Source organism: Gymnodraco acuticeps, unplaced genomic scaffold (genome assembly GCF_902827175.1).
Source record: "Gymnodraco acuticeps unplaced genomic scaffold, fGymAcu1.1, whole genome shotgun sequence".
Taxonomy (NCBI): Eukaryota; Metazoa; Chordata; class Actinopteri; order Perciformes; family Bathydraconidae; genus Gymnodraco; species Gymnodraco acuticeps.
The window spans coordinates 1,352,476-1,496,654 of NW_022991444.1; the positions used below are offsets into that span (position 1 = coordinate 1,352,476).

Consider the following 144,179-nt stretch of genomic DNA (forward strand, 5'->3'; position numbering starts at 1 on the left):
ACCAAAAAACCGAGGTTATTCAGTTTTTAAACCAAAACGGGAAAACAGATAAATCAACGTTTTGGTTTTGTTTGTATGATTTACGGATAATCCAGTGATGGGAAGGCGCATTAGGACATCTCCGGGGTGTGTGTGTGTCTGTGTGCAACCCAGTCTCATGGCATTTCGTGTTCACCAACACGATTTGTAATCTATTGATTCGTGTTCACCAACACGATTTTCCCCTTTTTTTCGTGTTGCACAGCACGATTTTAAAAGCAATGTATTTCTACTGGTAATGTGTTTCGTGCCTGCAGCACGTCTTTTTCTCCGGTCGGGTCGTGGAAGACCGGAAGCTGTGTGGTTCATAAAAACATGTTCTTACTCAATATCAAGCCACAATTATTGCTTTTATTTTAAATCGTATAATTTCGGACTTTTGTTTCCGTCTGTGAGGAAAATAAATGAGGCTCAGAGCCTCAGGATACTGAAATCTGTATTTTTTAAATCTTTTTTTCCTTCTAATTTGTTATTCTTTTCAAAATAACACACTGTTATTTACTCACCAATAACACACAATTATCCTTGCTTTTATTTATTGGTTTAATTCCATAATCTCGGGCTTTTTTGGCGTCCGTCAGGAACTGAATTTCAAAATAAAAATAACCGGAAACAGACGTAGGCATTTTCGAGCGATTACCCAAGATCCTCAGCTATGGTTTAAGCTCGTTTATTGGATGTTTTAGCCGCAATGCATGCTGGGATTTGGTGTTTATATCATATGAAATCCGGAAAACATTTTAAAAGAATAAAATAATACTTAATTCCGAGTGTTCTTGCTTTTCTCTTTGAAAGTCATCACATAACGACATTGTAATACACGGTTCGGCTGCATTGTATATTACAGATCTGCCGTAGTTCTTTATTTATAGAGCCCTGATGAGAAGACCTTTGGAAAACCTGGAAGAAATGCCGCCGAAACTGAATACTTGACGTGGATCATAAATATATCAACAATTACACATCTTCAATTTCTCTTCACACAATACGTCTCCTTGCAGTATCAACACTAATTCGGCTGACTTTTACATTTGATCTAATTCACAGATAAGTTATATTTACACCATAACGGTGCACAGCTGATATAAAAGGACTTGTAGTTTTTAAAGATATTACTGATTTTCTTTGAATATAAGAATGTAAATACTGAGTCTGAAATAGTATAGCAATATGCTGTAAAATGATGTGAAAGCATGAATAAAACTACACATCTTCAGATGTTGTACATACATAAGTGTCCTACACTAATAATACAAAGTTATTATGGCTGTGTGTACCTTGTGTGCACCGCCTATGGTTAAAGCACGTTATTGAATTATTGTTTTTATGTGCTATATATTTGATTAAAATATTAAGAGTACATACTTTCATAGAGGGAAAGTAGAAGGTCTGTGATAGAAATATAGAATATAAAAAATCAAGAAGATACTGTAAGTGATCTCTACAATAAAACAGTTTAGTGCTGGATGTACAAATATATTAATAGGAGGAGGTGCAAAAGAGAAAAACGAATTAACCTTTATTTAAACATTAAATAACAGATTAAGGTCTTCTTTTAAATAAGAAAAACACTTTGGGGGTATCTATCTACAGATAAATATTAAGCCTGACAAAGTACTTAACGTCTAATATATTGCTTTCCTGCAATGTTAACTATGTTGAAGCACTTATTTTAACTGATATTATACATATGAATTATACTCTTATGTATGTAGATAGAATAAGAAATGTGCAGAATATGACAGTTTAATGGTGGAGGTACACACATATTGATAGATGTCTTGTAATGCACTGTTGAGGAACCTGTGACCCAAGTTTTTCATTCATTGCATACACCGTAGTTGTGTATATGAATATGTCAATAAACCTTTGAAAATCTTGAAATCTTGAAAGGGATGTGCAAAATAGCCATAATATACAGTCTTTAATTAACTCTTAGTAGAGAATAACGAGTAATGAATATACTTTATTACTCGTTTCCATTCATGTCAATTGCAGATACATGTTTAGTCTTCTCAAGCACCAACTATCAAATATCTCTCCTGATTGTTGGCACTTGACAATCACCTTCCCTGAATTTTACTGTAACTAAAGTCTGATTTAAGGGTTGTTTATATTTCACATCATTAATCAGAATCTGCAAAGTAACTCAAATAAATGCAGTGGAGTAAAAATACCAGGTTAACCTCTGAATTGTAGTGGAGTAGAATTACAAAGTAACAATGAGCTGTCATGTGGGTATTAATGCTGCGCATTATGGACACAAGCGATTTTCACCCATTTATTAATGATATGTTTGACATTTGATAACACCAATGTGTTTAATACTGGCAACTTCTAATTGTGGGAAAAACGAAAACGTTCAGTAGAGATGTCCCATAGAACATTTTGCGAAACACAATAGCCAGCGTGTGTAGTTCTGGGGGGGCGTTCGATTCCAGTTTTGGATAGTCTGGCGTGGTTTCGTTCCATTTCAAACAGCTGTTTGACGCTCGTTGTAACCTTGGCGCACTGCCACTCCAACATCCAATCCCGGAGTTTGAAGATTAATCACGGGGACTGTAGTCCTAAACGATAGCTGGGGATTATGGGTAGTGTAGTGTCTTCGGTCATCCTAAACTCAGAAATGTTGACAATCGCAATGATGCTCGAAATGTCCCTTATAGGCCTACGTCTGTTTCCGGTTATTTTTATTTTGAAATTCAGTTCCTGACGGACGCCAAAAAAGCCCAAGATTATGGAATTAAACCAATAAATAAAAGCAAGGATAATTGTGTGTTATTGGTGAGTAAATAACAGTGTGTTATTTTGAAAAGAATAACAAATTAGAAGGAAAAAAAGATTTAAAAAATACAGATTTCCGTATCCTGAGGCTCTGAGCCCCATTTATTTTCCTCACAGACGGCAACAAAAGTCCGAAATTATACGATTTAAAATAAAAGCAATAATTGTGGCTTGATATTGAGTAAGAACATGTTTTTATGAACCACACAGCTTCCGGTCTTCCACGACCCGACCGGAGAAAAATACGTGCTGCAGGCACGAAACACATTACCAGTAGAAATACATTGCTTTTAAAATCGTGCTGTGCAACACGAAAAAAAGGGGAAAATCGTGTTGGTGAACACGAACCAATAGATTACAAATCGTGTTGGTGAACACGAAATGCCATGAGACTGGGTTGCTGTGTGACACTGGCATTTGTTTTCAGAAGATATTATGATAGTGTCGTTCGTTCCGGTGCACTCCGACAGCATTTAGCACTACATCGAGATTAAGATTAAACTAATTTCTTATGGGAACACCCGCATATACCTATGGAGTTAGCCAGATGTGTGTAAATTACTGTTCATGGTCATTTGAAAACAAATGCCGGTGTCGGACACACACAAACACACCGAACACACACACACACACACACACACACACACACACACACACACACACACACACACACACACACACACACACACACCATACGCCTTGGTGACTGGACATCTCCTTCATACAACTAATAAAAGGGGGAGTAATCGGGCAGTTCGATGTGTGTAGAGATGTGTGTGGTTAACACGTAGCAGCTTATGTCACTCGCTGTTCTGATGAAGGTAAACACAGCGAAGGCGGTGCGTAAAAAGGCACATCTTTACCCGCTGGTGCTGCACTTCTCAGAGGCGGAGTTACACGTCCCGCTGCCTCCTGATGCTGCAGCCATTTCATGAAGTGAAGGAGTCTTTCCTTCTATAAAACAGCTGCGGGCAGCAGATACTGTGAGAGTCCCGGACATTAATTCATAGATCAAGGCAGAATGGTTTACTCTCCTGTTTTGCCAATCCGGTGCTTAAACATATAGCTCTACACCCCTGGCCGACATGTCCTTAAAATTAAGTCCGAGTTTGAAATATATCTCAAATAATGTATGCACTGCCATTTCCCCACATAAACATAACAGTCTGCAATTAAACGGTTGTCTCCTGTGCGCTCCTCTTCCTACTTGGCGCACCGGTAACTTTCTCGTGCGCACGAGAGGCTGAGACCATAGGCTGAGCCGCCGAATCCCTCGGAACATCATAAAAGCCATTTTCAACGGTTTTCTGGTGAAAGATTAACTAGGCTACTGGATGAAATAATATGACTGGTATAGGTGCGAACATTAAACACTTTTTAAAAAAAAATGTTTTATATGTTTATAATTCTGCAAATATTACGATAAACTCACAGCTATTTCGCGGCCCGGCAGTAACACCTCCGCGGCCCGGTACCGGTCCGCGGACCGGGGGTTGGGAACCCCTGCTTTATAGCATTACATTAGCTTTTCACTTCTGCTGTGTGGATTTACGCTTCAAGCATAGGCCTACTCAAAGTGGTGTTAATATGTGAAGATTATCCTGCCGAACACAGCGTTGGCATTGGCTTTTTGTTGAGGGAGCGCTACCCTAACCCTTGAGATGCTAACGTCTAGGTTTGCCTGAAAAAATGTGGGTATATTGGTATGAAATTGAGGTATGGAATTCATCTGCAAATTGTCTGATTTAAAAATAGACCAAACCTTTTTTATGGATTCATGATGTAGGCCAAAGTATGGCTAATGTTTTTGTTTTTTTTAACATTTAGCTATTGAAGCAGTTCTGATCACAGGCTGGTTAAGGGGAGTGAGAATTCAGCTGTCAGTTATTTAATTAAAAAAGTCAATGAAATAGTTTTTCAAAAATTGTGAAACACCACAAACAGAATAGTAGAAATGAGTTATTTAGGTGGATCAGTCCAGTGGTATACAAGACCGCTGCAGACAGAAAGAGAGGAAGATACAAACATGGACACACAAAAAAACGCTGAACACAGAGCACTTTAGGTACCACATCATTTCTGTTTAATCTATTCTTCATTTTTTGGCATACAAAATAGCATAATGTCCTTTATAAACAAACACGTTTCCTTTTTTTATATCTCATACACGGTCCTATAGCTGCATGTGAAAATATATTACTACATAATATAGAGATCAACAAGAAAAAACAGACCACAATATATTATCGCTGTAATACAAGTAGTGTTTTTCTACGTTTCAAGGCAACACACTAAAATAAATGCATAGAGTAAAAACACAAGAAGCAATAAGTACAAAAATATAGCAGGATAAAAAGCTTATTAATACAAGAGTGCTTTGTCTTTGGTTATGTACGTCTGTCTTTAGGCCACTGCTTTGCTTTGTGTGTGTTTACCGGCCTGCTCTTTGTTAACTTAATGTTTTATACTGAATTTGGTAACACGGTGCGTTTGAACACTTTACGTCCTTCCCCATCTAGCTTTTCCCTCCATGTCACATACATATCTTTAAAAATGGACGTTAACGAAAACCTTACCCGAAATACCCTCGACACACGCATGCCACTACCTCGCACATACACACACAGGCCACTACCTCGCACACACACTCGTTAAAAGTTAAAAACCTCACATTCATGTTTACTTTCATCAGAGAGTTATGTCTCTTCCTCGCTCCGATGTAATAAGTGTATGTGATTGTCGGTTATGATTAAAGCTGTTATAATGAAGGCAAGAGTGGCTGTAACTGCTCGGTACATACATGTCAATACCTGCAAATCTCAAAATATAGAAACGTAATAATGTTATCAGGGCTTTGGTCACTTTATAACAGAATATTCTGTTATTAAAGGAAGTTCCTATGTCTTAATGGTTGAACATGTTCAGGCTTTTCACCCCCAAAACAGTGCAAGGAAATGTCCTCTTTGTAATATCTTCCCACAGTCTGATGTGTGTGTCATTTAAAGCTCCTTCAGTCATGATAAAAGTTGTATTCAACCACGGGCCTGTTTCACAAAGTGAGTTAAACGTAGTCGGTAACTCTGGAAAACTGGTATCATGAAGCTGTAACAACCACAACAAAAAGCTCCTGGAACCTTAGAATCAATTCATGAATATTTCTAAATACAACTCACTATTGAAGAGCTACATTTAAGGAACAAAAGTGTAAGATAAGTTTAAGAATCCAAAATATCTGGTCTACCAGATTCAGACGTTTCTGATCCTGATTGGTTAGAACATCTGAAAAAGTGAGATTATGTGGCCTTTGATATGACATTTATAAAAATAAAGATGTCTAAAAGGTAATTGTGATATTACACAAATGATCAATATATTCATTCTTATGTCCAAATATTATAGTTTGCAGCTTTTACTACTGTGGGACTAAATGGTTATTTAAAAGACACAGTCAAAAACAAGCTTCTCTTCCAGTTTCTACAGTCACGTTACCAGCCGTTTTTTAAAACTTGAAGCGCTCGGCCACACAAAAAAGTACACTTTATACTGTGTGTAAGAGGTCTGACTATGGGTTTAAATCTGATTCTCTGAACTCTGTAACCAGGTAACCATGGTGTTCTACCCTGGTTAAGAGTAGGTTAGCTTCATGATGCCTTATGGCCCAAGATAGCTGAATTCCCCCTCAGTCTCTCTTCATGAAACAGGCCCCTCTTAGACGCAGAACATTTCGATTTGTTCTTGTAAATCCACTGTTGTAGAAGTTTTCTCTGAAGCCTCCTTGTCCTTGGAGGAGCTGTAACACTTTACATCATGGCTTAGTTTGATTCACAACAGTTCCTATATGAGAAAAATCAAAAGTAGTGTTGTATTGCCAACAGCCCTCTAGGAGCAGACAGAGTAATGAAAACCCAGCATACCTTTCCAAAATGTCTTTACACTCCGAAAACACTCTCACTGAGTCGTTACGGTGCATAACAAGCTTTATATATGCATCTCCATGCCACTGTCCATCTGCTCTGGCTTCCGTCTCTTTCGTCCCTCTATCGGCGCTGAGACAACATGACCTTGTTGATGAAGTTGACGATGGCGGAGGCGGGTTGTTCCGGGTCCATCTCTGCGAACAGGTGGCACACGTTCTCTGCCACACTGCCTGGCTTCCTGGCTACAAAACCAAACACCCTGAGGGGAGAAAGGTGGAGGAAGAGAAAGCATGTATAATATATAAATCATAATTAATAAATAACAAGTGAAAGGGAGAAACATTGTGTGTAGTACTCCAAGTCTCTCTGTCACAGCCCACTGGAGTATACAGAAGTCCTGAGGAACAAGTGTGATTTTATTCATTTTGTTGTGACCTTTTCTACCGTAGCTCCGATCTAAATGGTTTACGACTGAAACCTTTGGTCCCAGGTTAATTGTTAAAAGCTCATTCATTTTCTACTTTTCTTAGTTTCCTTCAAAACAGGTGAAAAAGTTTAGTTTTTGTGGGAATATGAATTCAGTGTTTGATAATCATTTTGGCTAGAAGAGGCTTCTTATTAGGGTTCATGGAAAAACTGAGAAAATGTATGGTTTTGAGCTATTTAGAACAAAACATTTATTTCACATGTTAATAAGTAATGAGTAAATAATAAGCCATTTAGAATAATTATTTTCTTGCAAAACATGTTTTCCTCCCGTTTCAGAGATTCTATGAAAAATAAATACGAAAGATAATCTCTGTAAAACTTTTTTATTTTTTTTTAACTCTTTAGATCACACTTCAAATGAATTAGGAACAAATAGAACTTGCCTCTGAGGGCTTCCGTAGCGTCAACTACAATGAAACAATCAGTATTATGTAATAAGGGGTGATGTAAGATTTGATTTAGTTCAATCTATGAACCATCCAGATCTCTCAGGTCTTCAGGGACTGGTCAGCTTTCTGTCCCCAGAGTCAGAACTAAACATGGAGAAGCAGCGTTCAGTTATTATGCTCCAAATATCTGGAACAAACTCCCAGAAAGCTGCAGGTCCGCTGCAACTCTGACTACTTTTAAATCCAGGCTGAAGACTTTTCTTTTTGTCGCTGCTTTTAATTGAACTATTCATATCTTAGACTGCACTGTAACTTTTATCCATGTACTTTTTCTTTTAATGTTTATTTTATTAGCTTTTCTTTTTAATGACTGATTTTAAATGCCATTTTCTTAATCTCTTTCATTTTTTGTAAAGCACTTTGAATTGCCGTGTGTTGAAAAGTGCTATATAAATAAACTTGCCTTGCCTTCAATCATGTTTGCTGGAATGAATTTGCCAAGGCTCACACGCAATCTGATGCCATGCAGAGCTCAGACTTCGGGGTGAATCTGAACACCCATTTTAAAATACACACATGCATACACTCTTACTATTTCCCTGTTACATAGAAATTAGACACAAACAGAGCACTTACTTAACAGCCTTGTTGTCTGAGTTAGTCCACCTGAAGCAGAGAGAGAAACCGGTCTCAGACACACACACACACACAGCGCTGCTAAACAAGCCAATGCAGCCTCAGCACACATCGCCTATTGTTTTGCATGCTTGCTAACAAAGGCACTGATAAAGAAAAACAGGTACAGATCCATGCGAGGGCTCACAGCAATATACGCAGTGGATGGTCATGGGAGCAGCACACACAACATTTGTTGGTGGGGATTTCTGCAGATTTGAGGTTAGTTATGGTTCAAACCACAGCCACAAGAGCCTAAAAAGATAGCAACCGTCTTTACCTCCTGTCCTTGGGGTCGATGCTGCTGAAGGTTACACTGTTCACTGGGTAATGTCTCCTGAAGAAAACCCTAGAAGGAGAAAGATACAATAATGTGACACTTTGGCCTAATATTACTTTTGCTCATTTCTGACTGTATGCTTAAGGACCTCTTGTGGTGGAAACAACAAACTTCCTCACTCCTCTGAACCCACCAGTAGGGGCTGCAAGTGATCAACTGCTTTTAGAAGCAAAAGGCAAAGAACAAGCCTTACCTAGTCAGTTCTGGGCAACATGTTGGACTTGGTTCTGGTTCAAAAACTAACATTAGTCAGTAAGTGAGCCCGAAAAAACATCAAGTGTGTCCTGATACATAGTATGTCTTATGCAGTTTGAAAAAGGGCAGAGTTCCTACTGCATTAATCCTAAGAAACGACATGATGATCGCATGACTTCACTTCAACACCTCTAAGCTAAAGGCAGCTACTTTTCTGCATTGTGACGTTTATTAATCTCATTTAGCCTCTTGTTAGCAACTGCTGTTTTTTACCAGTGGGAAGTTTACTGAAGTATTTTATGACGTAGAAAAAAGTTAATCTTGAAAGCTTGTCTAACCACAGACCTTATTTAGGCAATACAAACTTTAAAGAATGATTGACTTTAAGATGAGGGAGTCAGGAAGTGCTACAATGCTAACACATGTTTAAGCTGTAATCCTCCAGGGACTCTGGTACCTGCGCTGGCTGTCAGTCAGCGTGATGCCCTGCGATGTCACCTTGAACTGGACCACGGTGGCAGCGGGACGAGGGTTACGACCCAGGGAGGCATCTGTTGCCTTGGCAATGGCCTGGGGGCCGGTGAGAGACTCTGTTTCCACGGAGTTCAGGTAGAGGACGTTACAGGCTGAAGGGAGGGACAGACAGAGAGGTGAGCATCATGAACACACCTCACAGGGTCCTGTTAGAGGAAGAGAGGGGTCACCTGCTCCTTGTTTCAGCAGGTCAGCAGCCGTGCTGATGTTATTCACCGGGAGAACCTCCGGAGCCTCTCCTATCAGATCTGAGAGGGATAAGAAGCAATCATATCAGATGAAAAGTGCATTTCCTGTCAAATGATTTATACAAAAGTATTACCCAACAAAATAAGCAGGTGATTAATTGATGATACAGATATTTTTAAAGTTGCTCCTGCTTACAAAAAAGTACAAACCTTTTTCTGGGATCTTGAGAGCGGAGGGTAGGGAGATGGGCGTGATGGAGTGTTGGTAGACTAATGCAGACAGGCTCCCTGTGGATGACAGTACAAATATATTACATTCCTCAGAGGTCAATAATGATCTTTCCTTAAGCTGCCTTAGAGCCACTGAGATTTTAAAATCATTTTCGAAAAAACACCTATTCAAAATTCCACTTTTAAAAACTATAATGAAACCTAATATTGTAATACTGTGAATGTTATATTATGTCCTGACTGATACTGTTGCTATACAGTTATACTTTTAAGGTGAGTCATTTTTTATTAGAACTGATTTTTTTATATGTATGAATATGTAGAGTTCTATCCATTTGACAAAAATACAATTGAATATGTAGTAACTTAAAGTGGTTTCTGAATGCATTACATTATGGATAAAAGATGTAGGAAAATGTTATTACTTTATTCGTAACATCATTTTGTCTAAATATAATATTGATCAGGTTGATTGCAATTTTATTTTTTATTTAGTTGACATTGTCAGGAAATGATTACATTATTGGGTGCTGCATGCCCCATTATTGGCTTTTCAATCTTTTCCCATGAGACACAGACATGAAAAGCATTCTGAAGCTTGTTCAGGAAAACATACCGAAGTAGGGCTCGTTCTGACATCCTTTAATCTTGACTCCCCGAGGGCCCGTCTCTATCAGGAAGTGTCTGACCAGCTGTTCCAGAGGGTCGCTCACTGAAACAGCACAGATTCACTTTAAACAAGTGTTATTGTCTACCTACGGACAAAGCAACTGCCACATCAAATGTAATGTAAAATAGCCTGGCTAGTCTGTGGAGAGGAGAGTAGAGGAGAGAATGTAAATATTTTATTTTTAAATGACGCAAACCCTTTTTACCCTTGCTGTTGTGGTTGTTTGCATTGGGAGGGGGTGTAGCCACCTTCAGGGCCAGGCCGTAGGCCCCCTGGAAAGAGTTGCTGTCCCTGATCAGGAAGGTTCCTGGCTCTCTCTCCTTCAGGGCTGCAATTGCTGCGAGAAAACACAACCAACATGTTCATATATCTACTGAAATGAGTCTGATCATAGCAAAAGTACGGAAGCCCTGGCAGGCAAAAACAATTCAGAAAAAGGCTTGTCTAATGGTTTTCTCCGCTCTGATTATTATACACTAGAGCAGGTGGAAAAAAGTTAAATAGTGCTTAAAGAATTTGCATTTTCTTCAAATTTGGTTCTAAATATATAAGTAATATATTTATTAGTTAGTAAGTCATGTAACATTACTGTCATGTTTTGGCCAGAAATGTATTTTAATCTGCCACTTTTAGGACACGTTCATTCACTTAGGTTAGGACATACAACAAGATTCAGTTTCACTTTTTAATTTGAATTAGAAACTAAATGAACCTAGATATGTTCCCCATCTGCGTAACAGGTTTAAATAAAAAAAAATTACACAGTAACCGAAACAAATATGATTTTGAAAATGGATTCTCAATAGAAGAGTGTCCGTACAAACAAAACCTTTAGTCATAATTAAGCAGCTTCTCAGACCTACCTTGCTCTCTGGAGATGCCAGCTTTGTACCAGAACTTTGAACTGTCCTGGACAAACTTCACACTGACCCTGTTCTCGCTCTCCACCGACGCCGCTGCATCATTTTTGCCTAATGGGGCTGCAATCTCCCCCACGGTGGGAGAGAATGTGACATGGTGCTGATGCTGGGTGGTGCTGCCGTTGGAGGGAGTCACGTGTCCTCCAGCTGTCCTCAGAGTTCCCACGCTGTCGTTGGGGGAACCTGGCTGGACCGGGAGGTGGCGCTTCTCTGGCAGAGGGGGCTGGGGGTGAGGCAGCGGGATGGAGATGGTGGAATAGTTGGAGTAGGAGGATGGATAGAGCTGAGGGGGGTGAGCTGAGTAGCAGGGCCTCTTGTTGGTGCCCAGTGCAGAGGAGTGTGCGGCAGTGCTATGCTCCAGGCCTGGGTAGTGGTGGTGTTGGGGTCCGTGCTGGATGTGGTTCGGATGATGGGGGTCTGACCCACTCAACATCAACCTCCTACCCAACGTGGCAAAGCCCGGAACTGGGGTGTCAGAGATTGGGGAGCCCTCCCCGCTGCTGGAGGCCGGCTGTGGGGGTGATGATGAAGCTTTGTTAGGAGATGCAGGAGCAGGCGTTGTGTTCGGGGTCATTGGTTTTTCCGTTTCTGGTTGAGATGGTTGAGAAGGTCCGTTGACCTGTGCTGAGGTCTGTCTGGCGCCTTGGGTTTGGCTCTGAGTCGGGGGCACTGTCTGTTCCCCATTGGACGCTAGAGCAGCAGCTTCTGAAGGATGGGGGGCCTGGACTGTGATGGGGCCAGGTTGTGGGGTTGTACCCGGTACAGACGAAGCACGGATAGGGGATGACGGAGCCTGGCAGAGGGCCTGGTTTGATGTGTTCAGTGTTGCAGAATCAAAAGAAGAAGTGTTCTGCGTCGTCAAAGCTGACGGTGTGTTTGGGCTACAGTGCTGCTGTTGGGGGGCAGTGAGGGAGCGGTCAGGGGGTGCAGTGCAGTGGTTCTGGGGTAGAACAGGTGCGGCTGTGTGTGGTTGCGTGTCTTTGGTTGTCTGCGGTAGCGATGGCAGGTCTGTGCTGCTTCTTTGGCTTTCCAGGGATTCTTGGGCGATGATATCTGCACGATGGTGTCCCTCCTGTGGCTGGGGGGCCTTGTAGTCACTGCTGAGGATGTCTGTGGTCCGGATCTCGTACTCTCTTCCTCCTGGACTGGGGCTTCAATGGACACAAAAGAGAATTACTATCACAGTAATCACCAATGTTTCTAAAAGTTCTTATTTGACATCCTTTTATTGAATCTTTATTCTTATCAAACCCCATGTTCATCTTGCCGTAACCTGCAACTTGTATCTGGATATCGTTGTTGGATAATATACACCTGATGATGAAAGAATGTGAGGAATGGGATCAGCCAGATCAGCCTTCTGAAGGTGGTCTGGCTCTCATTGTGATCAGATCTCTTCCAGGTGTGAATAAAGTCTCATCCAAATCTAAAGAAAGAATGCGGGCCAAGTCATGATAACAAGGTGTCTTATTTATAGCAGATACCAGGCTGTGTTTAAGATGGAGTCAGTGTATTGCCAACAGAAGACATTGGACAACAAGACTATGATGGACATCTTTAAGTACTTCAGACCATCCAAACGTTCCCTTTCCCTGACAGTGAGGATCACTCAAACTGACACTACTGTCCCTCTAAGTGAAAGAGTGAGCGTTGAATACCTCTCCTGTGTGCGTAGCGGGCTGCTGGTGTGTACAGGAGTGGGCGGTCCAGACATGTCAGACGGCGTGGAGCATGGTGCGTGGTTGTCTCTGTGGACCCTTTTAAAGGAACCGTGGGTAATGTGATCTCTCCAGCCCACACTTTCCCCGGAACTACGAAGGCCGTCTGAAAAGGAAGGGAATAACACATTTATAAAAACGTAAAGTCAGTACACACATTATTTGTATATTTGGGGTTATAAGATATTCTTTACTGCCAATGTTTGCTTTGGTGGCAGATTGAGACAATTTGTGAGTTAAGTGTATGGCATCTGTCTAGTTTAGCGTAAATGATTCAGTGCAGGCTGTTGTTGATTGTGGATCATTTATACTCTCTGTTATGGGAAAACACAAGTCTGAAGGTCTCTGTTTCACCGTGACTCACCAGTGTGTGAGTCAGAGCCGTATGACTGCTGTGAGTCCGGATGGTGGTGGTGGTTATGCTCTGCTTGCCCGTTGCTATGGCTGCAGGGCCCTGTCATGGAGGAGGCCGGGGGCAGCGGGGACGTGGACTCGGACTGGTACCCCGAGGCGTAGCCCCTGCTTTCAGACGGCGAGGGCTGGTATGGGGAGCAGGGGCACACCTGGCGGGGCGTTTGGTATCCGCTGCTGCTGCTGCTGTACTTCAGGTCCAGGTGGGAGTGAGCGTTGGACCTCGACGCTTCTGGATAAGCAGGGTGACCCGATGGCAAGGGGTCAAACGTGAAGGCTGGGAGATCGTGACCCTGCGGACCATAGGAGGCTACGGTGGCCCTCCTGTGCCAATATTCGGCCTCTCTGTCCCTCTCCCACAGAAGCTCGGCCTCCCTGTCCCTCTCCCAGTGGAGGGACAACTCTCTGCCTCGTCTCAGCCCAGGATCCCTCTCCCAGTGGAGCTCTGACCCTCTGGGTATCTCTGCCTCCCTGGCTCTCCTAAGCCCCACCTCCCTTTGCTGAAGCTCCGCCTCTCTGTCCCAGTGGAAGCCTTCCCCTTGGTCCAGCCTCAAGCTGTGATAGGCCGCTGAGTCTTCTCTCCTGATGCCGCTGCAAGGGCATCCAGGGGGCGACATACCGTCAATTAACATTATGTCATGGTAGGTCGGGCTGGTGGAGGGTTTGGGGTGGTGGGGGTGGGCATGGTGGAGGCTGTGAGGTGGAGGAGGGGGATGATAGGGAGTGTAGTCGTCTTCCCGACAGCAGAGACGTCCCGGGGCAGACAGAGGGTGATGGAGCGGGAGGTTGTGAGAGTGAAGGGTGAGGTCTGGCGATGGGTAAGGGCAGATGTGTCGAGACGGGGGAGTCTCCGAGCAGGAGCGGTGCATGTAGTGCGGTGGGCCAGCCTGGCGGTCCCACACCAGATCTGGGGGTGGGAGGGTCTGGTGGGGATGGGGGCTGTAGTGCTGGCACAGATCCATGTGGGACGGAGGAGCAGCCGGGTTGGGGCTGGCAGAAGGAGTCGCCCCGTGGTGCCCGTTGGTGCCGGGAGCGCGATCCAGGCAGTAACCATTAGGCATGAGGAGGGTGCGGTCACACCCAGGTTCCGCACAGCGCTGGGACCGGTAACCGTCCCGGCAAGAACACGACCGGTTGAGCCTCAGCGTGCCCGTTCTCTCAGACGGCAAAGAATCTCCATCATCCAAGATGGCGGTCTCTCGTTCTCCATCCCGGTTCCCCTCTATCCCTCCCAGAAGACGTTCAAGCTCCAATCTTTCCTGTCTGGTTGGGGGCAGCGGGCGAACAGGCTCCTCCTTGCGCTCAGGATGGACGGATGATTGGTGCAAATGGTGGGAATTGGATGAGAGGGCGGAGTCAGAACCTTGAGCGATGAGACGATCTGACCTATCCTCTTCAAAGCCCCCCGCCGGGCTGCTGCCATTGGTTGAGGAGAGAGAACCAGAGCCGGGACCTCGACGCTTCTTTATCTGGGCGTACAGACTGCCATCTACAGGACCTCTGGTGTGGGCAATGTCTACTGTAGGAGAGACAGACAGAACAGCTCTCAAACTAAGAGATCTCATTGGCTACACATAAAGAGAGAAATGTGCCTGTCACTTGTAACTGAAACGTCAATGTAATGATGTCTGATGTTTGTTTTTTTCTTAGGGTTTGGCTGTCCTTTCATTAACCCCCACCCAATTGTTGTGCTGTTTGTTGGAGGGATTAAAATGTGGAAAAACGACTGGGCCGACTAAATTAAACTTTTTGGAAGAGTTTAGCATGGGCCAAAGAAGAATCCATTTCATTTTGGAGAGGGGGGGAATACTAATTAGTTTTTACTATCGTTTTTGCGAAATAGACATTTTTGGCTTGGCAAATATCTGCACTTTCTGAGTGCCCAACTAGTTTCTACTTGAGATCTACTAGAAGTCTGTTACTAACTTACTTTGAACTATTCCTTATTAGTAATGCTTGAAATAAGGCTTAGGTTGGCTACTCAGAGAATAATTAGTCTGTTACCTTCCAGGCTGTCCTGGTATCGCTCGTTGAAGTTCTCATAGGAATCCCAGCGGACCAATGGGTCAGCAGTGTTGTAGTCGACAGTGACTGCCGGGTCGTTCTTATGGTACTCACGACCTGGGAAAGACATGTCCAATTTCCATTCATTTGCATTTGTATAGTCCGATTGAGCATTTACATGATATTGTCTTTGACACCTTGGAAATATAGGAAGTGAACTTTAAATCTAGAAAAGGTAATGAGGAGAATTTGAAGAAGAGTGAACCAACCTTTGATTTTCTCAGGTCCAGAAGAGAAGACAAACTCGACTGTGGCATCAGAGGGAAAACGCTCATCTGGGTTGAAGAAAAGGAAATACAAAACAACAGTGTGCTCATGTATATTTTTCTAAAGCTTTATCTACTGAAATGGATTGGAATGGATGTCATTTCCAAGAGGAAATGAGCATTATTATTGTAGCCCTAATCCACAGAGCAGTGCTCAATGGGCCTCCTTTACAGTCTCTGAGGGATATTTGGAGACACTCCCTCCCTGCACACAGTACAACTCACTCTCTATATGCTCACCTCCAGGGAGCTGTAATAGTGTCCAGTATGGGGATTAAGCTACTACTATTAAAGGGTTTATTCTGCCACAGTAATGGGGCCATTTTAGGAAGCAAACCACTGGGAAGACATTCCCACAACAAACATTTCTAAACATTATGACAATCAGTAGTATGATGATTATCCTGCAACAATTCACAAGTTGTGCCCCCAGTCGATTTAAAGGTACAGTACACCTTTAAAAAAAAAAGTAGTGATATTTTTCAATCTAGAACTTTTAAAGTGAGTTGCAGACTGTTCATGAAGCATTTTATTAAGCGATATTAAGCATAAAGATGTCCGCCTTGATACCAATATAATGGGACTAGGTGGCACTCGGCTTGTTGTGCTCAAAGCACAAAAAGTGCATTGGAAAAATTCAACAAATATGTCTATTTTCAAAACATATGACAGAGATACCAAACATAATCCACAGCAGTTTAATGTAGGAACTGTTTTATTTCTACCAAACTACACAAGTACAACTAAGAACTGTGGCCGCCCAGAAGGAATGGGATAGGGTTGATGAATGTAGATCAGTCAAAATATAACAAATAGGGGGAGCTGATATTGTAGGAATTATCCATTTCCTATACAAAAGAGGATTCTAAAACTCTGGAATTTAGGAGGACATTTTTAAAACTGCAGTACATATTCGAATGGGTCCAGGATTAGAAAATGCTCCATATAATATCCATCCATAGAAACTCACCAACACAAGCTTCGTCCAGCTCCCCTTTGCCAAACCACAGCTGGGAGCCGTGGATGGTGCAGGTGTGGAACTGCAGCCTGAACACCGTGTCTCTGTCTGCGCTCTGGACTCGCCTGTGGTAGCATTTGACCTGCAGGGGGCGGCAGAGAGGGAGGAGGGACACAGCTCAGAATGCATGTGGGATACTGACGGGGTAAGTGTTCCAAACTGATTGACACTTACACTTTGAAAATTACTGGATGCACAAAAAGGACAAATTGTGATGCCTTGTTAACAAAACAAATGTGTATTGCAGAGAGGAGATTTGGCCAGTGGTGTTCGAGTTATTTAGATATTTTACTCAAGTGAAAGTAGCGATACTAGTGCAGAAATACTCTGATACAAGCCCTGCATTCAACACCTTATGAGTAATATTACAAAAGCCTTAGCTTTCCAAATATACAAAGTAATGCAGGATGCTGTACAATATGTTATTATATTATAATGATTGGTTTTACCATATAACCGGTGGGATTTTTATTCAATCAAATAAGGGATCAATAAAGCTTTTCTAAAATAATACATCATACATGATTTGTCATTATATTTTGTATTATTAATTTGGAATCTACAAACTGACTCAGGTTATCAAGAAGAAATGTGTGGAGTAAAGAAATGGATTCTGGAAATACTGAAGGAAAGCACAAGTTACTTGGTTACAGTCTACAATTGCATATGGCATAAGAAAATATATCAGTTTATGTATTTAATCAAATTGTTTTTTATTTTCTTTCCATGTGTACTCACCATGATGTCGCCCTTTAGCAGCAGCGCAGGTTCGATGGTCACACAGAGACGCCTGCCTCCGGTCCCCTGAAGGTCACTGTAGACACACACACACACACACACACACACACACACACACACACACACACACACACACACACACACACACACACACACACACACACACACACACACACACACACACACACACACACACACACACACACACACACACACACACAGGTTAAATATCTCCTAAATACAAAGAACGCAAACAGATGCAGTATGTCACCCAACTCCGAAAAACGGATTTATTTTGTTAGCATCATGTCATTGGCTGCTATTCAAATAATTGATTGACAATGGCTATATTCATAACTTGAGATGAGTCATTGAGTTAAAAATTGGATAGAAGAAGAAAAAGGCCCTTTGTGTAATTTCCTCACATCTATCTCTTCAATTACTCTGTGACGGTGTTTCAATCTAAGCTCATTAGGACCAACAAATGATTATATATCAGCCATGTGACTCACTATATGCCAGAAGTGTAGACCAGCTGCATGGACTGGTAGATCTTCAGGAAGGGGAAGTAACCTGGAGGAGGGGGAGAGATATTCAGACATAGTGAGCATTATCAACATGCAGATAGAGGAATGTGCCACCCCCTCCGTCTGGAATTTATCATCAGATTACAGATAAACAGAGGAGTGTGTGTGGGTGGAGGCTGCATGTGAGCTCTGCAGTCAGCAACATAGCTGTGATTCAGCGGGAAAACCTCTCAGAGGAGCACCAAGACAAACAAACAGGCTGGGGAGCATAGAGGGTACTCCTCAGGTTAGATAAGGAGTTGTACTGGTTAGCAAACTGTCCCAGTGTAATACTGATGACTTGGTGTGAACTGAAAAGCAAAAGTGACCTGAAAGAAGATTGGCCTTTTCTATTAAAGGTCCTCTATTACACTATTTTTCAACAATATATTATAGGTCTCAGATATATACAAAACATGTCTCTGAAGTGTTTGGCTTGTAATACCAAACAAACAGATCATAGTAGCATCCCATAAACCCCTCTGTTTCAGCCCTGTTCCAAAAGTGCTGATTCTATGCCATAGCTTTAAATGCTAATGAGATGTTGCTGGTCGCGACCCTCTGAGAAGTGATTGGTTTAAAAAAACACAATGGGTGCGTTTCACTTCGTTTAAATGGATTCCTTGTGGACATTTTTATATAAGGTGTTGGAAAGATTTGGATTTCACAAAATTATAATTAGGACCATTCAGACGTTATATGACAAACCATCAGCAAGGGTAAAGATTAATGGGGACCTATCAAATTATTTTATACTACAGAGGGGCTGTCGCCAAGGTTGCCCGGTGAGCCCATTGCTCTTTGCCATTTTCATAGAACCACTAAGCCAGTGGATAAGACAGAATAACGACATTAAAGGAGTGGACATGGCAGGAGGCGAACAGAAAATATCCTTATTTGCAGACAACGTCCTGATATATCTGACCCAACCAGAGCAATCTTTCCCTGAGCTGATGAAGAGTCTGGAGTCATATGGCTCATTATCAGGTTATAAATTAAATGTTAAAATACAGGCCCTCACATTCAATTATAACCCCTCTCAAGAAACAAGGGAAAAATACAACATTAAATGGGATTCAGATTTCATGAGGTACCTAGGAGTAGATATTCCAAGAGATCTGGAAAAGCTGTCAGAAACTAACTACAAGCCTTTGATTTCAAGAATTAAAGCAGACATAGCAAGGTGGAACCTGTTGCCTTTTCTGGGCCTAAGCTCTAGAATAGACTCTGTGAAAATGAATGTCCTACCAAGGCTCCTGTATCTCTTCCAGACACTTCCTGTAGCAGTCACTGAGAAACAATTCATAGAGTGGGACAGAATGATCTCTAGATTTGTGTGGCAGGGGAAAAGGCCCAGAATCAGACTCAAAACACTAAAACTACTGAAAGAGAAAGGGGGAATGGCTCTCCCCTGCCTCAAAGACTACTACAATGCAGCTCAATTAAGACCCTTAGTATGCTGGTGCAACCCCGACTACAATGCAAAATGGAAGGACATAGAGAGTGACTTGGTTGAAGGAGTACCGTTGCAGGCTTTGATTGGAGATGGGAACTTGATGGGGAACTTGACTGACATGGATCAGGTTGCCACTACAGATATGGAACGAAATGTTAAAGGTAAAAGACTTAAAAGAGGCGGCTAGGTTGTTGAGGTGGTGCGCACATGACTCAGACTTTATCCCAAATAGAGTAGAGGGGGGATTTGAGGGATGGAAGCAGAAGGGACTCACATTTTACTACACATTGTATACCAAGGGGACTATAGAATGCTTTGAAAAGCTCAAATTAAAATATGGACTGGAAAAGCATGATTTCTACAGGTATCTCCAAATACGACATTATTTGAACCAGAAAATCACAAAAGTACATGTAAAAATCATAGAACAAGGCGTGTTGAGGGTATTTGTAGATGCATACAATTCGGAACAGTGTAGAAGGTTAATAGCAAAAATATATAATGGTTTACAGAACTCGAAATTAACAGATACATCCTACATCAAGGAAAAGTGGGAGCGAGAAGCAAATGTTACTATTACGACAGAAGAATGGGGACAAATATGTAAACAACAATGAAAAAAAAAGGAAGATTGCTTAATGACTGTTAAAGAGCTCTTGCCTGCGAGCAAGGGATACATAGCCCTGTTGTGATGTCTTTTGTCTTTTATTTGTCTTTTTTTTCTCTTGTCTACGTATATGTCTGTTTGTTAACCTGTAAGGAATGAGAAATAAAAAGATAATAAAAAAACAAAATGGATTCCTTGCGTCCCTCACTTGCGTTGTTTCCCTGCGTTTAGTCCCTCCCACCAGGGAAGCATGGAGAGACGGAAGGAAACCACGAGAAGCAGGGAAATGAGTTTTAAGAGCAATGGGACGTCCTTTCTTCCGTGCGTGACGTGACGTGAAGCGATGTCCGTTTGTAATGACGCCGCACAGCTGATCGTCTGACAGCAGCCAGATCAGTGCATGCGCTGCATCGTCCAATCAGTGAGCGATACACAGTAAGGGGGCGGGGCGAGTGTCTGAGGATTTCACCAGAGGATGAATCGAGTTCCTCGTTTATCGCTACTCCGTTATCGCTCCTCGGTCCTCCGGCACAAATAAGGCCACTGGGACGCTACTCAAGATGGCGCAGACAAATCAACTTCCGGTGATACCGAGACCGAGGAGCGAGGAAATGAGAAATAAGATAAGTGAAACGCACCCATTGGTGCTCTAGGAGCAGATTCAGGTGATAAGGTGGGCGGTGTTACCTTGGTTTGTTATTGGCTAATGGTTACACAACCCAAAAAACATTGTGACATCACAAAATGGCCAGAATCTAATTAGCTAATTTTCAGACAGGTTTTTATATGAACGGATCAGGAAAAAAAGAGAAAGAATATTTGTTCCTGAAACTTTCAGAATCTCTCAACACATGAACAATTGGATTCTGCATAATAGGTGACCATTAAGTTGTTTTTTAAGGCCACTATAGCCTATAGGACTAAATCATACAGGCAGACATTTACATTTTTACAGGCAAGATTGGTATTCAGTTGAAAGGAAGCAGGAGGTGATGTGTGTTTGGATAATGCATTTGACGTTATTCTGTATTTTGTGGTTATGGCTGATACTTGGGAAGGATCACCAATGAGACAATAAAGACATACATGGCTAAATAGAGAGTGATGGAGCATGGGAAAACAAGAAAAACACCTTGGTAATAAAAGGGTTTTTTTATCTCTGCATTTTTAACCATTAAATCCATCCACACAAGTATTACAAGTCTCCTCAAATATGATTGCTATATAAATAAAGTCCAATCACAGTTTGTAAATGTACTTATCGTCAGTTCTAACCATTTCCTTTTTTTTTGGATCATTTCTTATTTTCATACAAAGGTATAGTTATTCTGTATGTAAAAGGACTATTTCATAATCATAGTTGTCATTAAAACATAGCACGATGAGTAGAAATATTGAAGTAGGCTGAATTGGATATCAATAAAAAAATGGAGGGTCAAATAAGAGAAAGGACACTGTATTTATTTGGTGATTTGGCGAATAGATGAAGAGCTCACCTCCTTCCCCCTGGAAGTTGGGGAGTGACGGGATGAGCACCTGGTGCAGGAAGAGAGGGCTGCTGTTCATCTTGATGGCCCCCGACAGAAGGCCCCCAAAGTAATAGATGTATCTGAAAGAGACAGATCGTTGTGAGATACAAATAAGAGATGAACTCTAACAGATGGAGATCATGGACAAGCATCTTTCAAAGAGAGGAGAAGAATGCAGACGATGCTGTTCTCAGATAGAACGCCAACCGAGTTATCTCCAGAGGAGGAGGACAGCCGAGTCTAAATATTTGAAGCAATCCCGTCAGTACAAAACCATTCTTGTTAGTGTCACATTTCACCTTGCAGCACTAGTTTGACTTTGGGATATATGCTTTATCGCTTGCCCAAAGTTAAATGAAAATATAGATATCAATCAGTCGTTGATTTTCTCATATAAATCACAAAGAAAGAGAATATGCATATTCTCCAAAATGTTAAAACTATTCCCTTGACTATTATCTTTGCGAATGTAAACGTATTGTTATGTTTGATCCTAAAATAATAGATTAGGAACATAGAAATCAAACAAAATTGGAGATATTTATACACTGTCACTGTTGATGACAAACAAATGATGGAGCTATGAGTTTGTTGTTGAGAATATCCAAGTGTTTTTCTACTAAATGTACGACATGGATACATTACAAACGGTTTTACCTACAACTGCCTGCTGTCGTAAATGAAGGTATTCCTAAAAGCATTACCAAGGGCTCCATTATATTCCAGTGTACCAGTGAGCCAGCATGCAAAACACCGGGTCCTGACTCTAAAGGAAGCTAATTGGAATGCGGCCATCATTAATCTTCTTTTTAAGATGTCAAAAGTCTGCTGTGAAAAGGGAAATCCAGAAGTTATACGTATGAAGAGCTTGAAGCTACATTTTATGGTAAATGGGGACACATTTACTAACCTCTACTATGCTGAAGGATAGTCTCAACCCACCACACCCACTACACCCACTCATCGACCCCCGGCCCATTTCCCCTCATTTCGTCTCGTGGCCTCTACCTGTTTTGGGACGGCTGCAGGGAAGAGGACACCTTATCTTCACAGAACTTCCTCATGGCCAGAGTACTGAGAGCCTGGTCCGCCCTACACACACACACACACACACACACACACACACACACACACACACACACACACACACACACACACACACACACACACACACACACACACACACACACACACACACACACACACACACACACACACACACACACAACACACACACACACACACACACACACACACACACACACACCACACACACACACACACACACACACACACACACACACACACACACACACACACACACATTTCCATCAAGGGACTTGCAGCAGAGTGAACACGGAGAGGATACAGCTGGCATTGGACACAGGATGAAGCCGTTTCCACTGTTCCTGCGCTAAATCCACCGGGCTTCATTTATCAAAACGACTGATCAACAGCATCTGAATGGAAACCGTTGTGCCGCAGGTACACACATCACACACGAGACACACTGTTGCTATGTTTTAAGCACGTTGGAAATGTACATGTGAAATGTAATCCGATGTGTTCAATACACTCTAATGTGTGGATGTTTTATGAACATGTCAAATGGTGTTTCTTTGGATGTCTTGAACACACAAACTGAAACACACTCACCCTGCAGAGATCTTGCTGTAGTGCATGTAGGCCGCGATGATCACGCCTGTTTTACCTTTATTGCCCTGCAGGAGGAAGAGGAGGCAAAGTCACGATGTGCAGATTTCATCCTGCATAGTTGGGAGGGTTACTTTAAAAATGTAATCCATTACAATGACTATCTACCTGTAAAGAAAAGTAATCAGTAAAGTACTAATGTTACCTGATTACTTTCTGAGACATTTGGATTTCCTCAAAATTATTTGCAATGTCAGAAATACTAGAGAAAAGAAACATCACAGTATTTTTGTTTAACAAATCAGGTGTCCACCTAATGCATTACAAAGCGGATTTGACCCTTTGCAGATCATTTATATGCACAAAAACCTATACAACACACCACAGGAAAGGGACATCCCCGACAAATATAATAAGGCCTTTTTAACAAGATAATTGGTGTTATTGTGAAGTATTTAAATGCATGTGCTTCATAATATAACATTCCTTGAACTTGAAATGAACTGTAACCGTTATCTGATTACGTCTATGTTTAATGTATCTGCAAGGCAATCCCGTTTGATGTAATCCATAACTCTCCAAAGCATGGTGGTTTGCACTACCAAAGCTTGATTGCTGTCAGTAAGAGACCCCATGGGGACAGGCAAATGAAAAGCTTCCTGTGGTTTCTTTTTTTTCTCTCATTGGGTGCTCCTCAACACATTCCAAAGACATTCCAGCCTCAAATTCCTAATGAGACCCCACTAACACTCCACCTCCACCCTGAGCACAAATGAAAGCCTGTTTTACTCCATGTGTCCCCCAATTGACATTTTTATATCCCCATGTAATTTCTTCTTCTTCTTCTACAGCTGTAGAGAGAAGGGCCTCTGGAGCTGGAAAGTAATGGAGAGTCAGCAGACCACAGAAGCAGTCTGGTTTTAGGATTTAAATTCTCCGGACCAAAAGCAATAAATAAACATGCGGATAGGCCGTGGGAGCCCGGTCTCCCCTCGGTGTTAGCTGCTCACTTTGGTAACGCTGGCACCACTTTCCTGGCAGAATGACATCAAATGACTCACTAAACATGGAGTTCACAGAGTTTCTTGTGGATTGTAGGGTTCATTTTAAGGCTAACTGAATTGTGTGCACTCTTTAATAATGGTTTTCAATAACTTATATTTCAACAGCACTATCTGACTTCATTTGTGATTTAAATAAGTGATGGAGAGATTAAAGCTGAAAACAAGCAAATCAAATCAAATGTCATCGACATACATGTTGATATTAATCCATGTTAGCATGTCGCAGCATCATAAATAAGCATCCAGGTGGCTAGTTGTTCTTCACGGTTATATTCTATTCTATATTTATTTTTATTCTATTCTATATTATTTCTATGTTACTAGCTTTCCGAGTACAGTCATTTAGCATACCTGAGTTTCATTTTAAAGTCCGCACCTATCATGCTATTTTAAGGGATATATTATGGGTCTATATAAAAACATGTCTATGATGTGTTTTGCTCAAAATACAAACAGATCCTGCATTTTAGACATCCCTCATATCCCTCTATTCCAGCCCTGTTAAGAGAAACGCAGATTTTGGGTCCTTGAAAAAAAAAGAGGAGGCGGCGGAGCTAATGCCTGATCAGTATTCTAAATATATATATATATATATATATAAGTTAAATTCTGCTGTGATAAAAGGCCATCCTGTTCTAAACCACATCAAGGATTATTTCTGAAACAGTATGGAGCTCAAATGCTTTTTCTCTCGTGGGTTTATCACAAGGTGAGTTCCTTTTTTTATTTCCTGCTTTTTAAACACATGTGCTCTCCAGTACAGGTTAGCTCGGAGTGTTAGCGATGCTAATGTAAAAAAATACCATATTACGTCCAAAACACGTCAGGCAATGTTTCTGATTGCAACTCTCTGTGGGTCCACCATCCGATATTACGTCAGATCGGCAGCAAATCTGTATCCGCTCGTTCTAACCCCGTTTTAAAAGATTTGGGTATGGAGGAAAAGAGAAAAGGTTTTATTTGCTGACACTGCGTGAGTTCCCCGACACACCGGGGACACACATTTATGTATACAAGACATCAAAAAGTGCATTTGGCATTATAGGTCCCCTTTAATGTTTTACTTTCTAATGTTATGCTACTTCATACTTGTACTTTAACTTTATTTATTAATCTAGCATTTATTAAGTTACTAGTCATTAAAGATTTTGCACAGTTGTTTTATTTTATAAATAAATACAATTAAAGATGAAATAAACATTTGAAAATAGAACAAATTATTTATTGAACATTCAAAGTTAAAGTAAGAATATGCAATGAGAATAAGAGTACTAGTATTGTTGACACTTCTGTCATGGTATTGACAAGAAGCTTTATTCAAAAATAAACTGAGGTATGAACTAAATCCTATTTATTTAACGCTAAAAATATCCTTTTTTTTTAGAATGTATGTGTGTTTTGTACTGTATTGTAGAATTCTCTAACACTGTGGAGACTTGTTGAAATTCCCTTTTCTTAATTCATTTCAGCTGGATGTCCCTCTCCTCCTGAGTTGATTGGAGGTTATTCAGGTCACCTGGTGGTTCCTAATTATGAGCTGAAAGCAGCTTGGTGCATTTCCCCTCTCAGCCAATCAGACTGTCAGGACGACCTTTCCTTTAGGAGGTGGAGAATTACACACCTTCACTTTATGCACAGACAGTATAGAGACTTTTTTGCTGTCTTCATTTCTATTTTCTATTTAAGCTGATTTTGAGCATTCTGTTACCTACTTTGACTGAATATTAAAGAAGTCCTTTGCACTAGTTTACCAGATTTAACTGCCATCTATACAACCGTATATGCTTGCCTAAGGGAACCAGGTCTTATTTTGTTTATAGGTTCACATTTAATCTAATCCCCCCATCAAAATATCTCCTTTTTAATCCAAGAGCAATTTAAAGTAAATGTCTTTTATGAGCACAAATAAAAGTTGTTGTACTTAATACATTATATGGTGCACTAAGTGTTGTTTTTTAATATAAATATCACCTACCCTTAGACTTTGGTACTAATTTCCTTTTTTCTGTTCATTTCAGCTGAGTGTCCCTCTCCCCCTGAGCTGATTGGAGGTTATTAAGATCACCTGTTGGCTCCATATTAAGAGGTGAGAGCAGCTTGGTGAATTTCCCTGCATCAGGTTAACGTTAATATCATTTGAGAGGCATGTTTACATTGTGAAGGCACTTGTAATGTTTAATTTCATGTAGCTGGAACTGGATCCCAGTCTTCCTCCCGATCACCTATAATCTGCAGAATAAATCCCCTACCCAGGTTAAAACAAATTAGCAAATTAGCTATGTTTACAATTCCATATTTATAGCAACAAAACTACATTTGGGAACATCTGCCTGTTTGAAAGCCTGGCAAACAGTGGGTCATCTGTCTAGGGGAAAAAACAACATGGCAGCGAACTCTAACCTTGCAGTGCAGGACCACCACGTGCTGTGGGTCAGAGGTCAGCCACGTCTCCATGGCCTTACATATGGCACAGATCTTATCCAGCGGTGGGGCGTGGAGGTCTGGCCAGCCAAAGTCGTGAACCTGTAGATTGAGATGGAGAAACAGATCATGTTGTTTGAGGTGATTTAATGTAAAGCTGTGCACGGAATTCTCCCAAAATGTGCGAGGACAAAGTCTACCTTCGTGTATAGTCGTGTGATATCGTGACGCCTCTCGGAGAGGTTCAGGAGCTGGAACAGAAACGATGTTAATCATGGGAGTGACAGAATAAAACAAACTGCTTATTTGTGGGTTGCCAAGTATATTTTGTGGCTTCCTGTGTGACTCTATTGTGCAACAAGTTTCTCCAGAATACTCTAAGGAGGGAAGTGAAATCACTGCTGTAACAAACACCAAAGAACTTCTGTAATCACTAACCAGGAACTTGTCCTGGTGTTTGGACTTGAGCATGGCCGCCACCTCCTTCAGGTTCACGCGGTACCTCTGCTCCTCCAGCTTCGGGGGGAAGAACACAGAGATGATCCTCTCGGTGATGTAGGTCAGGTCGAAGTCGTAGTGGCGCTCCATGACTCTCTCCATCACACGGTCCACACTGAAGCTCCTGGACAAGGAAACGCAGAGGGGGGTTGAAAGAGAGCATAAGGTCACGGGTTGTTTGCAGCATATCAACACGAACACACTCTGATGCAAACCTCTGGCTGCATGCATGGATGGAGAGAAAAGGAAAATAGAGGATGAAAGGAAAAAAGAGAAATTGGATACTATGTGTGACATGAAGGAAGCTAACTTGTTCCTACACATGACTGATACTTAACCTTCCTGAAAGGATGAAGAAGGTTGCCATTACTGTGAGGAGGGTAGTATGCAAAGGATAATGGTTTGAGCAAAGTGAGGAGCAGTGCAGATGTGGAAACTCATAGCCGATTATTAGCATTACATATGTTTTCTCTGGAGCAAAGCAATATACAGAAGGAGGAGGCAAATAATATATATTTTCTATAATGTGTTTATGGCTTAGGAACTGGACAAATCTTTCTTGTTCCTTTCTTATTGTATTAATTTCCCATCAGTTAAACCTGAAATGTTCCCATCAAATGTTGTTGTTTGTTGTTGTAATACTCATGTCAGCCACAAGAGGCTGTAATGCACCACCACCATATGCTCTAAATTAAACTAAAAGTAGCACATTAAAATACATTTCTCCCCTTAAGGACTTAAACATTTGCCAATAAAACAAAGTCTACTGCACCTGGAAAGAAACATAAATGCATTTACTATTTTTTCCCCTGGTTGTTCTTAAGTTGTAAACACATTAGATGAAGGTATGTTGATCAAACATGTCTCCCTTGTCTCTCAGTGCTAACATACTTGTTACTTGTACTTCAATAAATTAAAAAAACGTGTTCATTATAAGAAATTAATGTAATGAAGTTTACCTTGGCAGGGTGTTCCTCTGTTTGGTGTAGGTCAGAGACTTGGTGGACCCCTGTAAAAAAGAAAAGATACAGTTGGCCATCCCATTATCCAAATGCATGGTCCATTCAAGCTCAGATGCTTTATTTATTTTCCACTTAATGAACCAGTAAGCCATTTGAACCAAACACAATTTGTGTGGTGTTACAACTTGAAAGATAGCAAGTACAGAGCGGAGTTCTTGGCACCTCACTAAAATGGAGCGTAATGAACAAGGCTGCCTATTAGATCCTCAAAAAAATTGTTCTTGTTATTTTCACATTTTCCCTAACAAGTATGGACATTTTCAAGATGGATAGCATGACACTGGGGATGGAGGGTGAAGACAGAAAATGGAAGATGCAGATAAAAAAGTATGAAGTTGAGGAAGACAAGGAGACAGGATGTGAGGTTTAAGTGTGCTCACCAGGTGCTGGATGTGTCGAGAAGGAGCGGTCCCTCGACGCTGCTGGATGTAAGAAAAGGTGATGGGAAGTAGAAGATAGGAGATAAGGGTGTGAAGAGTAGGATGGTAGGAGGACGTTGGATAAATGGAGGAGGTCGAAAGGAGGTGAGAGAGAGGAAGATGAGGGGGACACAGAGGAAGGAAAGGAGAGTTAATTAAACAAACAGACTAATGGATAAACATTACTACTTCCTGTAGCAACATCAACAGTTTTTTCTGGAATCCAGCAGTGCTCAAACTGTGCTCAAACTGGGTTGAGGGCTCGGCTTCCCAAAAGGAATGCAGCAAGAGGAAACCATACAGTGGTTTTGGGAAGCCAAAGCTCTTAACTAAGGCCAGATAGAGAGGGAAAACTGCACTTATAGACAGAATGCTACTAAGGAAAAGAGATGAAGGAGACTTACCAGATCATTGGTGGGAGCTGGGATGCATGCCGAGGTGACCTGGAACACACAAAGACAGCCACATGTGAATACAAGGTTTGCACACACAGGATAAAACTGCTTCAGGACCAACCCAGTCTCACGGCATTTCGTGTTCACCAACACGATTTGTAATCTATTGATTCGTGTTCACCAACACGATTTGCCCCTTTTTTTTCGTGTTGCACAGCACGATTTTAAAAGCAATGTATTTCTACTACCTGCAGCACGTCTTTTTCTCCGGTCGGGTCGAGGAAGACCAGAAGCTGTGTGGTTCATAAAAACATGTTCTTACTCAATATCAAGCCACAGTTATTGCTTTTATTTGAAATCGTATAATTTCTGACTTTTGTTGCCGTCTGTGAGGAAAATAAATGGGGCTCAGAGCCTCAGAATACTGAAATCTGTATTTTTTAAATCTTTTTTTCCTTCTAATTTGTTATTCTTTTCAAAATAACACACTGTTATTTACTCACCAATAACACAGAATTATCCTTGCTTTTATTTATTGGTTTAATTCCATAATCTCTGGCTTTTTTGGCGTCCGTCAGGAACTGAATTTCAAAATAAAAATAACCGGAAACAGACGTAGGCATTTCGAGCGATTACCCAAGATCCTCAGCTATGGTTTTAAGCTCGTTTATTGGATGTTTTAGCCGCAATGCATGCTGGGATTTGTTGTTTATATGATATGAAATCCGGAAAACATTTTAAAAGAATAAAATAATACTTAATTCCGAGTGCTCTTGCTTTTCTCTTTGAAAGTCATCACATAATGGCATTGTAATACACGGTTCGGCTGCATTGTATATTACAGATCTGCCGTAGTTCTTTATGTATAGAGCCCTGATGAGAAGACCTTTGGAAAAACTGAGAAAATGCCGCCGAAACTGAATACTTGACGTGGATCATAAATATATTCAACAATTAAACAACATCTTCAATTTCTCTTCACACAATACGTCTCCTTGCAGTATCAACACTAATTCGGCTGACTTTTACATTTGATCTAATTCACAGATAGGTTATATTTACACCATAACGGTGCACAGCTGATATTAAAGGACTGTAGTTTTTAAAGATATTACTGATTTTCTTTGAATGTAAGAATGTAAATACTGAGTCTGAAATAGTATAGCAATATGCTGTAAAATTATGTGAAAGCATGCATAAAACTACACATTTTCAGAAAATAAAAGTGTCCTACACTAATAATACAAAGTTATTATGGCTGTGTGTACCTTGTGTGCACCGCCTAGTGGTTAAAGCACGTTATTGAATTATTGTGTTTTATTTGTTAAAAATATTAAGAGTACATACTTTCATAGGGGGAAAGTATAAATATAGAATATAAAAAATCAAGAAGATACTATAAGTGATCTCTACAATAAAACAGTTTAGTGCAGAATGTACAAAGATATTAATAGGAGGAGGTGCAAAACAGAAAAACGAATTAACCTTTATTTAAACATTAAATAACAGATTAAGGTCTTCTTTTAAATAAGAAAAAAACTTTGGGGGTATCTATCTACAGATAAATATTAAGCCTGACAAAGTACTTAACGTCTAATATATTGCTTTCCTGCAATGTTAACTATGTTGAAGCACTTATTTTAACTGATATTATACATATGAATTATACTCTTATGTATGTAGATAGAATAAGAAATGTGCAGAATATGACAGTTTAATGGTGGAGGTACACACATATTGATAGATGTCTTGTAATGCACTGTTGAGGAACCTGTGACCCAAGTGTTTCATTCATTGCATAACTACACCGTAGTTGTGTATATGATATGTCAATACACCTTTGAAAATCTTGAAAGGGATTTGCAAAATAGCCATAATATAGAGTCTTTAATTAACTATTAGTAGAGAATAACGAGTAATGAATATACTTTATTAATTGCAGATACATGTTTAGTCTTCTCAAGCACCAACTATCAAATATCTCTCCTGATTGTTGGCACTTGACAATCACCTTACCTGAATTTTACTCAGGTGTAACTAAAGTCTGATTTAAGGGTTGTTTATATTTCACATAATTAATCAGAATCTGAAAAGTAACTCAAATAAATGCAGTGGAGTAAAAATACCAGGTTAACCTCTGAATTGTAGTGGAGTAGAATTACAAAGTAACAATGAGCTGTCATGTGGGTATTAATGCTGCGCATTATGGACACAAGTGATTTTCACCCATTTATTAATTATATGTTTTACATTTGATAACACCAATGTGTTTAATACTGGCAACTTCTAATTGTGAGAAAAACGAAAACGTTCAGTAGAGACGTCCCATAGAACATTTTGCGAAACACAATAGCCAGCATGTGTAGTTCTGGGGGGGCGTTCGATTCCAGTTTTGGATAGTCTGGCGTGGTTTCGTTCCATTTCACACAGCTGTTTGACGTAACCTTACGGGGACTGTAGTCCTAAACGATAGCTGGGGATTATCGGTAGTGTAGTGTCTTCGGCCATCCTAAACTCAGAAAATGTTGACAATCGCAATGATGCTCGAAATGTCCCTTATAGGCCTACGTCTGTTTCCGGTTATTTTTATTTTGAAATTCAGTTCCTGACGGACGCCAAAAAAGCCCGAGATTATGGAATTAAACCAATAAATAAAAGCAAGGATAATTGTGTGTTATTGGTGAGTAAATAACAGTGTGTTATTTTGAAAAGAATAACAAATTAGAAGGAAAAAAATATTTAAAAATACAGATTTCAGTATCCTGAGGCTCTGAGCCCCATTTATTTTCCTCACAGATGGCAACAAAAGTCCGAAATTATACGATTTCAAATAAAAGCAATAACTGTGGCTTGATATTGAGTAAGAACATGTTTTTATGAACCACACAGCTTCCGGTCTTCCTCGACCCGACCGGAGAAAAAGACGTGCTGCAGGCAGTAGAAATACATTGCTTTTAAAATCGTGCTGTGCAACACGAAAAAAAGGGGCAAATCGTGTTGGTGAACACGAATCAATAGATTAAAAAAATCGTGTTGGTGAACACGAAATGCCGTGAGACTGGGTTGTCAGGACAGAGTCCTCAGACAGGAAGATGGATAAATCCACAAAAGACACTAAAGTCTGATTTAATATTGAAACTAAAGACTTGATACCATTCCCATATTTTTCAGTAAAATATATTGCTTGAGCAGGTAGAAATGTATGCTATACTACAAGCGACAAACTAACAAAACAACTAAAAGCAGTGCTACATTGTCGCTGCTAAAAAAGTTGGCTAATCGCTTGTTAGCAATGTAATATTGTTACGTAGCATATGAGCCTGTTATTGTAGAGCTTACATAGCATTAGCCTCGGTTAGCTAGGCTATTATGTTCCCTTTGCTAACAACAAAGTAAAGAAAATTAGCATGTCACACGGAGAAGATATGTTATGACACAAAACTATTTCAGAGGTTACATAAGATACCTCTTTGGATTTTACACCACAGATGGAAAATACACGATAAATGCAAAGGTGTTTGTTGACTGTTAAATGTTTAAAAGTTAGCTTGTATCTTGGGTGCTAGCTTAACAAGACTGTCAAAGTAAGTGAACGTTCCAGAACGTAACTCTTGTTAAAAGCAAAAGGTGTTTCTAAAAATGTTCAAATGGTTTGAATCAGAAAATACAAAAAAATAAAGTAGTTATCTCTGCCAACGAGGTTATGTTTTTGGTTAAATGTGTTTTTTTGTAAGTGGGGTTAGAAAAAACAACCGGCCCAATTTGATGTAATCAATTCAAATGATTTACATAATTCAACTTGTCCCTAAAAAATGCAGGGGACCAAAACTTGGCATAATAACAACATATATCAAATATCTTAAATACATCAATCAACAACAAACAGTAACTGCCTTAATTAATACTGCCTGTATTGTTGACCAGGAATTTGTAATTGCAGAGAAAATCATAACATGTTTACCTTGTGTCTTAAATCGACTACAGCTGGGACACTGCCCACCTAACATTAGGATATTATTTATATCAGACAGCTCAGCAGTGCAACTTGTTGAGGCCAGACTGGGAGGACTACATGTAGTGACATTTTTAAGAGCTACACAAAAAAGAGGATAAACACTGTCTGTAAAACTACTTAGATGCACTCAAGTGCCACATAAAATACAAGTGCAGCTGATGATTTAGAATTAGAGCATGTTTGTAAAGTATGGGCAAATGAAAAGCCAAATACACCCCTGGAGGAGCACTGAGACAGAAACATACAGAGTGACACATCCAACTCCCATGTCTGTTATAGTAAGCCTACAGGCCAATGAACTGTGACCAAAGGAAGCAGGAGCCGAACAGCAGCCCTAATGAAGGGGGCCACAGTCATGCTTACGTACTCACACACACACACACACACACACACACACACACACACACACACACACACACACACACACACACACACACACACACACACACACACACACACACACACACACACACACACACACACACACACACACACACACACACACACACACACACACACACACACACACACACACACACACACACACACACACACACACACACAGCAGTGTTCCTGCTGCTACATGGCCCTTTTTGGACTGTTTATTTGGATACAGGAAAAGGGCAAGGGCTTGTGTATATCTCATTGTGCACAAAAAGGAAGTTGCACAAGCCCTGAACTTGAGGGTGTGTCACCTCAGTGCATGTGTGTGTGTGTGTTGTACAGTGTGTGTTCTTACTTTAAAATCAAGCTCGGTCTCCTACTTATGCTTGTACGTAACTACGGACATCAACAGGAAGCCAGTCGGACAGATAATGAGCTAAATCGAGACTCGCCTTTTCTGACAGAAGTCGCAGGAAACCGGTTCGCTTTCGGCTATCAAATGACTAACTGGACAATGTTCTTGCATGACTCACTCTAAGAATTAATGTTAGTTTTTTTCCATCTCCACTGGGAAATGAATGTCAAATCTTATCCTGTGTTGTGGTTCTTTATTTATTCCCAGTCTGAACCCAATTTATGACCATGTCCTAGTTCCCTCAAGCTGATGTAGATTAGTGTTATTTTAGTTGTCAGGGTTTTCTTTTAGATCAGAGGATGGACATCAAAAAGTCCCTTTCAAATCAACGAGAATGACTAGACGATTATGAAACCCACATGCCACGATACAAATGTGGCTCTCAATCAAGTCCTTGCTCTTTAAGTATTGCAGGGCTCAGCTTGATCTTTACATGCTGTTCCCTGCTCTGACATTCTTCTACTCAAATTTCCAACGACCACGACGAGCAAGCAATGATCTCCTTCCTGCCCCGGTCAAACATCTCAATCACTGTCTTTACTGACTCTTGTTAAGAGAAAATATGCCTCTTCCTCTCAACTGTCTTCTCTCTACTGAACTGCCTTTTAATTGTTCTACCTTCAGGAAACATTTTAACCCTAAATGTTTGTGCAAAGCAGCCGATAATAGTAAGTAGATGGTTATGTTATCTATTCCACTTTTCTGGTATACCTGTGGGATCCTGGGGATTTCACAATGTACAGTATGTGCTTGATTGTTTGTGTGCATTCACATACTGAAGATTATTGTATACTGAAACACAGGCGCCCGCCTTCTACATTCTTCTTTAATTATTTCATTTGAGATAGATCCAGTGTGACTTACAATGCAGATATCTGAGTGATAAAACTGGAATAACTCTTCAGATACTTTCATTATTTTTCATGCAAGTTTTCAGTACAGCATCCATGAACAGTGACTGTGGCCAAATATAGGATATCGGACTTTTTTGACTTATCAGAGTTACATTTATTTTTTCCTGGGTTTATTGTTTACTGTATTCTTCCTTAGGTCCCCCCTTGACTCCTCTGAACTAAATAACTTAACCCAGAAATCTTAGTAAAAAATATGAATTGGTAGATTCCTGTATATAAAAACATTAAAGTCTATGAAGTATGACTAAACATTCAATAACAGTAGTTTCATTGATAATTATATAGAGTTCTTGATAGTGGTTTGTGTTGCATGTGTGGATATAGGACACTGAATGCCAAACAGTCAGTAAGACATATGTAAATACAGTATTCAAACAAAACCAAGGTATTACAACGAAAAGACTGATCTATTAAGCCATTGAATATGAATATTTATGTTCATTGAAATGTATAATTCATACGTGGGAAATAAATACGGCACCAAAATACCGAACAGAGTTTTGGGATGAACATACTGTTTTTTTTTCCTTTCCCAATCTACACAACTGCTCTCCATTTACCTCGTTAGTCCCTCCCTGCTTCAAGTGCTTGCCATGTTTTCCTAGCCAATCAGAATCCTCCTCTTCTCCTGCCTAATCACCTCACTCCCTTCACCTGAGCTTATACACCACCTGCACTTAATTACCTCTTTAGAAAGTATTCAAATTCTTGATGCCTGTAGTCTCCTGCCTTTGGGTCCACTCTGCAAGAAATGTTCGAGCCTTATAAAGCTTGATGAGACAATACGCTATCCCAGAAGAATAGTTAAAATGTGGAAAGTCCACAGAAAACTGAGAGGTTGGGTAAGTGCTGTATGTCGCCAGGTCAGCAAACGCCTCATGCTTGCTTCGTAGGGCTCGATGTGCCAGACATTAAAATGGAAGCCACAAAACTCCTAATGAAATCTGGTGGTATGGTAGGAAAATTCAAGCAATTCAACTAGCGTCTAACAAGACAAATGAGAACCTTCTGGACTCACTGGTTCCAGTTTCTCCTTTAATCTTGGAAGTAGTCCACACCATCCACATTGTCTCAAATGTCCACTTGTTATGACAACGGTTACCTCATTTTGAATGCGTACCCCTTTCTTTTTCTGACAGCATGCATCACACTATACCTAAGTTGACACATTTACTTCTTATTTCTAATTTGTCCCTTTTCCCCTCCATTTATTCCTCTACATCCCTCTCTCCCAGTGCCCAGTGAAGGAGCCTGCTAAGGGTGGCAGCTAAGCCAGAACAAACACACCACACCAGATTCCATCTCCCCAGGCCAACACTTACGCACAAACTTCCTGCTAATAGACCTCCACCCTTCTCATCTCTCCGTCCAATTTTCATCCCCTTTTACGTCCCCTCTTTACTTTGCCATTTTGTATAGCAGCTTCTTTTCTCCCTTCTATTTCTTCCAAATGTTGTACTTTCCACTTCTTTGTTTTCCTAGTCTCAATCCAATTTCTCCTCACCTCAGTCTTGCTTTGTGTATTCTCTCAACCTCCTCTTTCTTACAATCTCAATACTTCCTTCCCCTTTCTCCGCTTTCTTTTTTCTACTCTAATCGATTTCTAAGAAACGCCTTCCTGTTTGTCTTCCTCTTACCGTTCCGCCTTCCCGCAAAGCTTTCCTGAAATCTTTTCAGCCTTCCTTTTGTACCTCCACTTTTGTTCTTATGTCGTCGTGGTCCCTGGTCTTTAAGTGTCTTAAACTGGAAGGTCATAGGTTTGATTCCAAGTAACCAAATATCCTTGAAAAAAGACAAAGACCCACAACATGCTTGTCCTAACATGCTCTGGATTGTGCTGGTTACATGCCCAAAATGTTCTTAAAAATAAAGTAAAACAGTGAAGAAGCTCGAGAGCAGTACAATGACATCAAAGTGAACAATATGACTAAAGCAACAATACATACTACTTACTAATGTATTACTTACTTATATTTGTAATAGGCTTATGTGTTTGGTGTGGTTTGTTGGTTTCTTTGACAGTTTGTAAGCAGGATGAAGGAAAAGAACGACTGGCCCAATATGCATGAAACTTGGTATAAGGGTGTAGCCCTAGTTGTTACGCTGCCCTCAGCTGCCTTGTTTCAGCACAGTCCAGCTGGTGACTCCAAGAGAGAGCCGTGAGCCCCAGAACCCTCAGCATTCCACCCCCCACACTTTCCTCCATCCCTTTCCCTGCCCTCTTCCTTCCATCTCCATCTGTCAGCCCTCTGTCCTCTCCCTATCTGTCCGCTTTTTGTTTTTCTGCAGTGGCCCTGGGTCCTGCAGCCCTTTACATGCCCTTTGATCCATCAAAGCCAGACGAAGCATGGCTGATGGATAATGCACAGCTCTCTACTCTCAACGCATGGCGTAAGAGCTGTGGGTTCCAAGAGGGATAACTAGGGCTGAGGTAGCAGCCCTGGTATGTTATTAGTGTGAGAAGCTGGTGTGTTTGTGAGAGCCTGCCACAGTGAGTTTGAAAGTGGGGCAGTATATATGCGTGTGAATTGAGTGCCACAGTGACGCGTCCTAAAAACCCGGAAGAAGCTTCTTCCGGTTTCTACGACAAAAAACAATGCAATTTCTCTATAGGATTTTGGAAAATAGCTCGAAATAAGGTCTGTGTTTGACACACATTTAACAGACAGATCACGTTTTGTTCAGCCGGATAATCTCCACATGTCTACCCTACTTTTATAATTTTCTAATCATAAATCTATCGATTAGATTTATGATTAGTAAATTATAAAAGAACCGGAAGGAGTTTACTTCCGGGTTTTAGGACGTGTCACTGTGGCACAGTATATTTAAAAAAAGTAGGAGAAACGACTATGGCTGTAACTGTTTATTCATTCAGAATTACTGTTTGATCAAATGTTCAATCTGTTAAGACCTGTTTTTAATACACTGTATGCTCAAGCAGGTTGTTCCTTGGGTGTTTCCAAAATACTGTCCACACGACCCATTTCATGACACAGCTTTCTCTTATTTTCTTTTTTTGTTACAGCAGCCATCCAACACATATTTTTCATTACATAATTAAAGTGGACATACTATGCTCATTTTCAGGTTCATATTTGTATTTTGTGTCTTTACTGTGACATGTCTACTTGCCTTAATGTTCAAAAAGCTCTTTATTTTTCTCATACTGCCTGTGCTGCAGCACCTCTTTTCACCCTCTGTCTGAAACCAGAACCAAGCCAGGTCTGCTCTGATTGGTTAACTGGCCGGCTCTGTTGTGAATGGTCAACTTAGAGATGTGTGGAAACCTCCGCCCCCTAGTACGTACAATGTTTTGAAGCGCTAGCCAATAGAAGCACGTGTGATCCATAGTGATGTCACTATGTAGGTAAACAAACTAGTCCAATGGAGGCATTTTCTGACAGGGGGGAGAGAAACTCCCTCTGGAGGTAACTTTGGGATTTACACCTTACATAATGAACATGACCTAAGTTACCCAAACATTTCATTTGACCCCAAACCATCTTCTATCCCTTAACCTAACAATGTAGTATTGTTTCAATTCGCAATGTTAATGGGTTGAAACTGCGACTGTTTCACAACATGCGCCTGATACTGTCCCTCGGTCATTCGGAGTAAATGGCAAACAACCAATGTGTCATTTAGGTATGAAGACATGATAAAAACTATGCAGCAAGAATGTGTTGTAGATAAACAGATAGTGATCAGGGTCTAATCGCCCTGCAGCTACATGTAAACACATGCCACATTTGCTTTGATGGTTAGCCTAAATAGTGTCCCCATTCCTTAAGCTCTCTTGGGAGAGCCAATCAGAGGGCACTGATGAAAGCTGCAACAAATCAGCAGTGAAAGCTGATGCTGGCCGTGACCTTGAGACCTTTCATCACCATCATCAGCGATCAAGCTATAGAAGAATATAGCGGGCCTTGAAGTAAACGGAGCATAAAGACCCCAGAGAGCAATTTCTTCTCTAAACAATGTTAGTAAGACGGGTATGTCAGCCTTCAATGAAGTACCTACAGAGAAGTGACTAGAGACACATGACGGTACAAATAGAACAAAGCAATTACTGCCATGCTAATTTGAACATACATGTTGTAATAACAGTAACTCCAAACCCCTCTCAAGATGGCATTCTGGTAATGTACCGTTAACTACATGTTCAAAATACCGAAGCAGTCCTATACTACCTTCAAGGCAATATTGCTCAAGCCTGTCAAGAGTACACCTGTTTTCTGTCGTAGTTCAAATTCCAAACAGATGAACAGTAAATGGAATGTATGGTAAAAGCTGTCTGAGCAAATTAAAATCATTCTTACGCAGGGGGGAAATATGTAACAGAGATGTTTTTTTTCACAATAACTTAAAACTGAGGTGGGTTGGCAATCACATGCTCTATTTGGACCTGTTGACTAAAGCCCTTCTGGTTAACGTGGATGGAAAACAGTAGGCTTGTTTGAGACGCGTTGCGGCTCGCCTCGAAAGTAGACGAGAATAGCCGATCGCAGCCGGGGGAGGTCTCAAAAAGCTCGCATGAAGTCGGACAGTACGAGTCGGCTTCTTCTTCTTCATCTTCTTCTTCGCCTTCTTCTTCTTCTTCTCTCGGTTATTTGGCGGATTGCAAACAACTTTAAGGTGCATACCGCCACCTCCGGAGTCGGTTTGACTCGGTTTGCATTTATAAAGAATGCACACATGTGTTTAATCGTTAATGTCAGATATGTACTAAGTAAATACATTTGTTCCTGCTCAAGATTAGATTCAACTTTATTGTTATTGCACATATTACAGGTACTGAGACAACGAAATGCAGTTTAGCTTCTAACCAGGTGCAACAAGCAGTAAAGTGAAAAGTAATGTACACAATAGACAGAATAAAATATAGAATGAATTGAATGATGAATAAACAGTGAGGGGTGTGAATACACTAGATATCAGCCTGTGAGCAGTATGAACAGTATGTATGAATGTGCTAAGATATATAAAGTATGAAAACGGTAAGCAGTATAGTATAAAATATATGGATATTAATTTAATGATGATAAACATTGTGGAACAATGATGAAAAATGGGAATGGATGTGGCGACGTAAAACTGACACAAAACAACAACAAACTTTTGCCGAGCCAATTGGAGAGTTTCATCAGCAGCACGGGGAAAAAACCACCAATGAGCGCTCAGCTCGAGATACCAGCGAGTCGTTTCCCATCAAGCATTTCGCTTCCGCAGCCCGTGGAGAGGAACTGCGCCGCCTCGCCGCGCCTCGCTCTCAAGGCTGCGGGCGTCTTTGTCCCGCGAGATTTCAACGTCTCATGTAGGCGGGCCTCCAGAGCAAGTCGGACAAAATGACTAACCATCATGCAACGCACGAGCAAGACGTTGATCGCAACTGCGCAGGTCTGCGCAGGTCTCGCTTGTCTCAAACAAGCCTAGTACCTTTGCTCCTGGCGTTTGTATTACATCCTGTGATGCAAAGCTTCGAGGGTTAGGGGAGCAATTTCTAAAAACATGACAGAAATCCCACTTACTTACTTACTGACTTTCTTAGTGCAGTTGCACTGGAATTTCACCCTAAGATAAATAGTCTGGAAAGCTATTTGTCATGTGGGTTCATGTGCAAGCTTGGGGAAGACTTATGTAATAGTTACGACTTAACAATTTATCATGCTTTATCAATTAGGTATCTCTGTTTTAAATCCTCGCTTTGGAAGTCTAGCCAGCCTGACTAAACCTTTTTTTCTCGAAATGGTTGCCAATGGCATTTCATATTATATTAAGTTTTTCATATTATATTAAGTCCATGATCCCATTAATATAACACTGGGACAAACATTTAATATAAGATTACATTAAATAGGAGCCTAATGCTTTCCCCCCTTTCCTGTAGTGTGCTTTGTATGTTTTTGTGCATATAAATGGTCTGCAAAAGGGGAGTTTCTCTCCCACACATCCCCCCTCCCCTCTGCCTGAAACTCCTCGGTTACTTCTGTAACATAATGACATCACTATGTAAACACTCACGCTTCTATTGTCATGCGCTCCAACATTGTGTACGTGATTTGCTAAGGGAGCGTGACATCTCTACGTTTTTGACCAATCAAAACAGAGTCGGCCAGATAACCAATCAGAGCAGACTGGGCTCTGGTTTCAGACAGAGGGTGAAAAGAGCTAGGTGCTGCAGCATGAAAGAAAGAAATACCTTTTTGAATATTAAAGCATGTAAACATATCACAGTCGAGGCACAAATATGAACCTGAAAATGAGCATAATAATGTCCTCTTTAAAACTTTTTGTATGCATGTCTTGTGGTAAAAAATGCCGCTGGTTGGGTTTTATGACAGGGCTGAGAGTGACCCAGCTTAGCTTTATGACTATCCTTCAAATGCACCCCACATGTCTAATGCCCCTTAATCATGACAAGGTGGACTTCATGAGAAAACCACAAAGCACCCAGCTTGCACGAGGGGACTTCAAGGCAACGGTTAAGCAAAAACAACACCTATGGGTGAAAGACTTCTATCCTCCCGACTTAGGAGTCCCATATCACACTTTTTAGCGCTTTACTGTACGTGGGGCCAAATCACAAAGCCTTTATCTGTGTTTTCTTTCTTTTTTCTTTTCTTTTTCTCCCTGTTCAGCACATGTTTCCCTCGCTCAGTCTTTGTCTCTTGTTCCCACACTTTGTTTTGACCCCAAAAGGAAAGAAAGGGGTCTGTGTCTCGAGCTGTTGCGTTTTTGCTCCAAGCAGCTGAGAGGGAAGCCGAAGATATCGCAGGTCACATGGGTCCCTGTGTTGGAGCCTTAATGACCCGAGGGGATACATATCCCTGTTGTGGAGCTCTATTTTGACTACAACGACTACACACACATGCACAGATGTACTCGTGAAGCTTTGCAGATGGAAAACAGAAACAGAAATGCATATTAGGGGCAAATTCAATACGGAAACATTTTGTAACAATTTTAACATAAGTGATACCTTTTTTAATCGGTGTGGTTTTTCTCATTATAGATTTGATTTAATCGCAAATGGGTTAAAAACAAACAAATACAAATATGTTTTATAATTTGTTGACAACAGCACTGTTCTCATCCACCCATCTTCACCCTCCTTCCCAACCAAACAAGGGCTGATGGCTGTAAGCTGGACAAAAATAGATGTGGGTAAATAAACAAAGCAGAAAGCCATGGGTTGGGATGAGATTGGCAGAGATCAACAATATAAAAATGTCCTGTGAACCAATCAACATGCAGCATTATTACAGATCTCACAGTCCTTCCCTCTCTCTGCGGTTGAGCATCTGTCATTCATCCTGTTGATAAGTAGGCATGGATACGATTCCCCAAAGCACTACTTCCACTCCTCTACAACCTCAGCAGTGTTTAACATATGGACGAAAATACATCCTTATCATTCAGACATTCTGCTTTAGGACCCATCCCCTTTTGCAGAGCTCTCAAACAACATAGTGTGGATAAGTCCTTGTCTTGTCTATCTGGGATTTATCTGTTTATTCAGAAGTTTAATGTATAGAGAAGCAAAAAGTGTAATGCTAGTTCATAACTTTTTTTATAGATATCACCTTAATCTGTGATGTCCTGCACCAGCGTGGGTGTCAATATGTAAGATTCCCGTTAACAGAGATATCTAAACGGTCTCTTCCTGTTAGATATGACAAGGGCCAAACCCACAACCCAATTAGGGCTGCTTACGCATGCACATACACACGCATGCGCACACACGCACACATGCGTGCACACACAAACACACTGGCGTTTGTCATTTGGCGTTTGTCCAATTTGGCTAACGTAGCTATCATGCTTATGGTTTTAGCATGCTAGCCTATCTCGGCAATTACAAGAGCTGTCAGTGATAAAGCGATGACTCAGGAAGGACACTCACAGTCTCTGTAATGTTAAACCTATACAGTTGGATCGTGTTATCCCGATGACTCACTGACAACATTGAAGTTCTGGTGAAGTGCAGAGTCTGCAGGGTGCCTGAGCCCAAGGCAACAACTAACTCACTTATATTAATCACTATTTTATGTCAAACATATCCCCAAACTACATTTATATGATGATTCCCACCATTTTTAAAGTGATTAAGAAGATGGTTAAGGCACAGGAAGCAATCTGTAACCATAAGCGTTTGGTAGTTTTTGCCTTGTTATAATATAAGTCTGACAGCATTGTACTCAAAACACGTTTAACACTTAGCAGTGGTGGAGAAACACAGGACACAAGTCCCTTGAAGACAACAATGTCTACACCAAATAACATGTGTTTTTTCACTTTTTCCAGAGTAAAATCTTTTTGACCAACTTCAGTTCTGATCATAACACAATGTTAATCTATTTGCCTAATAGTAATAGAATGCATTGAGGTTTTGAGTGTCTACTTTTGCTACATGCTTTATTATAGTCTATTTATAGGATCAGAGGTTGAACCCTAACCCAACCCTAAACAATGTGCAATTACCAGCGATGATATCAAAATGTTTAAATTAAAAGCTAAAAATGTTACAGCAATGAGTGACATATTCCTACAGTAACATAATTGCAACTATCAGGAAGAGATTTGACCCTTTGGCAGGAAGTCTGTAGGGTGGGGGGGGATGCTGGGTCAGCTGTGATGTTAGAGCTCAGTGTTTGGAAAACATGGAACATGAGGCACTTTTCTCTACCATGACTCCATCATTCCATCTCCTCATCGCTTCCTCTGGTCTGTGTCTGTTAGCTGGACAATTTGGACTTGAGGAAAATGGCCCCAGCAAAGAAAGCAGAAGTAACATTTGTTTGCAGACTGTTTTCTTTACAGTCTCTCTTTCATCTAGAAAGCATTTTCTTTGCTAAAAATAAAGAGTTCCAGACTTTAACAGCAACTGTCCTGATGAAAGGGTTTTTTACGTCGGAAAGCTTTAGGAAGGTTATGTTGCTCTTCCTCTCATTCCGGCATCCTCCCCCACTTCCGTTCTATCTATCTGTACTTGATTGTACATCCTCTTCTTGTAAAACGGAGCAGGCAGTGCAAACAGTTCAGTGCTTAGCCTTGATGTGAAATGTTTTTGGACATGTTCAGTGGATAAGGCTGAAAGACCTGGGGGGGATTGTAATTACTGTGATCTACAGCTCTGCCAACATACACCATCTTTAAGATGGCTTATCACTCAACTATTATTCCAGTTGGTAAAATAAGAGTTTAAGTCTCTTCGCATTTCCAATGCATGGTACGGCACGGGTCTTCTCAACTCGAGTCATTCCTCTTTGTCAAAAAGTTGATATTAGTATGTGGTAGCGAGCTGGGTTAATACTAGAAGGTGAAGTACAATGCCTACATTGAGATGGGTACATTCCCCAGTGGCAAACCAACTAGAGCAAAGGACCTGGTACCAAAAGTGAGCTTGAGTAGACATACTGTATATAGCGATAATGATTAAGCACTCACACGTCTTGTTAGAAGGGTAACTTTGGTGTCTTTCAACCTGTGTTTTAGTGACTAATGAAGAATGGTCCTTTTGGAAATTGCTCGGTATTGAGAGAGAGTGCAGCATTGTGCAATGTCCGTCCACTAAAAGGGCCGGTTTTTGCCAACAGGCTTTAGTGTTTGACAGTATAATGAAAAGCACCCTGAAACTAAATACCGTTGATTTACCTTTCGCTTGATCTGAACTGATTTTTAATGTATCCAACAAAGACTGGCTCAAGCAGAAATCTTTGTTCTCAAATACTGCAAGAGATTACTTGTTGAGTGCTGGTATTTTAAACGTTTGTTATAACGGAGCACAGAAACGGTGGTTTGACGATTTTGACAATTCCTAACCAAATTATAGAAAACAACATCACAACTTCAATTGCACTTGCAAAATCAATGGCAGAAATTGCAATTGGATATTTTCCTAAAACCTTTCTGTTAGCACAGTGGACGATGTTGAATAAACTCAGAATCTGGATGACTTTTAAGCTTTTAATAAAATGTGATGAAACTCAAAGCAAACCTACTCAAACCTATTCAAGGGCAACAGTCAGCCGATCAGCGTATACAGTACATGGAGTCAGTAACGGTTTCCCCCCGCCTAGCAGAAAGGCCTCTTCTTCCCTAATTAGACAGACAGGCCAGTCAACTTGTCACGGACTGCATTTCACTCATTTTAATCCCTTCTTCTCCCACTGTTCCACATTCCCCCTCTCTGTATCTTTCCCGGCCTTCCCCACATCTCTTTGCCCCTGGCCCCGGGCATTCTCCCTCTCTCCCCCAAATTCCCTGTTGACTAGATGTTCCACTTGGGTTAGGAAGATAAGAGGAACTGTTCTCTTAGAGAAGCACATGCTGAAATAAAAACAGTTTAGGGCCTTCTGTTTGTTTGAGTGCAAGAGAGAGAGAGTCTGTTTTTTATAGAACAGAGATGGGTCAGCTGGGGGCTGTTGACATGGGGGCAAAGAGATGGGAACATAGTTAAAAAAGGGAACAAAAACACATAACATTTACAAAACAAGACCACCAATAATCACACATTTTTCTCTGTAGGAGGGTTTTTCCAGAAAACCGGAGCTGACAGGATTCTAGACAGTGTTGTATAATGAAAGATTCGTCACCAGCTTTACAGTAAAGACAGCGGTGGATTTGTAAATAGAAGCCTGGGGAGAACAGGATGGCTTACAGATGACAGAGGGCTGATATCCAGATGTGTGACTGCACACAAAAGGGGTTAATATGCAAGGTAATAGCTCCCAAATGCAAATCAGGTGCAAGTGAGCAACACCTTGAACTAATAAGACTTTTAACAGCACTAAAGTGGTCATTCTCTGTAGCAGGAGGGCTAAAGCTAATTAGCTAGGCAGTCAGACAGCTGGGATCTGTTATTCAGATCTATTTATTATGCATTTTACAATTCTAAGTGTAACAGATAGATGCCAGCCCAAATCCATCCTTCCTTAGACTCCCCCCTTCACATGAGGTTAGATAACAACCGGGATGAACACATCAGCCAGATCCTCCCCCACCCTGCCTTATCTGACCTCTCCCTTCCTGGGAAGCAACGATGGATATCACAATCTAACAACCAATCAACAACCATAAACACCATGAGACAGTCACAGAAAGGCTAATAAACAACACCCTGTTGCTTTCTGTAATCAGTCTTACCAAGGCATTCAGTTTATCCAAATTTATTTTCACAATAAGCTCGCTTTAACCATTTTCAGGTTTTATCTTTCCAAAAGAAGATAACGTTTAGAAAAATAAGATGTTCTGATAACATGGTTGTAGCCTTTTAGGTCCTGTTCAGACCACCAGCCAAACTGGTTGTTGTCCTATCCAGACTGTATCCACATTTCTGTATAGCAAAAAAAAAAACGGTTAAAATGCAAATGTTTTGCTAAATTGGATTCAAACCATATTTGGTGTTGGATTGATTCCAATCAGATTTCCCAGCCCAGACGTTCTGGTCGATCAATTCAGAAGAAATGAGACACACTGAGACACTCTTTATGTCCCCTGACTTCAGAAGTATTTGCTCAAATCTTCTCATGTTGCTGAGGCGTCAAATGACACATAAAAAGCAATACATGTGTTGCATTGCAAAACAGAAATATCTACCTTACTTTATATCAAGCAAGAATACAAACCTACATCACAAGTCTAGCAAAACCCTGGTTTTACTTTATGATTGCTTGTGCCATCCTTTCATCCCTGAACTCATCCTCATGGCTCCCTTCAGATAATAGACATTAGGATGGGGCAACGCTTGAGGAATGAGGCTTGTCTTTGCCACATGCCTTCACCCTTAGCTTTCTTTCTCGCCCGCTGCCAGCCAAGGCTCCCCGTTCCTACCCCCTCTTCATCGCTTTGGCCATGGCTAGCATTCCCCCCTCTCTGTCTATTCATTACACCATCCGCTCCATCAATGTTCCTTTCACAGAGGCAGCACTGTGGGTGCGGGCGAGGCTTGCAGCTCTTTCCGAGGAATGCAACTGAGCGGTCTTCTGTTGGCAGAGATCTTGAGACTTCTGCCCTCAAAGAGCGACTGTCATGTATTTTCACACCTCACGAGCAGAACAATGTACTAAGCTGTTTGGATAACCATTAAAATGTTATTCCGACAGTCTAGGGCAGTCACATGAAAATATGACCAAGGATGGATACCTCCCAGTGGTCAGCCCGATTAAGAAAGATTAGAGGGTCAGCATTTGGGCTTAACCTTGAATTAGTAGGGTCATGGTTGACGATGACTGCACATTTGACCTCTTACAGAGCAGGTTGTGTTCACACTAGGGATGTCATGAGAACTGACCCTCCAACAAGTCAATGCCAACATCTGGCACTGACTTTGTATTCAAGAGATTACACATTTGGGTAAATGAGCAACATCACTTTCAATGCTGTCTACAACTCTATCACAACTGATTCCTCTTGTAATTTGGAGGCCATAGGTGGTCCACCAAGAAAATGTGCAATATGTGCAACTTTACAGAAACCCACATGGAAATTAACTGTATAGTGGGTAATTAAGGAATACAATTGGGTTCAATACAAAAAACTCAAGTGGGTGGATTCTTACCTTTGCCTCACACTTTCTGTGGGTTGCTGTCTTGCATACTAAAAGGAAATAAAGAAATGCATGTTAAAAATAGTATATAGTAAATTGGATTCAATTCGAAGTTTCAACTATCATTTCCATTGGATTTTATAGTGTGTAGGCCTACTATATGTGATGCAAGAATAAAAACAATTAAAGGTAATGTGATTCATGCAGGTTTAAAGCACATTTTGATGATTATCATTTTGGATACCATCATTAATCTGAAATATTTTGGCAATGAAAATCGCTAAATCAATTCCTAATATTGGTCCTCTTGGTCCTTTAGAGTAACTAACTGCAGTTGTGAGAGACCAAGCTGTAAAAATGATGACAACACATGCTTGCAACATTTACCTCTGCAGAAAGACCCAACGTTGTCCACGTTCTGTCGGCACACGCTGCACTGTCGCTTCTTCTTAAAGGTCTTTTCCTTGAAGACGTGAGGTTCTCCCTTCCCCCCCTGTGCACACAAAACAAATAAGAATGGAACTCAGTTAGAAACCTGACACAGTATCAGACATTGGGACACAGTTTGTGGTGCTGCCTCATCTCAAACAATGCAAGGGAAACCTTGTTTGACCTTCATCCAAGCGTTTCATTTGGTTAAACCTCCATACACTTCCATCTGACGGATGAAAACTAAAAGTTGGACTTCCCCAAATCTTTTCAAAGAAAGATACAAGAAAACAAAGTTATGGCTCGTGGGTTAGTGGACTGTAATAATGACAGGATCGTGAATGACAGACATAGTTTGTATTTCACGACTTTGGCCACATCCATTCTCAACTCCCTTTGGCTCTTGAACTTCTGTTCTGGTTGTGTAACTGTCTTCCAGTAATAATCCTTGTGGTTCCCGCCCATACCATACTGTAATCCTTAGTGTGTGGGTATGTTTCAGTGTGTGTGTATGTGGGAAGTTTTGGGAAAAACAAAAAGGAGCAAATGTAATTCTTAAAAAGAGATAGAGGAAAAGTGAAAGTAAAAGACTTTCACTTCTGTTCTTTACAATGTCAATATTTGTCACAATGTCTGCTAGTGTGTGTATATCTGTGTGTGTGTGGTAGCCAATCCCACCCAGTGCCTCTTTGTTTCCCAACATGGGATCACATCCACAAATGACTGGGTCTGACATGACTTTAAAGGTCCCATGTCATGGCCATTTCTACTGATCATAATTCCATTGTTGAGGTCTACTAGAATAGATTTACATTGTGCAATTTTCCAAACTCACATTGTTTTCTCATACAGCATCTCTGTAATGTATGTGTATTCACTGAATTTCACTCTCTGTCCTAAACGCCTTGTTGGAGCTCCTGCCCCCCCTCCCTGTGAGCCCAGTGTGCTCTGATTGGTCAACTCGCTGCTGCGAGGAGCTGACAGTGTGAGCTGGCTTACTGGTGTGGATTCCTGCTTGCTGCGAGACAGCGAGGCATCACGAATGGACACGGGAAGGAGGGGGGGTGCTGAGGGGGCTGCTGCAGCCCCATCTGCGAGGCTCCACTAGCACCCGCACATAGCCGCGGGAAGTCATTTTGCTCAGGGGGTGCTGCCAAAAGTGGGGAGGGGGGCCGCTGAAAGCGGTGCCGGGCCGGGCACGGCTGTCAGCGATACGAGTTGCTTAAATTGTTTGTTTAAAGGAGGGACAAGGCAGCCAAAAACATCGTTTTTCATGCACTTGTCAATTTTGAGATGTTGTGCTATTTTGATTCCATAACATGTTTTCTTTCAGGCTTTTGGAAGGAAAACGTACAAAATACACATTTAAGTGTTTATTTTACTATAGTTTGTCTATTTGCATCTGTATATTTCTCCTAAATTCACCAAAAGTTAGCATTCTAACGTAACATAAAGTACCATGACCGCTGTTTGCACCATGTCATCAGAGATATCGTTGGAAAGGTCTGTCTCTCCTGCACAATCTCATTGGATCCAAATATGGTCATTTCCTTTGTATCAGCAACCAATCGTGAAAGTACAAAAGGGTCTTAAACCAAGAAACGAAATCTCATTGGCTGGTGTCAACTTCTGACAACGTGATTCGTTCAGATGCGTCACGTGGTAGTGATTGTGAAACACTTCACGTTCACAGAGAAGACAACAACAATTGTCACTTGCACGAAGCAAGATTATACAAAAAACAAATGACCCCGAACATGAAATACCTTCACGGAGTCACTCTAGAGACCATGCTCTAGTCTAGACTCTGCAGTGACTCTGCAGTGTGTGTGTCGCGTCAATTACGTCACTATCCCACGACCTAGATGACTCGGATTTTATTTATTTGGAAAATACATTCAAGCCACCGGACTGATAGAAATATATACTATGACTATTATATGATACTGTATACAGCTAATTTTATTTTAAGGAAAATCATAACTATTTTATGTAGTTTAATAATTTTTATTTAGGTGGTCACTCAGTTGTTCAAATGTACAACACTCGCCAACAGGGGGTGCTGCAGCACCCCCAGCACCCCTACTTCCCGCGGCTATGCACCCGCATCCCCCCCCGCAACCCCAAACGCGGCGCACCAACAGTGTAAGCGCGCCACTGTTTCGCCGCGCTGCGAGGCTCCAGTAGTGTACGTGCATTGTCATACTGGGAGGCAGGCACACATACTCTGGAAACTGGCAGGTATCCAGTCAAAAATGTAGGATTTATGACAGAATGTGTTTCTCTGTTCACTCCTAGAGTAAATATGAGTGTGAACCATTGACGGTAAGAAAGAAGAGGATGTAGCTTTCAGATCTGAAAAGAGTTGCCTCCAAACCTGAAATGTTTATAATGGCCTGAAGTTGAAACTCCATAAGTTGCAAACCTGCACTTTATTGTAGGGTTAGGGTAAGTATAGATTGTATAGGAGTCTGAAAAAGTGACCGTACTTCTCATTTAATGTTGTACCTCTGTCAACCTGTTAAGCCCTGAGCCTGTTTTTCAGGTCTCAGGCTCGAAAATGACATTCCCAGAACAAATGACCATATCTTCACTTCTAAAAGGGGTACATTAATAATCTTTTTTCTCAAAGCAATGATACACCTGTGAGTTGGATGTAGAAAAGTCAGAATCAATAGATGTTTTTATAAAGTAAATTCAGATTGAACATAGTAAGCAAATTTAAATGATAGTTACGCTCTATATCAAAACTAGGTTTATTGCCATGTTATGATGGTAGGGCTGCTCGATTATGGCAAAAATCATAATCTCGATTACTTGGGTCAATAATTGTAATTGTGATTATTAAACGCGATTATTCATTGACTTTGAAAATATCCATTTATTGGAGAAAAAAAATGTGAACAGTATGTTTTTAACAGTTGATTACCCTGAACGTTAAGTATAATTCAACTGAAAAATAATAATAATAAAAAAATAATCGTTTTATTTCGATTACGTTGTTTTCGTAATTGTTGCAAGCCATAATTGTAATCGCGATTAAAATACGATTAATTGAGCAGCCCTATATGATGGATTATCAGTAATCATTTCAAAGTGACACAGAGACATTGGATTAATCTTCAGCAGCGTTTATATGCGTTTTAATGCCATTGAACGCAACTTTTGATCAGAAAATAGCAAAGGTAAGACGTATTTGCCGTTTTGGCTCCGTAAAGTGAAGTTGTGTGTTGTCTTTCCTGGCTTCGCTGACGTGAGTTTTGGTCGTACAGTGATGATATTTATACCCAGGGGTTTACATAACTGGAACACAGGTAAGCATGCGCGGCACAAATCTGAATTGCGTAACGTCACTTGTGTCACTACGCGCCTTTGCGTACCTCAAAACATCAAAACAAAACACATATTTCGTCTACACGTGTTTCTTGTCAACACTCAATGGAGTAAACTACGAGACATGTAAAAAAAAAAGAAAGACATTAAGCGGCTACGTTGCCGTTTTGCTGCCTGCAAAAACTCTTCGGACTTTCTGTGACTGACTGAACTGGGTGCTGGCAGAGCCGCGCAGGACATAACCGACGGACCTATAGGTTACTTACGTAACCCCAGTTCTCAGAGTAACATGAAGTGAGATGTCTCACTATGGGATGCGCCTCAACGCGTATGCAAACAGAAGCATCAATCTCATTACGCCAATCCTGATTGGCTGGTGATCTTGACGTCTACGTCAGGGAATCCACCCACCCTTTAAGTAGCTTGTGCTACGTCGCAGCGTCATTCAAAATAAGCACCTCTTCTAGCTTCGCCTTAGCAAGAAGGGCCGTCTGGTGAGACATCTCACTTCATGTTACTCTGAGAACTGGGGTTACGTAAGTAACCTATAGTTCTCATTCATAACACTCCGTTCGATGTCTCACTATGGGATATTGAAACTCCCGTATTGCTAGACATGCTTATCTCGAAAATCACCAAAAACAACCAGAACTTAACAGGTAGAACCCTGTCTCAACACGGGGCCCAGCACTGCACGGGCCACACTTGGAGCAGAGACATCTAGCCTGTAAAAGCGGACAAAAGTGAGTGGTGAGGACCAGCTCGCTGCTGCACAAATGTCTTGGATGGAAACACCCTTGAACAAAGCCCAGGATGTAGCCAGTCCACGAGTAGAATGAGCACGCAGGCCCGTTGGTGCCTGCAAACCCTGACTCGTATAAGCCAGAGCAATCGCTTCCACAATCCAGTGGGAGAGCCGTTGCCATGTAACGGGCTTGCCCTTATGAGGGTTAGCCCAGGATACAAAGAGTTGGTCATTGCATCTAAACTCTTTTGACCTGTCCATATAGGTGCGTAAAGCACGGACTGGGCACAGCAAATTCGGCCGCTGTTCCTCAGAGGAACACAGTGGCGGAGGAAATGCCTCAATGCCAATGGGGGTACATGAGCCAACCACCTTAGGTACAAAGGCAGGGTTGGGCTTCAGCAACACTCTTGTTTGCCCCGGGGCAAACTGAGTGCATGAAGGATTTACAGAGAGCGCATGAATGTCACTGATTCGCTTGGCAGATGCCAGAGCCAGTAACAACACTGTCTTCAGTGACAGGTGTTTCATGTCAGCTTCTTCAAGGGGTTCAAATGGAAGTCGAGTGAGCCCATCTAAAACCACTGCCAAGTCCCATAAGGGCACCAGTGACCTGGAAACAGGGAGGAGCCTGCGAGCCCCCTTCATAAAACGACAGACCAAGGGATGTTGGCTAGCCGTCTTTCCCTCAAAGCCCACATGCAGCAATAGCAGCCAGGTACGCTTTGATCGTAGAGAAAGCTCTGTGTTTATCAATCAGGTCCTGTAGAAATGATAGAATCACCCCGACAGGACATTGAAAAGAGATGTGTCCTTTTTGAAGGCACCACTCCTCAAATACCCTCCACTTACAGTCATAGAGGGACCTGGTGGAGGAAGCTCTTGCACTCTGAATAGTGTTTATCACCTTCTGAGGGAGTCCCACTGTATATAGGTTATACCACTCACGGGCCAGGCCCATAGTGCCAAGCGCTCTGGGTGTGGGTGAAAAATCATCCCCCCCGCCTGAGACAGTATGTCCCTGCGTAGCGGGAGCTGCCACGGCTGCCCGCACAGCAGCTGATATATCTCCGCCAGCCAGTACATTGTAGGCCAGTGTGGAGCTATTAGGATCAGTGTGTGGCGTTGTTCTCTCACTCTGGCCAGAGTTGGGGGTATCAGAGCCAGGGGTGGGAACGCGTACAGAAGGACCGGAGGCCAAGCGTGCGCGAGCGCGTCCACGCCTAACGGTACGTTTAAATCGCGCATTGAAAAGAACAGCTGACATTGAGCGTTTTCTTTTGATACGAACAGATCCACCGCGGCTCGGCCGTAACGCACCCACAGCTGACTCACAATTATTGGATGTAGAGTCCAGTTTGCATATAGTGGTGCACCTCTGGACAGCAGATCTGCCCCGAGGTTCATCACTCCTGGTACGTGCGTCGCTCTCAGAGAGAGGAGACGTCCGCAGCTCCATAAGATCAGTTTGCGTGCCAGCATGTGTAACTGGAGAGAACGCAAACCCCCTTGGCGGTTTATATACGATATTGTGGTCGTGTTGTCTGTCCTCACGAGGACATGATGTCCTCTGAGAAAAGGCAGAAAGCGTTTCAGGGTGAGGAACACCGCTAAAAGCTCCAGATAATTTATGTGTTACCGTTGGAGGTCTCTGCTCCAGAGACCCCTCACAGGTCGACCTTCGTATATACCCCCCCAGCCCGTCAGACATGCGTCTGTGGTGACCACCTTCCGCGATAGGTCAGCACCCATAAGCACGCCCCGTACTAGAAAAGTCGGGTGCAGCCAGTGGCGCAGTGCCATTACGCATTTCATAGTGACCATCACTCTCCGCGCGCCATGACGCACGGGGTCCAGTCTGATGGTAGCCACCCAGCGCTGAAATTCCCTCATGTGTAAGCGTCCCAGTCGTACCACCAGGATGGCTGACGCCATGAGCCCCAGTAACCGCAGACATGATCTGAAGAGAACATATTTCCGTGGCTGGAAATGAGCGAGGCAAGCCCTGAAGGCTTTCACTCTCTCTGCTGACAAGCGGGCTGTAAAGGAATTCAAGCGTAGGCCCAGGAAGAGTACAGTCTGGGCTGGGGACAACATGCTCTTTTCTGTGTTTATTACGAAACCCAGGTCGAGCAGGTGTTTTACGAGGACATTCCTCTGCGTAATAGCCTCTTGCTCCGACTGTGCGAGAAGGAGCCAATCGTCCAGATAAGTTGCCAGGCGAATACCCTGTTGTCTTAACGGGGCTATCGCGGCTTGCGTACATCGTAAAAACACTCGTGGGCTGAGAGACAGACCGAAGGGAAGTACTCTGTACTCGTAACAGACACCCTGAAAGGCGAACCTCAGATATTTCCTGTGTGGATAATATACTGGGATGTGGAAATACGCGTCTTTCAGGTCGACTGATGTGAACCAATCGTTTTGGCGAACGAGACGCAACAGAGATGTGTGTGAGCATTTTTAATTTGTATCTTTTGAGATATTTGTTCAGAGCCCTCAAATCTAGTATAGGCCGAATCCCATTCCCTCCCCGTTTGGGAACGAGGAAATACTTGGAATAAAAGCCGCTCTGACTCTGTTTGGAGGGTATTATAGATATAGCCTTCTTGTCTAGTAGCGAGAGGATCTCTTGCTCTAGAATATGGGCCGACTCTCCCCGGGCTTGCGAATGCAGAATGCTCAAAAAGTGAGGGTGGGTGACAGCGAATTGGAGTCTGTAACCCCGTGTTATTGTCTTGAAAACCCAAGCAGAATCTGTGAGCATCCTCCACTTTTCGCTTCTCAAAGCGAGTGGAGATGTCACATCTCTGTCGTCTGCCCTCTGTGTCTTTATTTGTTGTGTTATGGGGCCCTCTAGTGTCTAAACACGATGGTACCCCAGGTTGACAACCCCGGTCGACACTGCGCATGCGCGTGGCGGTGATGCCTTCACAGCCCCGTCCATCGTCCGCCTTCTGAGAGAGGTAGCAGCCACTCTTAGAAGGGGGGTAGACGTCAGACTGTTTATTGTTTTTATTGTTTTCTTTTCATTTTTATTGACTGCGCCCTTGGCTTTAAGCCTGGAAACGACAGTGGAAAATGATTTATTAAAAGACAATATTGATGACATGTGTTTGTGTGACTTAAACGAGCAGCGGAGCTTGCTGTCATTGATGTTAAGTCCATTTCCCTCATGGCGTGAACTTGAGGATGACGTTCTGACATCACTCAAGGCGGCGGGAAGATGGGGGCATGGTTGCACCCCGGAAACACATGAGCATCTAACACTGGAACGTGTTCTGGAGCTGGAGAACAGGGAACTTCCAGCTCTTTTATCGAGGAGAGGAGGCTGTCAGGCCGCCCTCTTCTTCTTCTTCGTCTGGTGGCTGAAAGTCTGGGCCGGCTGTGCATGAGCGGCTGCTGCCGGAACCGGAGACTTTCTTGGCCAGCCCGTCCTCGCCTCGTGTCTGGGCTGGAGACCCAGGGCGGGCTGTGGCCTCTGCTGTTTCGGGATCTTGAAACGGGCAGGACGTGAGGCAGCCTGAGCGAAGGACTGCCGCGGGGCCATTGAAGGCGGCGGCTGGACCCTTCGGGGAAGACAAAGCTGGAGAGCCTCATCCTCCTTCTTTTTGGACTCACACCGCTGCTGCATCGAAGCTAGAGCGGAGCCAAATATGCCCTCGGGAACAATAGGCATGTCCAAGATGTCCTCTTTTTCCCGGTCTGGAAGGTTCGTCAGGGTAAGCCACCTGGCTCTCTCCTGTACCACCATTATCCCCAGTGCTTTGCCCGTGGCTTGGACTGCACAGCGCTGCACACGGAGACAAATGTCCGTGATCGCTGCGATTTCATCCCACACGGCAGGCTCAGGTTTGACCGTCATGTCCTCGCAGAGCTCCGCCTGGTAGGCGGTCAGCAGCTAGGAGACATTGAGCGCCCTGGCGGACAAAGCTGCGGCCTTATAGGCTCGTTCGTCATGGCTGCCACCAGCGGCTCCATGGGCGGCATGCGGAGCAGGCCGAGCTTTTCCATGCCGTCACAGTCCAAAGAGGAGGCACCCTGGATTGGGGCCTTGTTGCTGAAAGGGCGGTCTCTCCACGAGACCGACACCTCGTCCAGCATCTCTGGAAAGACTGGGAGAAGCTGCCTCATCCTCGCTGCTTGGGGCAAGTTCTTCCCCTCATAGCGAGATCTGGAGGTCTCCTTGGCCACTTCAGGCCAGGGGATGTCCAGCCTGGACGCAGCGCGTTGGCACACGGCCTGCAAGTCCATACAGAGTTGGTCGCCGTGTGCACAGACAGGGTTAACGTCAGTATGAGCAACAGAATTGTGCCAAAACTCCGCCAACTGGCTGCAGTGGGAGACTCCCCTGTGCACATTCTGTGCCCGGCGCACACACTGGAGAACTGCGCAAAATCAGCTGATCACAACCTGCACGCTCTGTGGTCAAGCTGCTGCAGTTTTATTTACAACAAAGTGGAGTAAAACACACAGTTGCAAACTTACTCAGGGTGTTAATGGAAGAGTTTGAAATACGACAGAGGTGGAAGAAGTACTCAGATCTTGTGTAGGAATAATACTCTGTTACAGTAAAAGTCCTGCATTCAAAATGTTACTCAAGTAACATTTGAAAAGTATTATCAAAATATAGTTAAAGTAGCAACAGTAAAAGTAGTCATTGTGCAGATTGGTCCATTTCAGAATAATATATATGATATGTTTTATAATGATTGATCATTAAAGTGTTCTCAAAGCTGCTAAAGGTGCAGCTAGTTTGAATGACTTTGTATACTGCAGGGTAGCTTGTGGATTTACTCCAGGTGGAACTAAAGTCTGATTTAACACTTGATTATATTTCACATCATGAAATACGCTGTCTGGTACTCATCTGAGTAATTCATAACTAAAAACGTGATGTGCACCCCTGCTTATAGCATTGGAATCTCAGCTTTCATATGATATCTAGTTTGTGCAGATTGCATGAAGTATAAAATATTGCTACCGTGAGTTATGTGCTAAGTGCGTTAGCACTCTTTCGCTTAGTGCTAATTCAGACGCTTGGCGTTAGAGATGTGTTTTGTTTAGGTAAAAATGGTTCATAACGTCAGTTAGCTGAGTTTCTTCCTGTTAAGTGGGTATGACGCATTAATAGGTTGTTAAATGTTAAGAAGCCCTGAGACACAGTTCCATGAATATTGTTTCATCGGGTTTAACAGATTAATCAATCAATCAATGTTTATTTATATAGCCCAATATCACAAATGTTACATTTGTCTCAGTGGACTTCACAGTTTGTACAGAATATCAGTATGACAATACGACACCCTCTGTCCTTAGACCCTCACATCGTACAAGGAAAAACTTCCGGAGAAAACCCACAGTTTAAAGGGAAAAATGGGAGAAACCTCAGGGAGAGCAACAGAGGAGGGATCCCTCTCCCAGGACGGACAGACGTGCAATAGATGCCGTGTGTAAATTGAAAACATAATACATTTACAACATAGGTTAACATTAACATTTTCCTGATGAGTTTATCGTCTCAATCACTATTTTGAGTATCCTTTTCCGTTTTGAAAATGATGGTCCCATTCAGAACGAAACAGACTATGAAGCAGTGTATGCTTTAGGGCGTGGCCACTTTGTGATCAGGATATAGGCGTAGCAATGAAAATCCTTCCCATGCTACACCATCTCATCTGAATATGGTCACTTCTTGTGAGGCTTCAAAACATAGCAACAAATCATTGAATGACAAATCATGGGATGATATGACTGAGTATGTCCACATTTTGTATACATTTTATGGAGCAAACACCTGACAACATCATCCCGATGACAACAGCGAGATGTTATTGGCTACTCAGCGCCCATATTTCCATAGCTTTGGATAATTAAACGGACACATAAAGGTTTTTTTTTTTTCTATGTGTGCTTTTCCTCCATGGTAACAAAGAGAGAGTGCTGTTTACACACTTTTCTCTCATTATTCTATTGCTTTGACTCTGTTCTAGGGACTGGACAGTGTTTGGACAGCTGCTTGCCTGGCATCACCCTCTGCCAGCTGTGTTACATGGCCGCTGCCCTGTTCCAGTACAAGTGTACTCCAACCACAGCAAACTGGATGGTGATGGAGTGGGTGGGTGGCTCAGGTGCATGTGGTAGGCTGTAATGTAATATAGTTTGGTCAGGGGATTTGACGTTGCTCTCTAAAACCGTGTGGGCTTTACTCTTGGAAATTGTATTTTTCTTGTTTTATTTTTATCTGGCTCGGTATGTCTTGGCTTATTCCAGTTTTCACTTTTCTCACAGTAAATAAACGGAATCTACACAGACAAGACGTTTCATAAACACTTCTTGTGTTTGATGAATCCTTGATTTGGCTACCCTTCCTTACTCCAAGTCTTTCCTGCACACTAAACATACAAATAGCTGCTTTGCTAATTTAACAACCTCATGTTGGCTATGCTAATTACTGACACCCTATTTATATTCTACAGGTTTTTTCATAGTATTTTTTTCATTCTATATTTGTTTATTTGACATATTCTTATATATATTTTTTCGTATATGGTTTTCTTTGAAAATTAGCTTTCAACTTTAATCACTACACCAATCCACCAAAGTGAATTCCTTGTATGTAAAAAACCTTAAAGGTCACCTATTATGCAAAATCCACTTTGTCATGTATTGTATACATCACCATGTGTCCCCTCTGTGGAAAGAGACTCTGAAAGTTTCAGGAAAAAAAATTCTCTCTCTTTTTGTCCTGATCCATTTATATTAAAAACCTGTCTGAAAATGAGCTGATCAGATTTTGGCTACTTTATGAGGTCATCAATATTTGTTGGCTTGTGTTACCATTAGCCAATCACCAACCAAGGTAACCCCCCCACCCACCTTATCACCTGAATCTCCTCCTAGAGCACCATTGTGTTCTTTTTAACCAAATATCTCTCATACCTCATTCACACCAACGGTGTTTCAGGGCCGGTTCGGAGCTGGAGCTTGAAAAGCACCGGGTTTTCCTGTTCACACCGCAGCGGAGCAGCCTCTTAGCTCCGGAATCCGGTTCGTTTCAAGCACCAAAAAATTGTCCGGCTAGAGCAAAAGCACCACATACGTCACGCTTACGTCGAGGCGGGGGCAGGGGCGGGATCAACTCCTGAACAACAACAAAAAGCCCACGTTGTATCCAGTTTGTAGACAACGATGGAGAAACTTAACAAGCAGCAGTGGTCCACTGAAGAGACCTACTGGGAATCTGGTCTTCCGAAGAGGTTCAGAGGAAGCTGGAGCACAATCGGCCATTGTTGTTGTTGTCGGTGTCAGCTGTGAGGGGTTTCCGCCCGGTTTGGCTTTATGAAGCAGGCACGCAAACGGTTACGTCATGACGCAAACGATGACGCAATGACGCAGCACCAGTCGGACTCTGGGCAGTGTGAAAAGAGCCGGAGCTAAACCGAAGAACCGGTTCTGAACCTGAAAAGCTCTAGCACGGAGCTTGAACCGGAGTTGCGTTGGTGTGAATGAGGTATCAGAGGGGCGTGGGGAGTGGCTCCTTATTTTCGTCTAAAGTAACAGACACAGAATCAGCACTTTTGAAACAGGGCTGAAACAGAGAGGTTTATGGGATGCTACAATGCATGATCTGTTTGGTATTTCGAGCCAAACACTTCAGAGACATGTTTTGTATATATCTCAGACCTATAATAAAGTAATGAAAAACTATTTATTTTAGATATAAGCTTTACAGTCTCAAGAACACCAAACAACATGTAGATTCAGTCAAAAGTATGCCCTCATTCTCATGTGTGAACGTGTGCAATAATCTTGTGAAGTTTATGTGTGTTTGTGTAAGCATGAATGAGTATGCCCACGGGGCCCACAGTAAGTTTAAAAAAGCACAGTTACTGTCGGCTAAACCGCAGTGGTGATGTGGGCTGAGAGATAAACACGTAGATGAGGTTGGCAACATTCTTCCTGTTTCAGACACAATCAAGACCACTTTATAGTCCAACCACAGGCAATCATGGTCAGACAGCGATAAACCACTCTGGTACTGAATGCTGGATAAGGTCTCATAAGGATTGACAACAATACAAGCTGCTTTACTCTGGTTCATGTAAGTGGACTGGTTGGTTAGTCTCCACTGGTGAACAACTTTGTTTTATACAGCTGACAACCGTTGGTGACCTAGGGGGTTTAAGGTGCTAACCATGAACTGCAACATCCCCAGTTTGCATCCGGAATCATTCCCAATTACATTTTATTTCCTGTCACCTCTCTATTTTAGCTTTCCAATAATAATAATAATAATAGATTTATTTTGTTAGCGCTTTTACAGGTGCTCAAAGACGCTTTCCAGATATAGTGAAAATAAAAGAAATAAAGGTCAAATGCCATATCTTGCAATGTTAACAAAAGTGATAAGTATGTGTATCCGCTCTTCAATTCAGATCCACTTGAAGTTGAATGTTCTTCCTTGGCCCATGCTTCACCCTTCCAACAAGTGTCATGAAATTCAGGCCAGTTGGTTTTGCGCAAACATACTGACAAAAAACCCCATACTGCATTATATTCATATCCTCATTGGCAGAGGTTATACTGTAAGTGCTTCTTTGCCAAATGCAACATGATATGTTAGCACATTGGTTAGTGTGACCAATTACTTTCCCAAAGAAACTGCAGGTTTGAAGTACACTTCACAAAAATATTTGTTAAGGCAGAGACTTATGAGATTCTAAAATAGTAATGATCTCAGTGAGGTTTAACCTGTTAAGCCCCAAGCCTGTTTTTCAGGTCTCAGGCTCGAAAATGACATTCCCAGAACAAATGACTATATCTTCACTTCTAAAGAGGTAAATTAATAATCTTTTTTCTCAAAGCAATGATAAACCTGTGAGTGGTTTTTATTTTAAAGTAAATTCAGATTGAACATAGTAAAAAAATGTAAATTATAGTTTCCGTCCAAAGAAAAACCATTACTTATAGTGAAAACCACCCTTGAATGATGGGATAGTAGACTAAGGTTGCGTTCACACCAGCCTTTTATAGTCCGGTTGAATGGAACCCTGGTGCGTTTAGCCGCTTGGTGCGGTTAATTTGGGTCGGTGTGAAAACAGCCGAGACCTCTTAAGTGAACTAAACAACCGGACTCTGGTCCGCTAAAATAGGTGGTCTCGGAGCGCTTGCTTGCGAACTCTGGAGCGGTTCATTGCTGGTGTGAACGCAGTCCGCACCAAAACATAGGAAGCGTAGTATTTACGTGTCACAAGAACGCGGATATCTTCAAAATCTTTAGCGAAAGAGTCTTTCAAGACATCCGCGGTTGTTAATTGAAAGAGTGAAGCAGAATTAAGTGTTGAACACCTGTCGTTGGTGAAACGCCCCTCCTTACTGCAGAACGTCTCTCATGATGTTATAATGTTTTTTAACGGACGTTGTCTGATTATATAATCATATGCGCGGGCCGCTAGTGTCTGTTGATCTCCAGATTAACAGCAGCATGAGAATAACCTGCCGAAAGTGCCGATGCTCCATGGCGGAGGCTCCGATAGAAATTGCCGGGATTTGCGTTTTTACCCCCTTAATGTCTGACCAATGGTTGAACAGCATTTCCGTGCACATGACTTGTGTTTAAAGTTTATAGTCCGTTTGAGTTTTGCCCATGTGAACGCAAACCGAACCTTCTGAAAAATGAAACAATGTAACAAACTGCCATCTGGTGCGCACCAGAAAACGGACTATTAGGTGTGAATGCACCCTAAAAGCTTTAGAAATCCAAACTATAATATATAATAAGTACCTGTATCAAGATTAGGGTTGGGTATCGTTTGAATTTCCACGATTCTGATTCCGATTCTACTTTTCGATTCCGGTTCTTAACGGTTCTCAATTCCGATTCTTTGAGGGGCAGGGTAAAAAAAATTATACATGCTTCTTCCACCAAAAAAATTACATTTATTCGAGAAACTTTTACACAGGTTAGTTTACAGTAATATTCACATTAATCAGTCTGTTTATATTCACTGCTATTTAACTGTAACCTGAGAACCACTGAAGCTACAACAGTGCAACAGTCCAACTTTTAAAGCAGAGGTGGGGAACCTACGGCCCCCGGGCCGTAAACGGCCCGCGAGACCTTTTGCAAAACCAAGAACCAAAAAATAAAGAAATCTAGACTGCAAAAAAATTAAACAAGCGAGTGCCTGTTTTTCCTGGCCAAGGTCAGGGTCCTTAAACACATCACGAGCCTAACGTGTCATCACGTGGTATATGTCTCGTCTGACAGGGATGCAGTTCTGACGGAGAGCACCAGAACGCCGCTCCGCCACTTCCACAAATTGCAGTACCCATAAGGAGCCGTACACATGCCGCAGTTTTTGCATGGCTGTGTTTTTAGTTGAAAGCCCAGTGGTCTGTTCATCTGTCATACTGATCATAAAGTCAATAACTGTGCTGTTATTAGCATCTGGTTAGCTAGCTATGCTAACGAATATAAGAAGCTTTTTCTACAACCAGTGAGGTAAAGGCACATCTTTATATGATCATTATAGTTGTAAAAAATAAGAGAATAAAGTAAACAGGTATAAAATACTATATGACAGTAAAAAAAGTTGTTATTAATAAACAAGAATACAGTTTGAAAGGGGAGTGATTTGTAAAATATCCATAAAGAAAAAGAAAATCTGCTTACAGTTCTGTTTCATATGGGTGTTGAGAGATGTATCCATAGATCTCTTAATGTTGCTCTCAAAGTGCACCAGATTGATGCTTTTAACTTCAACATTTAAAAAAAAAAATCTTCCTGGGGGAGAACACCCCCCTAGAGGAGGTTAGGTCCCCACTTAAATCATGTTCACATGGATAGGAAACTAAATACATTTGCACACATCTTGTGTCCATGTATTTCTGTTTGGGTGGTCAGGCCACAACCGTGCACGTGCATGCATGAGTCATGGTAAAATATCTGGATTAAGAGGTTGCGTTTTTTTTGCATAGCATGAAAGAAAGGCCGAATGAATGGGCTGTGATTTTAGTATTTTTAAGCAGAGGTCAATAATTTGTACGGCCCTCGGAGGATGTTGGAAAAATTGAAATGGCCCTTGAGAGGAAAAAGGTTCCCCACCCCTGTTTTAAAGGAACCCCCCCCCCCCTTTTAAAAACAGTTCTTGTTGAGAAAAACAAGCATACCGGGAAGAAATGTTTGAACATTTTGAAGTAAAATGCTTCAATCTGGTGCACTTTAAGCAGAATTACTAGAGACTAGATCTAGGGGGTACAACTCTAAACACCCATATGAAAAAGATCGGTTTACATTTGAATAATTAAATAAGTATGTGAACATAACCAATAACCTACCATAGCCAATAACAAATACATGTCACTTATTTTATTTTTGTTGTTCATTCAGATCTTATTTTACTATTTTATTTATGCATATTTTTTTATCTCTCCAGTTTAAAACGATATGTCTGGTTTACTGTACTATAGTATACATTGGAATGATTTCAAACCTGTTTTATCCGGTTTTATCCCAATAATTATAAAGGAGTGCCTTGTAAATATGTGTTTACATAAATTGTGACCAAAACATTTGAGACCCACTGAGATAACTTAGACTAAAGTGAACTATCTAAACACTCAAGAGTCCTTTACCTCACTGAGCTGTAGTTATCAGCCACTCAGTCTGACTGGACTGGAGAGGACTCTCTCTCCACATCATTGTAGAAACATCTTCTTCTTCCGTTAGAGCAGCTAGCACCAGATGCTAATAACAACAGCGCCCTACCTTTCTCCCTCGCTCGCTCCCACGCTCACTCGCACTTTGGCTGTGAGCTGTGAGCTGCGGGTGCCAGATAAGCCAACATCCCCCATTTTCATCACTTACAGCGCCCATCATACAGGGCAAATGAAAAGTGTAACCGGGATGAAAAGGGTGTTACATTTACTTAATTATGAATGTTGTTACATCAAGGCCGAAAATTAGGATGAGCACCAACGGTCAAAACATTTGTTTTCCCTCCCAGAGCTGTCAGCGCAGCGCCTCCCAGATCTGGCGCCCTAGGCGAACATCTATAACGCCAGTGCGACGGGCCGGCCCTGGTCTCAGGTTACGCTGTAGGAAGTGTAGGTACAACGCTACATTTCCCGCCCGCCGCAGTCATACAGTAGGCTACGGAGAGCGGCGAGAAACATTTCCTCAGGCATCGAAAAGCGGAACCGAAATTCACATTTCTAAATGATGCCGTTGGAATCGAAATGTTGGAACCGGTTCCGAACCGGAACCGGTTCTCGGTACCCAACCCTAATCAAGATTGATGCAAAACAAGTTAAATTTAACCTTTTTAGAGAGGTTTAGAAACAAAAAACACTTCTGGGGTCATTTGCCATATCTCTGGAACCCATCGGTCGATTTTGGTGATTGACACCACTTTTGAACCATTAGAGCCAATATAATCGAGGGGAAGTTCCTAAAATCCATCTAAACATTACCATTGGTGAAGAGAGTGATGCGCAGCCGGCATGCCCAAAACCGGATGCTGGGTTACAGCTCTCATACACTAATTAACTTTCAGCAGCATTTTTATTAGGGATGCTCCGATCGCAAATGTTGGGGCCAATCGTCGGAATCAGTATCGGCCGATACCGATCGCCGATCCGATCGAGTGGGCGGGCCTATGGGGATCTTCCATTTAAAGTGATGTTTAAAACTCAGTTAATGGGGCTCATTCACTGGCGCTTCCACAAACAACAACCAACATAATTGAATCTGGGTGTGATCCTAGATAACAACCTGTCCTTCACTGCAAACATCGCTGCTACAACCCGTTGCTGCAGATACACGCTTTACAACATCAGGAAGATATGTCCCCAGCTGACACAGAAAGCGACGCAGGTTCTGGTCCAGGCGATCGTCATCTCACGCCTAGACTACTGCAACTCCCTCCTGGCTGGTCTACCTGCATGTGCCATCCGACCTCGGCAGCTCACCCAGAATGCAGCGGCTCGTCTGGTCTTCAACCTTCCTACATTTTCCCACACCACTCCGCTCCTCCGCTCCCTTCACTGGCTTCCGGTAACTGCTAGAATCCACTTCAAGACACTGGTACTTGCTTACCATGCTGCGAATGGATCTGGCCCTTCGTACATCCAGGACATGGTTAAACTGTACACCCCAGCGCATGCACTACGCTCTGCATCAGCCAAACGACTCGCTGCACCCTCGCTGCGAGGGGGACCCAAGTTCCCATCAGCAAAAACACGTGGGTTTGCTATCCTGGCTCCAAGATGGTGGAATGAGCTCCCCATTGACATCAGGACAGCAGATAGCTTGCACATCTTCCTGCCAGACTAGTGAAGCCATTTTGGCGAGCTGGTTTTGCCGCGCAAAGAGAAAAGTGTCATGTATTTTACGTCATCATTTTACGTCATGTGATCGGCTCTCGCGATCGGCATTTTTAGAGAGCACCGATCGATCGGCAGAGAGTGAGTATCAGCCGATATCGATCGGCGGCCGATCGATCGGAGCATCCCTAGTTTTTATGCATTTTAATGCCATTGAACAAACTTTTGATCAGAAAAAAGCAAAAGTAAGACGTATTTGCCGTTTTGGCTCCGTAAAGCGGAATCTCAGCTGTCATATGATATCTTGTTTGTGCAGATCCAATGAAGTATAACATATTTCTACCGTGAGTTAGCACTCTTTCGCTTAGTGCTAATTCAGACGCTTGGCGTTAGAGTTGTGTTTTGTCTCACTCAGCCTTATCTTTTCTCAGCCGCGCTAATCTGCAGAGTTTTGCCGGCACACACACTCACTCAGTCTTATCTTTTCTCAGGCTGTGAGTGTGCATCCAGACCCCACGCAGTATTCTCATCTGTTTGTCATTACTGGTGTCATTTTCTGGTTGCTAACAAACGCCATTGTAACACATAATCACTCATGTTCCGCTGTAACTAGGGATGCTCCGATCAGGGTTTTTGGGGCCGATCGCCGATCACTGGAATTAGTATCGGCCAATCCGATTATAGGGTGCGTGGGGTCTATGGCGATCTTCCATTTAAGGCGAGACACGGCAGGCAAAAACATCGTTTTTCAAGCACTGGTGAATTTTGAGATGTTGTGCTATTTTGATTCCATAACATGTTTTCTTTCAGGCTTTTGGAAGGAAAACGTACAAAATACACATTTAGGTGTTTATTTTACTATAGTTTGTCTATTTGTGTCTGTAGATTTCTCCTAAATTCACCAAAAGTTAGCATTCTAACGTAACATAAAGTACCATGACCGCTGTTTGCACCATGTCAACAGAGCTATAGAAAGCTCCCTCTCTCCTGCACAATCTCATCGGATCCAAATATGGTAATTTCCTTTGTATCAGCAACCAATCGTGAAAGTACAAAGGGGTCTTAAACCAAGAAACAAAATCTCATTGGCTGGTGTCAATTTCTGACAACGTGATTCGTTCAGATGTGTCACTTGGTGTGCTAAAACACTTCCTGGTTAGCTTTTCGCTAAAAATTTAAATCTCAAAATGGCAAAAGAACAGCGAAAAAAACGTTCACAGAGAAGACGACAACAATTGTCACTTACACGAAGCAAGGTTATACAAAAAACAAATGACCCCGAACATGAAATACCTTCACGGAGTGCGTCGATGCGCAAGCTGTCATCCAAAGAACAGGAGGGTTTAGCTAGCGCCTCACTGCAATCTTTAAAGGTTGTTTTCTCAAAATGAGTTTTTTCTCATATTCTGAGTCAGAAATGTCCACTTCAGTAGCACTTACATACACCAAACCTTCCAGTTTTATTCCTATCAATATTCTGAAGGTTTTTACTGAAGGGTTTGTTCATAACATTTTATATCTAAAAGCATGGCGAAAATTGCGGGCGGGGGCTATGGGGCTTAACAGGTTAAAGAGTATTCTTTACCTTGGAAGCAGTCAGTCCATTAAGTAGAACAAACTTTAGGAGGAGAAGTCTTAAAGGTCCATAACAACTACCAAGTGAACTTTTGAGAGAGAGTCAATTGTATTTATTTCATATACATGGTTGAGTGTCAATACTGGCAAATTAACTGTTATTGCTAGGGATGCGCCGATCGATCGGTCACCGATCGAGATCGGCCACCGATCGAGATTGGCCGATAGTCACTCTCTACCGATCGATCGGTGCTCTCTAAACATGCCGATCGCGAGAGCCGATCGCGAGAGCCGATCGCGAGAGCCGATCGCATGACGTAAAATACATGACACTTTTCTCTGTGTGCGGCAAAACAAGCTCGCCAAAATGGCTTCACCGGTCTGGCATTATTTTAAGGTGTCCAAAAAAGACAGTAAAATAGCGGTATGCAACGTGTGTGGGAAGCAGAAATCCTGCAGCTCCGCCCGCCGGACCGGTAAGCGGAGCGAAACACACAAGAGTTAGACCTAACACACTTAGCTATGTTATCTACCTCTGGAACAAGCTAAACTAGTCATTATAAATATGTATTCTTCACTGTCGGGTCACTCATTACTGGATCAGTGAGCTGCATGAGATACTGACAGGCTGTCAGGAGAGGGAGAGAGGGGGAGAGAGAGAGGGAGAGAGGAAAAGAGAGCGCTTCCGCTCATTTCTCCCGTGTTATTATCCAAAGTTAATGTAAACTTGAATAATGTACATCATTTGAATGTAATAATTAAGTTGATCGTTGTTTGTGGAAGCTCCAGTGAATGAGCCCCATTAACTGAGTTTTAAACATCACTTTAAATGGAAGATTTAAAGTGATGTTTAAATCTTCCATTTAGGCCCCGCCTACTCGATCGGATCGGCGATCGGTATCGGCCGATATTGATTCTGATGATCGTCGATCGGCCCCGAAATTGGCGATCGGAGCATCCCTAGTTATTGCTCTTGGTATGAACTTTCGGTTCATAATATTCTGCTCAGCAGCTATAACCATTTTGGTTTTTGTGCCATTTTGTAGTTTCAATCATTAATACCTACAGCTAAAAGTATGAAGTTAGCAAGTTAGTTATTTCTGAACTCTATAAGGATTTAAAGAAAACACCTCTTTGAATTAAATAGTAGGCATTGATAAAAGCTTCAGCTAGCTGTTCAGATGGAAAACATATTTTCCCTGAAGTTTCGTAACGCATAAATATGTATTACAGGAGAAAAAAAGGGCAACTGTTAAACAACATTGCTGCAACAATAGTAAGTATTAAGCTCAGTTTTATTTCAAGTTAGTTCAACAAGCCTGTTTCGTCATAAAGGCAATATGGAACTAACATGTCTGCTTTACTTTCTCCTTTGTTAAAATAGGTACATTTAAACACTCTCAAGAGCAAAAGCATGGTTAAGTATTTAACATTAACATCATATGTAATAATAGTTAGAAAGAAGACAAGTCCCCTGCAGAACAATTAAAGGGTTCAGGAAATGTGGTCCTGTATCATGGGGAAACTACTGCATGGTCACCTTAAAAACGAGCAAATCTGTAGAAACACTGCACATGGCTCAACCTGGGAGTCCAGCAAAGCAAACCTCAGTAAAGGCGGTTTACAACAGAAAACAGCTGGTAGAGTGTATATGCAGTAAAAAACAACCTGTGATGCTAAGCCTGATCCCCATGATAGTAATTACCTTCACCACTGTAATGGATAAAAAACATCTTCCCCTGGTACAACATGTGTTATTCAGCATTCAGTAGGCTGATACTGGTTGGATCATTCAACAACATAAACACTTTCAAAATAAAAGCACAATTGTTAGCAAAAAAACTAATCTATTTAATTCCCTGATACTGTAAATGCACAACCATTACTGACAAATACTGATGGACAAACCCTCACAAGCATACAGTACATGTGACCACTAAGCTACAGTACAAAGCCTCCACCAGCTGGGACCTGCCTGTATTTCCACTGAAGTGACACAACCTGTAAACAGCTACCTGAGACCTCAGGAAGAGAAACTACACACACAAACTCACGTGTAGACGTGTGTCCCAGCAGACAGTCCGTGGAAACAGACAGCCTTCCCCTTTCCTCTTGCTGTCATCATATACACCCCTCCTGTATCCCAGAACCTCCCCTACAACTTCTGTTACGCACAAGAAACCCTTTTTCTAATATTTTGAGCTTTCTGGCAGAATAGGGACCAGGGGTTTTCTGGAGTCAAATAAATGCTTTCTAACAAGAAATCCCCCCCCCCCCCCCCCCCATTTTGGCTGTACGTCTGCCAGCCATCACTGAACAGAAGCTGGGTTGAACGTGGGAGGGGTTGGACACAAGAGATGCACACACGGGCGTTGATTTATGGATACAAATACACAGAAACCATTCCTGCTCCTGGAAACTCGCGTGCTGCTTCCCTCTTCTTCCTCTCTAAAAATAGTCTTGATATTTAGACAATGATGGGCATTGTGTGGGAGTGGGGTACACAGGACCGTGACCTCAGCTTCAGCTGCAGATGGTCAACGAGGACACACATCGAAAGAAGCCTCAAGGGGGAAACTCTTCGTTCTGATTTTGTCATTAGAAGAACTCCGTGACTCATAATGGAACTTTGTCTCAGATCTTTAGATCATTGCTTTCAAGCCTGGCACAGTCATTTAGCTTTACGTCACTTCTGCTCTCAAAATGTAGATACCAAAATACCTATTCTTGGAGATCTGCATGATTAATATACTGTTCACAATAGCAATGCACCATTCCAAAGTTCTGTGCTATTATAACGTACTGCAAGTGAGCTCACAAAAGACAGTCCAGAATAGATTGATGTAGCAGAACTGGACATATCTTCTTAGCGCATGCATTACCCACAATTAAAATCTTCTGCAAACAGTTTTGAGGAAGATTCAGGAGTATTAATCTAGTTTTTCCTTTAGCTAAAACCTCAGATCTTTTCTATTTTCGAACTGGCAAAGACAAGCATAGACGGTTGTCCCATTGACAATCAACACATGGGAAAATACACAGAATTGACCCTTAGTTTCAATTAAAATCCCCTGACTCCTTTTTTTTACAGAAATATTTATTTATCCATCAGAAATGGATAACAAGCCAAGCAACAAGTCTGTTATGTCAGCTTGTCGAAGTATGTTACACTCCAACACACACAGTCTTTCAGTGGTGAGTGTTTTCTGTTATACCTAAATCCCACCCTCCATTGAGAGTGTTTCTCATGGGTCTGGGTTCCTGCATCATTTTTTGGCATCAAGGCCAGCGTTTGTGTTAATAAACGTGTCAATTCATTTGTGTGTGAGTGTGCACGTGTGTGTCAGAAGGGTGGGACAGGCAGTGGAAGGAACAGAGACTGCCTGTTCCCGAGGTGAGGTCAGCATGATGCACTTCCGTTTGCTAGGACTCCTGCTGTTAACACAAACACACAGTGATGTTTCTAGGGGGTGAAAATGCAATATAAACTAGTGTGATATTCAAATCGCGGTAACGGCGATATTTGGTCAAATATGTGAAAATATCTCATGGATGTTTTTTAAGGCCTAGCCCACAAACATAATCCACTTAAAAAAACACCATTATCTTTTATTATATTTCTAATTGATAATGCTAATGTTTAAAAAAAATGGTCATTCCCTCTTAGCCTTACCATACTTGCCTAAGCCATACACCTTAATCTTAGACTTAAACTTAGTCTTGATCCTAAAATGTAATGGTTTAAGGAGCATTTTCTCCCCAAAAGGAAGGGGACCATCACCATCCCCCTGCAGTTGTTGATATTTACTGGCAAAATGTACCATCTGTTTTGCCTCAAACAGTTACTCAATGTTCTATGAAGTGGCCTCGGTAAGTGGATCACATCATCCAGGGGGATGAAGTGATGGTTAAGCATGTTAGTTAGAACCAGATATGTTCAGGTTGAAGCCTCAGACCATGACAGATCTTTTTCAAGGAAACCTGTTACTGCTCCCTCTGGTCATTGGCATCCATTCTGTTTTATAGCTCTAGGACTTTCCAGGCAGGAGTGAATGGCTGCTACTGTAGATGTCAGTGTTACTGCATCTGGCACTAGGGAATGTGAGCCAGGCTCTGTTTCAGTGTCGTGGGCCTGGCAGTGAACAGGGGGCGTCCCGAGTAAACACAGCCATCATGGACCATCAAACCTCTCAGTTACACCCAATCATTACAAATGTGGAATACCTACTGTACACTGAGTACAACAACAGTACTGTACTGCTTAGAGAGCATCTCCAGTGGAGAACATCACTGACTTTCTGGAAGGCAACACTGACCACACTAACACACCATTTTTTGTCCTTATACTGAAAGACAATATTCCCACAAATTACCTTACATGGCCAATGAAAAAGATTCTTCCACAAACATGCAACTGTCCAAAAAATATTATTTTTCACCAATAGCGGAGGTTTTGACAATTCTGTGCAACCACAGCCTCCCTGTTTTATTTCTCCAACTACCTTCTTGAAAAGATTGGTGATGGGATATTTGTGAAAAACCTCTTGATATCAAAGTCTTTCATGATGTTTTCATGTTTTTGTAGGTTTTACTTCTGACAATAATTGGTGGGTTTTCTTTTGGGCATGCATTTCCTCCAAGACCTGCCAACTGTTTGCTAGGGCCGGCAGTAAACAGTTCGTATTTCATATTTGGTCAAACCTCTATTGTGACGTATTGTAAGGTAAGCTATATATTACTACTTTTGGAACAGAGCCTTATTCGATATATCTAAACCGAATATGCTATTTACATGACCCGTATCAAATTTGGAATACTGTCCTCTTTTGGAATAATAGATTATTAGTGTGCATGTTTTTTGTTTGTTTTTAGCCAGGTTTTCCCAGACAAAAATGTTTTAGAATTACAATCTCTTTTTCCTATCTGATCAAAACGTCAGCTTACCGTCGCCTATCTTTTTCACATAGGAGAAAAACTGCTAATGACCACTGTTATTAGCAAAGGAGAGGTTGGAGAGGTTGGACAATGTTATCTTGTTGTTAATGCACAGCTTTTTTTCCTCATGTCCCAAAGCAGGATAGGAGCTCTGACAAGGGACCATGATATGGAGCCAACACTACTGTAATGGTCAGATGTATGAACCACGCAATGGCTATTAATCACAATCTCACAATCTCACAATCTCACACACACACACACACACACACACACACACACACACACACACACACACACACACACACACACACACACACACACACACACACACACACACACACACACACACACACACACACACACACACACACACACACACACACACACACACACACACACACACACACACACACACACACACACACACACACATTTTGTAACTGTTTGGAAAAATATCTGCCCCAATATATTTTCTCCAGTCTTCTTAAAGAGTGGTCCAACACCAAGTTTGATCATGCATACTTGGCATATTTCTAATTACAGCAACACACACACACACACACACACACACACACACACACACACACACACACACACACACACACACACACACACACACGCGCGCGCGCGCACACGCACACGCACGCATCACGCACACACACACATGCACATGCACACACCAAAGCTTGTCATCACAATCTGACAAAGGCTGGGAGCAACAAATGGTTTGTGGTGTAGCTCATGCCTAATCTTCTTAACGGCACTAGCTTTTGACCAAATTGCAATTCATTGCATCATCACATAATGTCTTCATCTGACAACAGAAGTATTAATCTGCGAGTGATGGGTAAAACAAATTAGCTAAAGCCAAGTGAGTGACAGCTTTTGTCCTTGAATTTGGACTATTTAGCCTTTGACCTAGAAAGAAATGTAAAGGAAATAGAAACCACCCCTAACTCATCGACACATTTTTACTAAATCATACTGAATTTAATAAAACATGTTCCAAATACTGTATATTTATACTTATGAATACGTTTAAACATGGTTTATGTAATACTCGTATTGTAAAACACTACCCTCGTGAGAAACATGCTCCCCCTCTCTAACATGACTTGGCGACATTAACAGTAGCTGACGCAGTAACAGTGGGGGGGCTGCTTAGTGCATCATATGACTCTATTCAGAACATTTTATGTCACTTTTAATGAAGTGCTAGAAACTTCTCACAGAACAAGCCCCTCTTTTAGTCGCATAACTACAGTGTTAAACATCATTATTAAGTCTGTAAAAGTTGGGCAATGACTCATAAGAAAACTTAACTCATACAGGCAATAGGTAGCATGCTTTTTAAGTTATGCCGCCCCTGCACAGCCATCACATGAAAACTCAGCATCATATGTGCACAAATTCTTAATCCAAACTGCAAAAACGGATTTAAGTAACCGCAAAATACTCTTTCCAGGCAAAAGAGGTTGGAGTCTTACCTTGTTCATTTTCCCGCTAATCATATTCCCTGGTTTAAAGGCTGCCTCTCATTCTCAGAGAACACCATCAGTAACATGTCCTGCCACTGAGGTAATTTATTTTCTTTGCCCCGTTCCACCCTCCGTACAGGGGCTGCGAGGGGCGGGGCCACATGGAGGCTGGAAGCATGTGTGGACTATTACTGGATTACACTCCCCTGATTGGTCGGTTTCTGGAGGGGAGCGTAGAGATACTCAGTTGTGATTGGATGAATTAAACGCTCTAATATCCCCAGGAATAAAGCATAGACTGTATTGTATATATAAAGGAATAATTCAATTCAATTCAACACCTTTATTTATCCAGGTAAAATCCCATTGAGATCAATGATCTCTTTTTCAAGGGAGACCTGCAGCAGTAGGTTCCACAAGAAGACATACAAACATAAACAACAGAACAACAAAAGGACATCATACAGCAAAATGTACAGGGATTACAATTTACATATCTATCCACATGTACAGGTACCAACAGCATCTGATTTTGTAGCATCCAACCGAGCTTTAAAAACATGTAGTGGTACTAGCTTGGTAATTTTCCATTCTTTTTGCAGACTGTTCCATGTTAGTGGAGCTGCACATCTAAAAGCTTTCTTCCCTAAGACAGTCCTAGCACTTGGCACATTTAATAAAACCACAGCATGCGATCTCAGGCAATAAGTACTTTAAATTCGCCGAGAGATCAGGGAGCAGATATAAGATGGTAGTTTATCCAACATGGCTTAAAGTCAGATTGTGCTATAAAACGTTTCATAGCTTTTTTTAAATCAGATATTATTTACTTTACAGCTTCTGAAATACATTTGTGATGGGATTGTGTAATGTTAGGGTCTTTAGAGTAGTTGGACATTGGTTTAAATGTAAAAATCTGTAATTAGATAACCACAGAATCAGTTCTGTCATTCATAACAAGATCAAAATGATGGTATAGTGCAGGGGTGGGGAACCTCCGGCCTCCATGCCGTGGCGTATACGGTCCGCGAGACCATTTGATACGGCCCTTGAGGAAATGTATAAACACACGCAAAAAAAAAAAAATTAAAGAAATCTAGACCGCAAAATAATTAAACAAGGAGTGCCTGTTTTTCCTGGCCAAGGTCAAGGTCCTTGACACAACACGAGCCTAACGTGTCATCACGTGGTATTATGTCTCGTCTGACAGGAGTGTAGTTCTGCCGGAGAGCACCGGAACGCTGCTCCGGCACTTCACAAATTGCAGTAGCCTACCCATAAGGAGCTTTACACATGCCGCAGTTTTTGCGTGGCTGTGTCTTTAGTTGAAAACCCAGTGGCATCTGTTCATCTGTCATACAGTCAATAACTTTGTTGTTATTAGCATCTGGTTAGCTAGCTATGCTAACAAATATGAAGCTTTTTCTACAATCAAAGGCACATCTTTATATGATCAATATAGTTGTAAAAAATAAGAGAATAAAGGTGAAAAACTGGTATAAAATACTATATGATAGTAAAAAAAAGTTGTTATTAATAAACAAGAATACAGTTTAAAAGGGGAGTGATTTGTAAAATATCCATAAAGAAAAAGAAATCTGCTTACAGTTCTGTTTCTGGGTGTTGAGCAGTTGCGTAACAAGGTTGTGATTGGCCCAGTTGCAAATATTGTTTTGGGCCCCCCCCACCTCCCATCGCCCCAAACATAAGCGCATGCTGATACGTTCACACACGCACGGACACACACAACCACTTAGAAGCCACATGTAGGCTATCAACAACAGCCTACCCTGGCCTCATACCACCACAGCCTGACAACGGCGCAGCGAACTAATCACACAATCACTTCAGAATTAATCGAGATTTCGAGGACGATGTATGACAAAAAAAACAGTCTAATTTTGTAAGTTTAGCCGTTACATCTCCTTGTTCTCTCTTGTCCTTTCTCTTTGAGAGCCGCTCTTGTGCTTTGGTTTGCTGTACATGATATGCAGGCTATTTCAATTTTGTATGCTGCCGAACTTGCTGCTGCCAGACAAATTACAAATTAATTTAGGTTGCTTGGTTACTTTGAAGACTGCATGAACCGGCCAATGCCATTGGGGCCCCGAAATAAAAAAAATTGCCTGGCTCTGGGCCCCGGTGCGTTGCACCGGCTGCACCGTCAATAGTTACGCCACTGGTGTTGAGAGATGTATCCATAGATCTCTTAATGTTGCTCTCAAACTGCACCAGATTGAAGCTTTTAACTTCAACATTTAAAAAAAAATCTTCCCGGGGGAGCGTGCCCCCGGACCCCCCTAGAGGAGATTAGGTCAACCCCCCACTTAAATCATGCTCACATGGGATATTAAATACATTTGCACACATCTTGTGTCCATATCTTTCTGTTTGGGTGGTCATGCCACAACCGTGCACATGCATGCGAGTCATGGTAAAATATCTGGATTAAGAGGTTGCTTTTCCTTTGCAAAGCATGAAAGAAAGGCCAAATGAATGGGCTGTGATTTTAGTTTTTTTAAGCAGAGGTTGAGTTCAATCATTTGTAAGGCCCTCGGAGGATGTTGAAAAATTGAGATGGCCCTTGAGAGGAAAAAGGTTCCCCACCCCTGGTATAGTGGGTGGATCTGGGTGTGACTTTGTTAAAAAATAGTAGAAGAGGCGTAAAATCTTAGCATGTAAACAAACACACACACACACACACACACACACACACACACACACACACACACACACACACACACACACAAATTAAGGCGTATTTAATTATGGGCCCCATTTGCAGAGGGTGGCTCTGGGCCTCCTTCTCTCCTCCTCAATATACTGTACGTCAGTAAGTACCTAATTAACAGACATGTGTGTAATTAAATATCGTATGAAATGAATGTTGACTAAACAGAAAGTATTTAAATGCTCAACTCTTTTTCTTCTTTCTTCTACCCTTCTTTTCTTCTCCTTTTTTTCTACATGTTTTCATTTGTGTTGATTTTAAAGTATGATATCATAAATATAATGAGGGGATATTTTTATTGTGATTTTTTCAACGTTTTTTGTCTTTTTTTCAGATCTTACAGCTTTAGTTACTAAGCAGATTCAGATTAACAATACCAAATCCAACAATAAATAAATATTGATAGTTCAATAAAGCTTGTTTTTTCGTGGGTGGGGATTGACAAGCTACTGTACCCAGCATTATTATAAGTAATATATAAAATAAATATTAATTTAATTTAATTTTGATGTTTATATGTTTGTACACTTACAGTCTTGTTGTTTTTCTACACCACCTTACACCTCAACCTACACCACCTTTTTGCTGTTTTTACCGAAGTAAAAGAAGTGTGCACTTATCCCATCACAGCAAATATCAGACTATATTATTCTTAAAAATAATATATATTTCTCCATGTACCCCACTGCTAACTGCTAAAGTATCATCTGCGTTTACAAGTACCTTATTTGGAAATCACTGCTCAAAAGTTGCTCTCTTGGGTCGTCATGTGTGGTCGGTACCCATGTTCAATATACCCCCAACCCACTCAAACAGATGTGCCTTTTTTAACATCTGCATTAACACTGCTGCTGAGTAGCGACCGACTACTGTGTTAGTAGCAGCGCCTAGTGGTGAAATAAAAGCAATGCACCAAGTAAAATATCACTTAAAAATTCCTCAATACAGAGATTAACTCACCTTTTGGTACAGTGAATGTTGCTGAAGTGTTGGAAATTACATGAAGAAAGCATTTTTTGCATGTTTTTAAGAGCTCTACAATCGTAACAAGCAAAAACATTCCTGACATCAAACATGGCGATATACATCTCTGACCCCTTGCCCAGCAATCTGCACATGCTTATGGTTGTGATTATATGTATATGCCCATGTGTGCACACTGCACAGAGGTTCATTCCTTTCCAGTTGCCCTTCTTACATCGTTAGCCAGTATTATTCCCCAGCCTCAGACTCCTAATGCATCGAGCATTATTTCTGTCTGCAGCCTTAAATCTCTTAGTCACTTCCATATGTGTTAGATTGGCATCCAGGTACAGTATATCCCCGCCAATCAGTGTGAAACTTCTTCAGTAAACGCTCCAAACAACACGTGCAGTAATGCACTCCATTCCTTTCTCTCATAACCCAAGAATTCCCGGCTTTGACTGAGAAAAAAGTTGATGGATTGGTTCTTGGGGAGTTTAATTGTTTGTGGAATGTTCAGCTCCCTTTCTTGTGGATTGGGTACAAGAGTAAGGGGGGTATAGATGGATTAAGAGGTGGAGAACAAAGTAGTAAGGTGGGGAGAAAGGTAATTGGGAGGTGCAGGGAGACCACATGCAATACAAGACGTAATACTGAGGGACCCTGAGAGACAGGAAGCTGGTCTTGGGATTGGAATGAGGGGTTGAGTAAAGTGGGGGAGGGTTGTGTTGGAAGGGATGGAGAAAAAGGGGGCACGCTTTTGCAAACATATGGCATGAATTCTGAGACAATTTTTCTTTGTACCTACAAAAACTCTGAATGACCTCACCCAATGCAAGGTGTTTGGGATTGGTATACTTCTTGAAATATTGCACGAATTCCAGGTGTTCTAGTCCTAGTTAGAGATTGGAGGAGGTGGAAGGACTTGGATCATGCTTGGAGGTAAATGAGAAAGAGGGGGACAGAGTTGCAACCAGGGCCAAGAGGAAATGAGGGGAAGAGGAGGAGGAGGCTAGAAAAGGGGTCTGAGTTGCTTGACGAAGGATTGTGTAAGACAGCAGTACGCCAAAGGCTGATAAGGTGCAGCTGTTGAAGGAGCAAAAGCGCGAGAAAGCCGTGGGTGAGACACAAAGATACTGATGAGCCCTCGAGCACATGTTCACATTTATTGTGCCGATGAGTTAAATAAAGTCCTTTCCATTAGCCAATAGCCAGTTATGCTGTTCGAACCCAGAGACCCAAAACTTGGGCAAATGTCAACTAGACATTTTTGAGTGCATATTGCTTTGGGGTGTTTCTTTTAAGGGTGGTGCTGGGATTTGATGGGGGGGGTTTGCAGACTAACTGTGGGAGGAAATGGTTTATGTCTTTCCTTTTTCCCTTGTTCAACTTTCATCTTTGTGCCCGCTACTAACACAGCGACAATAATTCCCCGAATCCTGCTGAATTTGGGACGGATCATTGTTTTAAAGCCACAGGAATCTAGTCAGCCACATCCCCAGACTGGGGTTTACATAGTAATTCATCTTTTTTCTTACGTGCAGGAGTGTGAGAATTACGTAGATGTCTAGTTTACCCTTCTTTGTTTTATTCTGGATGTTCTAGGGGGGTCTATATTTAACCCCAGCCCGTCAGTGTTCCTTCCTGTTTTGCAAGTGTGTTTCTAGTGAATGCCTGTGGCTCAAGGCTTCAGTATTGGTCACGGCCAATATAAACTTTGTTGCTCATGAGAAATTACAGGGAAGCAAGACAAATATATTCAAAACCGCTGTCACAACGCCTGCCCTCTATGTATTTCTGGACTCCACAACAATCACAAAAATAAGCAAAGCTAGTTGGATAACAAATTAAAATGTGCATCCTCTGTGGTGACTAAAAGCAGCTTGAAAGAGAATTAACTCGACTTTCTAGAGTACAATAATTGGAAAATGACTATGTCGCTGGGCAAAACTACGTTTTGAAACTGTAGAGATAGGAATTGAGAAATATTACATTACAGATAAAGAGATCTACATATTACCCCTTAATTAAGGACTAAAGCTTTGTTCAGACTGGTGGCCACAAAGCATTACTTTGGCAATCAAACAGTCCCACAATATACTCCAAACCCAAATACATATTTTGGACAGATTTACTTTAAAATGTTGCAACTGCAAACACACCCCACATGAAATTACACTTTTGCAAAACAGATTGGCTGAGCAGAATCCATGCTGATAGCAGCAGAGTGCTATAGAGGACAACATTAAGGAAAAACACAGTCCTTGGACAGAAGCCGAAAGAAGCACAATTGATTGTTTGTTTCGCAAAAAGATTGGAATCGAATTTCTGAAGCTTCACCAGAATAGTAACACATGTAGAACTTGGTGATGTCTTTTCTTTCAGATAACAGTAGGTCTTAAAGATCTCAAAGCAATCCTTCAAATTGTCAATATTTCAGTCTGGACCAAAGTAGTTGATGAACCAATCTCGGAATGTAATAGCTATGACTCTGGCTACGAGCCTACGATCTGGCCACTTGGGGCAATAGTCAATCTGTTGAGGGTTCCGGTTTAGTCAACTGATTTCCGAGTCAAGACTTCCTTTTCTATGCACTAGTCCAGGGGTACTCAAATACAAATCTTAAAGGTCCAAAATAAATGTTTCAATAAGACAAAGGTCCGTTTATTACGGTCATTCAAACTTTTAAACAATTGCAACAAGATTCTTAACACGAGGTTGCAAAAACAAAAATAATCTGTATGCAGCAGTTTTCATTGTTATTGTGTCTGTGCTTGACCCCTCAGAGTCGCAGTGTAAGAGCTGCACAGTTATGAATAAAGGCAGCTGCACCCTCTTTCATTCAGCATTCCCATTAGTGCTTTATAAATGTATTCCCCTTGTGTGTCCACTGAGGTTCGTCAGGCCCAACACATCTTCAACAAACTCCCCCTTTGCCTCATCATAACAACTCACAAACACCAGCAACTGAGCATTGTCAGTGGTGTCAGTGGACTCACCCACAGCTAAGGAAATGCACTGTGCATTTTTTATTCCATCACAAAGCTGATTAATCAAATCACCAGCCAGTATTTATGTTCTTCTGGTTTCTGTGGAATCTGACAGGGGATTTGCTTGATTTGACCTGTTATTTCCTCTTTTTGTTTCCCTTCAACATGGTCTCCATCACTTCAGTCATGCATTATTTTATACTGCAGTTATTATCCAGTGGAAAGTCCTTACCTACTGGCCTAGTTCAATCAAAGTGGTTACTTTTGTTTGGCTGGGCAGTGTAGTTTTACACACCGTCTTATTTGACTTTCTCAGGACTTAAAACAGTTTTTTGGGGGCAGACCCCCTCAAAGAAAAAAATATATTTACACACGTAAGGTCATCATCTTAATAGTTGTGTATGCTCATCCGTGAGCAGAGCATCAAGTTGACATGTCTATTACAGCTGAATGCGGCGATTACCATTTTGTTCAGCAAAACGCCTCACAAACGTATTAAGATCAACAGCTTTAGTGCGTTTTGATTCAATGCTGAGTACAGCCAAACTGACAGTCTCTTCTCTGTCAGACCGCAAATACCTCATTCCTTCAGTGCTTGGGTCTGAATGCTTCTCGTTTTGCGCCGTCCAGTTCAAAATGAAATCGCCGCCAATCGTATGTCCACGCTCGCGCCAGGACCGGGGGAGGGGTTACATGACGTGCATCTTGTGCTGCATTCACTTGCACTCGGACATTAGAGACTTTCTCTCATAAATGTCCGATGATCCACAACTTTTCTTTCAAAACAAAGCTGCCAACTGGGGTGGCAGCTGGGGTGGCAAGGCCTATTTTTAGGGTGTCAGTTGCCACCCCGGTAGGTGAAACTAGGCTACTAGCTACAGTACAGATGGAACTAGATGAGCTGTTAGCTCTCGCTCTGAATTTTTTTTTTTTTAATTCTTGCTCTGACTTAGACAGGTTGAAAGAGACACACACATTTTTCCCACTCGCATTCCGCGAAGACCCGCCCTACTGTGCCTCTGATTCGCAGATTGTTTGGGGGAAAAAAACGCTGACTGGATGCTGAATGTGATTGGACCAAAGCGTTGACACACACAGGTGGAACACAGTGGAACAGTCAGACATGCAGAGCGCTGTTTGCAGTGGACATAGCGGAGAATTTTGACTCGTTGCGAATGCGATGTGGCGATGTCTCACATATAATACAGAGAGATAATACATATTAAAAGTATAATTTGCTCAGAGTCCGGAGACAGTGGTGGTTCGGTCCGGATCCGGACCGGAGTCCGTAGTTTGAGGATGCCTGCACTAGTCATTGTTAACAGTCCTAGGTTGCGTTCCGATAATCCAAAAATCAGCTCCTAAATTCCAACCCTATCTCCTATTCCTTGACCTCTGAGTGAAACGTCACGGGGTTAAGGGATAGTGGATAGGAGAATTCAAAAGGATTTAGGAGAAGAGACCGCGGTACTTTCGAGAATCCGACTGCACTTTCACTATCCGACGTGTTTATGATGCGCCAGCGGACGTCATGAATGTGCGTCTGCTGCTGTGGGGAAACTATGGAAACTACAGTTTTCTATACAGCGGACTACAACATGGATGTTTAATAAGAACGAGGGACTACTGTAAACTCATCTAGAGAATCTGCACCGTGCTCTGATGCTGTTGCTTTATGCTTTATGAACGTGGACAACAGAGAAACATATTCTTCATGACCAAAGTTGGAATTGAAATAAAAAAGGAAAGTGAAACTTATGCTCGTCACCCTCTCCCTCCGGTCCACATTAATACAAATGATCCCAATACGTATTATTGTATGAACTAAAGATCTTAAAATAAATACAAATGTATTTATTATAAACGTTAGTCCTTAACATCTATCACTGTGTATATCACCATTCAAACATCTTTTAAAAGTTGAACAAACCCCACACAGCTCAGTGAAATGTTGACTTTATTTGATCATTTCAGTAAAAACTAACGTTCATATTTCTCTTTGATTATAATACTGATGAACGTTCAAAACAAAGCACTTTGGCAACTTACCACATACGTTTTAAAATGCTTAATAAGCACCGTAACGTTCATGATATAATTTCTCGGTCATAATCGGTTGTTTCCGTGAACGGCCGACTGTTGAGTGACGGCAAATGCTGCGGCTGCAATGCATTGTGGGGCAGCATTTTCTCCTCTCCTTTCGTCAAGGGAGGTCCAGTGGTTCCTAAGCTAAAGGAGGTTATAAAGGAAGTTTGAAACCTCCTTTCCTTTCATTTAGAGAATTCGAACGGCTCTTATCATGGCTGCCACTGAGGGACTTCCGGGTCATTTCACTCCGTTAGGAAGGTTCCTAAGCTAAATGGACTATTGGAACGCAACCCTAGTCTTCAAACGCAAAGAGGAGTTGTAATTGTAATGTAACAAAGTCTATGACTGGATTGTTTGACAAGTGGCCAGTTTACACGCTAATTTTAAGTTAATGAATACCTACGTTGTCAACAGACGAATGCATGTGGGTTCTAAGATTGCATTTCAGCTAAGTCGTTCTGCCTCTTTTGCTTTACACACAGACTGTTTACCTCCATGAACCCAAAACCTGATCAAATATGATCGGTCAGTAGAAATTGGACTAATAATAGAAACCAGACAGCCTCCATGACTAATATTGTGTCCCATTGCGTACAGGTTGTGCAATCAGATATCTGTTTAAATAGATTTTGTATGGACTAGACTAGACTCTAGAGCCCTGCTGCTTTCGTGGCTAAAAAGATCCCACAACTGCGGCTGTGTTTAATATTTCACATCTCATAATATTATCAACTGCTAAGTAGTTCCATTAATGACTCCCAGACTCTTGTCTTGTTTATGTGGGTGTATTTAATACACGTTTATTGTAATGACGGCCAGATATTTAAAAAATGTAACATTCAATGCCAGTATAATGTGTTTGTGATCATAACACAAAATTGGACAGATCAGAACAAATATTTTTACAACAGAACCCCAAGTTGGCAGTTTCATTACTTCTGCCTGAGGCTTGTCTACTCTGATTTATTTCACATTAATTCAACATCATTCTGCAGGGTTTGTGCTCTTTTATTTTATTATATTTCAAAAGAGAACCATATGGACTTTTTTGTATGTCCATCAGACCCTGTTTATTTGAGGAATCCATTTTAAGGCAAGGCAAGTTTATTTATATAGCACCTTTCAGTACGCGCCAATTCAAAGTGCTTTACAAAATAAAATAAAATACATTTATGAATAAATACAGTAAAAACACATTATATAATGACATTTTACAACAGGCATTTAAAAGGCAAAGATAATAAGATAAACACAACAGTTATACAATACATGAATAAAAAGCAAACTGCAGTGTGAATATGAGCAGTTCAATTAAAAGCAGTTCCATTAAAAGCAGCGGCAAAAAGATATGTTTTCAGTCTCAATTTGAAAATAGTAAGAGTTTCTGCGGACGTGCATGATTCAGGCAGTTTGTTCCAGATTGTGGGGGCATAATAGCTAAACGCTACTACTCCATGTTTTGTTCTTACTCTCGGAACCGAGAGCAGACCCGTTCCAGAAGAACAGGGTATTTATTGCTCAGCTACTCTCTATCAACAACTCTCAAGAAACATTTGGCAGCAAGGCAGTGAAGTGAATTCCCAAGTTTAGGCTAATCCAGTAATTAGCTACAAGTTTTATTATTAAAAAAATAACCCCAATAATCACAAAACCATTCCTGGCTAAATGAAGGATGTGTTTTGACCACACCCTGAAAACCGAAGCAAATCTGTTGTAGGTAAAGAAACAGTTAATTTTGGAAAGATATCTCAAAATGATTCTTTAATAAGAAAACACATGTGATAAAAACATCCTCTTTCCCTGTTCCTGACATAACACCCAGTACTTTATGCAATGTGAACAACATGTGGAACATCATTATCTGTGGCCAAGTGTTTCCAGTAAGTACTTGGCATGAATCTGACTGGGTATGTGTATGGTTTATGCATGGGTAAAAACAAAGTAAAGCCAAGCCACATTCTGGTTAAGTTCTCACTTAACCAGATCTTATCTTCCAACACCTACGATTGGCCCATAGAAAAAAGCATGAAATGATAAAAACAAGAAAGGAAAAACAAGTAAATTAAAGTATGACCATAAATAGATGGGACATTTAGGATAGTGAGTGGGATCTAACTGGTTCCCACAATCCTGTTTGGGGTCAGGATGACGTGGTCCAGAGGGCTCCTCATTCCCACGCTGTTCAACATGTGATACTGAGCCACTGGGACTGTGGTGCAACCAAGCACACACACAACCACACACACAACCACACACACACACACACACACACACACACACACACACACACACACACACACACACACACACACACACACACACACACACACACACACACACACACACACACACACACACACACACACACACACACACACACACACACACACACACACACACACACACACACACACAAGCCCAGATGCAAGACATGCACATTTAGAAAAATGAACACAAACACTCTCACATCTGGATAAAAAAGCTACAGAGACTAAAAGCTGTATGTAATCAAATGTCATGTAAACTATTGGACACAAGTCTTCAATGTTCTCTTGATGGCTAATAGCAGCTTAAGACAAGCTAGCTAGCCTGCCTCTGTTGACATGATGGTAATTCCCCAGCAGTGCTGTGGTCTTCACAACACTGCCATTGTCTCTGAACAGATGTGCCAGCAGCTCGGAGAAGCCATCGTCATCCACATCATCTTTCAAATCAAGGGCCAAATAAGACACACACGCTCCTTGTGAGAATATAAACAATCACTTCTTCAAGTTTCTTCAGATCTCCTGCACATGTCATGAGAGCGGAATAACACTAATATCACATTGGAATTTGATCAAATTTAAGGAAATAATTATTTTTGGGTGGCACTTTTCTATCACACGTGGATCTGAAATTGGCTGACCACATGATGCTAAGCTAATGCTGACCTTTGACCTGAGGGCAGCAGGAAAAGGGAATTTCCCATCAGGTATTACAAATATAACATGACCAGTGGCTTTACTCAATTCTAATCAAGCTTGGAAATATCTTTGGATCAACCAAAAATACATTTTAAATATGCTCTTCTGTTGTTTTGACTTCTGAATTATGCTGAATAATCAAACGTTCAATGAGAATTTATCAATATGGTATTACATTTTTTGGCAAAACATTGACGGATTAAGAACTGACACTTTCAGAAAAGTATAAAACATTGGTGCCACAGAATCCGAGATATTGTGTTTTTTTGTGTTCTTTTCCCCTGTCCATACCTGGTCCCTACACTACCCAACTTGCATGTCAACGGTTCAGTCTGAGTTCTGGGTGCTAGCAGTGTCAAACAAAGTTTTGAGCTGCTAGCCTCAGGGCTAACTTCCCAACCCCAATTTATTTCAAACTTGAAGTCAACAGACCCATCCAACACTGAGTCAAGTGACATCACTCAAGGACATTTTTCATATTTCACACAGCTGTGTCTGTATCCAAATGTAGCTCAGCGCAAGTTCAATCAGGAAGACCAATATCCTCTGGTGGTACACGTCATTTCAATACTCTCTCCTCTCCCATTAAGTGATCAGGGGCCTTACTACCCGGCTAGCCAATCACACCCGCTAACCCAGTGGTTCTCAAAGTGTGGGGCGCGCCACCCCTGGGGGGCGCAGAGGCATGCCAGGGGGGGCGCGAGAGACCAGGAGGAAAAATGGTTATATAAAAAAAAAATAAAAAAATCATAATTTGAAAAATTATTGATTCGAAAATAATATGATACAGTACAGTACTATTACGTCTGGGTCTCTGTGTGTGTGGAACGAGCCATTTTGTGTGCGCGAGAGAGAGAGAGAGCGCACCGGTACCGGAGATTGTTGTTCTTAGCTTCTGGAGCTAACGAGCTACGCTAACGGATATAAGGAGTTTTTTCAACAACAAAGTGGAGGAGAGTCCTCTCCTGTCAGACTGAGAGACTCAGTGAGCTAAAGGACTCTCTCATTGTTATCTCAGTGGGTCTCAAACGTTTTGGTCACCATTAATGTAAACAATTATTTCCGAGGCACACATTTATATGATCATTATAGTTATAAAAAAATAAGAGAATAAATGAAAAACAGGTATGAAATACTATATGACATTAAAAAAAGAATAAAGTTTAAAAGGGTGATTTGTAAAATATCCATAAAGAAAAAGTAAATCTGTTTACAGTTCCGTTTCATCTGGGTGTTGAGAGAGGTATCCATAGATCTCTTCATTTTGCTCTCAATGTGTCCACACACCACCTATAAAAATAGCACGTTACCCCTGCTTACACCTATATGCCGTGAGCTGATTATCGAGCCTTCGTTGTAACAGTTGCGGGAACACTGTGTATGTGCGTGTGGAGAGTGTTGCAGTAGAAAATTCCACTGTAGCGACCGGTACATTAATGGGAAACCCTAAATGTTTGAGCACCCTCTATGAAACGTCAAGCTACCCCACAGCACCCCCCAAAAAAGTCTCTGGCGCCGCCACTGAGCCTGACTATGTGTGTTGGGGGGGGCCCGACTTTTTTTTTTCTCCAAAGGGGGGGCCTGACAGAAAAAGTTTGAGAACCACTGCGCTAACCCCTTTAAATCTGCTCTTCCCTCTCTGTCAGTTGTCATTTCAGGTGTCAACGCACAACCCTCCTCCACCCCTTCGCCTTCTCCCTCCAGACCAGACCGAACTACTTATCACCACCACCAGTGTCTAGACCCCGGGGGGTTCATCGGAGCGGTTTTCCCCTCCTGAATGATCATCCTGCAAACCGGGGCCTAATCGCCAAACATCATTTCATTCACTTGTTGTAATCCGTCAATCATTATTCCTTCATATTATGTGTCCGGTAATAAACATGTATTTCATACATCACGTCTCTCCTGATTGAAGTACTTTTTTTCACATGTTCAGTTGCACTGTACAACACCTGTAAACAGACTACAAGGACAATTTAATTTCGTTGTTCCCAGAATGCAGATTTATCATTTTTCTTAGCATACTATAAATGTCTTCTTTTGTGACTTTAAATTAAGTTCCATGTTCCCAAAGACTTTATTGAGTATAATAAGAACATTTCTGCGTGTCAAAGACTGCAAGAAAAATCTGATATTTGGTATCTAAGAGACATATAAATGATATGAATACACAGTCAGTGCAATGATATTTCACATGGAAGACATGCAATAAACACAAAGCCAATTGTTCCTCTAGTTTTCCAGTATCATAACTTTGACTTTGGCAAAATGTGGCTTTTTATTGGGATTTATTTATGAAGCTGTTCTGTTAGATAATAGCCAAAATAATGTTCAAAACAGATGCCAGTACTTTAATCCAATCACAACACAGGTCATGGCATTTTTCATCATCATACTCAAGATAGTCTTTTGGAAAATGGGTTTATGAAGCTATTATTATTATATGTGGAAAACCAGGAATAGCAAAGGGCTCTATAATAAAAAAGAATCATGCCAATAATATAAAGGCCTAAATTAAATATAGTCATTGTGTATTATTGTGCATAAATCTTACATATAATCCCAAATAATGTATTCTCACTCAGCCAAGAAATTGCAACCTGCGTCATATTAACTGTAATCACAGTCACCGCGCACGTGCATATCAACAGATTCCTGCCCCATTACAGGGACCATGTTTATTTAAAATGTCACCACACACTCATGTAAACACTGCGTGCACACTGACCTTTGTCAGCCTCATCCTGGCGCTCTCACTCCTCTCCAGACTCCTTCTCTTCAGAGATGGGTTCCTGCCAACAGCCACCACTGGTTGCACCTCTTCCTCCCCACACCAGTCTGAACTCAGGACGCAACCCATATAGGTGACCGGCTCCTGGCCGCTGGACCTTTTTTTTTTTTTAAACCTCCTCCTCTCTTCTGTCCTCTCTCCCGCTCTGTCCGGCCCCGGGCTTCTGGGCAGATGTTTTTGTCAGCTGCAGAGAGAGGACAGGGAGGACCTTCCCCTTTTCCTGGCTCTTGCTACGGGGACAGAGGGAAGGATACACTCTGCATGCTCTTGCTGTTTCCCTTCCTCCCTTCTCCACACACTTTTACCTCTCTTTCCAACTTGCTGCACTCACATGTGGATTTTGCCTCCACCCCCTCTCTTCTTTGTTTCACACACCCAAACTTTCCTAGGCACTAATTTCTATCTGTTTTTGAGCAGACGATACCACTCAATACATCTCTGCACTCTCCTTCATTGCTTCTTTCTTCTTGCTTCTCTTCCCCTGTCCCAGTCCTCCCATCCCAAGAACAGCGTCTCTCCCTTCCTCCTCTCTCCTGCTTCTACCTCTCTTCTAGGGTTGCCTCACTCTTACATATACAATTACCTCTCTGTTCTCACCCCCACCCATCCACCCTCTCCTCCTCGGCAGTTTCCTGCTCCCAGATACAGGCAGCCCCTGTTTTTAGCTCGGCCAATACATTGTTGGTATTGTAGAAAACAACCAAGAAAACCAAACAGTGAGGGCAGCTGTTGGAATGCTGCGGTGATTCAGAATGGACTGAGCCTTCTCTTGTTTACAAGTGTGTTTCAATCCGGTCCCTTACACCACAGAATTTACCTAACATAAAAAATGATGTATAAAGGAATGTAAGCTGCATATTGGTATATTGGTTTTCTGCCTGGATTGTAAAGGAGCACATAAAGAGAATTTATAGCATTTCTAAAAACATTAGCATCGCTCATGTTTCTGGTCCTCACAGCCTCTTTGCTGTTGTTTATCTCTTCTCCCTAGAGTGTTTTGGCTGCTAACCCAGAGCTCACAAGGCTTGGAAGAGTGACTGTACCCCTTAAAAGGCAAATTCTTGACACGCCTCCAAAAACACCCCTCCCCTTCTTTGTATTTACGCTCTACATTCCCTCTTTTCTCTACATTTGTTTTCTTCTTCTTCGTCCCAGGTCTTTATTTTCTCTCTTTAGACAGAAACCAGTATTGAGACAGTCTTGTTGTCCTAGGCATTTTGCCCCAGACAAGCCTTCCAGGTGTTCTTCCTTTTCCTACTTTACCATACCATCAATCCCTTACCCTGAGTCCTGTTTCTCTTAGACCCCCTTCCAGCCCCTCCTTTTTCCTTTTTACCTCTCCCCTCTATTCATGTCTTTCAGGCAAGGTCTCAGACATGAGCTCAGGCTGCAGACAGCGTTTACAACTAACCCCCCCATTGGTTTTACATGCCACAAAATGAACTCCTTCTAATCAACTCAGGTCCCACCAAGGTCTTGCCTTTGCATACGGAACATAAAGACGGCAGGTATTTGCGGACTGAGACATCTTCCTTTGCGTATTAAATCAAAAGAAAGATCCAAATATAATTTGATTAGAAGATTTGGTACTGTACTGATATAGAACTCATACAAAAAAGTATTTTTCTGCAAAGACTTGGCTACCTTCTGTTGCAGCATACTTGGCACGTCAGGGGTCTTGGCAGAAATCAGTTTGACTCTGGAACAGTGAAGATTAACGACATATTTCAAGGAGTTTTTGATAAGGAGGATAGGAGGGAGAGCAAGGATAACAAGTTAGACAAGAGTTTATATAGACAAGATAAACCAAGCCCATATATGGAGAGGCAGGGAGAAAGAGAAGGGATTGTAATGGAGAAACAAAAGCTGAAGAAACAAAGCTGCACAGAAATAGACACAGTTGTGATGATGTCATTGGTGACGCCACCCAAGCCTCCTCATATGTCAGAGCTTCTTTAACTGAAGATTTGATTTCACTTATCAAGTTCCATCGTCACCAATGGCACTAAATCAGCATTGTAAAATACATCGAATTTTGCTAAACAACCTTGGCCCTTTTTGCCTGGTCCAAGCATCTGTTTTTGTATCTTGAACCTTGCATAACTTGAGGAATTTCGGACAAGTGCACAGCAATAACATATTTGTTGGGCCACAGACCGAGGATATACATGCCAAGAGTGTGTGCACTGGTTACACTCACATCCAGGGCCGGACTGGGACAATAAGTCAGGCCGGGAATTATACACCCAGCCAGGCCACTACCAGTTTTTTGTGCCATTTTTCTGGATTTATTTGTCAATTGTTACAGCATTGCTGCCCGTAGTGATAGCCCTCTAAATCTACTACTCAAAAATAAACATATGGACATGGGTTACTATTTTTAAAAATGTGCACATTTATTTAGGAACCTATGTGAACATATTTTAAGTGGAGGTGGACCTCAAATCCTATAGGGGGGTCCGGGGGCATGCTCCCCGGTAAGATTTTTTTTTAAATGTTGGACTTAAATGCATCAATCTGGTGCACTTTGAGGGGGAAATAAAGAGAGAGACTACACCTATATGAAACAGAACTGTATACATTTAAATAATCATAAAATCATAAGTACATGGCCATAGCCAATAACATACCATATCCAATATGAAAAAACATTGAAACTTAAAAATAAATAAATTGAAATGTATTTGTTTTTGGTTCATTTATAGTTGTGAGTGGTGTCTGTGCTCCTGAACCAGCCTCTCCTGTCTCCCCCCTGCTCCTCTTTGAGGCAGAAGCAAAGACTAGTTCTAGCTCTCAACAAGTTTTAATAGTTTATCTTACCTTTTTTCACCTAGTTAACGTTTTTTTTTAATTATTCATGCATATTTTGCTAATCACTCCCCCCTCAAATGGAAATATGTGTTTACATAAATGGTGACCAAACCGTTTGAGACCCACAGAGAACTTAGACTAAGTGAACTATCTAAACACTCAGAGTCCTTTACCTCACCTGAGCTAAGGTTATCAGTCTCTAAGTCTGACTGGAGAGGACTCTCCCTCCACCTTGTTGTTGAAACAGCTCCTTATATACGTTAGCGCAGCTAGCTAGCACCAGATGCTAACAACAACAATACACGTAACCAGTGCGCACGCTTTATCTCACTCGCTCGCGCCACACATACACTAACACACACCCTCCCGAGCTTGAATGACACACAGAGACCAATCGAGGGCATTAGTGTATGATCTGTATGAAAGTGGCCATGTCGGCAGGCCACATCATGTAGACAGCCAGTCACCCTCTGTGAGGCAGAGTCAGACCCACCCACATTTGCGCAGCGTTGCGTTCACAATACATACATAAAAAAAAGAATCCTCAGGCCAGCAGGCCACTTAGCGGGCCAGGCCATCGGGAAACCTCCCGGTCCTCCCGATGGCCTGTCCGGGCCTGCTCACATCCCATCAAGCATGAGAGCCACAGGATCAACGAACAGGACTGTTGCAATGCAGACACTTGCTTCACTACATGGTGTTGGGTTTTTCTGGGTTTGTTTGGAAGTGTGTCTGCCCCCTAGTGAGCAAACATAACTAATTCAGACTTGAAGAGAAACACCTGTAGTGTGTTATAGGTTTCCGTGCATGTAAATGGTCTGCAGAGGATACAATCCCTGTGTTCCCTCCAGAGGGAGTTTATCTCCCACACACTCCCCCTCTGCTTGAAATGCCTCCATTGGACTCCTTTGTTATTCTTCTGTAACATAGTGACATCACTATGTAACGCTCGCTGTTCTGTTGGCAAGTGAGCCACCATTTTGCACGTGATTTGCTAAGGGGCAGGACATCTCTAGCGGTTGACCAATGACAACAGAGCCGGCTAGCTGACAAATCAGAGCAGACTGGGCTCTGGTTTCAGACAGAGGGTGAAAAGAGGTGCTGTAGCACAGGCAGTATGAGAAAAAAAGACCTTTTTCAAATCAAAATCAAATCAAATCAAGTTTTATTTATATATCACATTTAAAAGCGATTTTTGGTCGGGCCAAAGTGCTGTACATGTAATAAAAACACATTACTACAATCACAATAAAAGACAATCATTTACAACAGAAATATAAAAAACACAGTGAATAGTCAGGAGTCATGCTCCGCTCTGACTAGAAGGCCAGGGAGAAGAAGTGTGTTTTTAGTGAGGATTTAAAAACCCCTATAGGGTCTCACATGGAGGGGCAGACTATTCCAGAGCCTGGGGCCAGCTGCTGCGAAGGCTCGGTGCCCTCAGGTTTTAAGCCTGGTCTTGGGCACCACCAGCAGCAGCTGGTCAGCCGACCTTAAGGCTCAGGCTGGGGTGTAGCGATGGAGGAGTTCGGCTACATAGGCCGGAGCCAGCCCATTTAGGGCTTTAAAAACAAATAAAAGGAGTTTAAAATCAATTCTGAACCGAATTGGAAGCCAGTGCAGAGAGGCCAGAATTGGGGTGATGTGGTCAGTCAGAAGACGTGCAGCTGCGTTTTGGACTAGCTGCAGGCGTCTAATTGAGGCCTGTTCCATACCCACATACAGAGCGTTGCAATAGTCCAGTCTCGAGGTAACAAAGGCATTAATAACCCTTTCTAAGTCTTTAAAAGATAAAAACGACTTGGTCTTGGCCAAGTCTTATTTTAAAAAAGCAGGAGTTGACTACGGTGCTGACCTGCTTGTCGAATTTAAAAGTGCTAGTGAAGGTCACTCCAAGGTTCATGACAGAGAGGAGGATGTTTTCATTGAGAAATCATCCTCCCCCCTTTTTGAACATTAAGGAATGTAAACATAGCACAGTAGAGGCACAACATGCAAATATGAACCTAAAAATGTGCATGTTAATAAAATGGTATTCTTTGCATTGTCGAAAACCACTCCAATCCTGTTATATGTTCTTCCTCCATACCAGAGAGCTCCATTGCCATTGCCAAGCTCTTTTAAAAAACCATGCAGAAAACACATATTTTGAGTAGAACTTTAATACGCCGTACCTTGCATGGGAGCGGGATTCTCGTGGTCCCATGAGATCACATGCTTCTCTGGTCACACTTCAAGTAATGCATTTGTGTTCGATGTGTGAAATGGCATGGAGAGGCCACTGTTTTTCAAAAACGGTGGTAAGTGCAATATGACTTGAAAAATAGTCCTAAATTAAATTAATTCCCCCCTGTTTGAGTAACGACATATATTTAACACAGGGTAAGGAGGTCAGAAAGTGTTGAGATGGACCAACACATTGTTCGTTTTATAACAAGATTTGTTGACAATAAAAAAACTCTAGGAAATCCTAATTTATCCAGATTTAGTTGGGATTTGGACTCAGCACATAATAAGTACTGGAGTGGACAGTGGACACAAAAATAAGTAACGTCATCAAGTTAGACAGGACACACAGGTATGGCACCATGACTTCCCAAACAGGAAAGAACAAAAAAGAAGGCAGAATTAATTTTTTCCCCTCCAATTTGACAAAAGTCTAATCTTTTCAGAAATAAAATATATATTTTCTTCAAATGTTGAGTGCAAATGTGTTTGTAGGTGACTTTGCATTCATCTCCCTCACAGATATGGCATATTAAGATTCTGATTAAGCAGCATGATTACCACACAGGTGGTGCTTGTTCTGGTAATAATAAAAGGCAAATGTAAAATGTGAAGCTTTATCACACAACACAATGCCTCAGATGTCACCATTTATAATGTCCATTGACATGATGACGGCAGGAATGTACGGAGCCCCCTAGGGGACATGGAGAAGAAGAAAAAAATGTATTTGAATAAAAAAAAAAATAGAGATCTCGCAAAACCCCGTTGCAGTTTGTAGACGGTCCCTAAGCACTCCTCTCCCTCCTCCAGCTGCAGATTGTGACGAATTCTTGAAGTTTAGCTCGGATAACAGCGTGTATCGAATTGTTCTGATAAAAACGACTCTGTAGCTCGTTGTCTACCTTGCTATGATTGTAAAGTCATGTTGTTTGTATTTTTACAACGTTATGTTCATGAGTTATTGATCCACGAAATTCGAATCTGTCAATAACTCAGCTCAGAGGGACGTGCATGTCCCCTCGCTCTGAGTGTTCTCTTGAGGTGTCTTTCACTTGGGTGAAACCCGTGCCTATTGCCAAGCACTGATGTTATATCTTTATATTTAATGCCAAGCTCAAAGTAAAATTGATGAACCGCTCCATTGTTGTGGAACTGACCAGGAATTACATCGAGCTAAATGAAAAGTTTTGCGAGATCTCGCAAAGCATTTTTCTTTTTTTTTTCTTCAAATAATTTTTTCTTCTTCTCTATGTCCCCTAGGGGGCTCCGTAGAAATGTGCACCAGAGCTGTTGGCCGTGAATTTAATGTTTATTTCGGATAAACTGGGTATTTTTTCAAAATTTGGCAGAACAATCCAGACTCGCAAATCATTTGTAGACAGGCACATTTTTGTCTGAGACCAGTCACCCAGACAGATTGATGCAAGAGCCAATTTGCACAACTAATCCCTGCAATCTCTATCTTCAGCCCTAATGTGAATCAGCATTTTAGTATGCAACCTGCATGGATTATATAAACAAAAACGTTCTCACTTAAAGGTCACCTATCATGCTATTTGCAGGCAATTGCATAGGTCTCAGATATATACAAATATATAAAAACATGTCTATGAAGTGTTTTGCTCAAAATACCAAACAGATCACCCATTCTAGCCATGCCTCATATCCCTCCGTTTCACCCCTGCTACTAAAGTGCTGATTCTTGGTATAAAACTTTTTTTTTTAAAGAAGAAGAAGAGGGGGGCGGAGCTTATGCCTGCTCATGTGAGATTCTACCGGCAGATACTCAGCCGTGATGAAACGCCATATTATAATGTTCAAAACCATATCAAGGACTATTTCAGAAACAGTATGGAACTCACATGCTTTTTTCTCTTGCGGGCATACCACAAGGTGAATTCCTTTTTATTTCCTGCTTCTTTACACATAATCTGTGTTAGTGTTAGCGATGCTTGCTAATGTAAACACAGACCATATTACGTCCAAAACAGTCGGGCATTGTTTCTGATAGCAACGTTTCTGATAGGGCCGTGGGTGTAAAGCCAGCCCACATTTCAGATATTATGTCATATCGGACGCAAATCTGGATCAGTTCCGTTGTAGGCTACCCCCGTTATTAGCGCACACACTGGGGACACATATGTATGTATAAAAGACATTAAAAAAAGTGCATTTTGCATAATAGGTCCTAGGGCTGAACGATATACCGTGTCATGGTGATAACCGCGGTATGCGCATGCGCGGTATTCACACCGCAGGGACGTGCGGTTTTATTCATTTTTTTTTAAAAATGCTAACGCACTTTAGCACAGAATTCAAAATAAAGATACCCTTATTACTTATCGAAACTGCACATACAATATATCCGATTAAAGCTGAGATATGGAAGCAAACAAGAGACAGAAGTATTTGAATTTTATTAGACACCAAATTTATAGCATTGAAAATAATTACTTTGAAAATCATGTATCTGAATGTTTTTGCTCCGAATTTACCTATGTGAAATAAAAATGTAAAAATTAAAGTGAAAAAAATTCGAATGTTCAAATTCAGATCCCAAAAATTCGATGTCAAAAAATTCGGTGTATAAAATTCGATGTCCAAAATTGCGGTGCAGCATCATCCGGGCTACTCAGACAGGATAAGCAATCGAGCCCTAATGCAATCAAACTGACTTGGCCTATCAGAGCACGGCTTTGTCAGTCATGTGATCACAACAACCCGGGAGAAAAATGACGGAGAACAGCGGGGCTCGCCCTCGGGTAAGTTGTCAGTTTGTGCTCTTTATTTTACAAGCAGTGAGGGCTCGACAGCATTTGTATCTTACATTATCTAGCTAAATGAGTGAAGTAGCCTTGTGCCTTGCTGTTAGCAAGCTCAGTAGTTATCATTAATTGAAGTGAATCACAACGTTACCGTGTCCTTTTGTGTGTGTGAGGGGGGGGGTGACGGTTTGCAAAGTAACGTAACGATCACTTCGGTTAGATAAGTCAAGTAGACCATGTTACACTATACGAAATACTCTCTTACAAAAGCCCTGCATTTAAACATGTTACTTTAGTAAAAGTATGCTAGTATAATTAGGAAAGTGTTGTTAAAGTATTTAAAGTAGACACAAGTTATACTATTATATTATATCATTTGATTTATTGTTATTACCGATGCACGAGTTGACTTAACTGTTGTAATTTGAGCTCATTTTGAACAATGAGCTAACTAATTATTACTTTCATAATGGTTTAATGTGCTGACTATTTTCTACATTAAGAGGTTAATAGATGAAGGTCTGGTTTGTTCAAAGTCTCAAAATAGTAGGACCAGAGCCCTAGAGCTCTGAGTAGGACATGCTGTCATAATTACCCGGAGTCCGAAGTGACACCTCTACAATGTTAAAGCTGTTAGATAAATGTAGTGACATAAAAACTAAAGTATTCAAGATAGTGTAGTGAAAAAGAGATTGTTTTTTTTTGTTTTTTTTAAACGTTACTAAAACAAAATCTCTTGTTTTGGACTGACAGTAATGATTCAAGAAATAGTAAATACATAAATACACACACATCAATCTGTTGTGGATGGAACACAACAAATGGTGCTCTTACCTGTGATGCCTCCTCCAAACATTATAACCACACTGTATCATTCAAACTATAAGTAACAGTTCTAGCTACTTGACTTTAGACAAAATAATTCAAAAGACAAAATCAACACAATTTATTGAAAAACCAATCTTTATTTTACGGTGCCTCTCCTTTTGTTTGTATTATTAAACCCTTTCAATCTAAAAAACTGATCAACTCAACAGTTAACTTTATATTTATTATTGTCCAAAGCATCTAATAATAATAATAATAATACATGGGACTTTTATATAGCTTTTCATGAAACTCAAAGACTATTACACAATTTTGTTCCCCTCTCATATTCACAGGATGGATGATTAGAGACTTTGGGGGAAATCTTAGCTTTATGAACGTCCTGTCTGTTGGTTCTTTCCCTGCGAGGAGTCCTCCTCGCAGGGAAAGACCCTGCAGGCCTGAGGGAGGAGGACCAGGCCTGAGGGAGAAGGACCAGGCCTGATGGAGGAGGACCTGCACCAGCTGCACCTACAGAACTTAGCCCATGCTGGGCATAGCTGTTACCACCTGCACAGGCCTGTCAATTAACAGATTAACATTTAGTGTAACTTATGTATATTATTTCGTTTTTATTTAAAAAAAAAAATGGTGATGGTTCATGCTTGATAACTTTTAGTTCACATTTCAATAAATTGTATTTGCACTCCTTTTGTCCGTTATTCTTACTGAAACTGTTAGATTACACATTCACATCTGACTGAAGATTGGTACCATTTATTTATGACGTTCCAAACTCCGCGGTACAAGGCACAAGTGATGTGAAGCTCATAAAGTGAGGCAAATGCATTTGATCAGCTGACTTTTTTTTTTTGCCAAACTTTATAAGCCTGACAATAATCACACTGTTTCTGAGGTGCAACGTAAAACACAAAACAACACACAAATGAAGTTCCTGTTGGACTACAAAACTATTCTCTGTCTCTTAATGTCCTGTACTGCTCTTAAATCTCATCACATCAGCTTCTCCTTTCCCTCTTGGATGTTCTTCTGGACCCTCGGAGAAAGAGGAAATGGTGAAGCAGTCCTGTCTCTCAGGCATGTCCTTTCCTAACAGAAATATCAAAAAACATATTATTGCAGAGCAAGTGTGTTATTTAAGAATGAGGTGTGTTTGTTTGTTCAGGGGCTATAAATATAATGATTTTTTTTTATTTGAATGTGTTTTTTAAATCCAACAGTGTACTACAAAGATAATCAGGTTATGAATAAACCGTTCTAAATTCATCAACATTGAAATAAATGTATTATTAAAATAATATTTAACTGTTATCAAAACTTAGTGCAACTGTGGAAGCTTGCTCTGTTCGGTTGTCTCACTGAAAGACAAAGGGTCGCAGCTCTCACTATGTGATGTTGCTTGGTAAAATGTAAATGTAACCTTTTGCTAATAAAGTCCACTCAACATCACTGATGTGTAGGGGATCTAGTATTCAGTCATGTTTAATGTATATCAGTGTATTGGAGTCATTACTTTATGCATTCTTTGTAAAGTATGAAAAAGGTGTGCCTTGGAATCCGTGCTGAAGTTCTCTGCTGATAGGAGTCCAGATCTGTCTCTCCTCCTCTGGTCCAGCCTGTCTGGATCACCTTGAGGACACTTTGAACAAACAGATGTAAAGTTACATGCGTGGGTTACAGACTTCTTTCCATGCAAACAACTTTTTATCTTCTTTTAAAAACAGGTCATAATCTTATTGTTATACTTAAGAAATGGCTGGATATCACAGTCCTTATACTGTATCAGTTTGATTGAGTATTATTGTGTAGGTCCTTTTTATTTTACTGTTACTTTGGATGAGGTTTTCATGAGTCAGTCAAATTAATTTGTTTTCATGCCATATTCATATGTATCACACACGTAAGGGTAAGACACAAACCTATTTAACAAATGCAATGCAATGGATAAGCTTAATTTCCACTGAAGTCACAGATAACGTTATATATCATATTTAAACAAATCATTTCCTTGTCACTAAAGCATTGACTACGCTATTCATCGTCCTTAAATGCAGGCATTAAGTTACATGTTACGTTCTATAGCCACGATGAGGCTGTTTCTCAAGTGTGATGATAATACAATTAAAAGAGGCATTGGTAATAATATTAAAAACAACAATGTTTGGGTCGTTCGTCGGATAGGCGGTTAGCTGCAATAAATAACTCCAGTTCAACAAACCATATTACAATATCTAAGGGAGCGTTATTATCTTGAAATGTGACGTTCATATTTTAAAGATACACATATTTCATTGTGAGGTTGATTTAATATACACTAAGGCTCTCTTCAACAATACGTTGACGTTAGCTAGTCTATTTTATGCTATAGTAGAGCATAGCGAATTTAAAGGAACCTTAACAATGCATACAGTAACCTAAAAAGCAAACTAACTATCTAACGTACAAGGATGACCTTATTTTAGCAACCTCGCACAGAAGCCTTTTGGTATACAGTAGCATCCCACTTAATGTTTTACACTCTTGGATGCTACGCATAGCATCGTTAGCACAGATGGAGCTACGATTGCTCAAATGCTACCCCAACTCTAAACATTCATTAACGTTAGCTTAATAAAAACACCAGTAACATAACATAAAGTACGCAGGGTTGACTTACCGAAGAAACTGCATTCATGGACGGTCTGTTTCAACCGCAGATAAATCCTATATTTGCATGACGAATAGCCCACCAGGAGCCAACACAACAAACACGGCAGAGTTCAAGTAGTGTTCTCCTCATGAGCTGAGCCGCTGTAGCATCACGGAGCTAACGGAGCTAGCAGAGAGGAGCTAGGAGCAGCAGTCCCGTTGTCATGAAGGGGGAATCTAACTATATACAGAATATGTTTTTGTAGATCCAGGCTAGAAACATGTTCATTTTTTAAGTTGGACATTTTAACAAAGGGTCTACGGGAATTGCTCCCATCTGCATCCATCGCCTACAGTTTGCAGCATTGGGCTTCACCGCACTGTCCCGGGGTTTGCCGCTTGGCTCTGATAGGCCAGAAGTCGGTTTGATTGCATTAGGGCTCGATTGCTTATCCTGTCTGAGTAGCCCGGATGATGCTGCATCGCAATTTTTGACGTCGAATTGTACACACCGAATTTTTATACATCGAATTTTAAACACCGAAATATTTGACGTCGAATTTTTTTCACTTGAATTTTTGGGATCTGAATTTGAACATTCGAATTTTTTTAACTTTAATTTTTACATTTTTATTTTACATAGATAAATTCGGAGCAAAACAAATTCAGATTCATGATTTTCAAAGTAATTATTTTCAATGCTATAAATTCGGTGTCTAATAAAATTCAAATACTTCTGTCTCTTGTTTGCTTCCATACTGAGACTCCACAGATTATTTAAGTATAGTATCTAAGCCAGGGGTCCCCAAACTTTTTCCTGTGAGGGCCACATAACTTTTCCCTTCTCTGATGGGGGCCGGGTCAGTTTGTAACAGAAAAAGTGTGACGATCGCATGGGTGTCTAAACGTAAACATTTATTGTTTTCTAGAAAGCCACACATAACCAAATATTAATAACCCTTTCCGGGATCTTCACAGACAAAAAGTCAGGAAATAAATAATAACACTATTAATGAAATAAATAACACTATTTATGAAATAAATAATAACCAAATAACCCTCTCTGGGTTCTTCACAGAAAAAAAGTCCATTGAAAATTACTGTAACTTTCTGTTGTGCCGTGCACAATCTTAACAGGTAAAAGTTTAGCTTAGTTGTCAGAGCAGAATCCCTCAAAATAAACGTGGATTTACGTAAAAAAAACTATTTTTTCGGGGTTCGGGTGTTTTGTTTGATTTTAAACAAACAAAGTCTTGGCTTTCAGAATATGAAACTTTTATTTCCAATTTATTTATTTCTCACTCGCAATCTACTCTTCCGCAGCGCCGCCCACCCCCTACCCAACAAACACAATACACACAAACGCAAAATTACACACACACACACACTCGCGAGCTTCCCCTCCAAACGAAAATATCTTCCCTCGGTAGTATTTTGATCATTTGCTCCGCTAATAATCAATCAGATCGATGTATTCCAGAGAAGAGACAACTTTGAAGGCCTTTTTCTCAAAATGATGACTCTGTGACCGTCATTATATAATGTGACATATTTCGCTTAATATTTGAAGTACAAAAACAATCCTGATATCATGAGAAAGCTAGGAATATCCTCTTTCCAACAGTGTATACAACTCAAAAGGTGTCTTCGGGTCAATGCGACTGATTTCGATAGAGCAGGTCACAACATTTTGACAGGGGCTAGTCTAGGATTCGCGTGGCCAGACTGAAAAAAAAAAAAAAAAATCATAATGCGTCTCTGGTATTGTTCAGGGGGCCGGGCCAAATGTGGAGGCGGGCCGTACCCGGCCCGCGGGCCTTAGTTTGGGGACCACTGATCTAAGCGATCCGATCTCGCAACAGGAGAACCAAACACAGACATCACATCACGTACCTTTTACGGAGCTTTTACGGGAGATCGTCTCACCGTAGCTGTCAATCTGATCAAAAGACGTGTTCAATGCATAGACTGTATATGGTTCAATGGCATAAAACGAGAAAGAAAAAACGTGGCTGAATCGGTTGATCCATAGGTTGATAATGTATCTGTGGCTTTGAAGCAATTGTTTATAATCCATAATTCAATTTTTATGTAAAAATCGGATCACAAAAGTTAGCTGCTAATGGTAGCCACCTTGGTGGTATGCAGCTTCCGGTTTTGGCTACGCGTCGTCACTCTCACTCCTTATTTGTTCATGTGTTGGTGTGTGTAGAACTTCCCCTGATATTTGACTTTTTTTAGACAGATTTAGCACAAAAAAACCCTCTTTTGGGGCCATTTGGGTGGATTTACCATATCTCTGGCCCACCTTGCTGGATTTTGACATGTGACATCTCTTTCTGACCGTCAGAGCCAATGGAATCGAGGGGAAATCACACAGTACTTATTTGGTAATGTGTGTGTGAGAGACTTCCGCATAGCCAAGACCGGAAGCAGCAGCCACTATGGTGGCTACCATTAGCAGCTAACTTTTGCTCTGCGATATTTACATAAAAATGGAATTATGGATTATAAATTAAATCATTTGTTTATACAGAGACGATAAAAACCTATGGATTAACCGATTCAGCCGCGTTTTTTCTTTCTCGTTTCAATGCCATTGAACACGTCTTTTGATCAGATTGACAGCTACGGTGAGACATCTCCCCTCGAAGCTACGTAAAGGTACGTGTTGTGATGTCTGTGTTTGCTTCCCCTGTCCGAGTTCAGATCACTCAGTGATGATACTATATACCTAAATAATCTGTGGAACCTCAGCTTTAATCGGATATCTTGTAAGTGCAGCTACGATAAGTAATAATAAGAGTACTTTTATCTTGAGTTCTGTGCCAAAGTGCGTTAGCATTTTTCGCTCAGGGGTCATTTAGATGCTTCTTATGAGACTTGTGTTTTGGTATAAAATGGTTTGTATCGTCAGTTAGCTGAGATTATTTCCGTTAATCTGGTATAACACATTAATAGGTTCTTAAATATTACGATCCCCTGAGACACTGTCGTGAAAAAAAAAGTAAAGTACCCGCCTGGACTTTGGGGTTTAACAGGTTAAAAAAACCGCGATATATACCGCAGGGGGGGGGGGAAACGCGATGTCAGTTTTTTTCAATACCGTGCAACCCTAATAGGTCCCCTTTAAACAGATTTTAAGAATTTAAATTGTAAACCAATAGGCCCTTTGTGCGCCTAGATGTTTAATTACACTTTGTGAGAAATGTGATTAGATAGTGTTGATTCATATTTTTCTCAAAGTATATAAGGGTATACACTTTTTGCTCCTATCCTGCATGCCAGGATTATATTTTCTTTATTTTTTAGAATGACGTCAGATTTGACACAGAGTACAAAAGCCGGAAACGGAGTGTCTGGGCTTCTAGCTGAGTCATGATGGAAAATATGGGAGGGAAAATGAAATCAAGGTTAAGCTAGGCTACAATTGGGTTGAAGCCAAATCATTTGGACGATTTTACAAAGAGAAAATAAAGTCCACAACTGCATTGGGTTGCAGAATTTCCCAATTGTCTTTTATCAACTTAATGCTGAAAACTGTTCCAGTGTTCACATAGCACACTTAAAACACTGCTTGGGTTTTCAGTATGTATTTCTCTAACACTGTTGTCATCTATAGGCTACCTCACAAAACTGGTTATCCATAGAGAAAAACAAATGACTATCAAGTCAAACAGCAAAGGCCCTGCACCTGGTGTGACAGGAGTGCACAGAGTAACTGTTTGCATTCATGGAATATATTGAAACCGTTGCATGTTTTTGGGAAATTTACTTAGGACATACTTATGTATACATCCTTTCTTCAAATATTTCCATTGCATGTGTGGAATTTTAGATTTTTGCATGTGTTTTCCACTGATTTCCATTAATGTCTTCCTCCGAGCAGCTTTTGTGTTTATTTCGGTTTGATAGTCAGTCAGCAGGATCACAAATACAAATATTGTACAATTTTCATAACAAATTGTATAAGGATTGAACATGGACCAAGAAATAACCAATATATCACAGTATGGATACACAGACTGCTGTTTTTTACATGGGAGCCTGCCTGCAGACCTCCACTCTCAGGACAGTTCCGGTGCAGACCTCCAGTCTCAGGACACCTCCACTGTCAGTACAGGAAGTGACGATTCTGATGCGTTTTTTTCCCCGCCCACCGAAGGACTCGTTTGATGGAAGTTTTCAAATCACAATGGAGACTCATCACGGAGGTGATGAGTCCGCCCACCGTGCACTTTGGGTCGGCCTTGGTCAAGCCCTTTTGACCCCCCCCAGCCTGGTTCTTGTAAATGTTTTTCGCTCAAATGACACCATGGAAGAATGTAACGGGAGTTGACAGGGGACTCTGCCCGCCTCACGAGTGCCTATTTTCGGACACATTTTTTTCACTTTTCCCCGGTTTTATTATTTTTTTGGCTATTTCACCCGGGGACATTGCTCGGTCTCGGGTGTCCCCCCACGGCCTGTTGCCAGCCCCCCCCCACATCCATATATTAACGGATTTTGACAATTTTTGTTGCATTTTTCTCCTCTCCTCTCACTGATCAAATGGCAAACGCGACCCACTGTCGGAGTGCCTCCGCGCCGGCCCGGCCTAGTGCCGGTGCTCTGGCGGTCGGTTCCTCCGAACTGCGGGTTCGACTCTGATGGCCGGGAGGGTGTGTTGCGTTGGGGTGGGGGACTTCCCCCACTCTGCGTGTCTCTTCCTTCCCGGGCCGGCCGATATGAAGCGTGACCAAGACAAACCGTACAGGGGTCCCACGGGTCCCGCAGCGGGGTGAAGGTTCCCAGCTGGAACCGTGCCGCAGCGGGGTGAGGGTTCCCACCTGGAACCTCCCCACCTCCGCCGCGGTGCACCCGGCAAACACGGTTGTTTCTCGAACCTTCCACTAGCGGGTGTAACTAAAATACAAGATGTCGTACAAGATGTCGTATTTATATATATAAATAAATATATATCTATATAGATAATAAGTGTCAGTACGATGTTATTTTGTATTTGCGTGCATTTCCTGTTCGGAAAGTGGCGCTGCGGCTGTACTGATAGTAACAACAATACAAGGTGTCCGTATATATCTATCTATAGGCCTATATATCAAATCAAATCAAATCAAGTTTTATTTATATAGCACATTTATAAACGATTTTTGGTCGAGCCAAAGTGCTGTACATATAATAAAATTAGCCTACAGTAGAGACTAGGGATGCACCGAATATTCGGCCACCGAAAATTATCGGCCGAAAATGGTTAAAAAGGCCCTTTCGGCTTTCGGCCGAAAGGGTTTTAGCACCGAAAAAATATCACCGAATGTCAGAACAGGCTTACGTTGGTAACCTAACGTGTTGTTGTGATGACGTAATAAAGACACGGCGACCATGCTCGCGGCTGGCTCACAGGGGGGGGGGGGGGGACATTGACCTTTGTCATCGAGATTGCCCTGAGCCTTTAACAAATCGTATTCAATAATCTGATGACAGACTGTAAACAGAATAGCTGAAATTTTAACAAACTAAATAACTCAGTTTCCTCTAATCATTAACCCATGTTTGTATCATGTAGTTAACTCAGCGTGTTGCTGCTAGCATACATAACACCTGACGTGGAAACGTTCCTCATGGATGGGGCTACAGAGCTGCTAGAAAGACGGTCGAACCCGGTACATTCCTCCGTCTGCATGCGGTGCACTTTTGCTAAATGTTTAGACAAATTGCTCGTGCTTACATGCTAAACTCTTATTGCACTTATGGTAACAAGTATTCTCCACATCGAGACGGGTAAAGTTTAACCACACCTCGAAGCGCGTTCTCTCCGCCATCTCCGCAGTGTGCTCCGCTGCATGTAGCAGCTGCGTGTGTGTAAACTGCCCCGCCCCCTCGCACACAGACGGGGGAGAGAGATCTCGTCTGATCGAAAATACATCATAGACGCATTTGTTGTCTTTGCATATTAGAAACGAGTTGGCGACACTAAGACTGCGATATAATGTTTTTTAGCAATAATACATGACATATATAAATGTACTGTATGCATTCAAAAGTGCTGAATAAATGTTTTATGGACCCATAATAGTGAATATTATTTAAGTTAAGTTTTGCCATAATCATGTCTATTTCCATAATCAGAACAACATTGGTAAAAAATGTATACATTATATATATATATTTCTATTAATCATTTTCGGCCTTTCGGCATTCGGTTTTCGGCCAACTGTTTCCTATTTTCGGTATCGGTTTCGGCCAAGAATTTCCCATTCGGTGCACCCCTAGTAGAGACACTTTGCAGCAAATACAACAGCACAGATTGTTCAGAATATCAGTATGAGAAAAACGACACCCTCTGTCCTTAGACCCTCACATCGTACAAGGAAAAACTTCCAGAGAAAACCCACAGTTTGAGGGGAAAAAATGGGAGAAACCTCTGGGAGAGCAACAGAGGAGGGATCCCTCTCCCAGGACGGACAGACGTGCAATAGATGCCGTGTGTAAATCGAAGAGATAATACATTTTACAGCATATAGACCAAATATTAGGAAATGCATGTGTCTGTAATAAGAAGATGAATCCACGAGGATGTCAGCTACAATCCTGTGGAAGCCATCAGGGAAGCAGCATGGCGAGACCCAAGGCAGGACCGCAGAGACAGGTTCAGCCACGACCCGAAACGTCCACGACTTAATCCAGAACTCGGGATAGAGGATCCAAGACACAGGACTACAGCAAGAGGATCAGCCTATATATATACATATGTATATAAGTGTCACGATCCGTCAAGATCCGATTTTATTTTGTATTTGCGTGCATTTCCTGTTTGGAAAGTGGCACTGTACTGATAGTGGTGATTTTATTTTGGAATTCTTAGCGTGCACTTCCTGTCCTGAGAGTGGAGGTGTCCTGAGAGTGGAGGTCTGCACCGGAACTGTCCTGAGAGTGGAGGTCTGCAGGCAGACCCCTCTCGTTTTTTATGGAACATTATGCGCTCTCTGAATGCCAATTTAGTTTCTGTATGGTCTAAAAATAAATCTCAATGAACAAAGTGCAAAAGTCCAAAACTACCCCAATCCTCCAAGAAGTAGACAAGGGTGTGTGGCCTATGATGCAGGAGTTTACATACAACTACTATTCTGCATGGAGAGAGCACCACCAAGTGGTAAATACTTTACTATAAACACTTGAAGTATACTGCACTCATCATATGGGGATTGCCAATTAAATTGCACTACTTTGATAGGTGATTAATCAGTTAGTGTATTTTTAAAGCAAACTATTTCAAATGTTTTTGGTCTTGATGCAAAGAAATGCTGCTTTTCTCTGTCTAATATTGTAAACTGTTTACCTCGTGGCTTTGGACCACCATTTTCCCAGATGTTTTGTAAACTATTAATTAAATGACCATTAGAGCATATCATCAGAAGATACATTCTCTATTAAATATGTTTTTAGTGACTGCAAATTCCATCTGTTGAGGAAGATCAGAACAATCAGAAGCTCCAAAACAATAAGTGAATGGACTACATGCCGGGCTTTTCACCTGCCGAGATAATTCACATCTGTTGTGATCACAGCAGTGTTTATTCCGCCGCTCGCCGACAACAACACGGCACTCGATCAGCTGTTTGGGATTATCGACAGTACGGAGACTTCACGGCCAGAGGTGGCGTTCGTTGTGGCCGGGGACCGCCAACATGAAGAAAGTTATGCCGAGATACTTTCAACAGCTACTCGACGCGCGGGGGAAACATACTGGACCATGTTTATTCCCCTTTTCGACATGGATATAAGGCTCTCCCTCGCCCTCCCTTCGGCAAATCAGACCACATCTCACTGCTGCTGCTGCCTGCTTACAGGCAGAAACTTAAACGGGACAGACCGATAACAAGGACAGTACAAAAATGGAGTGAGGATTCAGATTCAGCTCTGCAGGAGTGCTTTGCATCGACGGATTGGAGTGTGTTTGAGGACAACAACATCAACACACACACGGACACGGTCATCTGCTACATTGGGAAATGCATCGATGACGTGGTACCGAAGGTTTCAGTACGAACATTCCCTAATCAAAAGCCCTGGATAAACGTCTGTGTTCACAGACATCTTCAACAGGTCCCTGCTGCAGTCTGTAGTCCCCACATGTTTTAAACACTCCACCATCGTTCCTGTCCCCAAAAAGACAAAAATCACCAGCCTCAACGACTACCGCCTGGTAGAACTCACCTCCATCATAATGAAGTGCTTTGAGCGGTTAGTCAAAACCTTCATCACCTCCTCCCTCCCTGACTCTCTGGACCCCCTGCAGTTTGCCTACAGAGCACAGGTCCACAGACGACGCCATAGCCCTCACCATCCACACTGCCCTCTCACACCTGGACCAGAGGAACACATACAGTGGGGCAAAAAAGTATTTAGTCAGCCACCAATTGTGCAAGTTCTCCCACTTAAAAAGATGAGAGGCCTGTAATTTTCATCCTAGGTACACTTCAACTATGAGAGACAGAATGGGGGGAAAGAATCCAGGAAATCACATTGTAGGATTTTTAATGAATTAATTGGTAAATTCCTCGGTAAAATAAGTATTTGGTCACCTAAAAACTCCACTATGGCCAAGACCAAAGCGCTGTCGAAGGACACCAGAAACACAATTGTAGACCTGCACCAGGCTGGGAAGACTGAATCTGCAATAGGTAAGCAGCTTGGTGTGAAGAAATCAACTGTGGGAGCAATTATTAGAAAATGGAAGACATACAAGACCACTGATAATCTCCCTCGATCTGGGGCTCCACGCAAGATCTCACCCCGTGGGGTCAAAATAATCACAAGAACGGTGAGCAAAAATCCCAGAACCACACGGGGGGACCTAGTCAATGACCTGCAGAGAGCTGGGACCAAAGTAACAAAGTCTACCATCAGTAAGACACTACGCCGCCAGGGACTCAAATCCTGCAGTGCCAGACGTGTCCCCCTGCTTAAGCTAGTACATGTCCAGGCCCATCTGAAGTTTGCTAGAGAGCATTTAGATGATCCAGAAGAGGATTGGGAGAATGTCATATGGTCAGATGAAACCAAATACAACTTTTTGGTAAAAACTCAACTAGACGTGTTTGGAGGAGAAAGAATGCTGAGTTGCATCCAAAGAACACCATACCTACTGTGAAACATGGGGGTGGAAACATCATGCTTTGGGGCTGTTTTTCTGCAAAGGGACCAGGATGACTGATCCGTGTAAAGGAAAGAATGAATGGGGCCATGTATCTTGAGATTTTGAGTGACAACCTCCTTCCATCAGCAAGGGCATTGAAGATGAAACGTGGCTGGGTCTTTCAGCATGACAATGATCCCAAACACACCACCCGGGCAACGAAGGAGTGGCTTCGTAAGAAGCATTTCAAGGTCCTGGAGTGGCCTAGCCAGTCTCCAGATCTCAACCCCATAGAAAATCTTTGGAGGGAGTTGAAAGTCTGTGTTGCCCAGCGACAGCCCCAAAACATCACTGCTCTAGAGGAGATGTGCATGGAGGAATGGGCCAAAATACCAGCAACAGTGTGTGAAAACCTTGTGAAGACTTACAGAAAACGTTTGACCTCTGTCATTGCCAACAAAGGGTATATAACAAAGTATTGAGATGAACTTTTGTTATTGACCAAATACTTATTTTCCACCATAATCTGCAAATAAATTCTTTAAAAATCATACACCCATGTATGTGATTTTCTGGATTTTTTCCCCCTCATTTAGTCTCTCATAGTTGAAGTGTACCTAGGATGAAAATTACAGGCCTCTCATCTTTTTAAGTGGGAGAACTTGTACAATTGGTGGCTGACTAAATACTTTTTTGCCCCACTGTATGTGAGAATGCTGTTCATTGATTACAGTTCAGCATTCAACACCATTGTGCCCTCCAAGCTGGCCATCAAGCTCAGAGACCTTGGGCTCAACAGCGCCCTCTGTGACTGGATCCTAAACTTCCTGACGGGCAGACCCCAGGCAGTGCGGGTGGGAAACATCACATCCTCCACCCTGATCCTCAACACCGGAGCCCCTCAAGGCTGCATGCTCAGCCCCCTCCCTGTTCACTCACGACTGTGTGGCCACACACAGCTCCAACACCATCGTGAAGTTTGCTGACGACACGACCGTCATCGGCCAGATCACCGACGGCGACGAGATGGCGTACAGAGAGGAGGTTGAAAACCTGACATCTTGGTGCCAGGATAACAACCTCCATCTCAACGTCAGCAAAACAAAGGAGCTGATTGTGGATTACTGGAAGCAGCAGGGAGAGGGACACGCCCCCATCACCATCAATGGGACTACGTGGAGAGAGTCAGCAGCTTCAGGTTCCTCGCTGTCCACATCACTGAGGACCTGACATGGACTCTTCACACCACCACCATCACCAAAAAAGCTCGACAGCGGCTCTTCTTCCTCCGCAGGCTGAGGAGGTTCAACATGGACTCCAGGATACTCTGCAACTTCTACAGGTGCACCATAAAGAGGATCCTGACCTTCTACAGGTGCACCATAGAGAGGATCCTGACCTTCTACAGGTGCACCATAGAGAGTATCCTGACCTTCTACAAGTGCACCATAGAGAGGATCCTGACCTTCTACAGGTGCACCATAGAGAGCATCCTGACCTTCTACAGGTGCACCATAGAGAGCATCCTGACCTTCTACAGGTGCACCATAGAGAGTATCCTGACTGGCTGCATCACGGCCTGGTACGACAGCTGCACCGCCCTCAATCGTAAGGCTTTACAGAGTGTGGTGAAAATTGCACAGAACATCACCAGGACGGAGCTGCCATCCATGGAGGACCTTTACTCCCAGCGGCTCAGGAAGAAAGCCCTCCGGATTATCAAAGACCCCCATCACCCCAGCCACAAACTGTTCTGTCTGCTGCCGTCTGGCAAGCGTTACCGCAGCATCTGGACTAAAACCACCAGATTCAGAGACAGTTTCATACCACCGGTCATAAGACTGTTAAACACCTGAACTGTTGAAGCAAAATCTGTTAAACACCTGAACAGTTGAAACAACATCCCTAATATTCATCTAGCTGCTAAAATTATTTTAAAATTATTTATCTATTTACCTATATATCCTATTTCAATAAATTGCATAGACTCTTATTGAACTATTTCACTTTTTAAAACTATTTTTCTTTTTGTATTACTAGTATTTACTATTTACTTGCAATATATTTTTTCTGTTATTCTGTGTTTTGTGTTTCTCTGCCTGTGACACAATATTTTCATCTGCATAACTACACTGTAGCTATGTTCGTATGACTAAATAAAGAACCTTGAACCTTGTATGAAAGTCAAAAGATACTTTTGTGAATCAAATGTAGTTTTAAATGTGTACAAACAACAGGTCAGGAAATTGTTTTTAGCAGCCTACAGTATGTTCCTACTATAACAAAATGTGGCAAAACAGTGGCCTCTGGTGGTCAAACTGAACAAGACATCTCTCCACACTTTGATGTCACACTTCTACTGAAACACCACTGGAGGGTAGGGCAGGCACAGGAATGAAAAAAAAAACTCTTCCTGCTTTCAGTTATATTATGTCTGAATCCACTGCATGAAACCATTACACCTTTTAAATGACTATTGTCCGGAAATGATTTAGTCTACATGGTACAGTACATGTAACTGCACAATCCAATGTCATTGAGTGTTAGCCCTTTGAATCAATTGATTTTTAAAGTTATATAGCCCTTTTGCAACTGTAGGCATTAACCCCACTGTATATTCTTTTGTTGTAATTAATGTTATATATGTCAGCATGTTTGGATTCCTTTACAGGCATGATTACAAAAAAACAAATGATGGCCTGATTCTTACAGAACTTGAAGGAAGGGTGTATCATGTTCCAAGAAAGGACACATTATTTTTGGAGTGGTTCCAAATCACGGGGCGGATACACACATTATTTTTCACTTATTGAAACGGCCTTGGGAATGTTCTAGAGCCTTTCTAGTTTATATTGTTATGGGAAGGAACACCATTGTGATTCTTTGTGGCTTCAGCCTGAGAGTGAAGTGATACTGAGGTGATACCAGCTGCTGAGTTAATGTGTCACAGGGCTGTTAGATTCATTTCACTTTCTGCTACATGATGCATGTGTAAAAACAGTATATTCATAGATCTTTCACATCTGTCACACATCCATTGCCATCCAACTGCTTCTGTTTACCCAAAACGTAACCGTTATCTCTATGGTAACAGCGTCTTTCTGAACGTTTGCACAAGTGTGTTTATAGGGGCCACAATATGTGTGTGGGTAAACCTGAAAGACGAGAAAAGAACACCGGATTAGAGCGTTTTATATTTTTACTCCCCACAGATTTTTCCTGCTGATCATCAAAACCCGAGCCTGAAAAGTCTTAGTAACCCCCAAACAGTTCAATCATTGTTTTGACAACAGTTCTTCCCACACACATTCCAGCAGTAGCTGCCGGACCTGTACTAGGCCTACTGTCCATAGTTTGATATGGTTCCCATGATTGTATCACCAATGAAAAATGTTTTTTTTTTATACATGACTCACATTACACTGTCTGGCTAATCATACACTGGGTCACCAGCAGTTAGACAAAAAGGGGAACTTTAATCAGGGTGGGTTGGGATTTGAATTATGTAATCAGATTACATAATCCTGTCAAAATATGACAAAATAACCCTCTGCTAATGAGATAAATAATGCATGTATAAGTATTAATGATCAATCGGTTTTCCGGTTAACTATATGCTATAAATTCAGACTAATCATTTTTTTAAACCTTGTTTTCTTTTGAATTAATTTATGCATTAAAGCTTTAACTCTATTTCATTTTGGCGTGTGTTCCCAATAACCGTACGATTTCATAAAATGCAAAAAAAAGGAAAAGAATTAGCAGCAACAAAAACTCACACTTGAGAAACACTGTCACACATGTTGTAGAATACACACCTTTAGTTTGTGCCATTATTGGGCAACTGTAAATGCTATGCAAAACACATTTCACAAGTCCAATTGTACTCCACAGAGGACATCCTGGGATTTTCAGACATGTGACATATGTGGGGGTGTGGCTTTGAAAAATATAATTTCAATGTATTTCAAAATGGCGTCCATCAACATAAGCACTATTTATAGAAAGAGAAATGGTAAGTTTGTAAGCTTGTAATTACCAGTGTTGTGAGTTCAATACTTTAATCAATTATAGTAAGGGAACATCTTAGGAGTTAGTGTAGTGAGTTTCAGAGCAGTGTAATACTTATTTGACCTAAAACTAAATGTTTTTATGAATGTCCTGAGGAGGACTTGGGGATTTGCTAACTTTTTATGTCCCCCATTTTACACAACACAAATGGAGTCCACTATGGGCCAAAACTAACACGTAGGTTTCTGTAGGGTTCATGGCAGACGGATGCAGTGGGAAAACATACACCAAGTGCCTCAAGTGTCAGATGTATCTCTGCATTTCAAAAAAGGATGGAGTACTACAAATGAGGGCTCAATATTTGTTGCATTGAGTTGTTGTGCTCTAATGTTGTCTAAATGTACTTGTATGTTAATGTTGTTTGTATACTATGCTTTGCATAACTAACACCCGATGTCCTCTACAAAGGACACACAATAAAACACAAATAAAAATATTTATTTTTTATTTTTGTTAGTCATTATGTTAATAACACCCTAAAGATTTGTGTGATCTAAAAAAAAAAGGAAATTTGAAACCTTTTTCTTTCTGGGTCTCAGTTAAACATGTTTTGTGATGTAGAAAGAGAATCTTGAAAATCAAATTCAGTGGCAGCATCCTTTTTTATCTTTTAAATAAGGTGCAATATTTTTGATGTTGCATCATGATCCAATAATATAACAAATGACACCCAAATGTTTTAAATACAATGGTTCACGTTACTCATTTGAACTGTACTGTGATAATGAAAATGTGAATCGACTGAGCATGAAATCTATTATTTATTTCTATTTCCTTTCTATCTACTAAAATAAATGCTTTGCTTTGTTACAGTATGTCTAAGATGAGGATTTTTCTGAGCCTTTGATCCAAGATTTTTGATTTCCAGGGACTGCTTCTCTGTAATTTCTCTGAATAAGGAATACATTCCTGAAACTCTTTCACCCAGTTACTGATGTGTTGTAGCGACCGTAGTCAGGACAGTCACATTTACAGTACTTCCCATTCATTTTCATTGGCATGACAACGCTTCAGATTGTGAATGCACGTCAGAGTTCCTCGTCATCACCAGACAGGAAATAAGCTCTTTATTATTTCTGTGACTGTACAGTGAGAGTGAGAGAGGGGGAGGGAGAGACGGAGAACGCTCTGAAATTAATAAAGATGAAAGGGTGTTTTAATAGTTCAAGACAAACCCATTAATAAACCTGACAGTTCTTTGACTTATACTCCACAGAGTTTGTTACGGTTGAGTGAAGGAAGCAGGACCCAAATGCAGATAACTCTGATTAACCTTTATTTCAAGGATAAATGAAACTAACACAGACAAAACAGAACACTCACCGGTGAACTCAGTCACCAACAAAAGACGAACCAACACTGAACACAGGAAGAGACAAGACTAAATACAGGAAGGGGTAATCACAAGACGAGACACATGCCATGTGATATGTGATCTCTGTTCTGTATCTATGACTGATTGACCTGAATGTTTTATGTGTATTATCTCGATGCCCAAGACACATTTCTCCTAAGGGAGACAATAAAGCTTTATCTTATCTTATCTTAACCGGGCAGGGGAGGAGAAACACAAGGGCCACAGGTGAACACAATCAGACAACTAGACACACCAGGGAAACAAACGACAGGGGAAACACACAGGGAAAAGGACCAGACAATAAACCAGGAAGAAAACAAGACAGGGAGAACAGCTAAATAAACCCAAACATACAAAACTACAAACGTGACATAACATAATAATCCTGACAGAGTTTCACTTTGTCAAGCGGTATTGCTCTTTAAACGATGGACTTGATCAGATTTCTATTAACAGTTCTGGATCACTGTGTGTAAAAGCATTTGTTAGTGTTTTCGCTGCTAAAAATACACCTTCTTTAAAGCTATGATGAATAACAGACAGACATTGGCAGTTTAACTGAGCTATATTATAACTGTGTTGATGTGTATTGCATGGGTTTAATCTTCAAGTGTTTTCTTTAACTACATTTAACAGTTTGTGTCTCTAGGTCTCATCCGTACGGTGGCCGACAGATGCAAACGCGTAGTAAAGACTTACATTGGTAGAAATGCGATGCAATCATAAAAGCAGAAATGTGCCAAAACGAATGCATGCAAATGAAGACACATCTTCACAAACTTGACGAATCATGAGCAACACTAACTAAAATCGCTGCATGAACAAACGCTGCGAACACAAAATGCTGCAGGAAGCTCAAAACACAACAGAAACGGGGACACTCAAAAGTGACGCACACTGCTTGTTGACATTCGGGGATTATACAATTGGCCAACTGTCACTGTTGTTGTCACTGTATCTAACATGTACGTTTTATTGTCTAATTTGAACAATGTGATCACATGATTCCTCCAATATTATTGCAGATCCGCTGTAAGCTAGCTAGCCAACATAGCTAACCTAATCATTTAAAATATACTGACAACAATTATAAAACTGACTAAATCTCTTGATAATCCCTGAGCGTCAACAAGCGCTCCTGTCCAAACTGTCTTTTGTAAAATAAATGCTATGATGACTAAAGATACTTTGGAGTTGAACCTTTACGCCATACTGTTTGTGAAAGTGAGCCGACTGAAAAATGTAATTGTGTTTATTTTAATGTTTTTTAATTCCAATGTACGGACAAAACCCGAAAGTGAAAAATCACCTACTCATAGATGTTTTATAATAAATAGTTTAAAAATAACTTTATTTAAACAAAAAACACATTTTATCCTTTCATGAATGGTTAATTCATATAAATTAATAAAGGGATGCTTTAAATATGTATATTTATATCAGCATCATCACATATTTTATCCTCATTTTATTGAAAGTGATTTTTGCTCTCACTAGTTAGATAGTCGCTAATGTTGTCTGCAATTTGGTGTTGGGCTTCAGCATCGTCATCACTTCTCAGAAAAGGACCATTGTCAGTTTTGAAATGTAGCTGTCTGACATGGTTTGATGTGTTTAGCACTTGCATTTATTTGTTCCTTTTTGAAAGCTAAATTATATTTTAGTTTTATCCTTAATTAAAAAACATTTGACTGTAACCTAGTCACTATCTGTGTGGTTTGGTGCTGGGCAGATAGCATTCATCTGCCTGCTGCATGTGGAAAAAAAATCAAAAGATTGATGATAAAGTTTAGTTTTGGGAGATATCACCAAAACAATGAGCTGAAAGGCAGCAACACACTGAAAGAAAGGGTACTAAAGAGTTGGGGGATAGTTATCTGTGAGTTTACGAGGAACTAACCCTTTTTAAATGTGATCATTTGATTCAATATAAACAATAAATAATACAGCTTTCTTTTTATGAAAAGAGAGTGTTTACTAAGAGTAAACAATAGAGAATGTGGGAGGGCAGCTGTTCGACCTCCTGCCACCACAACCTCTAACACAACTCAGCACATCCTTTTTTTAAATTCTCATTCTCATTTTATCACACTGTCACTTATTGTGTAGCTTCTAAAGATCTAATTACATACGAGCTGATGAAGTCGGAAAAAAGTAGAATTATTAGCTGTTGTTGAAAGTGTCAGACCAATTGGAAGGTGACGACTGAAGCTTAGCCGGCGCTAACACATCATGGATGCACTCTTTAAATCACAATAACTCCCATAAAGAAGCCTTCTGTATTTTGTTTATTCTGGGTTCATCTAAGTAAGGTGTCTGGGTGCTTATTCCTACATGACAGGACTCTGCTAAAGTTCAATCCTGGAAAAAGAGAACAGGGGAAAAAATGACAGATTCAAAACCACTCTGGGAAATGTTTCCATGGAAAAAGTAGACATTGCCTCCACACACTCACACAGACACACGGTCTATTCATAGTCTAATAATTTATGTCTTTTCAAGCTCCATGTGTCCTTTGGTTAGACAGCTTTCAGGCAGATGAGACCTACAGACACAAACTGTTTACTGTAGTTAATTAAAACTTTGTGATTTGCCATATTCTTGATAAACTCATGCCACACACATCAATACAGTGATGTACAGTATGTGCCACATTTTTCAATTGCTAATTGAGAAATTCACCATTAAAACACATTTTAAGTTTGTGGGGAACATAATTGTGCTCTGAACAGGTTGAAAAAGTATTAACATTACATCAGGAAAACAACCCGAGACAGATTGTGTGGAATGACCATTTTTGGGGGTTTTGCGTCTTAATGCCAACGGGGTTACAGTATGGAGTTTACACTGATCGTGATCATTCCAAACGGCTCTGTAACCTGCAAACTAAGGGCACACTTCCTGCTTTGCAGAATGTTGGCATCCACTACTGACTTAGATGCCAGCGTGATTATCCCTCTGGAGCGAAACATGGCCTGACTTCAGTAAGATCTCTGTGTGGTTCCTGGCAGAATCATCCCTCAGATTCCGCTCTGAGACGCTCAGAAAGACGCTCAGAAAGACTCTTTGCTTAACTAGAACTGAGAGGCTTTCAGAAATTCTGATTCAGCCGACCACATCACCCCCTTTTGGCAAGCCAGATTTCACTTTTGCCAAACAGTTATATAACTATATTGTCTGCATCCTTTTACAGTGTGCTCAACAAATGAATCAGCTAAATTGTTCTAAAACTTTTGATTAAATCTGTTGGTATTATTTGGTAAGTAGAATACAGCATCGTCTTTGTATTATTTTATTTCTTGAGCCAAGCACCATTCATTTCCCCCCTGGAAGGCTGTTAAAGCATTGCTTTCACACAAATGTCCGGAGTGAATTTATGTGTGTTTATAACTATTGGCTATTTGCTCTAGCATTGCCATGTGAAACCCCATAGAAGGCAGCGATACATAAGGCAAGTTGACATAGAGCATGTTTGACAGAAGAGTTATTATCTCGCACAGAACTGGCAAAGAATCCCTGCTGAATTATCGGCACATAAAAATGACTGAAAGACGCACTTCCAGGTAGATTTGTGGTCGTAAAGTGCGACCATGTTAATGCAAGATTATGAGTTACTGCAAGCTCTGACAGGATCAAAATGATTAAGGTAATGACTTGGCTTGAGATGATCTTGTATTTTATCTGTAGTACATGTAGAGGAAACTTCTGTGTAGCTATGCAGTGGGAGTCACCGACTCAGGAAGGAGACACGGGAAGAGCAGTAGCTTTGATGTCAAACACATGATGGTTTATTTGGAGCTTCGGCCGGAGAATTCACATCACAAGTCCAAGAGTCAGAGGTTCTGACTTCACGGTAGAGTTGCCACGTCAATTCTGAAGAACTCTACCCCAGACCCGTGTATTTAGCTAGTTCAGAGAGCATCATCAACATGCTGCATAACAAGATAGAATGATAACACCTCTATCAGCTGACGCCAACAGGCAGGAACAGGGAGACAAAACACTGAGAGCACAGCAGCCAAGGTTACAGGTGCCTGTGCTCAGTCAGGACAGTTTGAACTGATACACTGGGTCAAAGTTATGGGCCTTGGAAAATATTCCACAACAGTTTCTTCCTTTTTATCAATTTTGATAATCTAAAACCCTTAGTCTAATAATATTTAGTTCAATACTTAAATCAATGGGAATCTTCAGATTTGAGTGTGGACTTACACAACATCAATTACATCAATAACAATCACATTAAGATTGAAACATTCAATCACAATGATTGATACAGCCAATCATAATAGGAAAAATCATCTCTCATCAGTGTTTGATCATCTTTTGTCAAAAGCATAATAATGAACACACATAAAACACAGGTGCACAATGGCTAAATATTTGTTTTTAAACTAATATCTTTTATCATTTACCATTAGTTAATTTCATTCATCAAACTATAAAATCAAAACCAGCTTGCCGCTTTAAAGATTTACTTCAAGGCAATCACTAGTCAAAAGCATGTTAAAACTCAGGATCGTAAGAGATCCAGCTACAAATGTACAGTTAGAGTATAGAATTCACACTGGTGATTTGATCAATCTGTAATCTGCAAAAGTGCAGTGTCCTCAATTTTAGGATTACTTTTACGTTTACTTAAATACGCTTTAGTCAAGAGTAAGGCACTTAGTGAAATCAATACATTCATTTTAGTCAAGTACATTGTTCAAAATCTGAAAAGGAAAAGTTAGGCAAATATTCAAAGACGTTTGTAAAAACCTGGAAAGGAAGGATTAAACATTTTTAAACCTTGAATTATTACATTTGTAAATGCTACCACTGATCTGTACCAAATTAAGTCAATCAAGTATTCCTATTAGCCATACTTACCTGAGCATCTACTTATGGTACTTGGAAAGGATTCTTCTGTGTTTATCTAATGTTGAATGTATAATATCAATTTCTTTAAATTATACTTCTCTAATTTGAGGATCAAATATGCTACATAATTGTTATATGAAATATTATAAATATTTGTTTTGGGCCAAAACTGAAATTAATCCAGTACTTGAAACATCATTGTAGGTCTTTCTATGCATGGATAATACATTAAAGAGTAGTGTTGTTAAGCCTGATTGCTGGATTCAAATCCACTAGAGTGCATACCTATCCAGAGGGGAGCCAGAACTTGATAGAGCTTGTCGCCGCACAACCAAACGTAATCTTGTGGCGAGCTAAACCCCACATCACTGGGCCAGGCCAGTTGTATTGCTCACGGTTGCGTTGTCGTTTTCCCAGGCGAGCCGTCATCACGAGGTGGGAATGCTCCATGGGGTGTGTGTGTGTATTCCTTCAGTCGATTTTGTGACACGGACAGTCAGACTCTGCACACCGGTAACACAAACGAGGAACCAGAGGGCATATGGAACCGCTCAGCTGGCACTCGCTCGTGATACCTTGTGTGTAGTGTGTTTTGGTGTATGTAGTGCAAGTGTGGTGCAAGTTGGTGATTAGGACACATCACTTGTTGTCATCTACTTTTGTTGGTGATTAGGACACATCACTTGTTGTCATCTACTTTTGTTGGTGACTAGGACCTTGCAGTGGCTGGCGTGGACCCACGTAGCTCTCTCTCTCTGACCCTTGGCCTTCAGAGCTGTCCTACTGTAGTTATTGGGTTAACACTTGATAGGGATGTTTTCCTGAGTGCAGACAACTCAAGGTAATGGATTAGCACATTATCATTTAAATACAAAAATAGGATAGGCCCCTCAGAATTATTTGGGAGCCTTCCTGAGACATGCACATGCATAAATGTAAGGTTTGTGTTAGTCATTTAACATGCAAGAATCATATACTCATCAGTCCAAAGCAGAGAAATGTTATTGTAATTTAAAGGTGAGCTAGTCCCTGCGGATATCACCCCTTCTCAATGATTCTAAATGTTATATTAATTCACCATTTACCGTTTGATAACATATTAGTTTATCAGAAATATTTTCCTCTTCCATAAAACAGGTTTGAGAAATAAATGTTCCAATATAAAATCAATTACTCAATATAATTGACTCTTCCCTCCCTTTTCTTACATATGTCACATATGAAATAATAACTTAGGAGTCTATTTAAGCATGGTGTAATCTATTAATCGAGAAGACTCAGTATCACCTGTGTGCAGCTTACAAAAAAACAAACAATTGTGAGAAACATATATTATGCAGGAAATGCATACCTTTGTTGAAAAACAAAGCATATCTGATTTGGGAGGAAAAGCTTCTTCCCCTTAACATCTGAGTTACCACTGAAAGCATAGCATAAATGATAGTGGGTGTCTGAGGGTGTTTTTACTGAGAAATGTCAAACACATTCAAAGCCTTACATTTGAAAACTGGTTTGCATTCCTCCACTTAAAATGACGTTATCATTGGAAACAATAAAAGCTAATTGTTTTGATGTAGAATCTATCAATTGAATCGTTAGAGCAGAACAGAATGGTCGTATTGTAGCCTGAGTACCGTGCAGCCTTTAGTTTCACCAGGTGGAAACATTGTCCATATAATGTGAATACATGTAGAACTAGACATTAAGAGGCTCCTGACATTTAGGCCTATTTAAAAAAATAGTAGGGGCTTTTAACAGCTTGCCAACCTACAGGCATCCTCTGCATAGCAGTATGAATAGCCTTAAAAAAACAACCCACTCTGCGGTAACGAGAGTCATATTTCTGAACCAAATGGCCTAAGTTAAGCCGTTAGTCCCATCTGACTGACCCAAGGGTTGGTGCTGGTGTGACCGGGAGTCTTCCAGGTGTTCAAAGCAGATGTCAAGCTTTCAGTTCATGGCTTGGTGGGGGGGAGTGGCCCACGTGAGACAGTATTGTTCAGTTTGAGGAGCGGCATTGTCTCTGGAAGCAGGTAATGGTGTCCATTCTCAGACCAGACCATTAATGTCATTTCATGTAGAGCAGCCATAGCATCTCTGTGACTGCACTCAGCCGGACTGTCAGAACTGGGTGATTCTTAGTGAAATCGTCCAAGGCCATAGACAGAATGGAACCACGTACCGACAAAAGGGACACAAGGTCATCAATGTCTCTCTTTACCATTGGCCTAATTGCACAACAAATTAGTGGGAAAAATGTGGAGCACTAATCCATCATGTGAAATGTTGAGTTAATCTAAATAATTCCTTATGGGTTGAAATCAAATTAACATTAGAACTAAAGTCAGTCAAAATTGGACTTTGCACGGATCCGAATCTAAGCAATACACCATTTCCCCAGCTCTGTAATGAAAAGGATAACAAGATTAGGTACATTACAGGAGTGTTCCACACCCAAACATGCACACTTATCTTATTCTAGTAGAGATTAGAGGACAAGGTCTAATGTCGTGAACAAAATGATCAAGTCAAAGTGATTTTGTTTATTATATGTTATGTACCTAATTTAATTTAATAATTAATCTTGAATTACTAATAACTTTAAAGAAGGCAACAATTTACAATTTGGATGAAGTGATTACTCATCCAAAGTGTGTGTGTGTGTGTGTGTGCTTGTCTGCCCAAGGTTTAAAACATTTGGGACAGCACAGCAGTGAGAATATTATGAGAACCAATCTGTTGTTTACACTAAACTCGAAGGAAGCTAGACTGGAACATTTTAAATAAATCAAAACACTTGCACATTAATTAAATACATTTGACATTTAGCTCGAGCTGGGTTCAATACTTTTCTTTATGGTATTTAAAATTGGGCTCGAGTAGAACCCCTGGATTTGGCTTGCAACACAAAGTGATACTGATCTCTGTAGGACTTGGAAGTGTTATGATTCAAAGTGCCTGTGAAAGAGAGGCCCTTGGAAAACAACACCTATTTTTTGTAACTGTAATTACTTATTTTAAAGAGATTGCAACATTATACTTTAAAAAAATTGCTCAATTAATTTAACATCTATTATGCACACAATAAAAACGTCAACAAATATATTGATCCTGGCTTAACCAGCAACCTTTACTCTGTTGTTCATAAGCTCGGTTTCAGAAAACTTGTCAGTAGTTTAACAACTATTATAATTTTAGTAATGTCTCTGGAGACCAATTGGTTGATACTAGAAATAATTTGAAGCAGTTTAATAAAGAATGTTAAACAATTTTTAAAAATGTAATTGAACTTCAACTTATATTAATTCTCTGATTCCAGTGGCCAGTTGGAATGAGACAATTAACACAGTTTCCATTTTGCTGCAACAGCGCAAAAGGTTTCAACAACAATTAGTATTATGTCTGAGTCTAGTTCTGCTTTGTTTCGGAATGTGTTCAATACATTACGTTTTTATTCATTATTACTATACAATACATAGATTAAGAATAAATGAAACAAATAATACAACATTGACCTAAAACCAGATTTTGCAACCCTGATCTCCTCAGGCAGGTCTCTGAGGGTCTCGGGGCGCAGGACGGGGCATAGGGTTTATACAAGGTCACAAAGATATCTTAACATACCAGCAATACCATCTAAGAATGGATTCTTAAAGCAATATAATCTTATTTTCTTCTTACACCTATAGCGCTCACCCTGAACAGTGTGCTTCTTGTTTACATTTTCCCCTGCACTCAGAGGCAGGACATAAAAACACTTTTTATTTTTCTCAGGTCATTTACTTTTGGTGAGATAACTAAAGTTTAGTTCTGCATTTTACCCTGTCTATGGACTGATTAATTAGTTGTTACAAAACATACACAAGACGGCGGGACAAACCAATATATACCCCCCATACAAACAATCAGACAAACAAAACATGAACTCGTAATAAACACCAGCGCGACAGCAAAGCTCTTCAGCTCAATTTAGTCCGGATTTTAGAGATCTTAGAGGGGGTGGGGAATTAGTGGGGCGTCTTCTCACGCCTCACCCTTGTATACAAGTGATTTATCGGTGCCTGAAAGCCGTCCAAGAGCGATAACTAAGCTTATCCTCTTGCGACAACCACTAGGCTATCTGTTTCTAGTATCTCTTTCAGTCTTTGGTCAACTGTCTCCACGCCATAAAAACCTGGATGACAGCAAATCTACTCAAACTCAACAGTAAGAAGACTGAGCTCATGGTTGTGGCCCCCAAAGCACTGCTCCGGAAGGTTGGGGATCTCCTCCTCCACATTGACGGCTGTTCCATCTCCCCGTCTCCCGAAGTCCGTAACCTGGGTGTCATCCTTGACTCCACTCTCTCATTTCAGTCACACATCAAATCCGTCACTAAGTCTGCCTTCTATCACCTCAGGAACATCTCCCGTCTACGACCATCACTCTCTGATTCCGTGGCCGAGACCCTCATTCATGCATTCGTCTCCTCCCGGTTGGATTACTGCAACGGAGTCCTGTTCGGGGTTCCCAGTAAAGCCCTGGACAGGCTCCAGTATGTGCAGAACTCGGCTGCCAGGGTGCTCACTCACACCAAGCCCTGGCAGCACATCACCCCCACCCTGATCCACCTACACTGGCTCCCAGTCAAGCACCGTATCACCTATAAACTCCTTCTTCTGACTTACAATCCCTCCATGCCCTCGCCCCCCAATACCTGTCTGACCTTCTCCGCTACCACACTCCATCCCGGAAGCTAAGATCATCTGGACAGGATCTCCTCTCCACCCCCCGCACCAGGTTGCGGACTTTTGGTGACAGAGCCTTCAGTGTGGCATCCCCCACCCTCTGGAACTCTCTCCCCCCCGAAATCCGCAGCGCCCCAACCCTGGACATTTTCAAAAAAGCCCTCAAAACGCACCTTTTTACCAAGGCTTTCGCCACTGTATAGTTAGTTTAATAGGTTTATTTTTCCGCTACTTCCCCCCCCCCACCCCCCACCCCCTTAACCTGTCTGCCTTTTTTCCCCTACTCCCCCCCCCCCCCCTACCCGACTTGTAAAGCGACCTTGGGTTTCCTGAGAGGCGCTATAAAAATATTATTTATTATTATTTTATTATTATTAGTGGCGCTGTGCCCCCCCGATCGGAGCCCACAGACTTTTTCCCTGCCCTTTCTCTCCAAACAACAGCTCAGTTGACTGTAGTCCGTACGATCAGCCTATATCTACTCGCCATCGAGTTCACCTTAAGGTGAAACACAGTTTGCCTATGCTTGCTTGCCACTACACACCTCTGATCAATTAGCCTATAATTGTATGTATGCACTCCTGACCGCCACCTGCTCCAGAGAGCCGTAGCGCATCGGGTGATGCACGCACTTCGCGCTGGCCCGTCTAACCATGAGAAAAGCGGTCCTAAACAACGAGTGCTTTTAGACCGTCCCGTTTGAAGGACGGCGGTGCCGTGAGTTAAAACCTATAGGCAATAAGCTGTGACTTTCTCCCTCTCAGCCTGCACTGCTCCAGCCCCACACACACACACGGGGAGGTTTTACACACACACGCAAGGCTGCAGCTGGAGCCGTGTTGTTACAGAGAGGTGATAGCAGTAAATATCTCTGGCTGCTTATTTTCAACTGCTATGTTTGGCCGCTAAGACCCTCAAAATCCGGCGATTTGTCCAGTACAAATCTTTTGCATTGCTTTCAATTCACACAGAAGCTCCACTTCACTGATGCCCTTTCTTTAAGGTATCTCTAAACATGAGCTGTGTATGCCTGTATGGCACTTCCGTCCCGAGCAGCATACACAGAGGAAATCAGCCAGGACTGAGTCCCCAGACACTGATTCCCTGGGTTTATCATCCCCAAATGTTCATTAACCAAAAGGAAACGCAGCCGATCAGTTTCACAGGTAATTTTAGGATACCGTCAATCACAGATTCTGGTAAGGCAATGTCCAAATGTAGATTTGAAAATCACACTTACCAGCCCTGTAGATTTATTGGCATCCTGCCGACAACGCCAATTTGTAGAGGAAACTTCTGTGTAGCTATGCAGTGGGAGTCACCGACTCAGGAAGGAGACACGGGAAGAGCAGTAGCTTTGATGTCAAACACATGATGGTTTATTTGGAGTTAACGGCCGGAGGATTCACATCACAAGTCCAAGAGTCAGAGGTTCTGACTCCACGGTAGAGTTGCCACGTCAATTCTCAAGAACTCTACCCCAGACCCATGTATTTAGCTAGTTCAGAGAGCATCATCAACATGCTGCATAACAAGATAGAATGATAACACCTCTATCAGCTGACGCCAACAGGCAGGAACAGGGAGACAAAACACTGAGAGCACAGCAGCCAAGGTTACAGGTGCGTGTGCTCAGTCAGGACAGTTTGAACTGATACACTGGGTCAAAGTTATGGGCCTTGGAAAATATTCCACAACAGTACATATATTAAGATATGCCAATGACAGCTGCTTGAAATAATGCTCTTCTTCTTCAACATTTGGGCAATGTATTTTCTTTCTGGACGAAAATTCGGGGAGAAGATGGTAAATCGAAATCAGACTATATCTGTTTTGTTCCTAAGGTGCATTTAGGACAATGCATTCCACCTCTTTCACTCTTCACACGGACTGTTTACCTACATGCAACCAAAGCATGGTCAAAGGGTTAGGGTTTTTGATTGGTCAACACAAAATGAAAGCAGGAATCTTCTGATAGGGTTAGGAATCTTCTAACATGGTCTACATGTATATGTAGATATCTGTTTATTGAGCTACTTCCCCTGATAGATAACCAGGATGCGTCTGGGCTGCGTCGACAAACCTCCCAGCTTGCGTCTTGAGCATCTGGAAAAGCGCTATAATAAATGTTAGGAATTATTTCAACTGTTCACACAAAGTTCTCGATTGCTATGCCACCCTTTTTATCACAGCCTTTGTCAGAGAGCTCCATAAACGTTTAGTGTATTTGATTTTGAGATCCAAGTACAGTATGTGAACTTCCACATGACCATATTGCCATACTGCTAATTGGCTTCACATGAAATCCCTACAGAGATTCAAGTTGTTTGGCAGTTCTTTATGCTTCACCTGAAGCTGTCCAAGTGAAAGGCTTACCACGGCACAAAGTCATTTTTAATGAACAGCTTCTATGATTATATCTTCCACTTATCTTAACACTTTCTCAATCCCTCCCCTCTTCTTTCCTCCTTGCCTCCCTCACCCCTGTCTTCCACTCTAAACCTCTTTATCTGCTTTTTGTTCTTATAAACTTGGCAAGCAAACAGGTCTCATGAGGTTTTCCAGAGGTCTGGCTCCCGGAAATGTCAGTTTGGTTCATGTCATGCTTAAAGTGAAGAGAGACATTGAATTCCTCCTTCCTTTGAATGAATCATAGAAAGTAGGACTTAGATATCCTATTTATAGCTTAGCATTTATTTAGTCCCGATTTGAGTCGCATACCGACTGCCCTAAAAATGAACTTCGCCATAACAAATTCCTAAATGAGATAAAATATTCTATGATCTCACTCAAGTTAAAATAAATATGTTTACAGCTGATGAAACACTGCTATGTTTATGGGTAACATACATAGCATGAGAACTTCTCTGGTCAAGGAAAGCCTGTGGGATTATAGTATCATACGGTGATGTCATTGGGAGGAAGGTGCTGAGTTAAACAAACTGACATCATCATGTTGGAAAGATCTCCCAAACGTTCGTGTTATTGTTTCATTACGTGTCGAAACCACGCTCTCTTTAAGATAGGTTTACGTCATGCAATCCAACATTATTACATGTGGATCAAACTACTCAAGAATTTCAAGACAAAATTGTTGTTCTCTGTATCTAAATCCTTTATGTGGTGCCGTAACACACAGTATTAAGTTTAATTTACCTCATTTATTTGTGGTTATCTTACATGCCTTTGCTTCTCTGATGTTTGGAGGCAGCAGACAGTGATGTCATCTTAAAGTTGGGTCGGCATTATGCACCTCCCAGTCCATTATTATTCTGAAATTGGGTGAGGTCCCATAACTGTGTGTGTTTTGGATTGAGTCAAATCTTCTTTTGTCTCCATAATTCATGGGATAAAGGAAACCTGTAATTACCAATTTGAGCATTTCCATGCAGGAGTGATTGCTTTGAAAGTAATGACCCTTTGTCAAGTGATGAAGATGGATTCGTAAAAGCTAGACATGTTTGTAATACTGATAACATAATTACCAATACCACAAACAACAAGTGGCTCCTCAGCCTGTACTGTTGTAAGAGTAAAAACTGAAAAGAGATGTAGCCATGCTAGCAACTCATTTTGAGTGAGGTTAAACTAAAAGTTATCTTATTAAATGTTATTAGAATCAAATCAAGGCAATCTAATGAGGAATGTGTCACCCAAAGATTAGAAAAAATGAAATAGGGTTGAGTAAGCGATTCGCAATTAGCACCCTAGTTAGCAACTAACTAGCACACAAAAGGGCAGTAGCTGGTGGAGACCAAAACCCGAGCTAAATCGAAAGTAAATATTGGACATAAATCCTTCAGTTGGACATACACTCTCTAAATCTAAATGTATCTCTATGTTCTCTGGATGTGTGAAAAGGCAACTGCATGTTAAAGTGTTTGGCAAGTCATTCTTACAAGGTGTTCATATATTGAATATATGGAAGCCCTAAGAGGCCAATGAAAAGAATAATGAACTTGTTACTATGTCTGATCTAAATAGTTGTCCTCTTATGTTTTTGGCTAAAGAAGTGATGGAAAAAAGATCAAGACAATCTTTTTAGATTGTTAAAAAAAGATTTTAAAACAAAAGGGATACAAAGTTTATGAGGTTTATATATTTTTCTTTTACTAAAAGCCGTCATGGTTAGTTTACATTTGTGCATGTACTCAAACCACATTTCTGTTAGTTTATATTACTTTTATATCTCTCTTTAAAGTTTAAATGCATTTTAATTGGTGCTATATATATGCACCATATGTGTCTTGTGCTAAAGAGTGGAATGGATAAATTACAATCCACCTGGAAGAATACAAGGTAACTTGGGATGTATTTTTGTCCCCATATTTGAAGAGAATATATTAATATGTTTCAGTCTGGAAAGTGGTAGACCAATGTGGATGCTTCTCTATTATTATCTCTATAATTGTTGTTGTTGCATCACACATCTGGTTAGGGGATAAGGTTACTATGGGTCAGATCATCTGTCGTTGGCACTGAGCAAGAAAGTAGAAATGTCAGCATTGTCACATGTTTCACAGCTTGAGTCACATTTTGCCTCAGTAGCAAACTAAATACTAGGTTTTTCCTTTCACACCCTCGCAGTGGGAAGCAGTGAGTTGGATTCTCCTTCTCTGCTTTTATAAGGAAGGCTTGTTGTCATCCTTAAAGAGCAAATAAGGAGGAGGATGTGTGGACGTGCAAAGGCTCCCCAGATTAGGTAAAGTCATTATTGAATTCACTTGCCAAAAAAGAACAGATTCCTTTAGAATGAGCTCATTGCAGGAATCCCCAATTACATAGCCTCAGTGTCCAGTTGGCCCCAAAGAGCACAGGAAGATCAGAGCACTATTTAGCCTGCTTACGTAAGAACAACATTCGGGCCAAGACTAACATTGAAATGCTCTTTAAAGGCTGTGATCAAGCTGTCACTTATATGCATTTTCTCTCCATCTGTTTCACTTTCTCACACTCTTAACAAATAGTTCCTCATTATTTTATGGCCGTATTTGCACAGTGTGATAAGAAAGGGCCTTGACCAGAGAAAAAGATCATCCCCTGGGTTTGGCTTTTAATTTAAGCAAATAACTCTTCATGTGTTTCAAACACTTTACCGTTGCTGTCATGTCGGGGTAATCCCCAGGGCTGTAAATGTTTGCCTGGACAGATAAAACAACTTGTTTACAGTGTTTTACTGTTCCTGCATATCTGATCTGTGGATTAGTTGATAATTACCCTAGGTGTGTTTAAGAGGACCGGAAATTCTCATTCTCATTGCCTTTAAAAGGGCACATGCTCACATGTACGTTCATTTAAATGAACCACTGTTATCTTCAGTGGTGAAGGAAGTATTCAGATCATTTACTTAATTGAATGCATTAATACTACACTGTAAAAATACACAATTTAAAGTAAAAATCCTGCATTGAAAATGTTACTTGAGCAAAAGTTGATCCTTTATGAACTTTAAGTGGTGACTATTAAACTATTATATATATATATATAGAGGCATTTTATCCCAATTCATTGTATTCATTGGGATAAACCCCTTGAGATGCACCATCTCGTTTTCAAGGGGGTCCCGACAATAGCAACAACTTACAGACATACATAAACAAAAAGACAAAATACAAAACATGACACACAAGACAAACCACATACAGTCTGTTAAGTGAAATTCAAGCAATGCACACAATCATTACAATTTGAGACAGTCAAGCAAATCAGTTTCATCAATATCAGTTAATAACAAGTACAGACCAGTTGAAAGTGAGATAACAATGCATGTTTAATATCATAATAAGATTATGATTATTCATGCAATAATGTAAAAGCTGGATGTGTTGTAGTTCAATGAGTTGGAGCTCATTTTAAATTATGTTATGTCAATCTGTAACTCAATGCAATATTACCCAGAACCCAGTGAGACAACTTTCCAATGCTACCATCCCAAATATCTTTAAATATTACATTATAAATAGGAATTAATACGAAAAAAAACGCACAATATTTTCCCTGAAATGAAGTGGAGAATAAAATGGCGTGAGCTTAAGATACTCAAGTAAAGTACAAGTACCTACAAATGAAACTTAAGTACAGTACTTGAGTAAATGTACTTACAGTAGTTACATTCCACCCTAGTTTACCCCCTTTCCCGACCCATCCCATCTCCCTCATTCGTCACAGTTCTTAGTCCAAAGCTCCCTTGTTGACCTTCGGCTGTGTTTTGCAACAACTCCTTGTGGTTGAGTGATAAAGTCTGGATTCCCAGTAGCAGCGCACAGTGAAAGGCCTATTTTGGTCATATCACAGTTATCCGAGGCCAAATAAGCCAGAAGAACACTGTAGACTCAGCACTCAGCTGCCTGCATTATTACTGCTTGACCTTACACCAGCAAAATTCATTGGCATGCACTGGCTCGCTGACAGGGGCTGTTTTGGAGATGTGGATCAAGGAAATAGTTCAGAGCCTGATGATTAAATTAAGATTTATTCAACAGTGGAATTTCTCCCGCCAGGGCATTCCATCTCAAGAACTGAATTTGCTTTCTTGTATAATGTCTCTATACTCTGAGATAGATATGACCGGCCAATTGTAGCTTCTCTCTGCAACACAAGGGGGGAGTGAAGCGTTAATATGTGCTAATGTTGAGTCACTTTAAAATGGACTTTGACTACAGGGATTTATTAATCCAATATTTGCTCTCAATCATTTTACCGAATCCCAATGTCCACACAAAGCCGAAACTGAACCCTTAGGAATAACTGGCATCACCTGTTAAAGGACTGAATTTGAGAAATTGGATAAATGCTAATGGAAGAACAGTTTGTGACAACATCACATTAGCTTGGCGACGCTATACTGTAGCATGTTAGGTACAGATGTGGGGGGGGGGGGGGGGGGGTTCTTGCCAGGTTCTTGCCTTTTACAGGAAGGAATTGTCCTATCATAAATGTACATTATGTTGTCAAGACAGCATATTTAAGTTAAATTAAAATAAACCTTTTAATAAATAAACTAGCCAGGTGTTTTACGTAGTCTATGCTGGATTTTCCTCTAATTTCATGTGTTTTATGAGCAGTGTTGTGCTAGTTACTGAAAACCAGTAACTAGTTACTTCATTTCAAAAGTAACTCAGTTACTTTACTGATTACTTACACCAAAAAGTAATGCGTTACTGTGAAAAGTAACTTTTTTGTTAGTTAAAAAAAGGGCTCCCATTAATGCCCTTATAGCCTTCATTTCAGTACTGTTATTGCATTGGAGAATAATACAATCTGTTGATCAACTTGACATGCCTTATATGCAATCTGGATTGCATCGATATTAGCTGGCTTTCCATTTTTGTATATTCTTTCTCCAGGTAGTTGGAAAAAGTTTTCCGTCCCATGCCGTGTGCCGCCCGGACATGCTATCATGCTAACTAGCTCCCTGAAAGCGGGTGACTCCACTGTAGCAATAGCCTGCATGTGTTCTACAACATACCGTGCAATGGCTTTATCGACTTTTCCCTGGATAACAGTCCCTCGGTTAAAATCCAGCCGCTGTTGCTTAGGTGGAGGTGGAGTGGCGTCGGCTGAGTCTCTGTGGTCTTAGCTACTAGCTTCGTCCCAGCATGTTGTTTTTGCAGATGTTTCAACAGATTTGAATTACTGGTTTGGGCAGTAGATAGGATCTTTGACCCGCCAGGACACAACTTACATTTAACTAAAACGTTCTTTTCTTTGTGCTCGACAAAAGTGAAATTGTGAGAATATCTCCAGGTGGAGAAACTAGACTTGAGCTCCGCCGCCGCCATGATAGTCTTGTTAGTAAACAACACAAACACGCCCACAGCCCGTCTCCGCATGTGACACAGGAAGTATCTAAGTACATTTGCTCAAGTACTGTACTTAAGTACAGTTCTCATCTCTGTTCGCCTGGCTGTTGACTATATTAAAAAAAACTAACGGAGTAACGCACCATGTAGTAACGGTAACTACGTTACTGAATTTAAAATGTAATGCGTTAGAGTACTAGTTACTAACAAAAATGACGGCGTTACAGTAACAAGTTACTTTTACGTGTTAGTCCCAACACTGTTTATGAGGTACCACCTTAAATCCTTAAAGGGGCCCTATTACGCTTTTTGGGCTTTTCCCTTTCCTGTAGTGTGTTATAGGTTTTTGTTTATATAAATGGTCTGCAATGCCTCCATTGAATTCCTTTGTTTACTTTCGTAACAAAGTGACATACGCTAAGGGCGGGACATCTCACAGTGGTTGATCAATCACAACAGAGCTAACCAATCAGAGCAGACTGGGCTCTGGATTCAGACAGAGGGTGAAAAGAGGTGCTGCAGCACAGATAGTACAAGAAAAATAAAGAGCTTTATGAACATTAAAGCATGGAGACATGTCACAGTAGAGACACTAAATCATTTTTTTTATTATTAGCATACTATGACCTCTTTAAAGTAGTGTTTTATATGCCAGGCTGAACACATTTGCTGTCCAGTTTTACTTCTTTAGCCCATGTTTAAACTCGAAAAGCATTGCATTGTGTGTAATTCCCTCAGGCAAAGTTTGCAGAAATGCGTTCTTCGACTTATGAAGTGTGCAAAAAGGGCTCAAACTTCCTGCAAGACATACACTTGACATGGCATGGGACAGCCCTAAGCCCTCCCCATTGTTGCAGGAATGTAAGTGTGGACATTGGGATTTAGCTTTTTCTTTGACATGACTTTCATTTCTGAGCGTGGTGCCCTGCAGTACCTTGTATGTACCAGCACATCCTGTACAGCACTTAGAGACGAAAGGAACAGGCTGTGCAACTTCCTGTCTGTTAGTAATCACTAAAAGTGGCTCCCTAGGGGAGGATGTGCTGAAGAATAGGGGAAAGGGAGAGACATTTACCACAAGATGTTAATAGATCATAATATTTGACCAAGCTGAGGAAGTCCCCCGCAAATCACACAACTCAGAAGTACACAATGCCAAATAAGGCTTAAAACTACAACCTGTAATTGTGGATAGACGAGACTTAAGAACAGCAGTTAAAAGGGAGACAAAGGCAATTGTTTTTTGAAACACAAGTGAACTTAAAGGTCATGTTCAAATATGCAAATAAGGCAGAATCTTATTAAATATAAGCTAATTTCATAAATTCCCAGAACAGAAATTTAAATAACAGCCTTTAAATGTAATGTTAAATTACATACATCTTGCAAGAGTCTAGGTAAAGAATTATCTAATATATATCACCCTTAAACTTTCCATGTTGATTACTTAAGACTTTTTTTTAATTGTAATATGCAAATGAGGCATGATCTAATGGATACAGGTATAATTTGGATGTTTTATTTCCACTAGTCTGAAATAAGCCTTGTTATGGGAGCATAAAGAGCCCAAACTCATCAAATTGACAAGGGCCGAATTCTGTTTGTGTGTGTGTGTGTGTGTGTGTGTGTGTGTGTGTGTGTGTGTGTGTGTGTGTGTGTGTGTGTGTGTGTTTGTGTGTACTTCAGGATTTAAGAAGCTCTCTTGCATGACTAGTCTGCAGAGCACTGTGAAGGCTATGTCACGCTCACACATGCTGTGAGGTTATGGGGAGTAGTCGGTGTGATGCCAGACACGGGCCTCTGTTAACACTGTAGATGGACCGTCATGCACAAAAGGAGAGCAATGCTGACACAAAAAGACAAGACACACGCACGCCCTTTGAAAAAAATTCACTCACAAGTACATGTAAACAATGAAGCATTTAAAGGGCACTAATAACAAAAAAAATCACATTTCTGAAAGCAAACTTCTCCATATGCTGTTCAGCTGCTAAACAAACCCTAAAAGTCATTATTTGCTGCAGCATATCATTTGACACTGTTCTCCTATCGCCATGTTTCCGTGGCAACCGGGTAAACAGACTGAATGAATCCAACCTTTGACCCCCAACTGTGCAACAAGCAGCCAGTAAGATTAATGATTGCCCATGTTCTATGTGTGCATTGTTTCCACTCTCAAAACTCAAAACATTCTAGGTACACAGTCATGTGAGGTCCATCTTTTTCTGGGAAAATAAACGAGCACATTAAGGTTTGACAGAGATACTTCATTCATGAGAAGAATGTGGAGGAGTCCAGGGACTTTTAGAAAGGACGTCAAACAATGAGCTGTTCAGTGATTTAAGCTGGGGATGAGACTTAAATCCCTTTTGAACACTAACGTCTCTTAATGTAGCTCAGCCGTGCCACACAATGACATGGACACAGATTTACTGTTGGGTAACAGTGCATATCCTACCTCAACAGCCTCATGTGACAACAACAAAAAGGGTTCCCACAACCCCAGTGTAACGTCATCTGCATATAGGTTGTGTTTGCCTGGTTGGGTGGTTACTGTTTACATGTCATTTGGATTATGTCATGAGGTTGCCCATATACGTTACTGTAATCAGCCTTGATCATGATATTTAAAAAAAGAAACAAATTAATGTAAAAAATGCATTTAAACTTTTTATTTATTTATTTATGTTCTATTTTATTTTATCTTTTATTAGGCATTTTACTTTAGCTTCTTGTCTTTATATAAATATTTGTATTCTAGTTTATTCTATTTCATCATTTTTTTCTGTAATGAAACAAATAAATGACTAGTCAGCCAAGATTATAATCTGTTTGAAATCCCTTTAATGTTACATTTTTGCAGTTGTCACATTTTTATTAAACTTTTATACAATTTGTATACATACTTTAATTCCATTCTTTATGTATCTTCTTCATTTTATTCTAAAAAGAAGCAAATAATCATAAATAAAAGTGACTTGTAAGCCAAGATAGTAATATTATTGAATTCCCTTTAATGTGAAATGTGCGCATTTTTGCAGATGCATAAATCTTTTTTTTTCTATTTTATTACATTTTTTGCTTATTATTACACATTTTTACTTTTGTAATGTAAGTTTTTCAGTAGTCTTCATGCAGTTGGATGTCAGCTGGTGAACATGTGAGCATCTTCTCTTTACATACAGTATAGGGTAGACATGCCTTTGCATGCTTTTAGTTAGTTTAACAGATATATATATATTTAGGTATAAGAATGCCTAAAAAATAAACAAAATACAAATTGTTCACCTTGGTTTATATTTTAATTTTTATAATGTAAACTCCCTAAAATATACAAAATACCATCCTAGATTAATAAAAACCTTTTTGAATTAGAAGGCAAATTAGCTGAAATAGTTGATTTAATAAATTAGATTGATGTATATGTATAAACATCAAAACCTCAAGTCTATATTCTTAAATAGCATTTAGGCACTTTTCATTAGTTAGAGTTCAATTTTATATTTGTCATACACGAAAAATTTTAGGATGATATGTCGTGGCATCACAAGGAGTAGAGGGGTGATATTCCCACACAGGACTAATAGCCACATTGCAAAAATGACTACAGTTGCAGACACAACATCTCCCAGAATGCTCAGCACTCAGACAGTTGTGGGTCATTAAGCCACCTGATTGAAGAACGACAGAGGCATTATAAAAAACCGAACAAAGAGAGCATGAAGCAGGGAGCACATGGCTCGATGGATATCTCCAACATATTGTACATGTACATTGCAAAACATAGCGGGCCTGCTAACCAATCAGAGCAGACTGGGCTCTGGTTTCAGACAGAAGGTGAAAAGAGGTGCTGCAGCACAGGCAGTATGAGAACAATAAAGAGCTTTTTGAACTTTAAAGCATGGAGACATGTCCCAGTAGAGACACTAAATACAAATATGAACCTGGAAATGAGCATACGTCGTCTTTAATTAAATGCTAATGCTTTTCTTAATTTCATGACAAATCCTGCGTAAACATGTAATTAAGCTCAACAAATACAAATTCATATGGAGCCTGTTGGTATGTAACAAACCAATAAAACAAAATGGGCATTTCTGTTAGATAATCCATATGAACTGATTATTAACTCTGGATGTTTTCCGAGACCCCACTCCCCTCTTAAATTCTCCTGTTTTACTACTAACCATTAGAGAGAAGCCTCCATAGTTTCCAAAGTCACACCCTTGTGTTCCCCAGTCCCCCTCCGCCTCATTAACTTAGATTTAGATTTCACACAGGGACACAGGCCAAAGCTTTGTCAAGATTGTGTTACAAAGGTCTTTTGTGCCCGAGATGAGGGCAGGGAAATGAGGCATGCAGGTGTGTGTGTTTTTTTAACTGTGTGTATGCATTTCTTGTGCATGGTGGTATGACAGAGGGTCATTCCAACCCCTAAATGTGGACTCTCCCTTCCTGTGATGGAATTCCAACCGTCACAAAAAATCTCACAAACAATCTCTATAATTAGAGCTCCCTCTCCAACAGTATCCTGCAGTAGGCCTAAGTGGATTAACTGAGGTTATATGAAGAGAATTAATAAGGAAACAAAGGGGGCTCTGTGGAGCTGTCATTTAAAACTGATAGTAGTTTTAATTAATTCCTTTAGACAAACTTTAATTGTCCTGAGTTGGCATTGAGAGAATATCCAATTTATTCAAAAACACATTTATTTAATTTGACAGGTTGTGTAAAAAGGGCAGTGTTTCCCCTACCATCGTCTTGGAGGGGCACTGCGCCCCGCCAACGGAGCCCCGCGCTCCCCCTGAAATTCAAACTGCGGTCAACTCAGCCATCTCTCGCGTTTGCTTGGTCAAATAACAAGTTCTCATTCATAACACTCCGTTCGATGTCTCACTATGGGATGCGCCTCAACGCGTATGCAAACAGAAGCATCAATCTCATTACGCCAATCCTGATTGGCTGGTGATCTTGACGTCTACGTCAGGGAATCCACCCACCCTTTAAGTAGCTTGCGCTACGTTGCAGCGTCATTCAAACACCTCTTCTCGCTTCAGAGCACATCTCGAATATCAGTAGCCGGGCTAGCTTAACGGTCCACAGACTGAACCCAAGCTAACATTCGGTCGACGGCGCTTGCCGGTTACTTTTTTGCTTTGCAGAAGAATTGAACAAATATTAACACACCAGTTAATATTGTAATCTACCCCGCCGTTTTTTCTTTCGAAATAACGGTAAGGTTTGATTTTTTTCACACTAACATACCTGTTGGTAGTTTATCCCTCTGCACCGATACCACGGCGAGTGGGGACGGACTCTTCTCTCCCTCACACCAGCGGAGACGGAGATAAGAAAGATATTAACACACCAGTTAATATTTTGTAAAGAAAAATCTACCCTGTCGTTTTTTCCTTTCGGAATAACGATAAGGTTGGATTTTTTTTTCTTTTCGGTAACATACCTGTTACTAGCTTGTCCCTCCGCGCCGACACCCTGGCAAACGAGTATGGACCCTTCTCTCCCTCACACCAGAGGAGTCGGAGGCTCGGAGGCTCGGCTCGGAGGCTCGGCTCGGAGGCTGCGGGTTTAGGATCTTGGGCACGGACTCACACCAGGTCTGCTCGTCCTACCTTGGGCTGGAACACGCCCAGGAAGCTATCGATACCCCCGGTTCGTGCGGGCATTGTGCCCGCTTCACCATCAAGAGCCTCCGCCGACGGCTAGCGCGCCAAGCTAGCCTGTCGGGACGGGACCCCTTCATGTCCGTTGATTCGCCGGCCGGCAATCGGGACATGGTGGCCGACCGCCGCGGAGATTGAGCCCCGCGCTGTGTTAGGCTGGGGCTCAACAACAGCGGTACCCGTGGAATCGGAGCCCCGCGCCGTGTCAGGCTGGGGCCCGGTGGCGGCAAGAGCCGCGAGAGCGGAGCCCCGCGCTGTGTCAAGCTGGGGTTCCCAACTGGACCTCACCGTGGTTCCACCCGCGGAGGATGTCCTACAGCTGGATTATATCGAGGAGGATGAAGAGGATGCCTCTGAGCTCCTCTTATCCTACTCGGATGAGCATAAGATGACATCTTCGTTTCATCTGCCCAGGCTGCCAAGCCGGAGGCGATGTCCGCTCCCCCGGGCGAAAGCACACCAGCTTCGCCCTGCCTCAGTATGGACTTCCAGACCGTGTGCCAATGCGCTGCGTCCAGGCTGGACATCCCCTAGTCTGAAGTGACCAAGGAGACCTCCAGATCTCGCTATGAGGGGAAGAACTTGCCCCAAGCAGCGAGGATGAGGAAACAGCTTCTCCCAGTCTTTCCAGAGATGCTGGACGAGGTGTCGGTCTCGTGGAGAGACCGCCCTTTCAGCAACAAGGCCCCAATCAAGGGTGCCTCCTCTTTGGACTGTGTCGACATAGAGAAGCTCAGCCTGCTCCGCATGCCGCCCATGGAGCCGCTGGTGGCAGCCCACCTCCAACCGCGGCTGGCTTCGGCACCGAGCAGGAACCCCACGCTACCGGCAAAGGCAGACCGCTTCCAGTCAGCAATGACCGAACGAGCCTATAAAGCCGCAGCTTTGTCCGCCAAGGCGCTCAACGTCTCCTCGCTGCTGACCGCCTACCAGGCGGAGCTCTGCGAGGACATGACGATCAAACCTGAGCCGGCCGTGTGGGATGAAATCACAGCGATCACGGACATTTGGCTCCGTGTGCAGCGCTGTGCAGTCCAAGCCACGGGCAAAGCACTGGGTATAATGGTGGTACAGGAGAGAGCCAGGTGGCTTACCCTGACAAACCTTCCAGACCGGGAAAAAGAGGACGTCTTGGACATGCCTATTGTTCCCGAGGGCATATTTGGCTCCGCTCTAGCTTCGAAGAAGACACGAGGCGAGGACGAGCTGGCCAAGAAAGTCTCCGGTTCCGGCAGCAGCCGCTCAGGCACAGCCGGCCTAGACTTTCAGCCACCAGACGAGGAAGAAGAAGAGGGCAGCCTGAAAGCCTCCTCTCCTCTCCTCGATAAAGGAGCTGGAAGTTCCCTGTTCTCCAGCTCCAGAACACGTTCCAGTGTTAGATGCTCATGTGTTTCCAGGGTGCAACCATGCCCCCATCTTCCCGCCGCCTCGAGTGATGTCAGAACGTCATCCTCAAGTTCGCGCCATGAGGGAAATGGACTTAACATCAACGGCAGCAAGCTCCGCTGCTCGTTTAAGTCACACAAACACATGTCATCACTATTGTCTTTTAATAAATCATTTTCCACTGTCGTTTCCAGGCTTAAAGCCAAGGGCGCAGTCAATAAAAAGGAAAAGAAAGACAATAAAAACAATAAATAGTCTGACGTCTACAACCCTTCTAAGAGTGGCTGCTACCTCTCTCAGAAGGCGGACGATGGACGGGGCTGTGAAGGCATCACCGCCACGCGCATGCGCAGTGTCGACCGGGGTTGTCAACCTGGGGTACCACCGTGTTCAGACACTAGAGGGCCCCATAACACAACAAATAAAGACACAGAGGGCAGACGGCAGAGATGTGACATCTCCACTCGCTTTGAGAAGCGAAAAGTGGAGGATGCTGTTGGAGATTTAAAGGGATATCTGATCCGCTTTTCAAATCTCCGCGCGTTCCTATGAAGCTGGTTATAATACAGGAAGGAATCCATATCTACAAAGTAACCGTTAACAATAATCTACTTTAATGGCAATATGACAATGCAATACAATCATTACAATACAACATGATATATTACAGTTATATTGTAATGCTTAAGGAGTAATGCCGGCTTACTCCTGCCCTGGTCCGCATACTGCAGAGCTACTTTCACCCGAGGGCAGCATGTGAAGAAGAGGCCGAACGCCAGGGATCCACCGGAGATATACCAGAGTAAGAAGGAGGGGTTTGGTGTTAGGTCAGCTGGTCATCTTTTCAGGTCATCTCATTGGGAGACGCAACTCTGGCCAGCAGGAAACCAAACAGGCTCACTTTCCAACAAAAGGTCTCAAGGCCTGCATACGTACACCTCCCCCACAGAGCAACAAAACCCTGTTTACTCCAACCAGCCCAGAATGTTTATAGCCATTTGTAGTCCTTACATTTATGAAAGGATAAAACAGAGAAATCAATATAAAACACAAACACAGGTATTGTTTGAACAGTATTCACTTAACTGCTACTATTGATAAGCACCAGAGAAACCCAAGGGACCTCTCTTAATATCACAAACACGGTAGCTAGATCTAAGTTGAATGCAAATCAGGACATGCTCTCACCTTCCCCCCATCTTCCTTTGTCCTCAAAAACACATGTCAACAGGCCCCAAATGCAGCTCACAGTTTTACCCAAATTATTCTCATTTTCAGCTTATCCATAGTTTGCTAACATGAATAAATACAAATATAACTCTACAAATCCCCCTTTTTATCTCCTTCTCCAGAGATAAACTTAGACAAGGCATTTTGAAATATACCCACTGTCATTATTTTCTACTGTGTCCGTAAATCCATCCGAAGCTGGTATTTAGAGTACTTGAAACCTTCATGGAGACAGAACACCACTTTCCATGGCAGTGAAGGAACCATGAGGGGGTAGCTGAGTGCTAGAATCATCACCCCCCCCCCCCCCCCTCGGAGGAATAGCCCACAAGGACAGCTAATAGGGAGGGGGAGATGCAGCTTTCCCTTCACGGGTAGAACTGATCAGAGCGAAGTAGACTCCTCTGCTGCGCCGTCCCGGCTTGCCGTGTCTTTGTCCACCCAATCCGCTGACAGCAGCTTCTGGGCTGCCTGCTAGAGAGATGTCTTCCTCCTCCTCGTCCTCCGGCCCGCTGATGGCGGCTTCCGGGTCGATGCTGTAGAGATGTCTCCAGGGTCCTCCTTCTCCGGCCCGCTGATGATGCCTCCCGGGTCGTCTGCTGTAAGGATGTCTCCAGGGTCCTGCTCCTCCAGTCTGCTGCTTCCGAGTAGTCCACGTCTGCCAGGGCCACGTCCGTCCTGATGTCGTCCCCTGGTCCTAGTAGGTGGTTTCCCCGCCGCACACTGGCTCCCGTGGTACGAGCTGTCCCCCTTTTCTCCCAGGCAGACGGCATAAGAGGTCCGCTGGGTCACTCGGTCGGGGTCGGAGAGCCTGGGGTTGAGCCACTTTGTCCTGATGACTTTCAGCCAGACGAACTCTGCTGTCGGCCTCGTGCTTCTCGGGTCCCCCTTTTGGCGCCAGCGACCTGTGTGGAGAAATCTGATACAACTCCCTCAAGCCTACGCTCAGCTGTTTTGACCCACTTGGAGCCTGTTGGTGGGGTGTCTTGAAACAACAGCCGTCTGTGAACAGGTTTTCCAAATTAATTGTAGACCTCCTATCTGCCAGTGCAGCTTCAGAATCTTAATACTTGGATTGTGCCAACTAAATAAGAACCCCAACATCTTTAGGTAAACTAAATAACATATTTCAATAGCTCTGAATTTCTGACAAGCATCCGTGTTTATTTTTAAATGAAATCCTATTTAAAATCCAAATATAATATGAACTGCTAATGTTTCTGGTAAAGAAACACACTAATGTTATGGATTCAAAAACAACCAAAATCACGATGCTAACAAAGTGAATGATTTCCTGGTGATACTGCTTCTACCTGTCAGTGCTTAGATATTATCACGCTGAAAAAATGAATACAGAATTCCAACAAACTGTCATCAAATGTCTTTCTATTCTAAATTTAGATGAAATGTATATCCCCATAATGACCTAAACAATAAAGTCTATGGCTTTTACTTCTTTACCAGGCTAGTTACAGGATGTTGTCTAAATTAAATTCTGTCTCAATACACTACTATGTTTTAGCTTTAACTGTAATATGTTCTTTCTACATTTCAAACCTCAGTTACTCTAATGTCTGTTAAAATATTACAAAATTGTTTCATTATCACAGGTCAACTTCTTCGGTTTCACAGTAGCCCCTTGGCCACTGCTTCTTTGTTACCCGTTATAATTCAAATCAATATTTAGAAACATCTCAACATTCATCAAACAGTATCTTATCCCCAGATATGGAGCAGGTTAATTACATTCAATGCTCAGTTTGAACATCTGGGTTGGGGCGGAAGGTTTCTGTCAATCCTTAAAAGAAAAATTTAAATTGTGAATTTTACAGCCATGTTAACATTTATACATTATACTCACTCCCCCCTTTTACACATGAAATAATGTGTAACAAAAGCCTGTAATGGGAGGGGAACAAAAACTGTCAGGTAATTGGTTAGCGACATAACGAACATTATTATCATTATTTCCACAGTGAACACTTCAGTGAAAAGAAGTGTTCCTCTCCGTCCTTCAGGCCTAAAAGAAACAGAATCTTCAGATTGTAGTTTTACATTTGCAAACCGCCAACTCATGTGAGAGGAAAATATCACATGTGCGGTTTCCCCTTTTTGTGGAATTTTTAGGAAACCTCTCGTTTCCCTTGGAGCTCCAAAATAATATGTTAGTCCAAAAACATGCTTGGTTAGTTATTGTTTTAGAATCATGCAGTTACACTGATCACATGCCGGCATACATTCACACTCACACTGTCTGGTTGTCATGTCAAGTTTGGTCAGGTTCACCCCAGAGTCAGTCATCCACAGTGCCTTGTCAAGTTACACTGTCGGTCAGGGTCAAAGGTCAGTTGGTCTCCGTCTTTTTTGGCCATGTGTCGTGCTCTGCAGAGACTTTGACATTTCAGCATAGGCCAGTATCCTTTGTCTACAAAAATATGTCACGATTTCAACTATAATTTTCAAGATGATTCTCACTTGTCATTGGGACTTCCGCCTCCCACTTTTCCTGAAACTTGGTACAAAACTCACTTCCTTCGAGTACCACTACTAATTAAAATGTCTAATGATCTATTTCAGAAACTTTTGTACAATAACTATTATCTTGAGTCAAAACATTACTAGGATCTGTGTCGCTCTGCATTTCATAGCTCATTATAATTCTGGTCTACTTAAAAAACGATGTTAAACTCTTTAGCAGTGTGTGGAACTTTGGGTGTCCGAACATGCAACAATTACTCCCTCCTTTATCAAGGATTTAAAACCGAAGTCTGGTAATAACTATGCCACAATGGTGAAATCAACACTTTAGATTGGAATTTAATATGTGGCTTGGCACTAGCCATTAATACAAACAAAGATTTGTCCTATAGAGTGGTTCCTAAAACTATCCTTTTAATGGTGATCAATATTGTAACCAATGAGATCACTACTTTATTCACACGTGAATAAAAATGTCTTAAAGAATGAATTGTTAACATGATGAAAATATTGAAGAATATGGTTCTACTCTGTCAGTGTGTTTTAGGATGATTATCATTTTACTTTAATAGTTTCCTCTTTACTGCTATTTTTAATTTACCAAATGATTAATAAATCTTTCTGTCTTTATGAGTTAATTCAAGTTATTTAAATGTGCGTTTCGTGAATAAGTGTGTTTATGTGTAACTCACTCATTCCCGTTCTCCTTTCCTCCTCCCCTGGTTTTCTCAAGCCGTGACCCCGGCCTCCTCACTTCTAATCGACCATGCCAACTCCTCTGATTCTGTCTTCTCTTCAGTCCATCAGCTGTTGAATCCATCCGCTGTAACTTTTGTAGGCAGCCATTGGCCCAGTCACATCTGCAGCCCCATCATGCCACTGTTGTTGCACTCCTCCTTTACAGTCTCTCTGCTGTTTTTATGGAGGGCGGATTCTGCTCTCATGTCTATTGTGCCAAATCTCGCGGCGCAGTTTGGAACTTCATGTCCTGTTTGAGGGACCGATGAGAGTTTGCCTCTTTGTCAGCATACTGGTTTGGTTCTGGATGCCTCAGGTCGTTGTTGGTTCAGCTCTGGTTCTCTGTCTGTACGATGGAGAAGGAGGAGTCTCCTGTTGGGTTAGGTATTTTTGTCTGCTTGGAGGGTCGGGATCAAAGCCTTTCTAACTCAGAGGGGGAGTCCAGGTCCCGGTACACATTACCTATAAGAAGTCTAGCACACTGATGTTAAATAAATCCAACCCTTTCCACTCTGTCTCTTTCTAATCATACTATCTGTCTTAGTTGTTAAATGCCATCTAAACAACATAATTAATGTCTACTTATGATATTACAAAAACTCACTCCAAAAATTGTTTCATCCATTGTTACATATTTACCCAACACAACTCTGAAATACTTACATGTTTCCAGCATCACATATTCCACACACTATGAAAGAACATCTCCATATCTTCTCTCATTTTAAATCCCACTGTTACTTCGAACAATAGTAAACCTGCAGAGCACACCAATCGGATCACAGTAATGAAATTTGAATCAAGTGTAGGCCTATGTCTTCTTTCTGAACATTTATTTATATTGTCTACATTTGCAAACAGTTCGAGTGTAAAATGTGTTTTGCACAATGTATTTACACTCTACAGATTCTTGAGTTTACTCATCTCCTGGTGCTGTCGTTGTAAAAAATGTTCAATCCCTTATTGTTTTGTACCAGTTTACCAAAATCAGTTATAATTAATATACTGGGAACGTGCTTCCCGTCTTCAATACCGGCCAGCAATGTAATGATTAAACTCTAAGCTCGCATAAGTTTCAAGGGTGTGATACCCCCTTTCAGCCACTAGATGGCAGCAGCAGAAGTTTCAAGGGTGTGATACCCCCTTTCAGCCACTAGATGGCAGCAGCAGAAGTTTCAAGGGTGTGATACCCCCTTTCAGCCACTAGATGGCAGCAGCAGAAGTTTCCAGACAAAGGGAAACGCTCTACCTTGGTTTAATATATAACAGACCTCTGGCTTTAAGCTTTTAGCATTGGTCTGTTATTTAAACCCCAGTTTTAAACGGCGACTCGATCTGATTTATCGAGTTTCCAGGTTTTGCCGTGCAGGATTCAAACCTCGCATTCACACAAACTGCACCATCTCTACGCCACTCAGGAATAAACTACCTGCAGATCCGCGCCAAACTGCTCTATTTTACGTCACGCAGGACTTTCGTCTACCTGTCGATCAACGTTTACGTTTTGTATATAACTTTCCTAACATAGTAAAATATGCATTGTATATTCCATTTAAACTATAAAAACACTGTGAAACGCCTACAGACAATCCTAAAGTT

General features: G+C 41.5%; 1 protein-coding gene across 8 annotated transcripts; it reads right to left on the minus strand.

Annotated features, from left to right (window-relative positions):
- Positions 1 to 4,883: 4,883 nt before the first annotated feature.
- tns2a (tensin 2a) lies at positions 4,884 to 88,525 on the minus strand. Of its 8 annotated transcripts, none has more exons than XM_034196457.1 (29): positions 87,788 to 88,523; positions 47,882 to 47,987; positions 47,507 to 47,544; positions 29,226 to 29,264; positions 28,783 to 28,821; positions 28,340 to 28,389; positions 27,321 to 27,504; positions 27,083 to 27,133; positions 26,862 to 26,984; positions 23,401 to 23,465; positions 22,753 to 22,836; positions 21,712 to 21,824; positions 18,099 to 18,159; positions 17,587 to 17,662; positions 16,801 to 16,930; positions 15,774 to 15,839; positions 15,505 to 15,621; positions 13,454 to 15,019; positions 13,030 to 13,195; positions 12,623 to 12,685; positions 11,315 to 12,522; positions 10,657 to 10,788; positions 10,398 to 10,493; positions 9,761 to 9,838; positions 9,533 to 9,610; positions 9,286 to 9,454; positions 8,574 to 8,642; positions 8,255 to 8,284; positions 4,884 to 6,999 (listed from the first exon to the last, which is right to left on the minus strand). In XM_034196457.1, exons 1-29 carry the CDS (start codon positions 87,917 to 87,919, stop codon positions 6,861 to 6,863), a joined length of 5,268 nt encoding a protein of 1,755 aa, XP_034052348.1. In that variant the 5' UTR covers positions 87,920 to 88,523; the 3' UTR covers positions 4,884 to 6,860. The 8 variants fall into 8 exon arrangements, with proteins under 8 accessions (XP_034052348.1, XP_034052347.1, XP_034052353.1 ...); XM_034196456.1 differs by having other exon boundaries at positions 28,783 to 28,824; XM_034196462.1 differs by lacking the exon at positions 87,788 to 88,523 and adding an exon at positions 73,331 to 73,627.
- Between the last annotated feature and the right edge of the window lie 55,654 nt (positions 88,526 to 144,179).

What these genes read in the sequence shown, in the direction of transcription:
- tns2a (XM_034196456.1), bottom strand. Translation starts at nt 87,919, where the DNA reads ATGGGTTGCGTCCTGAGTTCAGACTGGTGTGGGGAGGAAGAGGTGCAA. An exon ending in AACACCAGGACAAGTTCCTG is followed by an intron (nt 27,134 to 27,320) that starts GTTAGTGATTAC and finishes TTTCTGTTCCAG; the next exon opens with CTCCTGAACCTCTCCGAGAG. An exon ending in CGGCTCTGACTCACACACTG is followed by an intron (nt 13,196 to 13,453) that starts GTGAGTCACGGT and finishes CTTCCTTTTCAG; the next exon opens with ACGGCCTTCGTAGTTCCGGG.